Raw genomic sequence first — 115,225 nt, 5'->3', positions numbered from 1 at the left:
TGTGCTGCCGACATTATGTAAACTGTATGGGGCCCGAACATTCGATTATCGATCGTTCGACCCCATACAGTCTACATTAGCCCTTGTAAAGGGCCTTTAAACGAGAGCCGAACAACCTATAATTATCGGCACTCGTTAGGGGCACATATCTGCCCGTGTAAACCCAGCTTTAGTTAATTATTGCACTTGCGCCACTGCTATTACTTTTTCATACATGACTCTTCTGCTTCTCCCCTTTGCACTGTTCTAGAGATTAGCTATTAGGAAGTTAGACTCACACTGGTGATTCTATGATTCTATGATTATATGATTCGCCAAGCAGCCCTTCAATAGAAAAACTATGAGCAGGCAGAGTACAGCCTGAAATCCACTGGTCCACGCCCTGAGGTCTAACAGTCAGTCCCAATCTACTATTTGTCCACCACTGTCCTAGTTCCTATTAGCCATTGGTATAACAGGCAGGGAGAAACAAAGGCTGTGTGCAGAAATCTACAAATTGACTTTTTGCGGTCAGTTTGACAATGCAGTCCTGTTTGAGTAGCGCTACAGGTCCAGCATGCCCACAACATCCAGTGTTCTGGACATGTGCAGAGTAGGTAGAATAGCAGTCAGTCAGTGCCTGGCCGGCTATACACATTAGAGGTATGTTAGCTGAACCCGTCGATCTTGGCTGGACCGCCTGCCATCTAATGTGTATGGCAGCGTCCCGACTCCCCCCCAACGGCAGATGTCGGGGGAGAGAAGGGTTGGGCATATTGAATTTCAACATTCTGGATCTTGACCGGTGGATGGGATAACTTGCTTCTTTATTAATCTTAAAGAAACACTCCGAGACATATGTTGGATAAACTTTGGCCAAGGCAATTTATTAAATACAACCTTTATCTGTACATTCGTACAGATACCCTCAAAAGCCAGCCATATCCCATAACTGTTATCCAAATCAATCAAAATGTAACATAAGATTAACATTTCACCAGAAAGGGGATGGTCTTCATGCCCCACCCAGTTTACAACTGAGTGAGCATGCGCTCAGACTCCCCTTTTTTCAGCCTACTACACCCCCATGTTGACTAACCCCCGCCAAGAGCCAGCCGAATGACACCTCATGCCGGCTGAGCTCCCCCAACCAACGCCAAGCCCTCTACCAAGCCTTACTGCAGCCCGACATTGAATATGTCCAGGCCAACGTCCGTCAGATGCACCCCATCTGGACGGAACAATCCAGACGTCCCGCCTTCCAGCAGACGGTGACGCACCACAACACCCCCAAGGAGACGCACAAAAGAAGCCATCTCCTTGTTAACCTTCCCACGGGAGAGGCATAATGCCCCAAAGTCCCTGGCGTTTCTCCACACCTTCCTTGGCACCATTTCCGACCAGACCAACCGAACTCCAGGCAACAATCCCAGCAGGCGGACCACATCCCTCTTCATGGCACGAATCAAGTTCCTCTGCGTCCTATGTCCCAGATCGTTGCCACCCACGTGTAACACCAATATCTTCGGATGACCCACCATTCTTGCCAGACGAATCACCTCTTTCACCATGTCACTCCACCGCAGACCCCTGTAGCCGAACCAACATAAGTCCAACTTTGCCATTGGAAATCCAAGTCTCTCTCCATTTCGCCTAATTCCAGCCCTCCGATGAGCCCAGTAGATGAACGAGTACCTGACAATCCACGCCATAGCCGGAAAGGAGCCTGCAACAACAGCAAAGTCACCCGACATCCAGCCATATGCCCCACCCACAATCACCCCCTATCCCCCTAAACCAAAGGCATCCACACCCTTCCAGGGCGGACATACCTCCTGTACGCCCCGGACTTCGATCTTCCCACTCGCTTTACCTCCTGCACTCCCAAGCCCAGGTGAGCAGCCTCCGCAGCCGCCCTTACCCGAAAAGAATGCGTTCCAAATTCGGCTGCCTTGCCCCCAAACTACCAATACCCTTCCTGAGCACCGCTAAAAACTGGTAACTCGACAGTGGGACACCATCCTCATGAATGAACAGTGGACCCGGGCAAGCAGCTCCCCGGGCCCGCAGAAAAACCTCAAAACTGGCCACCGGGCAGATCCGGGAATCAGATATTGCCGACAGGACCACCGCCACCCCTTTTTGAAGTTGATCAGTTTTTGACCCCTGTAGCCATATTCTAACTGCCCCCTCACCCCTCGACACGTCCTCCAGCCTTAATCCCCCAGGTCGGGTCATACTGCTACTAACCAGCTCCCCTACCCTAAATGCCCCATAAAAGGCAAAAGAAAAAACTAACGAAAACAACCCCACCTCATAGCCCGACAGACAAATCCCATTCAAGCCCCCAATCAAACTTCCCAATAGACCAGCCATAATCGGCCGTCTGGTGTCCACAGACTTCTTCTGCCGCTTCAACCCCTTCAGGGCCTGCCGTATTCGAAATCCTTTGGTCCCGTCATCCCATTCCACCAATTTAAAGTGGAAGGCCAGGGCAGACAGATTCTGTTCCACACCAGACACCGACACCCCCAATTCCACTAAGTGTACCACAAAAGCCTCAAGAGCCTCCTCGAGGGCCTCCGGCTGTATTTCCGAATCCCCGAACTCCTTCCGCCACTCCAGAAAAGCACCCGAGACCTTGCCATAATATTTCCAAGTATATGGCGCCAATGAATTCTGCACCAGTTCGTCCATCACGGCACGACCACGGACCACAGGCAGGAAGGGAATGAGCACCCGACCTCCTCGGCTTCTGGCCCCACCTCCCGGAAGCGCGCCCACTGAAAACTGTAAAGGGCATCAGCTGCAACGTTCAAAACCCCGGGTACATGTTTAGCCCGGAAAAGCAAATTCAAGCGTAAACATTGCAACACCAACACCCTCAATAAGCAAACCACCGGATCAGAACCAGAAGACAGATTATTAATCGCATGCACAACCCCCATGTTGTCAGACACACCATGTTTCTTGAATTCCTTTTCCCAAACATGCACTGCCACCAGAATTGGAAACCGCTTCAAGAAGGTCAAATTCCTCAGCAACGAAGAACCAGACCAAGAAAAGGGCCATTTCGCCGCGCACCACCTAGCACCTAGGAAGGCCCCAAAACCCACACTACCGGATGCATCAGTCTGTAGGCCCAACTCCACTGAATCCACCAAACTCGTTTGAAAAACCAAAACACAGTTGAAAGACACCAAAAATGCATCTCACACTTGGAGATCCTCCCTGTGACTCTTGGTGATCCGCACATAAGGCCCCACCACTCCCGAAGTCGCCGTACACAACTGCCGGCTAACAATCCTACCCATAGGAATGACTCGGCAAACAAAATTCAACTTACCCAGGACCGACTGAAGGGACTGCAGCTTCACCTACTTGAGACCCTGAAGCTTCGCTACCTCGGATCTGAGATCAGACAGCTTATCCTCCGGTAACCGACAAACACCGGCCACCGAATCCAATTCCAATCCCAGAAAGGTCAGACAGGAAACTGGCCCCACCATTTTGTCCTGTGCCATCGGAATGCCAAACTTCCGAGCCACCGCCATCAGCGTGCCCAGAATGTGATGACACATTGCAGGCCCCACGCACAAGAAATCATCAAGGTAATAAATGATGCTATCACAACCTGACGACTCCTTCACCACCCACTCCACAAATGTGCTAAACGCCTCGAAGTAGGAGCATGACAATGAACATCCCATTGGCAGGCACAAATCCACAAAATAAACCCCTTCAAAACAACATCCTAAAAGATGGTGACTCTCAGGATGAATCGGGAGAAGAAGGAATGCGGACGCCACGTCGGCCTTTACCAACAAAGCACCCGGGCCAGCCTCCCGAACCAAATCAACGGCCCGATCAAAGGACGCATACAACACTGAACATAACTCCTTATCTATGTCGTCATTGACCGAAGCCCCCTTAGGAAAAGACAGATGATGAATCATCCGAAACTTCCCCGGTTCCTTCTTTGGAACCACCCCCAACGGGGACACCCTCAAATCCACCAAAGGAGGGCATGAAAAGGGGCCCGCCATCCTACCCAGAGCCACCTCCGTGCCCAATTTGGCTCTGACCACCTCCGGTAATTGCACTGCCGATTTGAGATTACCCGAACCCCCCGAATCTACCTGTCCCCCACTACCAGAAATCCGAAAACCCCTCCTGCAATAGCTTTGCATGCCGCCTATTACCGTACCGTCCTAGCCACGGCAGCATCGCGCCGAGGTTCACCGGAGTCTTCCCCTTTTCCAAACTCCCCCGGCCGCTTGACGGCGCGTTTAAAGCATCTGGAGAAGGGGTGCAAATCCCCGCACCCAGAACATTCGTGTCGAAATTGACACGACACCCCGGCTTTACATTGTCCGTCGTTAGACGGCCAACAAACTCCTTTTTTGGTACCCGCCGCTTGACCGGATGATTGTCCTCCAGCACCAGACTGAAAGGGGGACGAGCGCTGGGCCATCATCAACCGCATCCACAAAGGCAGGTCCAACTGGTCCCACCTCATAGACGGGCAAGATGCCAAGCGTTGACGAAACTGCTCATCATACCGCCACAACTCTAACCCCCCATAAGTCTTACAAGCATCCCAGATACCCTCCACATAGCAAAACAAAGACGCGCACCTATCAGGATACTTCGCCCCCCATACACTCGCAAAAACCCAAAAAGCCCTCAGCCAATTACCAAACGTTTTCGGAATTTTCCTGTAACAACATTTTCTCTCCTCTTCCTCCCGCTTCTTCTGTTTTTCCGCCCCGTCCGTTTCCTTAGTCTCCGGGAACTCGTTCAACGGCAATAGAGATAAAAGCTCAGCGTACTCCCCTTTTTTAATCTTCTCCCGAACCTCGGTCTTCAGATGAGCCCCCAAAGGACCTGAAAACGAAAATAAGAGCCCCGCTGGGCCACATCCGCCACGGGACCCGACCCCACTCCCGCTGCATCCCCGCCTCCCCCACCGATGCTTCCCCAACCTGCGACAAGCATTTCTCCCGCTCCGCCCCACTACCCACCGACAGCCAAGCTCCCACCTCCCCGGATCAACCCCTGCCTCAGAACTAACACTCCGGGTAGCTAGTAGATCCCTAACCTCACCCAACACCTTAACCAATTCACCAGACACCCCACAGCACTCACCGCCACCTCCTGAAGCCCGACCACCTGGTCCACCGGAGTGCTCCAATACCTGCAACTCCGACTGCTGCTCCACAGTCCTTCTATCCGGATCACCACGACTCCCACCAGCGGCATCCATCCAAGCTGATCGTCCACCCTGCGGTGCTGGCGACAAAGCCTCCCGACCATACACCGACGAACTCCTCCTCGAATCCACTCCAACGCCACGCTCTGGTCGTCGCCGAACAGTCAAACCACCACTGTGCCCGTTCGCACCACCTGGGATCAACTGTCACGATCCACTCGACTCCTCTTCCTGCTGACCGTCCTCATCCTTGATCTCCGGTACCTGTCCCCGTCATCGAATGCCTTGCCGATCCGGTCTTCACCTCCACCCTGTGGGCAAACGAAAGGACATCATCTAAACGATCCTCCCGGGCCTGACCCGTCCTCAAAGCCGCAAGCCCCCTGGAAGGGGCCCCGGCCGTAGCCTCAGGAGCCCACTCATCTTCCTCCATGTGCCGCACCACCGCCTCCTCTGGTGCCATACCTTCCGGTGGCTGAGTGCCACCCACCCCGGCCACACCATCAGGCTACCCCTCACCGCAAGAGGCCGGACCGGGCCCTCCCCGGCTGTCACTGCATCCACTTGCCTGTCTCTGATGGGCGACGTGCCACTCCGCACCGGACCCCGTCGGGCCGCAGACCTGGACTCCTGCTGCACCTCGCTTCCAGCCGTCTTCCTTCTCCTCCCATCCGCCCGCCGCTTTGGGCTCCCACTCCTGCATCGCCTGGTAGGCCTCACTGGGCTGGGGCTCAGCCGCATCGGCAGCCGGGAAATCCTCACCGGCCTCCCAGACTCTGCTGCAGCCGACCTCATCTCGAACACCTGCCGCGCCAGCCAGTCCTGACCGCGATCCTCCGCCATCTCCCGAACACGCTCCATCAACTCGTCCACAGACATCTTCAAACGCTTCTTCTTCCCTCGTCCGGCTCTTCTGCCGAACTCCGCCTCCTGGCGCATGTGCAGTGTCTCCCCATCCGGTCAAAGCGCTCCTCCGATGTGCCGCGGCTCCGTCACTCTCATTTTGATCGTTATTAGATAAGTCTGGCAGCAGCTTTCTCCATGCGAACACATGCATGCTCGAGAGGAATAGCATTGGGCCGACATCTACCTTAAATGTATAGCCACCTTAACTCTGATATTAGGGGAACGGAGTAGTTACTGGTGCTGGGGGGAGCTGTCATCAAGGGTTACAGCTGTTAAGCATCAGCATTTTCTGCTGCCAGCACCATGGGGAAGAAAAAAATACTTATACTTTATAAAATGGCTTTGTATTTACTCCTCCATGTTATGCGCAAAAGTGGAGAAGCGTAGCACTGGGTGATCGTGTCCTGATAGCCTGCAGTCAGGAGATCACTGCATATTACACAGAAACCCAGCACTGGCTGATCGTGTCCTGATAGTTCTCCACAGTGAGGAGATACTGGATACTGAGATGCTGAAAACTCATTATTATCAGAGTCTGTCTGTGCAGTCATATAGAGGTCATTGTAAAATGGCAGGCTCAGTGACCTGAGAGTGACATGGTGTGTAACTCTGCAATGGATTTTTCCACTTGTAGCTGAGTCACAACGCGTGTAGGGAGATGTCTCCTTAATACAGGTGGCATCAGGTCCTGACTGACAGGTTTATGTTCTGAACTGGGGGCGTAAGGTACACAGGAGTCACGTGAAGTCGTAAGCCAGTTCAGGCAGGAGTGCGTTTAGTGTGATGATACAGTGTTTATGTACAATTTTGCATGTGTGTGCCTATGTAACTATGACGTCCATGTCATAGCTTCCAGTTTGCCTCTTATATACAAGTGCCTTACAGCCATATGTCATCTATTTACATAGAAAAAACGAATCTCTGTATTATTGTTGCCATCCATTCCGTATAGTTCTGACATGTATGCATTAATAATGGGATTGTCTTAATTCTCTGTCAAATTCTATAGGGCACATAAAACTATTAGGGTATGTTCACACGGGCTATTTTCGGCCGTTTTTCGGGCCGTAAATGGACGAAAAATGGCAGAGAAATCGGAAGCAGAACGCCTCCAAACATCTGCCCATTGATTGCAATGGGAAAAACAGAGTTCTGTTCCGACTGGCCGTTTTTTTACGCGGCCGTTTTGAAAAACGGCCGCGAAAAAGAAGTACAGGTCACTTCTTGGGATGTTTTTGGAGCCGTTTTTCATTGACTCTATCGAAAACAGCTCCAAAAACGGCTGTAAAAAACGCCGCAAAAAGCGCAGCGAAAATTGCGAGTGGCTTAAATACGTCTGAAAATCAGGAGCTGTTTTCCCTTGAAAACAGCTCCATATTTTCAGACGTTTTTGAGTTTCTATGTGAACATACCCTAAGAGGGGGTCCTCTGTAACAGGTAAATCTGAGATCCGCATTGAGCATAGTTCTCAGGGATACAAGAACTCTTTTAAAATAGAAGACACCTGTTAAATGGGTGTCATATCATGCTTCATTTTGCAGGGAAAACATATAAACACTTATAAGTAAGACCCCCTGCAAGCAAATTCTGGTAAGCTTATCCAGTCTGGCCACTTATTACATGGATGACCATTCATTTGAATGGCTGCATGTAATACTATATGTCCCCTGTAGCGCCCTCTGCATGAGCAAACAAGGGCAATTTCCTCCGGCAAAATCAGCTGTTTGCAAGGGGTCTCGGGAGTCAGCTGAAGACCACTATCTCATCATAGACAATCCCTTTATTTGCAACCTTTTTGAAACTATACTGGTTAATTTGCGCAATGATTGTAAAGTGAATCCTCCCCTGTATACCCATCTTGAGTGGTTAAAAAAAATGACACCTTCTATAGGCACTGTTATTTGGGTATGGTTGTCACTCCTATTCCATCATAGCTCTGAGCGTTTCAGAGCTTTGCTAGCCTAGGAGAAAGAAGTTTGAATTTGTAGTATGCTATAAAATATTAAAGGGGTTGTCCCATAGAGGGGTTTCACACTCATGATCCCCCTCCCTTACCCAGAACAGTTAGCCATTCTGTATGGCCTTCATATGAAGCTCACATATGGCCAGACACGGCTTACCCCAGAGATAACAGCTTATCGCCAAGGGTTGAAAAGAGCATATTTATACATCAATGCTAGTGAAATTGCTCCATATCAATAATAATAATAATAATAATAATAATAATAAATAAGAAGAAGAATTAGATATAAATATATACATGCCACTTTTTAGTCATGGAAAGTTATCACCTACTCTCAATTGTAAGGACTCTGCCATGTATCGTCCCTTATGTTAGATTCCTAAACCTCTGTGAGCGTGACATAGGGGAATGAGGTGATATACTCTGTGAGGAATATATTAAAGAGGCTCTGTCACCAGATTTTGCAACCCCTATCTGCTATTGCAGCAGATCGGCGCTGCAATGTAGATTACAGTAACGTTTTTATTTTTAAAAAACGAGCATTTTTGGCCAAGTTATGACCATTTTTGTAGTTATGCAAATGAGGCTTGCAAAAGTTCAAGTGGGTGTGTTTAAAAGTAAAAGTCCAAGTGGGCGTGTATTATGTGCGTACATCGGGGCGTTTTTAATACTTTTACTAGCTGGGCGTTCTGATGAGAAGTATCATCCACTTCTCTTCAGAACGCCCAGCTTCTGACAGTGCAGATCTGTGACGTCACTCACAGGTCCTGCATCGTGACGGCCACATCGGCACCAGAGGCTACAGTTGATTCTGCAGCAGCATCAGCGTTTGCAGGTAAGATCGACTTACCTGCAAACGCTGATGCTGCTGCAGAATCAACTGTAGCCTCTGGTGCCGACACGATGCAGGACCTGTGAGTGACGTCACAGATCTGCACTGTCAGAAGCTGGGCGTTCTGAAGAGAAGTGGATGATACTTCTCATCAGAACGCCCAGCTAGTAAAAGTATTAAAAACGCCCCGATGTACGCACATAATACACGCCCACTTGGACTTTTACTTTTAAACACACCCACTTGGACTTTTGCAAGCCTCATTTGCATAACTACAAAAATGGTCATAACTTGGCCAAAAATGCTCGTTTTTTAAAAATAAAAACGTTACTGTAATCTACATTGCAGCGCCTATCTGCTGCAATAGCAGATAGGGGTTGCAAAATCTGGTGACAGAGCCTCTTTAATACAGTATTTTAAGTTTTAAATATAAGGCATTTTCTACGTAAAGGGACCGTATAAAGTGTAGGTTCTTCTTGGATAATCCTAAACTTATATATTGTTTTATCAACAATGAATTGCTTTGTCAGCAATTCCCTAATATATACTGATTATCTGAATCACTCCCATCACAAGCAGAATCGTTCCCATTATAGAACGCGGCAGTGGGGGGAATTTTAATTCCTCACTTTTGCAATGAAAATCTATCCTCACAATTCTGGCTGCCACTTACAACAGCCTGCATTCAGTATATGAACAAACAGGCAGAGACTTTCTTTAGACCTATGTGTATCTGTTGATTGACTGACAGGGACGCTGTGGGAGATTTTACCTCCATGCTGCTTTACTGTGAGACACCTGCTTGTAAATAAGGAGCAATTCCAATAAGATATATATGAGGGAATTCTGGATAATGTAGTAGCCTGGAGGTTCGCCAATGTTCAATCTAAGTGGTAGCGGGCAGATTATTTGGAAAAAAAATAAAGAAAGAAATAAAATAAAAAAGTTAATAACAGTATTTAGAAAGTTTCTTCGTTTTACTGAGCATAATATTGCTGTTTTTTGCATGCACTGAACATGACTCGCGTTTACCTGGCACTCATCCTGCCCTTGTGATCTAGACGGCATCTTTGATTCTGTACTCAGATTCCTTATCTAATTCCTTACTTGTTACTTTGACATTGAAACTCCAACCGCACCATCAGGGCCCTTGGATCTTTCATTTAGCAATTTATGTGATAGCAAGACATAAATGTCTGTAGGTATTATGCCACTAGTTTTTGTACAATTTTCTGTTTATAAATGGAGGTGTCTGAAGTAATAAAAAAGCATAATAAAAAAATTAAAACTTTCCTCTGAAACTGTTTATGCAATACTTTCATTATATTTTTACGTACACAATCTAGAGAACAAATAATTAGAGCTGCATGATGGACAAAATGAATGTTAAAGCTCATTAAATTTAGCTCATTGACGTGTTAATTATCTGTTACTAATCACAATTATTAACATTGTTGCAATTTTCTTACGAATATATGTGGTAGCATGATGTAAATGTATTTCTAACTTATTTCATCAATGAACTTTTCAACTAATCAATGTCAATTCAGATTTTCCTTAGTCATACCAAACCTCTGCTGCACCGTTTTATTTAGCGCGAATGAAGCAGACCAGATAACTATAACTATTTAGAGCAGGGGTCTCAAACTCAGCCGGGTAAATGGGCCGCGCATAGAAAAAAATTTGAAGTTGACGGGTCACATTGCTTTTAAATTTGATACGATACAAAATTACTGTTAATCAATTAGTTATTTGAACTATTATAATAATACTACATTACCATAACAATACTACATTACTATAACAATACTACATTACATTATTATTATAATACCGCTAGGTGTTTTTTTTTTTTTAAACATCATTTTTATTGACAAATTTTCACATTTTGTTTTAAACATACAAAAAGATCACATAGAATATGCTTCGTAGTTGAACATCACGCAAACTTAAAAACAAAATAAAATAAAAACATGGCATATAACCAGGTTCACATAGCATATGAAAAACAGTACTTCTCCCTACCCCTGAACACAACTTAAAAGTAAACAGCGCATAGAATTAACCAGAGCTAAAGAGAGCTAAAGATATACCGCTAGGTTTAAACTTACCGGAAATCTGCGAGTGTACTCCACGTGCTAATTTTAACAATCCAGTTCTCCAGTTTAAGTGTCGGCAGTGTTTGGCAGACTTAAGAATGTCAAGATTGGGCAGCCCCTTTTTAAATAGTACCACAGTGCCCTCTGTAGATATTGCCACAGTTCCATCTGTAGATATTGCCACAGTGGGGCCCTCTGTAGGTATTGCCACAGTGCCCTCTGTAGATAATGCCACAGTTCCCTCTGTAGATATTGCCACGGTGGTGCCCTCTGTAGGTATTGCCGAAGTGCCCTCTGTAGATATTGTCACAGAGCCCTCTGTAGATATTGCCACAGTGCCCTCTGTAGATAGTGCCACACCCCCCAGTTAATGACATAGTGCCCGCTGTAGATAATGCCAAAGTGCTCTCTGTGGATAGTGCGACAGTGTCCTCTGTAGATAGTGCCACACCCCCCGTTAATGCCACAGTGCCCTCTGTAGATAATGCCACAATGCCCTCTGTAGATAGTGCCACACCCACCCACATGTAGATGGTGCCACACACCCACATGTAGATAGTGCCACACACATCCCCTATAGATAGCTCCATTGGGGCCCCCTCTAGGAGTGGAATCCCCAGCCAGAGCGTTGCCGACGCTTTGGTCAGGGATTCCTCTGCTGGAGAAGCTTCTGAAGTCACTGTCCATATATGGACAGTGAAGTCAGGGGATCCAGGGGATTTTTCTTGCCTCAATATTGAGTCTGTCAACTGTTTGTGAGTCCCTAAAGTAGAGCTGATTGTGTGGCGCCCCACTAGTCGTCACTGGTAGTCCCCACAATAAATGTTATCAATTCTTGCTTCTCTTATGGTGGAAACGAAGCATTGCACAAGATCTACATCAAAGAGTGACAAACTAAAGGGGCTCTGACAGGAGCCATAAGTGGGGCCGTGGGCCCTATCATAGGTGGTAGGGATCAGTAAGGGAGTGTTGTGAGGCCATGTCTTACTTGAAAAGGTGTGAAGAAGGGAGAGTAATGCAGGAATAAAAGTGCGTTTGCCTGCCTTGTTAGACTGGTCCAAGATAGGCCCAAACACACAAAGACATTGGGAGCTGGGCGCAGGTGGTCCTTAGCTCAATAAGTGTCATGTGCGGATGGGTCAGGCTCCCCTCTTAGTTCAAAATATTAATAAAGGTGGCAGATGAGCCACATTTTTTTCCACACATATCATCTTGCGTGGTTTATTCAGGTCAAAAGTGGAGGTTGATGGGGAGGATGTAGAAGGTACACTCCTTTTATACGTTTCTGTCCTTTTTCATTGATTTGTCTTAAATTTGACTCTAGCTAATAGAACTAGCTTAGAATACTCTTAGAGGGTGCATGATCATTTTGTGTTTCTCTCTCGATCTATCATTTTATACTGGATATATATACGCTTGCAGTAGCAGTTTTAGTAGGCAACAACAGGAGGCTCGGATGTGTGCACACAAATTCCAATATTCCAATACATTGGTCCCACAGGGTAAGATGATGTGAGATGAGAGCGGCTTGGTCTGTCCTATATATCAAGGTGAATTGTGTTGTCGCCACACACCCAAGGTGTGTCATTACCCACAACAAAGCTCAGTCTGTGCTCATACACAACTCTCTGAATGCCAGCTAATGGCTTTCTTCCCTCTTATTACTATACTCTGAATTTATCCACATTGTCTGCTGCCAGCTAGATAAAACACTGAGCTTAATCCCACAGAGCTGTCTGTGACTTCAAACCGGAAACATATCCGAAAGTGGGGCAGCTGCTCGTCTTGTGATCGTGTCCCAAAGATATGTACTTTTCTGACAGCTATATTACCATTTGTAAAATTAGGGCCTGCCAAATGGCCTTACACAGAACATACATGAAGAAGATATACATGGAAACCCAAACAACCAGTTATATAAAATTATTAGCTTGTTCTGCCGGAGAAGCGATTGCTGGTTGTTTGATGGGATTTACGTTCCAAATTAGAAACACATGTTTTGCATTGGGGCAGTTTCTCGTCTACAGCAAAGGGCTGCTACCAGGGACAGAATCAGTACCAGGCAAAACTTTTGGCATGGTGTTTTGGGTAGTGCTAGATTTGTGCACTTATCTCTTGGAACTTTGGTTAATAGACTCTATCATGGTCTTATCATGTAAACCACACTCTTAGTTAGTGTTAAGAATGAATGTTGACATCACCATAGCTTTTCAGGACAAATGTCCTTAATTTTTGCAATGGTAAGAAAGAAACACAAATGGGAAATTAAAGGCGTTGTCTGGTTTCGAAAAACCCTCTTTCAAATACCCCACTAGAATATTAACAGAGGGGCTCACGACTCTAGTTAATAATATTACTGGTTCTATTGACACTACTCTTCACCTGTTGTAATTTTTAGCGGTGCTATTCTTGCCGTCAAAAGACGGAATCCCCAATGAAACCCCAAAGGAAAGTTAATTGAGTCCATTAGTGACAGCTTGTATCCATCATAAAACAGATCCGTTGCAGCAGCATGGGCTCCACTATAAACGGAAGCCATTCTAGAATGTATTGCCAATGTTAATAGAAGGTGTCACTTTAAGTCTTCATTTCTGTCATTTCTTTTCATAGCTCTTCTGAAAATGATCAATTAACTATGAGATTTTATTCAGAAAGTGTGAAAGTGTGTATTTTACTGATTCGTTGGCCCAATTGAAATACAATTATATCCTCATTAAGCACAATTACTTGGGGTATGCTTACACTTACTATTAGTGGTGCGACAGGAAGCAAATATTACTTGTGGTTTTCCTGGTGTATTTTTCACCGTAGAAGTTAATGAGACAGAAACACCACACAAAGACCACAGATAAGGCGTGATATGCTTAAGATACAGCTACTTTGTATCCTGCATACAGAGCAGCTGTATCTAGCGATGAAACCTGTATCGTCAGGTAAGCGGCACTGGTGAGTTCAGTGTCAGCGGGTCCTGCATGTCTCTGACCAACAGGATCGAGCTGTTACCGATCACATCTAAGTTTTTATTTAAAAAAAACAAACACGTTTTCAAAGGTGTACATAGCCTTTAACTTTTGTACAGGTTATTACGATAACTAGGATACCAAATATGTATGCACTAAGGGACTTTTAATTTTTATAACTATAGTGTGTTTGATTACAAATGCATTATTGCCCCTGTAGAAAAAACTGACAAGCACCTGTTTGGACATACCTATGTTAAAACAGGCATTTTGACAATACAGCCCTGGGAGCCTTTGTTAGGGCCCAGGATGTTGTATACAGTAAAACCATCAAGTTTGGCATCATAAGCCTTCTCCCTTTTTTTTTCTATAGATGTCTCATGGGGTTAAAGGAAGCTTTTACCTTTACAAGTATGTCCAAATGCGCTAACTGGTTAAAGGGGTTATCCCTAGAACGCCTTTCATAGCATAAGTTCTGAAATGCTGTTAGGCTGTGTTCACACGGGACGAGTACACTGCGTAAAAGCACATAGCGTATCCGTCCTGTGCGCCGCAGGGAATTTCAGGTGAAAAACCACACCAAACTGTGGTGCAGTTTTTCGCCCGGAATGTCTGCTGTGGAAACTTCAGCACTTAGCTGTGATTGGCTGCAGCGGCGGTCACATGGGCTGAAACGTCATTCCAGGAGTCCGGCCCTCTGACGTCATCCAGGCCGGGCCTCCTGGGATGAAACGTCATCCCAGGAGGCCGGCCTGGAGGAAGAAACACAGACTTCTGGTTGCTTTTGGTTTGTGGCAAAATTGCACAATGCAACAGCTGCTATTTGTTGCAGGTTTTACGTCCCCATTTGATTCAATGGGGAAAACCCGCAACAGATAAGCAGCGTTTACGCAAATACTATTGACATGCTGCAGAATAAAATTCCGCACCGCAGGTCAATTTTTGAGCGTTTTTTTCAGCTCCATATTTACGCAGTGTGTGGATGAGATTTGTTCACATCTCATCCACTTTACTGCTAATGTATTATGCATAATACATAATGCATAATCTAAACCTATAGAGAAGAGATGCCATGAAAACAAAAAATATATAAAAAAGTAGAAAAATCTTTATTGAGTTACACAATAAAAACAAAATGCATAGGATAAAAAATCCACAACCAACAGGATAAAAAAGGACAATGCGCTGTGTAGCTCCAATGCATGGCCAAATAATTAAATATGTCACAAGAAAACCTCCACATAAGTGTATATAGACCAATGCAGTGAATAAGTATAAATACAATAAGTATTAAATGCGTACATAAAAATATGCAGTAATGGCTAATAACATATGCCAGGTCAACACAATCACAAAGGCAACATTGGTAGCAAAAAGTGATAGTAGTCACAATCAAAGATAACACATACCCATAATAAGTGCTGGAGACCATACACAGCGAAAGTCCACCCTAACGCGTGTTTCGGCGCTAATGCCTTCGTCTGGGGGTGGCGCTGAATACTGAACACACCATATTTAAATGAACACCGACCAATCAGAGAGAACAGATATCCAGGTGAAGAGTACCACTTAGTTAGACTAAAAATACTTACTGCTCATCTAGAGGTCGCGTCATGCTGGTAGACAGGAAGAGCGGCCTCTGGAAACGTCGACCACAAGGGGCTGGGGCCGGAAACACGTGAGCGCGTCTACTGACAGGGTCACGTATGTCCAGAGCCCAGTGCGTCATGTGCGACGGAACTTGGGCCGGTCATCAGCCACCAATCAAGAAGCGGCACAGTAAGTATACCGTGTGGGACAAAGCAAAAAGTCAACCCATCTCAAACCAGGGGGCCACATCAAAGAGCTCCTGCCAGGATGGCATAACAAGAAGTATGGCAGAATACTTAATGACATTACACATATAATGATTATATTGAATGGATGTGGATATATAGGATGTGAAAACAACAGTATAAAAAGTGAAGTGATGATATTAGAAGTATACACTCCCCCCTGAGAAAACTCAGGGTATCAATATAGAATCACTCAGGCAAATATCTTCAGCATGTAAATGTAAGGGTTTGTTCACACGACCAAGTTTCAGACGTAATTCGGGCGTTTTTACGCCCCGAATTACGTTTGAAAAAACGGCTCTATTACGCCGACAAACATCTGTCCATTACTTTCAATGGGTTTTACGATGTACTGTGCCGACGACCTGTCATTTTATGCGTCACTGCAGGAAAACTGTCCCGTACTGTAATCATGTTTTCAGTACGGGACAGTAGTTCCACGGAGAGGCAGGGACTTCTAGCGTCGTACATAACTATGATGCTAGGAGCCCGGCTCCCTGCAGTGTGTTCGGCCCGGGACTTGCGGCCGAAATACGTTCCATACTTTACGAACCGAACATGCTCGTGTGAATCCAGCCTAATAGGCCAACAAATTGTGCAATTTTTTGGAATTTTTATCCAATGCATTTTGTTTTTATTATGTAACTCAATAAAGATTTTTTTTCCACTTTTTCAAACCTGTGGACTGACCCTTTGAGCTAATTTACAGAATACCCTTTTGATATATTTTTTTTGCTTGTATGTGTTCCCCTTGTTGCTGCTCCTAATCTGTGCTGCTGGGGAAAGGGCTCTGAATAAAATAAAGTTTCTTCCCCCTCTAGCAGCTATTAATATAGTCCTTTCTTACTTCTCCTGCAGAAGGAGTCTCCTCAGCTATACTGCCATGCTACTGCAGAGGCTCTGCTCCTTTCCTGACAAGCAGGGCAGAAAGCTATTTCTATTGGCTGCTCTGCAGTACACAGAGGATCACTATGCAGAGATCTGGCTGTGGAAAGAGTGACTGAGCATGTGTGTCCACTAGCATTTAGCTCATTAGGTGAATGTGCACATTGCTATACAATTTGAACACCAGGTGGCACCATACTATGGATCTGTTTTTAACATCTTTTTTATAATCTTTACAATAAATATGACATTTAATTGTGGGACAATTTCTTTAATCCAAGCTTCTTTTCCCTTTCAGCTGTTAATTTAGAACTAATCCAGCTTTGAGTTGACCAGCTGAATCATATGATGGAGACTAGTTACTAGGGATATGCTGTATTTGCTAGGGGCAATCTGTAGTTGTCAGGCAGCATTTCCCTAGCAACCAGTTTCCGATTGGTCTTTAGCTCACGGCTGAATTGACGCTGAACTGAATTCAGAGAATGGAGAAGGAGGCTTGGCAGTAATCAAACCATGTCTTTATGTCGTTGAAAACCTCTAAAAGATGAGACAGGGCTATCCTTAAAGTAATTTATTAAAAATGGTGCTGATTTCTAATTGACAGCGGAAGTTAGAATTACAGTAGCAATTTACAGTGTTTGTCAAAGTATTTTATGTGCTTTTGTTCTTGTTGTTTGCATATAAATTACAATAGAAAAGTCTCTTTAATATCATTATAACTGAAAAAAAAGTTTATCTTGTCCCTTTAACAGCATATTTTTTTCTGCTGCCTCATTAGAAATGCTCTGTATTAAGTTGTGAAACAAACATTAACAGTGTTATTGTAAAGTTACAATGACACATCCTTTTAGAAAATGATTTTCTAAATGCCTGAGTCAGTCCTGAAAAACAGGACATTTTATGGTTTCAGTAGAACTACTATTATAAAGCTATCTATCACAGGTATTACATGGACCCTACTTGCCCTGTAGCGTGCCAGGGAAGTTGCCCACACTTTGGCGGCAGAAGCGGCTCTGCCCTGCGTGGAAGGTCGCTGTTCCCCCCTGGGTGTGGGCTCAGTGTAATCTGGAGCAGGATTTGGGCGTTGCTGGCTGGTTCATCCAGTTCTTGGTGAAATCCTCCCTGGCTGGGACTCTGGATCCCACTGGATGCAGGGCAGTGCCTGCAGGGACATGCAAGTAATTATCCAGGGCTGTCATCTCTGTATACAGCGGAGAGGGAACATTGTCCTTAATCTATTAGTGTCACTAATTGCTAAATAATAACTTTGCCACCATGAGCGCATCATTACAATAGCTTATCTCTCGCTACAAGGGACAGTCCTGTATAGTCCTCATCACTGGATAAACTATAACACTGCCTATGTGTAATGATGGGGTAGGGAGACAGACAGGTGAGCCCTAATCTACCCGCCACTCAGTCCCTGCCTACTTGCACGGCCCGTCCTAGGCGACGGCGTACAACTGGGCGACGGTCCCTACGCTCAATATGTGTACGACAGACAAACAGACAAGGGTACACAGAAGCTAAGGGAAATGGGGTCGTTGCCCACGGCAACACCATGAGCAACAGGAGTAGTGAACGAGCCGAGTCAAACCAGGTGTGTACGAGGTACCAAACGCAGAGCAGGAGCGTAGTCAGTAAAGCCAGGGTCAAAATGAAGCAAGGTCAATAATAATAGCAGGAGCAGCAGAGCCAGGAAACAGGAAAGAATCACAGGCAGAAGACCAGCAGGAAATTAAGGTATAAATAGACCGAGGTCGGGAGCTAGAACCGTCTGGCCAGGCTGTGATAGGTTCTCCCACTCCTGAGCCTACCAGCCTGAGTGGTAGCAGATCGAGTCACTCTATCAGACCTAGGAGCAGGTGCAGACTGATTAACCACGGGCGTCGACACAGAAGCTGTGTCTGGCAGATCCTTTACACTATGTAAGGGCCTGTTCACATCTACCCGCCACCCAGTCCCTGCCTACTTGCACGGCCCGTCCTAGGCGACGGCGTACAACTAGGCGACGGTCCCTACGCTCAATATGTGTACGACAGACAAACAGACAAGGGTACAAAGAAGCTAAGGGAAATGGGGTCGTTGCCCACGGCAACACCATGAGCAACAGGAGTAGTGAACGAGCCGAGTCAAACCAGGTGTGTACGAGGTACCAAACGCAGAGCAGGAGCGTAGTCAGTAAAGCCAGGGTCAAAATGAAGCAAGGTCAATAATAATAGCAGGAGCAGCAGAGCCAGGAAACAGGAAAGAATCACAGGCAAAGACCAGCAGGAAATTAAGGTATAAATAGACCGAGGTCGGGAGCTAGAACCGTCTGGCCAGGCTGTGATAGGTTCTCCCACTCCTGAGCCTACCAGCCTGAGTGGTAGCAGATCGAGTCACTCTATCAGACCTAGGAGCAGGTGCAGACTGATTAACCACGGGCGTCGACACAGAAGCTGTGTCTGGCAGATCCTTTACACTATGTAAGGGCCTGTTCACATCTACCCGCCACTTAGTCCCTGCCTACTTGCACGGCCCGTCCTAGGCGACGGCGTACAACTGGGCGACGGTCCCTACGCTCAATATGTGTACGACAGACAAACAGACAAGGGTACACAGAAGCTAAGGGAAATGGGGTCGTTGCCCACGGCAACACCATGAGCAACAGGAGTAGTGAACGAGCCGAGTCAAACCAGGTGTGTACGAGGTACCAAACGCAGAGCAGGAGCGTAGTCAGTAAAGCCAGGGTCAAAATGAAGCAAGGTCAATAATAATAGAAGGAGCAGCAGAGCCAGGAAACAGGAAAGAATCACAGGCAGAAGACCAGCAGGAAATTAAGGTATAAATAGACCGAGGTCGGGAGCTAGAACCGTCTGGCCAGGCTGTGATAGGTTCTCCCACTCCTGAGCCTACCAGCCTGAGTGGTAGCAGATCGAGTCACTCTATCAGACCTAGGAGCAGGTGCAGACTGATTAACCACGGGCGTCGACACAGAAGCTGTGTCTGGCAGATCCTTTACACTATGTAAGGGCCTGTTCACATCTACCCGCCACTCAGTCCCTGCCTACTTGCACGGCCCGTCCTAGGCGACGGCGTACAACTAGGCGACGGTCCCTACGCTCAATATGTGTACGACAGACAAACAGACAAGGGTACAAAGAAGCTAAGGGAAATGGGGTCGTTGCCCACGGCAACACCATGAGCAACAGGAGTAGTGAACGAGCCGAGTCAAACCAGGTGTGTACGAGGTACCAAACGCAGAGCAGGAGCGTAGTCAGTAAAGCCAGGGTCAAAATGAAGCAAGGTCAATAATAATAGCAGGAGCAGCAGAGCCAGGAAACAGGAAAGAATCACAGGCAAAGACCAGCAGGAAATTAAGGTATAAATAGACCGAGGTCGGGAGCTAGAACCGTCTGGCCAGGCTGTGATAGGTTCTCCCACTCCTGAGCCTACCAGCCTGAGTGGTAGCAGATCGAGTCACTCTATCAGACCTAGGAGCAGACTGATTAACCACGGGCGTCGACACAGAAGCTGTGTCTGGCAGATCCTTTACACTATGTAAGGGCCTGTTCACATCTACCCGCCACTCAGTCCCTGCCTACTTGCACGGCCCGTCCTAGGCGACGGCGTACAACTGGGCGACGGTCCCTACGCTCAATATGTGTACGACAGACAAACAGACAAGGGTACACAGAAGCTAAGGGAAATGGGGTCGTTGCCCACGGCAACACCATGAGCAACAGGAGTAGTGAACGAGCCGAGTCAAACCAGGTGTGTACGAGGTACCAAACGCAGAGCAGGAGCGTAGTCAGTAAAGCCAGGGTCAAAATGAAGCAAGGTCAATAATAATAGCAGGAGCAGCAGAGCCAGGAAACAGGAAAGAATCACAGGCAAAGACCAGCAGGAAATTAAGGTATAAATAGACCGAGGTCGGGAGCTAGAACCGTCTGGCCAGGCTGTGATAGGTTCTCCCACTCCTGAGCCTACCAGCCTGAGTGGTAGCAGATCGAGTCACTCTATCAGACCTAGGAGCAGGTGCAGACTGATTAACCACGGGCGTCGACACAGAAGCTGTGTCTGGCAGATCCTTTACACTATGTAAGGGCCTGTTCACATCACCGTTCATTTCCAATCCGGGGTTCCGTCGGAGGGTTCCGTCGGGTGAACCCCGCAACGGAAAGTGAAAGTGACAGCACAGCTTCCGTTTGAGTCACCATTGATCTCAATGGTGACGGAAACATCGCTAATGCTTTCCGTTCGTCACCATTCTAGCTGGTTTCCGGTTTTCCGACGGAATCAAGAACGCAGTCAACTACGCTGCGGAACGGAAATGAACGGTGATGTGAACAGGCCCTAAGTCAATCACATGTGTTTTGTCATTCTAAAGGAGGCTTTGAGAGAAAGTTTAGGCTATGTTCACTCTTAGGGTATGTTCACACGGCCTATTTACGGACATAAATCGGGCGTTTTTGCCCCGAATTACGCCCGAAAATAGCGCCTCAATAGCGCTGACAAACATCTGCCCATTGAAAGCAATGGGCAGACGTTTGTCTGTTCACACGAGGCGTATATTTACGCGCCGCTGTCAAATGACGGCGCGTAAATAGACGCCCGCGTAGAAGAAGTGACCTGTCACTTCTTTGGCCGTAATTGGAGCCGCTATTCATTGACTCCAATGAATAGCAGCGCTAATTACGGCCGTAATTGACGCGGCGTTCAAGCGCCTGCACATGCCGGTACGGCTGAAATTACGGGGATGTTTTCAGGCTGAAACATCCCCGTAATTTCAGCCGTTACGGACCCCCGCCGTGTGAACATACCCTTAGGGTATGTTCACACGGCCTATTTACGGACGTAATTCGGGCGTTTTTGCCCCGAATTACGTCTGAAAATAGCGCCTCAATAGCGCTGACAAACATCTGCCCATTGAAAGCAATGGGCAGACGTTTGTCTGTTCACACGAGGCGTATATTTACGCGCCGCTGTCAAATGACGGCGCGTAAATAGACGCCCGTGTCAAAGAAGTGACCTGTCACTTCTTTGGCCGTAATTGGAGCCGCTATTCATTGACTCCAATGAATAGCAGCGCTAATTACGGCCGTAATTGACGCGGCGTTCAAGTGCCTGCACATGTCGGTACGGCTGAAATTACGGGGATGTTTTCAGGCTGAAACATCCCCGTAATTTCGGCCGTTACGGACCCCCGCCGTGTGAACATACCCTAATATTTCTAAGTGTAATTTTTCTTTGTAAAAAAAATTAGCTATATAATATTTTGATCGGTACCAATTTGTATCAGTGCAATCATTTATTTTTTATTTTGCCATTTCTGTTTTTCCTTTAATATTATTTTGATTCCCATTCTTTTCTTTGTGAATAATATCTTATCTCCCCAACAGTAAGGGTATGTTCACACGTAGAGTCACAAACGTCTCAAAATACGGAGCTGTTTACAAGGGAAAACAGCCCCTGATTTTCAGACGTTTTTTGAGCAAATCGCGTTTTTCACATCGTTTTCGCTGTGTTTTTTACGGCTGTTTTTGGAGCTGTTTTCATTGGAGTCTATGAGAAAACGGCTCCAAAAACGTCCCAAGAAGTGTCCTGCACTTCTTTTGACGAGGCTGTAATTTTACGTGCTGTCTTTTGACAGCGACGCGTAAAATGACAGGTCGTCGGCACAGTACATCGTAAGACCCATTGAAAGTAATGGGCAGATGTTTGCCGACGTATTGGAGCCGTTTTTTCAGACGTAATTAGAGGCGTAAAACGCCTCCATTACGCCTGATAATAGGTCGTGTGAACCCAGCCTAACACTGCTCCGTCCATAGAACATGTGGACCAAGTTTTGCCGTTTGGCTCTGTTTAGACTAGTGTCATGGCTTACATTTAAAATAGAGCCATGACCGCTGAGACAGATCCGTTTTCTGAAGGATCTAAGCGGACACTGACAGACCCCGGTGATATTAATGGGTTTCATAGAGGTTCTAGTATTTTTGACAGCAAGAATAGCCCTGCAGACTTCGCTATTCTTTCTGCCAAAATTACTGCAAACTTTATGGCACAACCAAACGATAGTGTGAACAGAGCCTTAGTATAACATAATTTAACCACATAAAATAGCAGATTAGAATGTGAATGACTTGAATACTTTGTAATTTAACAAACAAATGGGAGAGTACATTGAAGCATAGGTGCTGTACCTGTTGGTTGGTACTACAGTTAGAGAGACAAAGTGGTATACATTTGCCAGTGCGCTGTAGCTTCCTGCCACACCACTACCTGCATCTGTGGAAAATACCCTAAGGCCTTATGCACACAGCAAAGCCGTGTGCATGGAGTCCCTGTAATTCTCTATTACGAACCTGTAAAGACTCGGCGTGCTGCCGCATCGTGTCTCTTTGAGACACCGTATTCTCCCCACTAGAAGCAAGCCTTCTTTTTTCTCAAAGGTTCCATATAAATCCATAAGGAAAAACCTGCATGTCCCCCTCTGGTGGCATCGGGGCTACAGTATGGGTCCACAGATTTAGCCTTGTGCATGAGGCCTAAAAGAGTCTTGAAAATTGTTACAGGTGACTTGCTCCATAGCGGTGTTGTTGGAGTGAGGATTATTAGTTAAAAATAATTTTTACTAAAAACTAATTAGAAATTTGCACCAAATACACTGATATATATATATATATATATATATATGTATATATATATATATATATATGTATATATATATATGTGTGTGTGTGTGTGTGTGTGTGTGTGTCTGTGAGTAAAAAAGTGAACATAGTCTTTAATATTTTCTATGACATCTGAGGAGTTTGCGATAGATAGATAGATAGATAGATAGATAGATAGATAGATAGATAGATAGATAGATAGATAGATAGATACTTTATTTATCCCCAAAGGGAAATTGGTTTACAGTTGTAACTCCCATTTACAGTACATATTATACAAAAACAATACAACGTACATCGACAACATTTAATGAAATCTGTATTAAAAAGCATCATCACACACTTCAAAAACATATTATAAAGTGTTGCAGACCTCTCTGAAAGTCAATGAAGGAGTATATAACCCCCATCATCCCTGTATCTACCAACCATCATCCCTGTTACTGTATATAACCTCCATCATCCTTGTATATAGCAACCATCATCCATGTTGCTGTATATAGCAGCCATCATCCCTGTATATAACCCCTATCATCCCTGACTAGTATATACAGGAATGATGGAGGTTATATACGGGGATGATGGAGGTTATATACAGGGATGATGGGGTTATTATATACAGGGATGATCGTTGGTATATACAGGGATGATGGAGGTTATATACAGGGTTGATGGTTGGTATATACAGGGATGATGGAGGTTAGATACAGTGATTTATGAGGGTTATATACAGGAATGATGGGGGTTATATACAGGGATAATGGCTGGTATATATAGGGATGATGGGGCTGTATACATGGATGATGCCTGGTCCAGTCATCATCCCTGTATATAACCCCCATCATCCTTGTATATAACCCCATCATCCCTGTATATAACCCCCATCATCCCTGTATATACTAGCCATCATTTCTGTATATACCAGCCATCATCACTCTATATAACCCCCATCATCCTTGTATATACTAGCCTGGCTGGTATATACAGGAATGATGGGGGTTATATACCGGAATGATGGTTGGTATATACAAGAATGATGGCTGGTATATACAGGGATGATGGTGGTTATATACAGGGATGATGGCTGGTATATACAGGAATGATGGGTGTTATATGCAGGGATGATGGTGGTTATATACAGGGATGATGGCTGGTATATACAGGGATGATGGGGTTTAAATACGGGGATGATGGGGGTTATATACATGGATGATCCCTAACTATATAACTTTATCCATCAGGGAGGGATGCTTGCTTCCCCTCTCCTCACACACAGGCTTCTTCTGCTTCTTACGCGAAGCGTTGGAGGCATACTCTAGCAGATGTCCGTAGTGTGGGGCACATCTGCTAGGTTGAATAATACTGTAGTGTGGCCACGCTGGTCATGGTGGGAGCGACGGGAGTTGCGGGCCCCACCATCTCAGTGGGCCCGGGGCCATCGCCCCCTGCCCCTCCCTCTAGTTACGCCACTGCTCATACCTTTATACCCCACCATGTTCCGATGCTTCTTTCCCCCACCTTCTGTTACCCCTAAGCAGCTGCGTAGGCTACGCCTATGGTACGTATGTCGCTGTGTACAAGAGATTGAAGGATCGCTCATTTCTTAGATGAAATGTAATTGTTATTTTCTTTAACCATCAGTTATTGGGATATCAGGTTTAGCAACGAGTAATAAGTATGTTAACTTGCTGTATAATAAGTTTGTTTTAGTTTATTATTATCCTTTCTTTGCATAACATCAATATATGACACAGAAGTATACAAAGAATTTATTCATTCACATTGGTCCCTGCCCCAATCTAATTTCCATACCACTGGTATAAACATTGATATAATATGGTCATTTTATAATAAATATTTTTAAGAGAACCTCCAGTTTGGTTTTGGGGAATTGCATAAATAGTTGATGTGAATCCCATCGATTGCTAGAATGGAAGGACCACAACACATAAATTATGTCAGTGACATTCTCATTGACGGAAATAGGATTGTAACGTGCAACTGCATTTCTTGACAGAACTCCTTGACTCTGCCATTCCACCAATTATTGGGGGTCTCAAACCCCCACCAATCCTATTCATAATAATATATAATCCAATGTACTGGGACTATATATATATATATATATATATAATGTCCAATTTAAGATATTTTCCATTTACTCTTTTATTTGTGCCTCATGGATAAATAGGCATCATTATCTTGTTTGTTTTCCTTGCCATTCATGGTAAATCCTATAGGAACCACCCAAAATTGCAGTGAGAAATTGTCTAGAGGGGTGGTCATCTCAAAGAAAAGGGTCACTATACATAGGATATAAGAAATTCTGATAGAAAAATGTGGACTAGATCAGGAGTAGTGTAGCGCCGACGTTCCCTCCCTTTTGGCGATCACGGCCACCAGATCTACTATGCACGCCAGCGCCTGCCTTCTCTGGGATGCCAGCAAGCCCTCAGTCATGTGATCAGGGTAGGCTCTGCCCGTAGTGCGCACGCGCACACTGACCTCTTAAAGGGCCAGCGCGCACACCAGTAAAGTTTCCCCAGGCTATCCCTGCACTTCCAGGACTATAATAAGAATGCCCAGTGTTCCAGTGCCCGAGCAATGTTGTACTTCCAAGTATTTCCTGCAGAGGTCCAGTATCCTAAGTCTATTATCCAGCGTACCATATCCAGCTCCCCAGCTCAGCCTGCTTTCAGCTGTCTGACACAGCCTGCTTCCAGTAATCCAGCACAGTCTGCTTCCAGCTACCCAGTTCAGCCTGCTCCCAGCTATCTGCCGCAGCCTGCTTCCAGTAATCTGGCACAGTCTGGTCCAGCAATCCGGCACAACCTCCTTCAGCCTGCATCCAGTTACTTCCAAGGTACCATCTGTCAGTGCCTGTTTATCTTCTGTTTGGCCAGCAGTTACGCAAATCTGGCGGAGTAGCCTAGAGGGTCCGCTCAACCCACGGGCCGTGACAAGTAGTTTTGCCGAAAAGGTGGTCTTTCACAGGAGAGGTTTCACTGTAGTTGGAGATATTTTTATACAACTTTACATTTATTACTTAAGGCTGGCTAAAAACAGCTTTAAAAGTACAATTAGAAGAATATAATAAACACAAAATTTAAGCTCAATAAAGAAATATAAAACAGGTCAAATGCTAAAGTAATCATATTGTCCCAACGGGGCATAGAAAAATGTTCTGTGTATGAGTTCACTTGAATTCAATATCTAAAAATATCATAAATCTCTCATCGCAACTATAATTCTTCAGATTAAAAAGCATTACATCTATTGTGGGACAGCCATTGTAAGAGCTCCTTAGGCAGCAAATAAACCTTTACCTGTTTAATGAAGATTATCATAGGTTTTCAGCATGGGTTTATGGGACATGAGATGGAGATGAAATAAGTGGAATTCATATAAATACCTTATTCTGGGAATAATATACTTAGAATTTGCTTTACATAAGATGTTGCTTGCTGTGTAACCACTTCATGACCAGACTTTTTTTTTCCTTCTCCTTTTTCATTGCTTCGTTTTTCCAAATATTTTTGTTGGTGTTGGTCCGAATTTAATATAATGCGGCAGATTTACTAATGCGGTCTTATTAAGTTTCAAAAGCTAAGAATTCGATTAGATGCAGCAAATTTATCACAGTGGCTCACGCTGGAGTGATGATTGTTGGGCAAGTCACAAACATCTGTTCTTTTTGGCGCATTTCATGAATAAATGTGTTTAAAATATTTTGCACCAAAAAGAAGGTGCAACTTAGTCTAAAATTCTGGTGCAGCTCCAATAGTAGATCTGCACCAATATGTTTGACTCCGTGAAAGACAGCAAAGTAGGATTTTTTTAAAAATGTTTTAATAATAAGGATGATTCAACCTCTGAAGTTTTCTACTCCACCATAGTAATACTAATTATGTATGTAATATCCAGGGCTGGTCTAAATATAACCCTAAAGAATAAAGTCAAGATTTATTAAACACATTCTTGTATATCTGTATGATAACACATGAATTTTGACACTTTGGGGAGATTTATTCAGACTGGTGTTTCATACACTAGTCTTTATAAATATTTTGTTGGCGTAAGATGCGAAACATTTATTAAGAGGTGCACTTTTCTACCTCCCATTGGTAAGCTGGAAAACAAAAAATTTATTAATTCAATATACACACATTATTGTTCAAACCATATACTGTATAATAATGCCTTGCAGCACTGGGTGTCCTAAGTGTAAAACCTGACCCTAGTGACATCCACATGAACTTTCCTTTGAAATAGCGTGTGTGTGCGGTGTCGGACTGGAGTACCTTGGGCCCACCAGCGGAAATAATTCTTGGGGCCTACCCTTCAGCTATATATAAATAATACGACCACTCTTAATTGTGTAGCAAAACGTGTGTATTCAAACAAAGATCAATATCACTACCATACAGTTACCATATATGTAGTGGTAGACAACAGTTCTACACAGGAGCTCTGCAGACTATGTAAGTGAATACAGTACAGTAAAATCCAGAGACTCACCGGTGACGTCTTCTCAGATAGGAGTCGTTCACTTTCCCTATTCTTCATCATCCGGCCTAGAACGCCATCTTCCAGCCAGTAATTTTCTCTGCAGAGTTTGCAACACAAACATATTTGTCTCCTCGCTTTTCCAGCACCCCTCCCCACTTATTCCCCACCCTCTACAAAAACTCATCATCCATAGGGATCCAGACCGTAATAATGCTCACTCTTGGTGCCCCACCTTTGTGGCCCTATATAGTAGTTAGGCCCCCTTTGTGCCCCTATATAGTAGTTAGGCTTCCCTGTGCCCTCCATATATTAGTTAGTCCCTCCTTGTGACCTCCATATAGTAGTTAGGACCCCCTTGTGCCCTCCATATAGTAGTAAGGTCCTCCTTGTGCCCCCTATACCCTCCATGTAGTAGTTAGGCCCTCCCTGTGCCCTCCATATATTAGTTAGTCCCTCCTTGTGCCCTCCATATAGTAGTTAGGCCCTCCATATAATAGTTAGGCCCTCCTTGTGCCCTCCATATAGTATTTAGGCCCTACTTTTGCCCTCCATATTATAGTTAGGCCCCCTTGTGCCCAGGGTATATTGATACAGGCAGGGGTGTAACTAGGAAAGACTGGGCCCCATAGCAAACTTTTGACTGGAGCCCCCCTCCCCTGGGTGCCCTTGTAGATAGTGCCTCCCGGTAGATTCCGCCCCACAGTGCCCCCCTGTAGATAGCGCCATACACAGCACCCTGTATATAGCACCATACAGCCCCCCTGTAGATAGCACCATATATCCCCCTGTAGCTAGCGCCATACAGCCCCCTCCCTGTATATAGCGTCATACAGCCCCCCTGTAGATAGCGCCATACAGCCCCCTGTAGATAGCGCCATACAGCCTCCTCCCTGTATATAGAACCATACAGCCCCACTGTAGATAGCGCCATACAGCCCCCTCACTGTATATAGTGCCATACAGCCCCCCTGTATTATTCTCCATGAGAAACATTGGACTTCTGGGGTCTGTGTCAGGCAGCTCCGTAGAAATTAATAAAGCGCCGGCGTGACATTTTTATTGAGCTGCTGGACACAGACCCTGGTAGTCCGAGGTTTCTCATGGAGAATTTCGAGGGAGTTCAGGTCCCCCGTTCTCCTTATCGCTGGGAGTCCCAGTGGTCACACATGTATCCCCTATCCTCCCTGCTCTGCCGTAGTGTTCAGTGGCGTCATCGTGCTGTAGCAGCCATATCGGCTGCTAGCGGAGCCTCCGGCCACGGGGGGGTTGCCGTTCTGGCGGGCCGCATGGGCCCCCTCATGCCGCAAGCCCCGTAGCAGTCGCTATGGCTGCTACAGCGGTAGTTAGGCCACTGGATACAGGGCTAGGGCAGCAAACTGAACCTTTGCCCTGGGTGAAAAAAATCTAGCTACAGCTCTGATTAAAACTAGTTAGAGAAGTTGTCCCATAAATACAACCCCTTTCCATATGCCCTATTGGGGCATATAGACATCACAGATGGGGTCCCCCACTTGGAACACCTTTCTATGAGCCAGAGTAGAGTATCACTAAGTAAGAATGGCTCTCTCTTTGGAGAACCTATTTTGGCAATGGCCGGAATGTAATACTACATTTCGTCTGCAGTGGCAGGGGAAATGCATGGCCAGCTGCAGCATTCCCCGGCGATTAACAGTCGATCTCCAAGGATTCCAGGAGCCGGACCATCATTAATCAACTGATCGCTAAGGTGGCGATCTTTAGTGAAGAGGTAAATACCAAACTCTCACATTAGTTGAAATTACAATGTCACTGGCTAACTCCAAGGGACTTATTATCACTTTATTTCATGCAATGTATATAGAGCAATAATGGGAATTTGTCACACAGACCTTTTAACTGAGAGCATCTAAAAGGTGATCATAGAGAAGTAATAGGGGACCCAGTCCTACTTAGACATACTTAGGCTATTCTACACAAAATAAATTATTAAGGATATGTATTTTTTCAACATAGGGCTGGATGACGTATCTAAAGAAGTATTGGTCAAATTCTTACTTAATTTCCGAGTAAATAAAGTTCAATGTGAAAAATATAATATATGAAGGGTCTGACATGTTGACCTTTTTCCCCAAGTGCCAAGGTGTCACATACTCTCTGCCTGCGACTCCCTCGGTCTCCAGGACGTCGAGAGTTACTCGCTCGGGCATCGCCCGGCATGGCAGACTGAGGCAGTCTGCAGCCAATAGGAGCTCAGGAGTGTCAGGCCAATCAAAGCCTGGCTGATGTTCCAGAGCTCCCGCCCTCTCCTTCTTTAGTTCAGCCTGGGATAGTTGGCCTTTGTCAGTAAATAGAGTTACCAAGCCTGGTGCTTTCCCTTGTTCCAGACTTCCCTCAGCGACTTGCATTTGTGACCTGACCCCGGCTGGACTCCTGACTTTTCTTTGACTTCTGACTTTTGTCTTTTCTGCACTCTCCCAGTTTTGACCCTGCCTGCCTTACTCCGCCTTTTGCGCCCAGACTTGTCCGTGGCACAATTGCCCTGCCTCTCCCTCCGTGTACTTCCCAAGTTACCCTTTGTTATTTCGTACTGTCTCTGTCTTATCGGTTTGTCAGTTTCACATGTACCATTATAGGGAACGCCGTCCAGTATTGCGCCGTCATTTAGGTCGGGTCGTACAAGTAGGTAGGGACAGAGGTTTGGGAAGAACAGGGACCTCACTGTTTACTGTCTATTTGTTTGTGACACAAGGGGAGATAATTATTTTCAGAGGTCCTATTATACTCTATGGTCATGTAAGCTTCCTCTGGTGGTCTTGTATTTTGTGTTTCGACTTTCATTTTTGTGATAGGAGCCGAAGGAAGTCTGAAACACATCACTACCCTGCTGGATTCTGCAGACCTAGAAGCCAGACTGGTACCCGTGATCTACAGGAATGATGTTTGGGTGGCAAGGATATCTCTAAACAGAGACAACTGGCACACAAATGCTACCTGAACCCCAAATCTCACAATTGGTGGACCCCATGTTCTAGTTAGGCAGTAGAGATTGCTTGGTAAACTTGAATTTTGTAATTATGCTTTAGGATAGATCAATAATTAGATAATAATGTGTAAACCTTTAACCTCTACATACGCAAAACCACACCTGAAATATGCAAAGCATGTCAAGTCACTAAATTATAGAACAATTACAATAGCATAGAAACTCTTAATTATAAAGCAACACTGATCATGTAACTGTAATGGAATAGGTACTATGAAAGGTCTTAACTGTGGTGTTTGAGAAACCATAATTATGGTATGAAATATTTTTTTGATTATTTACTATAGAATACTGATATCTAAAGGAATCTATGGCATTTGGATGGCAAATTTGCTCACAGACTAACTAGATGCCAATTACAAAGGGCAAAGTCGGTCTGTAGCGATCAACATCTGATCAGGATCGATCACTAAATGTTCTGAACATCTGATCCTATCATGGTTGCATCCATTTATATAGTGAGCTCCTTATTGTGCCTGTCCTGTTTGACATGTCCTTTTGGTTCTCAAATGTTTCCACACACAAATAATCTCCAGTACACATTACTGTGACGGTCCCATTCACCTGAACGGAGCTTGCAGACATCCTTGGACATGCTACAGAAACAAATTTCTGTAATGAATCTGCCATGTGTGAATATTCTCTTATCAATTATGCTAAGAGGCTTTTCTCAAGTAATAACTTATTATATGGTGTCAACCTTACCTCTTGGACTGCCACCAATCCTGAGAATTGGGGTGTAGTGGCCACATAGTCACGTTCCAATATAATTAATGGCAGATACATCAAAAGGAACAGACTAAAATATTCTGCGGTGTGCCTGACAGCCCCTCACCATGTTTTTTTGTGTACTTTCTTATATCCCGTTCAGACAGACTGTTATGAGGTACTGACTTGTTTTCACATCAACCTCGAGAGAAATGCGCATCAACATTGTGATCGCCTGACAACTATGAGATGGTTGAGTAGAGTGCCAGCAGAAGGCACCATGTCTAATGTACTTCAATATTTTTGCTTGTATTGGCCTAGTTTTCTGATCACCTATGCCTACTGCTGTTCGTGCAAGCACTCAGTGTAAAAGAAAGTAGAAGCAAGCACAGGGCAATGAAAGAAGAAAAATGGTGTATCCAGCATTCTTGTAAAAAAAAATATAGGTTTTATTTGGTCATTTTAAAAACAACACAATTTAAAATGATAATCCCGGGACCACGCTTAGGCGTTTCAAACCTCTAGGGTTCTTAATCAAGCTACCAAATAAAACCTATATTTTTTTTACAAGAATGCTGGATACACCATTTTTCTTCTTTCATTGCCTTGTATATCTGCTGTCGACTCAGGACTTTTCTTGGGATATCTCCGAGAACCTTTACCATTCGCATCGTGGTCTTGACAAACGTATGGACTAACACAGTGGAAACGCGGTGAGCGAACCTTTGTTTATTTTTTCTAGTTTTTAGAAGCAAGCACACATTACCCATTGGAACCCGTAACTCTTCTTACAGCCTAAACACATGCCACTTGGGCAGGATCAAAGTTGAATTGACGTGGTTCAAGGTGGTTTGCAGGAGTTGTGAGATGACTTGGCAATTCTGGTAAATAAATCATTATGATAAAGCACCGGAAAAATTATAGTCATGAGGAACCAAACATAATAAACATGTTGAGTGCTTTGCCAGACAGTTTGTTATCAGATTGAAAATTGGTTTGGGTAACTTTTTGCTTAGTATTACTTTGTGGATTGTGTTGTGCTGACATATTTATACGTAATGGTGGCTAATGTCTTCTAGTAGTATTGAATGTAGTGAATGTAAGTGTAAGATGATTGAGTCCAAACTCGGACGTGAAAAACGGCCGTTATTCACATCTGAGTTTCACCCGTGCAGGTCCCGTTTTCACGGATCCCCATAGACTTGAGTCTATCGAGGGATCCGTGAAAACAGAAGAAAATAGGACATGTTCTATTTTTCAACGGACCCTACACACATTTCGTTGAAACAACGGCCGTGTGAACGGCCCCATTGAAATACATGCGTCCGTGTGAGGGCCATTGGCTGTCATATGAACGTATACTACGGTTGTCTGAATTCGGTCTAATAGTTATTAACTTTTCCTAATAAACACCTGTTATCAGATATGTTCTGATTTAGTAAGAGTGAATTCATATGTGGCAGATTTTGTTGCAGAAATTTCTGCTACGGAAAATCCGTTCCATTCATCTAAACGGGGTTGTTTGTGCAGCTGGTGTATAGATTTCTGCAAGACACATGTAGATGAATAAAACTGATTTTCAGTAGCAGAAATTTCGGCAATAAAATCTGCTGTTAAAATAAAACAACGTATTATGAGATTTTCAACAACTTTTTAATTGTTTTTTATTAAAAAAATGTTTTACTTTTTGATATATAACTTCTCTTGTTTTATTTAAAAAAAAAAAAAAAAAAAAGTGTGCAAATGTTTACATAGCATTTGAGGTGCAGACTACAGACTACTAGCAGCAGTCGATGGCAGTCTGTAGTTGGCTGGTGGTGCTTTACAATTCATAATCCATACCTCTGATTCCAGTGTGGCCACCAATACAGCTATATAATCCTTTGGTGCTTTATATTTGTATATACACACATTGCTTATAGAAATGAAAAGTAAAAACAGGCTGTGGCAGGACAACCCCTTTAATTGAATATTATGGGTTAAGTCAGCCATCATTACAAACTGTATAAGAATTGCTGAATTACACAGCGCCCATTGAAACCAATAAGCAATCCGACGATGTCCACTCTGGTTAAAAGAGCAGGTCACTCTCTGCCCTTTATGACATCTATACGCCATCACAAGTGTATGGATGTCTTTAGTGATGATGCTTCAAATTCTAGTACGTGCATCAAATTTCATACAAGCCTGAGGCAATTATGTAAATCTGACGTGCTCCTGGTACATTTTGCGACATTTTAACAAACAAAAAATATATATATAGGTTTTTGCCACAAAGCACATGTGTTTCTTTTTACTGTATATCTGTACATGTGTCTTTCTTTTGAATGAGTATAACTGGAATTGTGTGTCCCAGGGTGTGTGCAGTTTGTGACTCAATGTATGCCTCGTCCATCAATCTCTTTTTATGTTCCATGACAGGCAACTAATTATTTCTTACAAGACACGATCTTCTATATGACAAGAGTCAGCTCCGGGAGTGACCTCTTAAGTGGCGGACTCAATGTACAGGGCGCATTTAGTTCTAGTTTCTAGAAGATGGGCGCAGGTATCTTTAAAATTGTAAGCATATTGTGACATTATTTAGGAAACATAAAACGTTGTGTTACTCATATATGTGTCTATTGACTTAAAATAACATGATCTACTAAATTGCTGGTTTTTATGCGGCAATGGCAGCGAGGGAGTAAACTTGTGTTCCCGTAGAGCAAAGTGTTTATTGGGGTGTGGAGTGAATTTTTGCACCTGTTATCAATGCCACAATTCGAGACATAATTATTTTTTGATGACAATGAGGAACTGAATATAATTTAATGACTGCAATCTGTCATATATACAAAAAAAAAGGCTAACCTAGAAATCCTAACCCCAGAAATGAGGACAGGCAGTCTCAGGTGCAGGGTCAACATCATCAATACGCACTTCTGCATAAGGCAAAGTTCACACTACTGTTTGCTTCCGTTTAGGTCTCTTCCATCAGAGGAAGAGATGACCGAAAATCCAAAGGGAAAGCATCACTTCTGTTTGAATTACCATTGATTTCCGTGAAAAAGACTGCACTTTTGCTCCCGTGAAAAAAAACAAAAAACCTAGCGAACGGAGGCAAACAGAATCCAACGGAAACAAAACAATTACCATTGAAATGAATGGTAATTCAAACGGAAGCGATGCTTTCCATTTGGATTTTCGGTCAGAGACGGAAGAGACCTAAACAGGAGACAACGGTAGTGTAAACTTAGCCTAAGGATACATGCGTGAAAAACGCACGTGAATCTGGGCCGTGTGTGTTGCGTTATGCATCAGTGTGCTTTGCGAGGGGCATGCGTTATTCACACACCCGCAAAGCACATCTTTTTTTTTTTCCAATCGAATTGATGCGCAAATCACGCACCGCACACGGATGTGCATCTGTGTGCCGTGCGTGGTTTTCACCCACCCATTGACTTCAATGGGCGCGTAGGTGCGTGAAAAGCACCAATATAGGACATGCAGTGAGTTTCACGCAGCGGACTCTCGCTGCTTGAAAACTCACGCATATGTGAACGGCCCCATTGAAATCAATGGGTCCGTGTGCGGCGCGTGATTTCCATGCGTAGCACACGGACGTTATTCACGTTCGTGTGAATGGGCCCTAATAGTGATTTATTAACACAGGAACGTCATATGAGTGGTTTGCCAGACTGAAATATTTTTTATGTATTTATGCCGGAAAACTGCAGTAAACACATTGATAAATCTACCCCCATTGTATTGTGTGGTTCTGTGTCACTATATCACATTCCATAGGTTTTCACCAGAAATGTGTTCTTACATTTTTGTGTTAAATAATTGTCTTATCATTGTGTTGAGGGAAGGGGATCAGGATGGATTTGTTGCTGGACAGAGACCTCCCATAGACGTTTCTTATAGTATTAAATATTTATTGCAGCCTATTAACACTGACTTTATCCACTTAAAAACTGTACAAATTGTTCATGAAAGGATGGGAAGCGTAACAGGAGATTAAAAAGTATGTACATGCCAACAGAGGAAGGAACATATAGCTGATTGTAGGGTTATTCTGAGGGCCTTGCTCGTTCATTTATATTGCTTGTATCAAGGTTTGGTTGCACAATAGATCCATTGTAACATGATTACAAACTGGTTTGTTCATATTATACTTCTGTATGTAGTCTAGCCCTACTGCATATATTACACATGCAAAATTAAACATATATACATCCATAATGGCCATTAAATCCAGATTCTTTAGGTCAAACCTCCCTTGTAAGTCTATGATAGCCGTCACTTTTGTTAAAGTGGTAGACGTTTATGGCATATCTGTACAATATGCCATAAGTGACTGATATGTAGTGATTGCAACTTGGTTTTTGGGGAACTGTGGTCCGCTGACACTGTTCAACAAGGTGGGGCGGTTGCCGCATCCATGCGGAGGTTGAATGCAGAGGTGGTCGTGTGCTTTCTCCATTCAAGTCTATGGGAGTTACGTTTGACAGCTGAGCCAAGCTTGGCAGGGGACACCTTTCTACCATTAGGTGGGGGTCCCAGAGGTTGGACTCCCACCTATTGAATATAAGACCTGTCTTTGAGTTGACATATTTTGTAAAAAAAAAAACATACTAAATGCAATCTCTATTCAAGATGGGAAAAAAACAATTATAATTTCTATCTGTGCTCACCCCAGAACCCACACAATATAAATTGTCTAGAACACACCGCTCTGCTATTAATGCAACTAAAAATGGCAAAGCTGTCGTACATACATTTAATTAAACGAATGAGATAACTAAGAAAAAAAAAAGAAAATAAGAAAAGTTTGTGGGGGTAGAGGAATTAAATTTTAATGAAAGAGCTGAAGGGAAAAATGTAAGAGGACAATAATGAACAACATTGAAGAATACCATATATAACATCGGGAAAACAGGACATTATGGAGGAATACCATGAGAGAAAATCATTACTGAATTTCTAATTGAAGTAATGAGTAAGACTTTGAGAAAAGAAAAGTTGACAGGAACCTGACAGACCCCATTATAAGTCAATGGGGTCCCTATGGCGCCAGTGGTATCCATCGTACGACAGATCAATTCCTCTATAGTGCCACCATGAGAGAAATTAAACATTACACAGTTTATAGAATACAATGGGCTGACCATGTAATGCATGGACGTATTGGGTCCTTCAAGGGGAGGGATGTTGTTTGTAGCCACTTTTCTGAATGGAAATGCCAATCTATTAACTCAGAATTCCACAAATATGCCGTGTGTATATTCACACATGGTATATTTGTTGCAGAAATTTATGCAACTGTCCTATTCATCTTAATGGGCTTTGCAGAAATCCATGCACCTACTGAAGAAACTACCCAAGTCAGATGTATAGTATGTATATTCAGTCACAGAAATTTCTGCAACAAATCTGTCGTGTGTGAATGGACAACAACAAGGAATATGAAAATTAGTTTTCTTAACCAGAGAAGCACTTAAACTTTTTTATATCACACAGTATTTTTATTGTTATAAAGAATATTAAGGCATATGTAATTTCATCTAAACTAATATCTGGGGCCAAAAATATCTTGCTTATATCTAGGCTTAAAATGACTTTCCAGAGAGGCGCATGCGCGAAGCTCCACGAACAGGACGCACCTGATGTGAGCTCCGCTCCGGCAGCACTGAACAAGCCGTATTAGCGCTGTTTTACACAGCTCCTTCACAGCCAAAAAAAGTCCGGTAATGTGCAGTATGACCCGGACCAATAAATCAAAGCCTCGGGGACCGGCAACCCCAGCTCCTTCGCAAACTATACCGGAGATCTTCCGAACCACGAGGCAATCCATCATGGCCGATCCGGCTGCAGCTCAGGTCAGTGAGAGTTTGTCAGCGGCAGAAACATCCTTACCGCCCTCACCTTCAGCGATTGTTACCCACACTGACACTGATGAGTTATTCAGGAATATTGCGGCATTGTTCCGCACGGAGCTAACACAGGCAGTGGCCGAGTTTTCCCGCCAAATACATGAAGTGGGACAATGAGTCTCTGACATAGAGAACCGGGCCGATGACATGGCGGACGCCCTGGAGACGGACCGCAGAGATATCGATACACATGCAGCACAGTTGGAGGCACTGGAGCTGAAATTAGAAGATCTTGAGAATAGGTCCCGGAGAGGAAACCTACGTATCAGAGGCCTACCGGAAACCGTTACAGATCTGGAATCCAATCTCACCACGTTGTTCCGTACCCTCCTACCCCAAGCTGCCACTGATTTATTTCGGATGGATAGGGTTCACAGAGCCCTGACGCGACCACACAACCAGGATTTACCACGCGATGTGATTCTGAAATTTCACTATCCAGAGGCGAGAGATCGGATCCTAATGGCGGCTCGAAGTCTAGCACCTCTACCGGGAATGCCACCCTCAGTCCACTTATATGCGGACTTGGCACCTTCTACACTCCAACGACGAAGAGAAATGCGGGACGTTACTCAGGCTTTACAGAAGGCCCAGATCCGTTACCGATGGGGATTCCCCTTTTCGCTTAATTTTCAGGTCGGCAACAGAACCTACGTGGTTAAATCTCCGGCGGAGGGTCGAGACGCCTTGCAGTCTGATGGACTTCCATTGGTCCCTATATCAGCCCTTCCGCCCAGACCTCAACGGCCGACTAGGATCTGGACAGCCGGACCGAGAATCTCCAATTCCACTGCTGGGATACCCGATCCTCGGGGAATAGGAGGACACAATGTATAAGGATCCTTTCTCGATATACAGATGAGTATCATGCCCTTTGGGGAGCCGCATTGTATCTTTATATCTTGCCTCATCTAGGCCACCGTTGATATTTCTTGTTCCAAGGAACTTTCTGGCTAGATCCTGTCATCAGGCTTAGTGCTGCTGGCCACCATGCTGGCCTTCATTTTTGTGAGAATTGCTGTAGCAGAGGTGTGCACCCCAAGCGGTGCTACCTGTCTGCGGAATACTCCACGGAATAGTTGGACATTTGTCCATTGTTTTTTGTTTAACTTGTTTATTTCGCTCATTATGCCATGTACAAGCATATATGCCAAAGATATTAGTCACCTGCGTCTGTTGCACTGTATGCCTAGAAATTTTCTGCTTGATGTATCTGTCGAGAATATGCCACTTCCTCCCTTGTATTATGTGTAGAGTCATAATGTGAGGGGACTCAACTCTCCGCAAAAAAGGAAAAAAGCTTTTCTCTCTTATATTAAGCATAATCCCGATGTTATTTGTTTGCAGGAATCCCATTTCACACCTACATCTCACCCTAAATTCTTCCATCCCCAATACACTACATTTTACTCTGCTACATTTCCCTCTAAGTCACGCGGAGTGATCACCTTAATTAAGAATAATCTTCCTATCCAGGTTACTGAATCCATAGTAGATCCTCAGGGTAGATTTGTGATTATTATGGGTGTACTATATGATAAAGTCATATGTATAGTGAATTCGTACGCTCCAAATGAAGACCCGCTTCAGTTTTTTGACGGGTTACATGATACCTTACTCTCTCTACAATACCAGCATTTAATATGGAATGGGGATTTTAATTTTGTGATGAACACTACACTAGACCGTTCCTCACCCGCTCCCTCTAGACGCACGCATACTCAGGCAGCTTTGATCAAAAAGATTATGGGGTCGCTCTCTCTTGCTGATACGTGGAGAGAATATAATGGGGCGCAACGGGGCTATACATATTTTTCTCCGGCGCATCGTTTATACACCCGGATTGACATGATCCTAGCCTCAACAAACTCCCTCCCCTCATTGGCCTACTCTAGGCATATCCTATCAGCCTGGTCAGATCATGATATAGTACTAGCTGAATTCGACTTTTCTAAGCGAGGTGTCATGCCCTTTTCCTGGAGGCTCAATGAGTCACTCTTATCTAACCCTACTGTTCAGCAACAGATTCAGACTGAACTCTCTCAATACTTTGTGGACAACTCCACTCCTGAGGTTAACTCACATACTGTGTGGCTTGCCCATAAAGCATTTATAAGGGGCAGGATAATAGCAATGGCATCTCGATGTAAAAAAGAAAGGTCTCAGGCGCAAAATGCCCTTGAAGCCAAACTAGCCCGATTGGTAGCGGCCAATCAACGAAGTCCTTCTCTATATCTCATTCGCGCTATTAAAGACACTAAGCTCCAGATTGATATGATACTAACCAATAGGACAGAAAAAGCCCTTAGATGGACTCAATCCAAATATTATAAATGGGCCAATAAACCAGATAAACTTATGGCCCAACAGCTTAAAGCTCGGCAGCGAATCAATCAGGTGTTTCGTATACAGTCACGCCCGGGACAGATCACCTCCAACCCGGACCGTATTCATGAGGTCTTCACCAGGTTCTACCAAACCCTATATGCCAACCCTTCCCCCCCTCTGAGGCTGCGGTGAGGGATTTCCTAGCCTCTGTCAACATCCCTCAACTTTCCAAAAAGGATATTGAATTCTTGAATGCCGAGATATCGAGTGATGAGGTAGAGGACACTATTAAGGAGTTGAAATTGGGGAAGGCCCCGGGACCTGATGGATTCACGGCCTTATATTATAAAAAATTCTCTCAGCAGTTAGTCCCGCATATAGTTACCTTTTGCACAGACCTGATGAGGGGTCGGCCCATGCCCACTGAATTCCTCTCAGCCATGATCACAGTTATCCCCAAACCTAACAAGGACCCCTTGATGGCAGGCAATTACAGGCCGATATCATTACTTAATCTAGACGCTAAAATATTCACCTCTATTCTGGCCAAACGGTTGAACAGGTTTATGTCCCAATTAATCCATAGAGATCAAGTAGGATTTATTCCAGGAAGGGAAGCACCGGATAATGTTAGGAAAATCCTCAATACTATACAGTCAGCCAACATTACTAAATCCAGGATGGTCCTTTTGGCGTTAGACATAGAAAAGGCCTTTGATAGCCTTTCCAGGGAATACCTATTTAAAGTATTAGAAAGGGTAGGGATTGGGGGCCCCTTTCTCCGTGCTGTTAAGACAATATACCACAACCCAGAGGCTCACCTTAAACTACCAACTACCACACTTCATCCCATATACATACGGAGAGGTACTAGGCAGGGCTGTCCCCTCTCGCCAGCTTTATTTGCACTCGCAATGGAACCATTAGCAGAACTTATTAGGTGTAATCCAAATATTACGGGACAGAGAGTTGGTCACGGGGAACAAAAGATAAGTCTCTTTGCTGATGATCTCATCCTCACGCTCACTAAACCGTTGACTTCTCTCCCGAATCTGATGGCGGCTCTCGGCTCCTTCTCCGCAGTCTCGGGATTACGTGTGAACCAATCTAAATCGGAGGCCCTGTATTGTAACGTTCCACCTTCCCTGCAAAAGTTGATAGAAAAAAATTTTGGTTTTCACACCCAAACGCATTACCTCCCTTACTTGGGCATAGCATTAACCCCCTCCCTTGATACAATGTACAAATACAATTACCCACAGGTATTTAAAGGAACAGTGTCATCACAAATAATTTTTTTATATGTTAAAGATGTTAGTGCTTTAATAAAAACGTTTATTTTCATTTGTGTGTTTGTGTTTTACTGTTTCTTATTTTTACACTTTTTTCTTCCCTATGGGGGCTGCCATTTTTTGTTCCATTTCTGTGTGTGTCGATTAACGACACACACAGACATGGAGTACGGCAGCCACAGTCCCATAGGGACTGCGAACGGCTCCCGTCCCATTGACTGCCGTGTACGGCGTCTGTGTGGGAACTGCGCATGCGCCGCTCCCACACAGTCCTATTCGAAATTGGCGCCGTCCGGCGCCATTTTCCTGTGGACCGGAAGTCGCGGCCGGACAGTAATATTACTACTTCCGGTCGCGGCTTCCGGACTTGTGCACATGGAACAGCGGCAGCAAAGGGAGCGGACGGGCCGGAGGGAGCCGCGGCGGCAGGAGCAGGTAAGAGATTTCAATGTATGTTAGTGTTTGTGTGTGTTTACTACTGTATGTAAACCTACTACACTGTGGGTTACCTCAAAAAATGGCGACACACAGTGTAGGAGGTTAAACCTTTCAAACCCCTCGTTTATCCCGGCACTAGCCAGGATAAAGGAGGGGGGGATGCTGAGAGCTCACTAGAGCGAGGGCTTTTAACCCAATGTTGCAATGCTGCAATTTTGGGAACTAGCTCCATCTAGTGACCAAAAATGGGTAGTATTATAAATTAGAATTAATTTATAATATTTCCTGACTATTTCCTGACTCGTGAAAAAACGAAAAAAAATTTGAACCATGTTTAATCACCCACACACTAAATGTTTAATTTTTAAAAAAAAAACATGTTTTTCTGGCAACACATTCCCTTTAAGACCATTAGGGCAGATATGGCAAATTGGGCTAAATTACCGATCTCGTGGGTGGGTAGAATTAATACGATCAAAATGGTGACCCTCCCTAGATTATTATATTTATTCAGAACTCTCCCTATCCCCCTCCAGAAAGGTGATCTACAACTCCTCCAGAAAGACATCTTTACATTTATTTGGAATAATAAACGCCCCAGAATATCGACACGTGTCATGATGTATCATAAAAGAGTAGGAGGACTGTCGGTCCCCAATATACTACTCTACTATAAGGCGGCTAGGGTGGCCCAACTGTTACTAACGCATCTTCCAACAGATAGGGCACCGGTATGGGTCTCGTTGGAGGCGGCTCAAATTACCCCATATTCATGGGGCGCATTGATGTGGATGGTATCTCCCCTACCGACTACATTAAAGAATATCTCCCTACTCTCATACCACTCCCTCATTCTGTGGCGATCAGTTAGATTCCGACATGGAAATCCGTGATTGGAAATCCAGGGTTCCCCTCGGGCCTTCAGAGCTCAAGCTATACTTGGTTTTGCTCTGAAACCCTAACAAAAGTCCATGACTTCAATAGGGCTGATCGTCTGATTTCATATGCACAATTCAATGAGACCCATGTCCCCCCTGCCCCAGAACAATATAGGGCTATACAGATATTTTCGTTTTTGCGCAAACTACTACCTGCCCAAACTAAAATGACATACACCCCGCTGGAAAGAATACTAATCTTTTCACCCTCTCGGCAGGGGCTGTTATCTATGGTATATAGTATTTTTAATACCCCTCACCCTGATACCAAATTACTGTATATGTTGAAGTGGGAGGAGGACATGGGGCCGCGTTATCACCTGCGCAATGGAGACAATGCTGTGACACTATTAGTAAGGATAGCTGGCAGGTATCCCTGGTTGAGACATCCACGAAACTGTTACATAGAGCATACTACGTCCCGGCAAAACTTCACGCCATATACCCAACGGTTTCGGCCGAGTGTTTTAGAGGTTGTGCCTCGGATGGAACTATGTACCATACATGGTGGTCGTGCCCACGAGTCTCAATTTTTTTGTCAGATATCTGTACTTTGATCTCTAATATCTGCCAGTTTACCGTTCCAAAACGGCTCCCTACATGCCTGCTAGGAGCCATTCCTCCCAGAATACCGAACTCCAAATTTAAGCTCGTCCAGTTTATATTCTTAGCGGCTCGAATTTATATAGCGTCCAAGTGGCGTACAGCTGATCTTGATATCTCTATGGTTATTAATAGAGTCAATCGTATAGCCATATTTGAAAAAATGGAGGCGGTGAGAACTGATTCACTCCACCTCTATCGTGCGGTATGGGACCCTTGGCTCTCCTCCCCTCATTCACCCGGCTTTCAGTATACTATTACCCTGTAAAGTGGGATCCAACAAGGTGATACTAGGAGCGCTTTACAGTAGTATGACTAATATGTACAATTTTATGGCATAGTTGGTTGGTTTATATTTTGTTATTCCTATGTCCCTCCAATCCCTTACCCACATGTAAATCCATTTCGGTTTAAAACAAGCACTTATTTCTATATCCTCCTGCGTGAGGATTGATTACATGCAATTGTGCATCACATTTCTGTACCGACATATCAATAAATACCTTTTGAAACTAAAATGACTTTCCAGAGTGACAGTCACTTTAGTTTTGATGCCAGGGCAATCACCATCCTCCTTGCATTAGTCATGGCGATGGAAGTCGCCGTGAGTTTCAGACTTCGCTTCCCTCCAGGGTCAATATGGGAGAAAGTGGATCTTTACTTACAATAGATAACTATATAGCATCTGACACAAAGCATGCACCTCCCAGAATGCAAATCATCAGAGAAAGCGATCTACAGAAACTAAACCATTAATGGATGCTTTGAGATGGGAGGAGGCTGCAGAATTATGAATGCAGCTCTTAATGATAATGGGCTATAATACATATTGTAACTCTGTTCAGTAGAAGATGAGAAAGCAATTTATTTGAAGGTTGCTTTACGTTTTTTATAGAGATGACATGATGTTAACTGTAAAATGGTGTACCGTATTCACATTTGACCCTACTGTACCATCCTCAGATGACCAACTTCATTCATTACTCGGAAACTAATAACGTGAGTGAACGAAGGAGAATATTGGGTATGAATTTAATTACACTGTTTTCTGGATGTTGGCAATACCTATTGTAAATGGAACTGCCTCCATTTACATATCATGCTGGCAATAATGGGGGCACAATCAAGATTTAATTTACATAATTGACAATGGGTACAGATTTCCACAGGACTGTCACGCAAATGGTTCCACAAAAGGGGTGGGATTTATAACAACATGCAATAAATGGGGCGTTTCCAGTTGTTTCAGTGGCGGAGCTCAAAAGGCTCCCGATTGTTTTTGCTAATGTTGGTAAGTATGCATTTATTACTGATGGCCAATTATCGTAATGATCACTCAGAAATGTTCAACTATGTCTGAGCCCTTGCAAACAGCAGAGCTTCTAATCAAACACCTGATCTCTAATGAAACAAGTCTAAGAGTATATTCACACGTGATGGTTTTGATTAGGTTTTTTATGCACTTTTTGATGCCAAAACCATGTGTGGATCATAAAGGGAGAGATAGTATAAAGGACAGATACTACTTCTTCAGTTGTTTGAATCCACTCCTGGTTTTGGCTTTAAAGTGTACCTGTACTTTCATAAAACTTTTGACATGTCATAGTGATGTCAGAAGTTTTGATCGGTGGAGGCCGAGTGCTGATCGCTGAAGCGAAACGCAGAAGCAATCAGGTAAGCGCTGAGCCGATTTGTTTCTGATTGGCTCTGCTCGGCTTTTCTTGGAAAGCTGAGTGAGTGGTGTACGGGCTGAATAGAAAGTCTATGAGTCTATACACCGCCCACTTGGCCTTCCGAAGAAAGCCGAGCAGAACCGATCAAAAACTAAGTCACTTTAGCGATCGGGTGGTATCTCAGTGTTTGGACCCCCACCAATAAAAACTTCTCACATGTCAGTATGATATGTCAAAAGTTTTATGAAAGTACTACACTTTAAAAACTGTGCAAGAGTACACCATGTGAATATATTCTTTTACATGTTTGCTTTGTCTGACCATTAACAACATAGTCTTATTTTATTAGCAGGTCCATATAATTCTGCCAGACATTGTAGTGTATCACTTTGATTTGGCAATTGAAACACTGAACAGTAGATTGTATTGCCCAGTCCTTATAATAATGTATTGCAGCGTTCCACCTTTAACCCTTCACCATAACAGTATAATTAAATGTAAAGATATAAGATATACATTGTTCACTATGGTACATGATTCTTATCTACATGTTATTACATACACAGAAATACTCTTGTTCTAATTCTCTGGCATCTCTAGCACATACAGTAAAATCACATAGTTTGTTCTTCATGGTAATGACATTCCCCCAGTTTTATAGTTCTGCCCTCCCCTAAGGTAGTGAGAAGTGGGTGGGGAGGGGGATCAATTATTTAACCAATAAATCTGCCAGAGGTACAGATAATTAACCCGGGCGTTAACCCCTCCACCCCCAGAAATGTGTGTGACTGGTATCTTTAGTCTTATGTAATATGGCATCTACAGGAGTATTGTACTTTCAGAGTCAGGAGCAAGAAGCTTGTCAAGACTGTACTGATGCCAGTTCCAAGCTCCTCTGCTATGCTAAAAATTGAACTCTTTACAGAGGATAATTATTAATATAAAAATGAAAGTGGATTTATCAAGCCGAGCATGCATGTTTATAGGGTTGGGTCGAATATGATAGCTTTTGGCAGCTATCTAATATATATGGCCGGCTTAAGAAACGGCTGAATAGAGTATCAGTAAAAAGGAAATTGAAAGCAATTCCCTAGTCTTCAAGACTTTCTACAATCTACAGTAACAAACATTCTGGCAGTGAAAACATTGGCCCATCTCCCCTTAATCTCTATGTTGGCTGGGGAATGACTTAGGGCCCTTTTATATTGGCCAAATACTTGTTCATTGGCTGATTGTATCGTTTTGAATGCGCAAAATATTGTCGTTGTCGGCAGTACACCTCCTTGTAAACAGAGAGACGTGCTGCCGACATGATAGAAATGTATGGGGATGAGCGATCATAGTAAAGAGCGCTCGTCCCCATACTAGCTCCTTGTAAAAGGAGCAAATGAGCACCGATCAAGGAGCTGTCTCATTGATCGGCGCTTGTCACACTGCCCATGTTGGGCCGTGTGAAAGTACCCTAGGGCCTTATTCACACGACAGTTTTCAGAACAATGATGTTCCATGGGTGTACTCACACGGCCGTTTTTTTTAACTGCCCGTGAATAATAGCCGTCAAAAAAATAGGACATGTCCTATTTTTGGCCGTTTTCATGGCCAGACGGCCCCCATAGCAGTCAATGGATCAGTTTTTAACGGCTGTCAATACATGTAACAACCTTTAAAAACTGATCTGTGACATGGGGATTGGCAAGGGAACTACTAGTTCCCTTGCTGGCTATCGGCGGCATACTCACCGATGCAGCGCTGTCTTCTTCAGGTGTGGTCTCTCATCTTCACAGGCTCTTCGACGGCGACGCTATGACGTCATCGCGCCGCCTTGGCAGATCCCGTGCAGACTAGAGATTACATGTGAAAAAGACGAGCGACAGCGCTGCATCAGTGAGTATGTAGGGCATTGTTGCGCTCACTACAAGGGTAGTGTGGTGCTAGTACAGGGGGCATTGTACATAGTGGTCAACTGTAGTGAATTTTCCGGGACTGTCCAGAATTTACAGAGACAGTCCCTGAAAATTCCTACAGGGAGGGTGGGGGAGGGTATGTGTGTCATCATCTACAGGGGGTCTGTGTGGCATCATCTACATCGGACTGTGTGGCATGATCTACAGCAGGGCTGTGTGTCATATACAGGGGGTCTGTGTGGCATAGTATACAGGAAGGTGTGTGGCATCATCTACAGGGCGGCTGTGTGGCATCATCTACAGGGGAGCTGTGTGGCATATACAGGGGGTTTGTGTGGCATAATCTACAGGGAGGCTGTGTGGCATAATCTACAGGGGGGCTGTGTGGCATCTACAGGGGAGCTGTGTAGCATATACAGGGGGTCTGTGGCATCATCTACAGGGAGGCTGTGTGGCATCATCTACAGGGAGGCTGTGTGGCATCATCTACATTGAGTCTGTGTGGCATCCTATACAGGGAGTCTGTGTGGCATATACAGCGGGTCTGTGAAATCATCATGACTATGACCTTCCTTTGGGTGTTTTCAGGGGGTTGGGACAAAAAAAGCCTGACAAATAAAACTCATCAGTTTTTTTAACGGCCATGAAATACGGATGCAAAACGGATGTCAAATGGCCATTAAAAACGGACAGACAGGAAATGGATGAAAATTTGGAGACACTGATGCAAAACGGCCATGAAAAACTGACAGTTGATCAGTTTTTAATGGCCATTTTTTTTCACTGTCGTGTGAATATAGCCTAAGGGTCCTCTTACACAGCCCGACGTGAGCCGTGTAAACGAGCCCACCGATCAACAAGACAGCTCATTTAACAGCGCTCGTATGATCTTTTCACACGTAGCTTTGTATGGGGATGAGTGCTCGTTACTTCAATCACTCGTCCCTATACGTTTCTATCATATCGGCTTACACAGGGAGATGTGCTGCTGACAATGATAATATTTTCGGCTGCATAAACGATACAATCAGCCGATGAACGAGTGTTTGCTCGTTCATCGGTTGACCGTTGCCCTGTTTACACAGGGCAATGACTGGGAACAAATGTTCTGTGAACGCCCGATAATTGGCCCATGTAAAAGGGATACAGGACTTCTTTTATTCGGTCTCCCAGTACAGATCACTAATCTGGTGCGGTCCCAGAATCAAAAATGATCACCTATCCACAGGTGATAATTGTCTGATCGCTGTGGGCTCCACCACTTGCAAGAATTAGGGTCCCGATTCCCGAACTCCCTGTTCCTCCTTACTGGTCGACTACAGTGAGGAAGAGCTTGAATGTAGTGGTGGTTGAGCACCCGCCGCTCTATTCATTGTCTATGAGTATGACGGAAACAGCCAAGCACCGTACTCTGTAGCATTTTCCTTCAGTCTTCTAGACTTTAAAATGCATGCTCGAACACCACTCCATATAATGTCCTCCTCACTGCGGTCAAAAAGCGAGGAGGAACAGGGGGTTCGGGATCCCCGTTCTCGCGACTGGTGGGGGTCCCAGCAATCAGACTATTATCACCTATACTGTGGGTAGGTGATCATTTTTGAACCTGGAATACGAAAGCTTGGAGGGAATAGATACTGATTAGGAAACATAAAGAAGCCTTGTATTTTTTCCATAATTTAGATTGCAAGGTAAAAGGGATCAAAGAGGACATTGTGCACTTTTTTTTAATATATTTTATGAGAGTAAAGAAAAGTTTTTTTTTTTGTAATAAAGACTATACAAAACACTGCACGATAAACTTGCCATGGTATATGCATGTGACACAGCCTCTATAACAAAATGCCCCGGAACCCCCAGCAATACACCCCAGGAAATGCAGGTCTGGTCAGCTGATTAGATCTCTTTCTGAGGCTACATCATTTTGCAACCTGGTAATTCAGACATATAGAGTGTATAATTAGGTGACTGAATTTGATTTCTATTCTGTGTGTGGTCTGATCTCAGGCTCCCACCCAAGGGCAGGCATGCAGGCTGGGGCAGCATACCCAAAATATTATGTCCAATACAATAACCTCTTCATCTCTGGATTGCCTTCAAATCTTGCTGTAGAGGACGTTGACTAAAGAAGGCAGCTATAACAATATATTTGTGAATTAATTTATTCTTTTATATGACAAAAAACATGTAAACTATACTTCCTTTTCGGCCTATACTTTAATCAGCTCTTTAATATTTTTTAAAGGTCCCCAACAAAGGCAGAATCTACCCTTTAAAAATAACCACATGCTAGCAGTGACTGGTTTTACATTAATATTACTGTTGATAAATATATATGGGATATTAGAAATCACCAAAGAATTCTGTCACCATAGAAGCCACAGACTTTTAATATTCTTAATAATTTATAGTGAGGAGTTCGGTACTCCTTATGACACATACTGCAGCTTCTGCAGAACATCATTTTGAAGGGGAAGTGGAAGTTTTATGTCAATCACTGATCACTCAATCACTTTCTTTTCAAAATAAGGGTATGCAGCAGTTGAGGTGTGTATTACAGTGGCAGCCACAGCCATAGTGCCCCTGCCAACCAAAGCTGTGGGCAGATTAGAAAAAAAATTGTGTCAAAATTTGGATCAATCAAACGGGAAAGAAAGATTTATACACTTCTTATTTGTTGGATACTATCAGGGTTATTAGAGTAAAAAAGAAGGCAACAAACACCCAATACTGAAAGGGGGATATGTGACCACAGCCTTACACCTGGAAAATGTATCACTAGAAATGTACAGTGACTGAACTTATCGCTGACAAAGTTGAAAATCTACACTTTGGGCAAGAAAAAAGACCGTAAGGATATGTTCACATGCAGCAGATTTGTTGCAGACATTTCTGCAACTGAAAAATTAACCACACGTATGATTGGGGTTGTTTCTTCGCAGGTGCATGGATTTCTGCAGGCCCCATTCAGAAAAATGTTACAGTTGCAGAAATTTCTGAAACAAATCTGCCGGGTGTGAATAAACTATAAGGAATATTACCTGCTGTCACGTTACATTGTCTATTGTCATACTGAATAAATAGTCATATAATATCAAGTGGGATGTTGGTAGACTCTGTAGATATCCGGGGCACCATGGGGCACTGACAGAAGAAAATACGCAGGTATATGACGATTGTTTTGTCATGGCACATGCCCCTGGTGCTCGGTACTAGCAACACCACTGATGTAAATTAAAATGTGTATATAATGAGTAGTAATAATTAAACTATCCCAGTTAATAAAATAATAGAAAAATATTTTGTTTCTAGATGAGTCGCTTCTCTGTGCTGTCCTGTTGGTTGTCAGCAGTGTTGTCAGTTTGCAACCAATTGGACAGATCTGTTTTCTATAGCATCATAGTACATTGAGGGAGTTCTGTATAAAGTGTCCATTCCACACTAAATTTGGGAATGAAAAAATGGTGCAGATATATCCCTCCCATACAATGGGGAAAGTTATCAAAACTACTGCAAAGTAGACCAGTTTTTCATAGCAAACGGTAAGAAGCAATTTTGCTGTGGGCAACTCGTCCACTTTTACTTTGCAGCAGTTTGGGTAAATCTCCCCCAGTCTCCAGTCTCAGTCTCTTCCCAGCTCCAGTCCCCTGTATACTTCTCTTGATAAAGCCATAGGCGAAATGTATATCGAGAGCTCATAGAGTCTCCAGACCACCGGTAATATGTAGCTGGACAGATTTTCTTTGTTTTCTCTGTTCCTTTTTTTACCTCTTGATCATGTTAGTTTTGGCAGACCGCTTGGTTTAAACCCTCCATTGATCATGATCAGAAATATTGTGATGCCATGGGAGTCTGGCAAGTAGATTCTGCGCTGTTATTAATTCTTACATAAACTTTTAAGAGTTTTTAATTTATGAATTGTTAATAAAGATTCCTCATTATTTTTATATTAAAATACTTTTGTGGGCTCATTTGGCTGTTTAGAGCCTTTATAGGATGTTTGTATTAGTATTGTAGTAGTGCACGGCATGTAAGAAATTTATTTTTACAATATTTTACCATATGTGCAACGCCCTAAGGCCTCCTGCACACGGCATTAGCTGTGTGCACGGTCTGTGATTACGGCACGGACAGGCAGCGGAGTGTCATCCGCTGGCCGTCTGCAATCCCGGACCGTGCACACACAAGATGTGCATTCATTTCAATGAGCCCGGACCGCAATGGCGGACCGTATATTGATATGTCCTAATTCCTTTGCGCTCCGGGCAAAGCACGGACTGTTGAAACCTCGGTCGTGTGCATTGGCCCATAGGATATCATGTGTTTTATACTATCCGCAATATACAGCCGCAAAACTATGGTCGTGTGCATGACGCCTAATATGTGCACTTACACATAACAGCAGCCTTGCGGAAACGTTTTTACATTATGTGCAGACACTTGGAGTGTGAACAGTATAATTCAGGTGTTCTGGACTGTCACTTCATTACTATGGATGCGGTCTTTGCTTCCTTCCTAAACTCACGATACATCCTGCGAGGCGCTTTTTACACTTCCTTTAGTAATGTACATCTCACAGGTAATCCTTCAAATCCCTCTTCCTTTCTTGTGTGTTTCAGCCGTCTGCTGGGTGACACACCTCTTGTTTTAATGAGTTAAACTTCACAGGAGAAAGCAGTGCAAACTATATCAAGGGTTAAAATCATCAGAGAGGTGGAGGTGGAGCCCCACTGGGAAAAAGGCAGAGGTGCAACCTGGAAAGTTTAGGTGTGAGAGAGGAGCAGCCTGGAACTGAGAGTATTTCAGGAGCGGAGTGTGGATGGGATCAGATACTGCTGCTGAGTTCTCTAAGCATGGATGTTTGCAGAAAGTTTATAACAAGAGACCTTCAGAGATCTTCATAGGACACTTGGTCACTGGATGTCCTAAGGCTACTCCTTTCAAGGCAATGACTACCCTATCACCGTAGACTACAGATCATCAGCAATTCAAGGGCGAATCATTCAGATGGTAAATGCGTCAATGGACGATCCAGAGTCCCTCAATTGTAAGGACCTAGCCAAAATTCTCATTCCTTAGCCTTTAGAAGAAGAAGGAGCTCCAAAAGCAGACACTCAGGGGTCATCTAGTTGATGGGTTTAGATATCCTCAAGTTTAAAGAACAAAAATATCTGGAGAATCTTTCATAGACTTGTAAATGGACTTCATGTTCCTGATCATTTGATATTCAAGAAGGAGCCAGACATCATTGTATCTCTAAGACATCTTCATTGGAAGTATCCAGATTGTGAAGGTATGTATGTGAATGAATCTAGTGAGTGGTGCCATATCCTCATCATGACCTGCACATTACATTATCACCTTTAACAGGACCCACTCTTGGAGTCCTGAATACATTGGGGTTTTTTATGATTTGGTAAGTATTATATTCTGATCGAAATGTGTAGGTACTTTTACTGTGTTTGGATGCTTTTGCTTCCTTATTAAGGGACAGGAATAGCATTGGGACTAAAGGTTGGCAAAAGAAGGGCTTTCTTAATTCCAAACTTTCCTAAAGTGTCAGCTGATGGACGTAATGGTGTTCAGGAAATAAAGTCTATACATCTCTTCCTGAAATCTAAGCTACACTCAATCCCTAATTGTTAGAAGGATATTGTTGGCCCGCATCTGGGGCTGTGTTTTCCTCTCATCTTCTTTTGTAAGACAATTTGCTACTTATTTGTAGATCATTTTTTGGATTACGTAGAAATCGCATCATGCTGATCTACTAAATGTGTTTTACTTCAATATGGCGACACTAGTAATTTGGCGAATATTGCCCTTGAGGATTGATGAGACTTGATAAGGTATTTCCATACAGATATGATCTGGTTGCATTTGTGCACCTGTTTAAGGAGTGAATAAAAATGAGGTTTTACTATGTGCTAGAGCTATTAAAAAAAGGTGTAGTTAATGTAGAGAATCCCTGTGAGTTGCATATGGTGGAATACATTATTCACAAGGATTAACACAGGCCCAGTAGGGACATTTAGTCCATCAGGACTGCACAAAATCCATGTCAAGAGCTAAAGATGCCGCTCAGAGCATACTATTTACCACTGATATATTTTTAGACCGTGATTCTGAGGGTCCATCCTCCATCTGTGCAGAACATGTGCGCATCTGCTTTTAATTGCATTGTAATCTTTATTATTATCATTATTCTAATCTTTATTATTATCATTATTCTAATCTTTATTATTATCATAGCACACCTAGGACATTATTTATAAGGTCTAATAGGTTATTTGTCAAACAACTCAAGAAATAGATCCTAGTGGCAAGTGGTTGGCTCCAATGGGTTTGTCTACTGCTGGACCTTTGGGGCCCATTAATGTGTCAGAGCCTGGGCCCACCAGAGGATCTTTTGGTGGGCAAGTCTGACCCGTTTATTTCAGAAACAGCCTTAGTTGCTTTCTATTGTTCTGAGTTATCATGATAAATGGAAGTACATCCTACTTTCAATTATCCATATCCCTTTGAAGAATGCAAAAAAAGTTCAAAAGTAATGTAAGTAGCCATGCTTTCACTATATTTTTATAAAACATAAAATATGGAACATTTGCCAGAAATGTACACAACAGGTGTCTGTCTAAAGCAAAAATTCAAATGGGGCTTCCTTCCTGGTGCTGGTTTATATCACCACACCCGCCATTCCAAAAGAGGGCCTGTAACTTGTTCACCTTCTATTTCACCCTTTGCTTTACAAACCTTCCGGGAGATGGTGCCGATTCCCCACTTTTAGTTGGGTAGGTGAATGTGCCCAGATGTATGACCCATTCATAATTATATTTCCAATTTCAATTTATTCTTAGATACCAGGTATGTCAACATTGCATACATTCACACCCTGTAGATTTATGTTGTGGTTATATTAATAGAATTTAATTTCTATTGATATATCCTTACAGGAATTATGCACTGTCGTTCAACTGGCTTTCTGCAAAAGCATAATGCTATTAAAAAAATCTAATCCAAACCCTAGCGTAAGCACTAAGCGTATCTATAGGGCTCTATTAGCCGGATGGAGGCCAAAAGCATGACCTTTTAAACTCCATCAGGCCAGTATACATCGGTATACGTTGTAAAAAAAAAAGTATAGAATAGCGTAGTGAACTAAGCTATTCCATACAATGGTATCCAGTTAAAAAATTATACATTTAACAGATGCCATAATAGCCTATGGGTGGTGGATGCTACTGTATGGCATCCGTCATAGGCGTCCGTTAAAACGTATAAATCAGGAAGCTATGGTGACGTAACTGTCCATATGATGTCTCATGACGTCTCCCTTATGCATGTTGGAGTTTCGGAGAGCAGCGCTTTGCGCTCCTGCCAGTCTCAGGGGATTGGTTGCACCACTGGACGCTGATTGGATCCAAGCAGTATCTTTCTGGTGATATTCAGCATATACATATGCAGTATAAAAAAATATTTTCCTGCACGGTATACATTTTTTAACAATCTGAGCCTATGGTCGCAGCCTTCCATCAGAGGTTTACGTTGGGAGATTCTCCCGACGTATACCTCCGACGTAGGTCGTAAAAGTGATATGAACATAGCCTTAGGTGACGCTGGGTGCACCAGACGTGCATGGGGCTGCCCCTCTGTTAATGCTACCTCACCATGTTACCAGAAATAAACTCTGAAAGATGAATCAATTACTGAATGATCAAACTATTCTTTCACCCACTGAAAACAGAAGCATGCACATGGCAGTGTCTAGTGATCACAGAGTATGAAAGGGAAGGGTAGACTAGTAGACAAATAAGTGCACAAAAAAGTGTATCAAATTCCAATCAGGAATTTACTTAAACTTTAATGGAATGATCTCTATCAATGACAATTCCTAATTACTTATTATGCAAATATAATTAATCTTTGACTTAACTAGGTCAATGGAGAGAACAGGCTTTCAAAACTCAAGAATGCAAAAGCATTATTTTTATTCTTCAGAAGCCTAGATTTGTATTCCTAAATGCATTGTGGTAAGTTATATAGGATCTGTCAGGGGAGAATATCTTAATTTTACATTGTTGAAGTATTCTCTGCATGACTCTGGAACCTGTAGGATTCAACAGCTGATACCATCCCTGGTCCAATGTAGCCATCTCTTGACATTTTGGCGCCAGATATGCAATTGACCAGTTTCAATGCACGTCACGAGCAGGCCGAGGTCCTCTCTCACGTCATCAATCTTCCCAGTCAATGAAGTAGTGGAAGACGTGATTGCCGGCAGGCGCTGTTCATACACTTGCTTTAGGCTGAGTTCATCCTCCGTTTCAGACTCCTCATTAGTGTTAGAAGAGGAATGACCACGCAGCAGTTTGTGCGGCGTTTGGGAGGTTTGGGCGCCATTTTGGGATCCGTCATATCCCTTAAGTATCTTCGCTGCAGAGGACTGCTTCGTAGGACCCATAACTATTATCCTCTGGTGCTCGGATCGTTAAGCTGATGCTGGCGATGTGAGTGGCCTCAGGATAATAGGCAGGATGACCATTAAGTTAGTGTATAAGCGGGAGCTCTGTCTAAGTGGACCGCTCATGTCGCTAGTTGGCCATGCATCAAGCACCATATAGATCTTTGATGCTCTTAGTTTGGGTGATTAGATCAGTGGTCGGGCCAGGATTTTCAGGCATAATACGGGTAAAAAAAAATACACCCATATTACGCTCATCAGTAACCGGCCTAAGATGTACACACAATAAGGCCATATATGTCACAACCCGAAACGTCTCATTTTTTCTTTCCTTATGCAGCAGAAGAATTAGGAATGAGCAGGAGCAACAATGCAGGACTATGGAAAATGTGTATAAGGAGTTTTTAAAATGTAAAAAACATTTTACTTTGCAATGCACCATTGTGTGACGGTATGATTATATTATTATGTATCTTTTATAGAAGTAACTAAATCCAGCAGTATAAATTCAATATATGCATAGGAAGTATAGCTTTGATGAATACACTAGGCAGAAATGGACATCTAATGAGGTTGATTTATTTATTTAATTGTGGATGGAGAATGAAAGTATCTTACATTATAATAACGTACATTTTATGCTGCTGCGTGAGTAATGACAAGAGCCCCAGGCAGCAGAATGGTTAGGCCCACACTTAAGTTATAGATGATATTCTATAATTATTTCAATTAATCATTTCCCATAGATCAGCTGCCAGAATTCCATTTTCAAGTTGAAATTTGAATGATGTTGTACCTAATCCCACATCATACTAACAAATTGCTTGAGCAAAGTGTTTGCTGTAAGTGACTGGAAATCATTCAGCCTAAGAATACCTAACAAAAGTCTGATCGGTACTAGAGGGTTGTGCCTATTTCCATGTATTAAAATAATTATTTGAAGAATATAGGAATTATAAATTTGTGTCCTTACACCTTCAAGCGAAGGAAACAAAATCAGTTGGATGATGAGCATGCTAGAATGATATGACGTCACAATATCTGACTGTATTGTAGAAACTCTATGAATATCAACAGTCTCCGTTTTGAAAAAACCATTCCTGATAAGCGGATGTAAAAAAAAAAGCATACCTTGACTAAGATAGATGGAGTAATACATATCCTTTATGGATGGCGTCATAGATTAAGGGCAAGGCCTTAAAGGGCTTTTCTCACAATGACACCTCCTTTCCATTTGCCCTATTAGGGCATATGAACGTTATAGAAAAAGTGCTAGCGACCCCTCTATTACCCGGAGCAAAAAGTTGCTAACGAAGAGCGGCTATGAGGGTATGTTCACACGCCCTATTTACGGACGTAATTCAGGCGTTTTACGCATCGAATTACACCCGAAAAAACGGCTCCAAAACTTTTTTCTACGCACCGCTGTCAAAAGACGGCGTGTAAAAAGACGCCCGCCTCAAAGAAGTGCATGTCACTTCTTGGGACGTAATTGGAGCCGTTTTTCATTGACTCCAATGAAAACCAGCTCCAGTTACGTCCGTAAAAGATGCCGCGAAAAACGCGTGCACTTGTCAAAACGTCTGAAATTCAGGAGCTGTTTTCGCCTGAAAACAGCTCCGTAATTTCAGACGTAATTGGCGTGGCCGTGTGAACATACCCTTGCTCTCGGAGACCCAGCTAACCCATTTATTACATGGATAACCATTTATTGGATCGGCTAGTATGTAATACTAAACTTCTGCAGGGGAAATGTATGGGACGCCACAACGTCCCATGTGGATATCAGCTGTTTCTCAGGGGTTTCAAAAGGGTGAACCTATGGCGAATGGACAGGCCAGCTTCATTAGATAGGATAACCCCTTTCAACAATTAATTTGGAAAAAAAATATTCTTTCCCCCCCCCCCCCCCCCCAAGAATGAGAGTACTTAGTGACTGCATTCATCTCGTGTTCCATACTAGGAGTACTTTGGAGGCTTCTTAACCCCTTCCCGAAATCCGCCGTATATATACGGCGCACGCCGTGTGGGGTAATATGGATCACGGGATGAGACCGCTCCATAGGGCGAGTGTGTCGGCTGTGTTACAGCCGACACTTCCAGGTAACGAGTGGGATCCCGTTCAAGCGTGATCCCGCTTGTTTAACCTGTTAAATGCCACGTTCAATAGCGATCGCGACATTTCAATTACTAAAAACGGGGCGACCCACTGTAACGTCCCAACGGCCCCCCCGCGACGAGATCAGGGGGGGCCGTTGGTTGGCACAGCTGCCTGGGGGCCTGACGAAGTTCCCCAGGTCCGCCATCTTTGCCTCGGGCAGGGCTTCATAAGAGACTGTCAGAATCGCGATATACTGCAATACATCAGTATTGCAGTATATATTGTGCAAGGGATCTAACGATCGCTGGTTAAAGTCCCCTAAGGGGACAAGTAAAAGACAGTAAAATTAAATTAAATTAAAAAATTAAAAGCTCAAAAAAACCCTCTTCCCATTTTCCCTCAAGCACAATGTAAAAAAAATAAAAAGCTAACATAACTGGTATCGACGCATCCGTAAAAATCTGATCTATTACAATATGTCATTATTTCGTCCGCAACGGTGAACGGCGTAAAAAATTAAAACCATCAGAATTGCTGTTTATTGGTCCCTTCTTCTCCCACAAAAAATGAAATAAAAAGTGATCAAAAAGTCTCACGTACCCTAAAATGGTACCAATATAAACTGCCGCTCGCCCCGCAAAACATAAGCCCTCATACCGCTAAATCGACAGAAAAATAAAAACGTTATGGTTCTCAGAATGTGGCGACAAAACTCAAATTTTATTTTTAACAATCAGTTTTTTCCTTGTAAAAGTAGTAAAACATAAAGAAAACTATATAAATTTGGTATCACTGTAATCGTATTGACCCGCAGAATAAAGTTAACATGCTAATTTTACCGTATGGTGAACGCCGTAAAAACAAAACCACCCAAAGTGTTGAGGAATCGCTGTTCTTTTCCTATTCCACCCCACATATATATTTTTTCTCGTTTCCCACTACATTATATGGTACAAAAAATAGTGCTGTGGAAATCTACAACTCGTCCCGCAAAAGACAAGCCATACGGCAATATTGATGGAAAAATAAGAGTTATGGCTTTTGGAAGGTAAAAACAAAAGTGAAAATCCGAAAAATGGCTGCGGAGGCAAGGGGTTAAAAGCATGGACCAAGACCTGATTTAAACATCTCAAGAGGTGCCCATTAACATGGACGTCATTCTAGAGATCTGATCCTTTGTTGGTCAGCATTATAATACGTGCATATACGGTGACAATGATACTTTTTTGGACTAATGAAAATTGATTTCCAATTTACAATGTATCAGACCTGATTCAAAGCCGTTCTCAGTCGCTAATCACCTCTGCATTTATGGTTTATCGACTGGGAATGGCACATTCCGGAACAATGCAGAAAATAGTCCAATTAATAGTTTATGTAAATCTTAAGAATATTTTTTCTCAGCAGATGCCCTTTGCTAAGCAGGCACTTTGGAAACACTAAATAGTTGCTTACATGTTAGGGTATGTTCACACGAGGTCATTACGTCCGTAATTGACGGACGTATTTCGGCCGCAAGTACCGGACCGAACACACTGCAGGGAGCCGGGCTCCTAGCATCATAGTTATGTACGACGCTAGGAGTCCCTGCCTCGCTGCCGGACATCTGTCCCCTACTGTAATCATGTTTTCAATACGAGACAGTTGTCCAGAGAGAACAGCCTAGATTTTCTGCGATTTTCAATTTTTACAATAGTTCATTCCTGTTTTATGTCTTGCACAGTGAGTTGAGGACTGTCTTTCTTGGTGGATATACTTGACACTTTGGATGCATGGCTTAAAGGGCAATTCCATGCTGCACTATAAGTAGGAAAACTGAATTTTGAAGCAAGTACCCCTAGTCAGGTTGCTGAAATCAGTGCCGTGCATAATTGTTTTAGGGTTCTGGGACTATTTTCAGTCCATTGTCCAGTTACACATAGTACCCATGATCAAAATTGTACCCCTAAGACTGAAGCATTCATGTCTTGGGCCCTTCCCACATCAATGGCCTGAGGCTACTGTCTCAAAGTCCTTATGAAACTCGAATGTGTGTACCGTGTACTACATGTATTCTACGTCAGATTTTGTTACGTGAATTCTTAAATAGGTTATGTTCGTGTTTGGTATTTAATGTTAGTTGCCACAAATAAGAATTCAGCAGTGAATGGGTTAAGTCTCTGCTCCCCAGACTTTCTGACCCTAATATCCTTGGGGTCTCTCTCTGCCTCCAGTGCTCGTTACGACTCAGACGATAATTACTGTAATTTGCATCCAGCAGCCCTTTATTACAGCTGCCGGCTCCTGGGATATTTAGGATGAAAGATAAACTGTATTTACATTTCCTCTGTATATTTGAAAACATCTCATCAGAGTGGCTGACGTGGGATCCTGATCTGGCAATTTACAATCTAAAATATCTAGGACCCCGTAGAACACATCAGAGGTTAGAGTTACCCAGAACAGAAAAAACAGGCAAGAGGTAGCGCCGACCCAAGTGAAAGCAGGAACTAGAAGTAAAGCAGGATGCTAGTGGAAAGAAGAAGGGATGGGAGATCAATTGAGAAATATAATAAGTGCATCCATTGTATAGTACAGTCAGTAATGCAGGAGTAGGGGGTTTTAGTGCATCCAGGATGGGGAATGGTAAAGATTTCACTGTATCCAGTGTAGAAAAGAACAGACGTTCTTGTGCATCCAGTATGGGAGGTTCTAAGGTATATATAACAGTACAGGGGTGCTAGAACATCCATTATAATAGAGAGTAGTGGCTCTAGAGAATTATGTATAACAGGGAGTAGAGGTTGCAGGAAATCCAATATGAGAGAGAGTAGAGAGTAGAGGTTATTCTGAAAACCAGGGAGTAAGATTGAGCACAGGTTCTGCTAAACGTGGGATATGGGTTTGAGTTGTGTACTCATGAAGAAAGGGCAGGAGGAACATGAGTTAAAGTAAAGTTTGGTATGACATATGCTCCAGTGGAAACAACATCTAGTACAATAAGTCTGAGTTCTAATGTTCACTCTAATGTTCGGGTATAGGAAGTTAGTTATGAAATTAAATGGTGAAAGTTAATATGAATGAAATAGTAAGAAAAGTGGAAAAATGAATAAAGCTTCATTTCAGATCAGGAAAAAGACTCACAATTACACTTCTCCATAGTTTTACACATGGAAGCCTTTAGCTCTTCTTTGAAGAACATCTATCAAATTTTTCAGAATATTTCGCACTATAGTCACACATCTCGTAACACACACACACACACACACACATCTCCGCTGTGCTGCACCTAGCCTCTATCTATTTTTCAGTGGATTATGCCCCCTTGAATTTTGCAGGAGATGTGACCCCCTATTTTATATTCTATCTCTCCTACACATTGTAAGAAGTAGTCAGACATTTTTAAGACTGCTGAGAGCTGTATTTGGTCACCTGGTCATAGAGCCTGCATCGGAGCATACACTTTTTTCTCTCCTTTTTATCCCCCTTTCTACTGTCCACATCTGTCAATTATGTGTATTTTACCCTTATAGTCATGCCCCTATGTCTTTTGTGCCTACTCGGATTAGCACACAAGGGCAAGGCTTTGCTACACTAAGGGCAGAATGTACCCATGTACTTAAGGAGACAGGAATGCAAAATCCTCCAGTGAACTGGACTGTTTCTTTTTCGTACCATGTGTCTGAGTCACTGAATAAAGACACCACTGTTACCCACAATAATAGTTCACAATGAAAAGTGCAGAAAAGTCTAATTATCACTGGGTACAGGAATATCTGGACATGGTGTTCTCTAAAGGAATTGGTGAAAGGTGCTCACACTCTATCTAATATAATCCATGTATTACAGTCCCCAGCTATGTTTAGATGCACAAGACAGAACATTAATATTTATTGTATGGGTGGAATAGAACTTTCTTTCTAAAAATTTTCCATTGATATTTTTACAGCTATCCCTTGCCTGGACAACCTCATCTGCAATGCTGACCGCTGTATGTAACTCTTTGGGAAACCAACCATCTGAGGCTCCTGGATCACCAGCCCCCTCTGAGCTCTCCCTTAAAACATACACTATTCCATCAGACTCTGATCCAGGACTATCCCTTCAGCAAGAGTCACACCAAGATTCACCCTATACTCCTTCTGAACGATACGCCTCTCTTTCCTCTGTACGAATTCCCTGTCAAACATTTGCAGGCCGAGAATCTGCTGAGAGCACTTCATTCACCAAATTTCTGCACCCATCCCTCGAGATGTCTCATCCATATGAATCCTGGATGAGACCTCCAGCTCCAGGGGGGCCTGGTGAAGAGCCTGGTGTTCCTTCATGGTGGGATCTCCATGCTGGCTCCAGTTGGATGGATATGCAGGCTGGAAGTGGAGGCTTTACTACAACCTCACCCCACCAGGCCCCTTTGGGTGGATATGGCTCCGATCTGTGTATTCCCCCTTCACACATGTTGCCTCCAACACCGCATCTCATGGGAACATTGGAAAACACAATGGAGTCTCATGCTACTGAACAAAGTTCAGATGGTTCCCCCCGTCCCAAAGGTGCCAGACGAGCAATGCCACGTAGTTCTGCCCAAACTGCCTGTCGTTGCCCTAACTGCCAGGAAGCAGAACGTGTTGGTTCCGCTGGAGATGTAACAAAGAGAAAAACCATGCACAACTGCCACATCCCAGGCTGTGGAAAAGCATATGCCAAAACCTCCCATCTAAAGGCTCACTTACGCTGGCACAGTGGTGATCGTCCTTTTGTCTGCAACTGGCTGTTCTGTGGCAAGAGATTCACTAGAAGTGATGAGCTCCAAAGACACCTACAGACCCATACAGGGGCAAAAAAATACCCGTGCCCTTCCTGTAGCCGTGTCTTTATGAGGAGCGATCATCTCACAAAACACATGAAGACCCATGACGGAGAGACCCGAGGGTCCTCAGAGACTTCTAGTAAGGCCAAGAGGGTGCCAGAAGAGAGCACTAGCAGCCATGCAAACTGAGACTTTTTCCTCTCATAATGAGAAAGTTCTGTGGTGGTGTGAGAGGTCTTTTCCAACATTATCCTCCACAGTACAGGATTTGTAGTGTGGGCAAGGTTCATTGTGTATTAATTTATTTGTTGATAGATGGTATAGGAGTAGAGCAAGAGATAGCGAGATGGGCCAGTAGAGAGATGGGCCAGTAGAGAGATGGGCCAGTAGAGAGATGGGCTAGTAGAGAGATGGGCCAGTAGAGAGATGGGCCAGTAGCAGCAGCAGAAGCACATTGAGCCATGGTAATCTAAAGAAGAGGTGGCAGAATAGAAGAGCAGGCGATATTCTTGTTAGGGCTTGTAGTTCTGCAATATTAGATGATCACAGGAGGCATAACCTTTTTTAAAGAACACTAATTTTGTCACCTTAAAATCTAATAAGGCATTTCACTCGTTTGTAGAAAAAAATAAAAGTAAAAAAAAAAAGCCAATAAGGTTTGCAGCCATGCACTGAATGCTATACTTCATAAGCTTCATTTTAACTCTTTAGCTTCTAGATTCTAGACTACATGGATTAGAGGAAACACCCACTGTTCTTTGCTGTTAATCTGTTTTTGAGGGGCTGCCCCTCCCGCAGAGTCTCCTCATGTTATGGGGGGAATGTCTCTATAAAACTGGGTGTGGAGGGAAATGGGCAGAGAACAACTCCACGCCCAGTGAAGCACCGACACGCACTGGCTGCACCCAGGGGACCTGTAGGGTGCTTTATTAACCCTTTCCTTGCTATTAGGAGTCGAGACAATGTTTAGAACCCAGGTGATCTGTACGCAGCTTAATTAACCAGATGGTGCTTTTCCTTTTTTTTCTGTCAAGGACTTTGCTTGCTTGAATGAATGCAAAAATTCACTGTCTTACAACGATCCTTGCAAAATATGTAACAGCGTAGTTCATGACAACATTGCTCCTAAACATATTTGCCATTGTATAAGCCTCTGTACATTAATATGTGCATCAGTTTTTTGGTGGCTTAAAATTAAATCTATTCTATATTATGTTCCTACACAGAAAGCTTTTGTTGCTAAGAACATGAAGGACTATCATTACCATAAATAGGGGTCTATGTGATGGTATGAAAGAGAATTCAAATTTAAGCAAACTCTAAAAAGCTGTTCCATAAATTTACTATGTAAGCAATACAAGTCAAATCTTAGATTTTTTTTTTTACATTTTTGGCTCTGTCTCCTGCCCAGCCTTTGCAGGTTTATATTATTTATTAGGACTAGTCCAGCGGGAGGTCTGGAGTGGGATATGGCCAGTATTTTATTCTGATTGATGTGTGACTTGAATTCCATTCATTACAGTGTGAGATGATGGGTGTCCGTATAGGGTCTAGCTTGAGTTACCACCCAAGAGAAGCTGATGGTGAATCCTTTGTAGTTCATCACAAATGGTCCACATTGTTAGTACATTCAAAAAGGCTGTATTTATAGGTAGTTTTACTCTTGTAACCAAAAAACATGCACACTCACTCTGTCCACAAAGACTAAAGGCCCTTTTACAGAGGCCAATGATCGCGCAAATGAGTGTTCATATGACTGCTCGTCCCCGATTATAGCCCCGTGTAATGATCGGCAGGGTAAAGAGGGAGATGTGCTGCTGACGTGAGGGAAAGGTATGGGAACGAACAATCGTAGTAACGATTGCTCGTCCACATACATAACCAAGCATTGTTCCTTGTGAAAGGAGCAAACGAGCAGCGATCATCGAGCTGCCTCATTGATCGGCACTCGTTTTCACAGCCCATTTTGGGCCGTGTAATAGGACCTTAAACTTTGCTGTGTAATAAGATGATGAGGGCTTGGCCTGAGGTATAAAACCAATTATATGGTTCAAGCAAATAACAAGTAGTGATAAAGTATTGGTTCTGTGCCCTATAAATCTATAAGGTGATTTAATAGCCCACCTACAGTGTAAAACAAGGCCACACTCTTCTCTGACAATTTAGGATGCATGCCTGAGTGTTGCTATCCAGGACCTCTACTTGGACCTTCACAGAGGTGTAACTATATAGGATAAAGACGCTTTGGTTGCACCTGGAACCTGACGGGGCCCAAAAGGTCTTTGCCCCATATGTGTTATATTTGGGGGTCCTTTTTACAGATTTAGGGCCCAAGAGTTTCAAGTAACTCCTCTGGATTCTGACACCAATCATCCGTCCAGTTGATGGTATCTAATAATGTTGAAAACAATGAATTTGTGATGACATTAGGAATAAGAATAAAAAAAATTCTGTATGATTTGTGATGAGTTTGTGTGTTTTGTTGGGCAGACACAGGGAGGGGGCAGGAGCTTGGGTCTCAGTCTTCTCCTCAACAGGCGTCGAGATGGTGAGCACGTTGTATAATCCATGAATCAGCGTCTCCTGTGAGATTTGTGGTCTCTGCGGGTGTGATCCTGGGATGGGCTGGCAGGACTGTAGTATGGTGAGCACCAGCTGGAGCCATACATTTTCCTGGCAGGTGGAGTATGTAAAACAGGAGGAACTGCACCTTGTTTAATTGATATGCACAGGAATACAGAGCTATCAGGGTGAGTTCACACTGAGTTTTTTGCAGGAGGAAAATCTGCCTCAAAATTCCGTTTGGAATTTTGAGGCAGATTTTCCTCTGCCTGCACGCCGATTTTCGCTGTGTTTTTTTCACTGCGTTTTTTGCCCGCGGCCATTGAGCGATGTGGGCATAAAACGCTGCGAAGTACGCTTTTTGTGCCTCCCATTGATGTCAATGGGAGGTCAGAGGCATAAACGCCCGAAGATAGGGCATGTCCCTTCTTTTTCCCGCGAGCTGGTTTTTCCGCTCGCGGCAAAAAAAAGCCTCCGCCTCCCATTGAAATCAATGGGAGACATTTTCGGGCATTTTTTGGCGCGTTTGCGGCGCGGTTTCAGCGTCAATAAACTCGTCAAAAAACAGTGTGAACTCCCTCTTAATATATTACTGTAATCTCCGTGGCTGCGGGCTTTCAGTTCCAACCTCCCCCTGACAGCCGCAGCCGCAGCCACGAGTCGGCAAGCGCTGGCCCCAGCCTCCTCCTCAGGAGACGCCAGCGCTCGCGTCCTCGCCTCTGCCAGATCCCGTAGGGTGAGCACGCATGCTCGTGCCTGCTCTTAAAGGGGCAGCGCGCGCACCGGACCTCATGGACGAACTTTGACCCATGAGTACTCTGGACTATAAGAGGGGTCCAGCCCCCTAGTTCTATGCCTGAGCGTTGTTGTGTTTTCCTTAGTCTGTCTATGCAAATGGTCCCCTAGTGTTTCCTGCTCCCACCCAGTGTTTCCTGTTCCTGTTCCTGTACCTGTATTCCGATCTAGTGCCGTGCTTGCTATAGTCGTGCTGTGCTGGATACCACACTTGTCTGCTTTCCCACACCTGACGTCCACCTGCTGCCTAGTTCCTGCCAAGCTACTGTCCGTGCTGCCACAGGTACCCTATATCCTATAGACTCTGACCTGCGCCCTGTTGGCCAGCTGCCTTACCGCCAAGGCGGTACGACCCAGTGGGTCCACAGACCCTTCGTGACAATTACCAATGCATTAAAATTATGATGTATCTATTATTTCATATCTATCAGATCATATCTATCATGTCATATCTATCTATCAGAAAAATAGATAAAAAGAAGCAGCACCACCTTTATTAGTGTGAGGTGCAAATCCTCGCCAAAAACACGACCAGTGTCTTAAGTAGTGTAGCAAAAAAATCCAAACACGAAGTTAGTGAAAAATAAAGGATTTGTTCATTTCACCAAACGCGACATTTCAGCCCTACACAATGTGGCATTTCTCAAGTCATACCTACCTATCTATCTATCTATCTATCTATCTATCTATCTATCTATCTATCTATCTATCTATCTATCTATCTATCTATCTATCTATCACCTTAACAATCAATTGAGTTTACAAATTAATTTAAAGTTATATCTTGCTCTATGTATAAAACTACACTTGTGGCCTATACACGTAGGTCCGTATGCCCCAAAACATTGGCTTGCTGTCCAAAGTATGCAATCTGAATTGAATTTGTATTCATCAATTTCCCCCCACATTTGCGGGGGAAACCCGCCACAAAAGATTACTCATGTAAACATACCCTTAGACTGGGACAAATGGAACGCTATGAAAATATGTGGTAAACCCACATGTGATGTGAATTTTATACCTCACAATAGAATTCTGCAGCATGCACTGAATTATTTTTTTTCTGCTGCATGTGAATGAGGTTTTCAAAACTCTATTAACATGCATTGTACTGTACTTTGTTGCAGCTTCATAAATGCTGTTTTTGCCAAACACAGAAGTGGATACAAAATAGAGAAGTTGACGTCTTGATACCTTTCCTTCCTTTTTATATTCAATTCTGGCTTTATCAAAATAAAATTGTTCTAATGCTAAATACTGCATCAAAAACGGCATATGTGAATCTGGCCTTACAGGATTTCCTTGTAGAGGAACACAGAGATTCATGTTAGTGTTGGCACCACAGACCATCGGGCATCATGTCAGGTGCTCCTGCAGGTCCCTGCCTGGTTATTGTTACGCTGTAACTTCTTACTGATTCATGCATTATGATGTTGTGTCTATAAACATATGATGGCTATAATTCGGAGAACTTATCAGCCCTTTAAATATTAAAACAAGATACTTATTCTGAAGCCAGCAATAAAAATGTGTGTTCTAAAAATTTGGAAAATATGAGGGAGAAGCTTTTAGGCCCTTTTCACATCAAGTTTTTCTTCTACATTTAGCATGTACGCTGGTGAAGCTCCCAACGCATGCGCTAAACGTGTCCATAGCGTTCCATTGCCAGACAGAGGTCAAAAGAGTGTCCTTTTGGCCTTCATCGAGCTGGTTTACATTAGTATACTGCAAAAAAAAGGATATGATATAGCATGGAAGACTACGCTGTTCCATACAACGGTATCCAGTTAAAAATGTATACGTTTTATAGTGCCCCTAATAACCTAAAGGGGAATGAATGCCACTGTATGGCATCTGTCACAGGCCAATATTAAACATACATGGACAGTTAAGTCGCTGGGGCTTTCCAGGGCCTTACTGGTGCGGCCGGTGGCAGGCGCCGAAGGATGCAGTGCGGGCAAGCTCTGATATCTCTCCTCTGCGTGCTGGAGAGCAGCGCTCTGCACTCTCCTGCCAGTCGGTATCTTCTTAGAGATATTTTGCATTCTCCGATCTATCAATTGGCACCTCAATAATAAGAGGCGCACTGAGAGCTCTAAGATTCGGGGCAGTGAAGGCTGCACTCGCTCTGAACGAAGAACAAACAGCCAGCATAGTCTCACATTGTAAGAAAAACATAACCCGCATGGTACATGTTTTTTTTTAATAATGGGAGACTATGGATGATGTGTCCCACCATATGCCTCCCGATTTACACCTCCAATGCAGGTTCAAAACGTAATGTGACCACATGCTTATATGCTGCTAGCACTGAATTCAAAGACACAGATATTGACTATAGGCCGGTTTGCCGCGGTTCTGCCAAACCGAACTTACATCATAATACAACTGTGAGGTATCCTGGTGTTGCGGCACAGCTGAACTGAAACAATTATTGTGTAGTCACACGTATATTTTTTGTTTAGGTTTTGTGATGCAGGTGTTTTGGCAGAACCCAAAACCAGTGTGGATTATAAAGGGACAGAAAGTATAAAGGACAGACACTACTTCTCTTATTATAATCCATTCCTGGTTTTGTCTTCAAAAACTGCAATAAAAAAAACTGATCAAAACCTACATGTGTGAATACATCCTTAGCAATATCAGAGTGGGGCACGTTGCCCTTCTTGGAATCAGTAAATATGGCCAAAAATTTACTGGATATGCGTCAAATTCACTAAATTGTACAGGCTTTGATGCAAGTACTTGTAACTTTATTCTTGTGTATACCTGGTTCGGCCTCAGTCTGACACTTTTCTAGAACTGTAATTTTACATGCGCTTAATGCCTGTGACAAATTAAACCAACCCGAAACTTAAGGCCCTGTTCACATCTCCATCAGGAGCCTCTGTCGCAGATTCCGTGAAAAATCCCAGACAAAATAGCGTAGCATGCAGCACTATTTTGTCCTGCAAAATGACAGTAACCCGAGGGAACCGATTAAAGTTAATGGCTTCCGTCTGTGTCCATATTGTGACTCATCCAGGACATACGTGGTTTTTTTTTTTTTTTATGTATCTGTTCCTATGATGCAAATGTGAAGATAGCCTTAGTCTATCGGACATGAGGAAAATAGGTGGTGGTCAAGAGCTTTATAAATATGGTGCAGATGTGCCATTGTTAGCACCAATTAAATAAGCAGCAGATAATACTTGCCATTTAAAAAAATAAAATGTATGCAATTCCAGTTGCATCCTCTAGGGGCACTGGCTCTCCATGCGGCCTACGCCATCTAGTCATGACAGTTCCAGAGTTCAGCCTGGTCACAGCTCTACTGTAGTACAAGACGTCTGAACACACAGAGCCGTATCTGAAGAACTCATCATACTAAAGATACAGCTTGAGGAGGAGATAAAGTTTACAGAGGTATTGTAATGTCTGGTATAAGCTGCTGGGCTAATGCATAGATAATAATGATATTCAATGGGCAAAGTCTAACATATAGGAAGTTATTTGAACTTTTTTGTATGCTATTTTCTGTTGATCCCCACCCCCATATTGTATACTGTCATACAGTGTACAAATAACCATGCTAAACAGTGCCCATGTGCCACAAAGTATGGTGCCAATCAACTGTGGGTTAAATAACACTTCCATACAATTGTACAGTGCTTACATTGTTTTTTTCAATATAGTGTAACGTAGTGATGTGTATTGACTTACCTGTTGTTGTATTTCACGGGACGCCGCTCCGTTCCATGCCGCCATGGGGTCATGTGATCTGCACTCTGACAACACAGATCCTACAGCGTCTACTGAAGTAACCGGGTGTCAGTCTCTCAATACAAGTCTACGAGACCCCTATAAAGGCTCTCACAGAATTACATTGAGAGCCTGACTTCCGGTCCAGACGCTAAAGAGCAGCGTCCCGTGAAATACAGCACCAGGTAAGTCAATACACATATCCCCATTACATTTGCAAACGGGGGCAGAAAAAAAGAAATCTGAAGTGCTTCTTTAATGCCACACACTGCCTAAATAAATACCACCATACAGTGCTCAAATAATACCAAAATACAGTGACAAAGTAACAGCTCTGTTCAGAAAGGAATCTAATAACATTGCTATACAATGTCTAATAATATTGCTCTATAATTTAATATTAAGATTCATGGTGATCACGAGCCTCTGGTGCCAGGCGCACTGAGGTGCCCCGTTCAGCAGGTAAAGCTGAGTAGCCATGCACAACCACCCGGACTGCACACCCCTAAGGCTATCCATACACATTAGATGTACAGTATGTCTGCCGAACCCGCCGATCATCTAATGTCATGGTGGCGTCCAGACTCTCCCCCGACAGCAAATGTCGGGGGAAAAAAGGGTCGGGCAGCTGCTTTACTCCTTCTCCCTGTTGAGAACGCATGCACGCTCGGCCAAGCGTGCATGTGTATGGGGGAGTCGGGAGGAATAGCTGTCGGCTGAGCCATCTGAAGTGTATGGCCAGCTTAAGGTTGACCCTGTTTATGGAAAAGGCATAGAGGACCCCTATTAAAAATATACAACTTGATATCAAACTCTAAAGAAGCGGAGGTCAAGATCATGGGTATGTTTTTTTTATTTTCAAATACACATTTTCCCACAATATTTTTTTTTTTAACAAAGTCATCATATTCCATTAACTGTATGGATATCGGCCTAGACTGTTTTTTCAACTATAGAATTGCAACACTTGCAGGAAGCCATTGCCATTTACATGCTTTATTGTAAGAAATATTGTATTACAAATGATGCATTATAAAGACTTATTACTGGGTGCTTTGTAAAGATGATTATCTGTGTCTATGACTTCATTACAAGGGCGGATAGACACAGGAACGCTGGGTACAAGTGTTTTTTGTAAGCATATTCCAGGGCTTAGCTGCTTGAAATGAGTAACTTTAAATATGCTCTGCCACAGTTTAATATATGTAAAAAATATTCTAGAAAAGCATTGTAAAAGACAAATAATGATAATGAATTTTTATTATTTAAAAACAAAACAAAACCCTTTTTCTGTGTTGCCTCCATTGTTTCTACTGCAGAACAGCTTGCGATGGAGGGGTCTGGATGTCAGGCAGTGAGGTTGACAGCTCTGCTGTGAAGCTACAGGCCCTGCTATCTCACAGTCGTCCCCTATCAGTTCACTGTATTCTGGTGCTCGTATGATCACTGCCATAGACAGTGATAATGAAAACTTCTAGATACCAGTCAGCTCTAAATGCGAACAAGATACATTAAGAAAATAATCAGCAAAAAAGTTTCGACTCACATGGACAGCTCATTGATTTTGATAGGCACAATGTAATGCACGTTGTCTCCTGCAGTGGCGCTGCAGGGGAATAGTGTGCTTGTTGCGCAGTGCCCCCAAAAGGGACAGGTGATTGCTGGGACTGTCAGCAGTGGGACGACCTATGATCAGCTTATTTTTCGGAAACCCTTCTAACATAAAGGAATTGTCCAATGCGGACAACCCCTTTAAGCATTGGTCCTGAGTTCCTAAAAAGTGTGGCTGTTACAGAGATCATTGACCGCCATAAGCATCTGCCTGTTCACACTATACATTACTTGCAGCCGAACTATAGGCAAGGTTTTTGTAGACAAACAGGAACAGCTTTCTTAGGGGGGCAGTGAAGGAATAAATGCAATGTAACAAAACACATCTTTTTATATGTCTACAGAAATATGTCCCTAAAAGAGTACCCCAGTTCTTGCGATTGCTTTGTGTCGCTTCCTCCAGCTTCACTCTCACCAGTTATTGTGTTTGCAAAGAACTCAGACCGACCTCGCTTGGAGGTACAGGAGGTTGTGTACTATGGGGCTGCCACATACCCACCAGGGTCAAAGGTTATGGTAAGTGGGTCAACCCCTAGTAGTGAATACTGTTGCTGTTTGACTCTCATTGTGTAATTAATATTTGTGGTTATATGGTTAGTGCACCTACATAGAAGTGGAGCAGGCACCAAAGACACTAGCTGTACTGTTAAGTCGTCCAGCTTGGTTGTGGGGTGCAGAAATAGGTGCTAATGAAATGGGAGTCTGCATCGGGAATGAGGCTGTGTGGACCAAGGAACCAGTAGAAGAGTGTGATGCACTTCTTGGCATGGATTTGATCAGGTAAGAAAATGGACCCCAGCCTCCGTTTCTATTTCTCTTTATCGCCATATTCTCTGCCGTATATACCTTGCTCTCCTGCGGTGTAGATTGGCTCTGGAGCGTGCCCATTCTGCTAAAGGTGCTGTCCAGGTAATCACTGACCTGCTTGCCCAACACGGGCAGGGAGGCAGCTGCAAGGAGGACCCTCAGCCTTTCATGTACCACAACACGTTCTTGCTGTGTGACCGCCTAGAAGTATATGTGCTCGAGACTGCTGGTCCATACTGGGCGGCTGAGAGAATAACAGGTGAGCTTAATAATTCAAAGAATATATGATTGAAGATTAATCCCCTTCAGCTGCCAATGACTAGTAGAATAACAAAATGATATAGCCCCCAAATCTTCACAATCTTCCAATTCTTGGAAAGTTTTTACCACTCTAGCAGGTCCTTAACAAGTAGTAGGTAGCAAGGTGTCCACCCAGAGACAGTGCCCGGTGGTGATAGACAAGGGGCACTTTATTTTATAAACCTTTCATTTTTATTTGGGGGCAGGGTGTCAAATAGATCATTATCAATGTAAAGCCCAAGGGTTGGATCTTTAGGTTAACTTATCAAATATATATATATATCAAACAAATTCAAAACAAATATAAGGGTATGTTAGAGTTTTTTTGCCACGTTTTTTTTTTACGCGCAAACCGCGTCGGAGAATGCGACAAAAAACTTCCGAAAATGCCTCCTATTGGCAGGCGGAGACTTTTTTTCCCGCTAGTGGAAAAACCGTCTTGCGGGGAAAAAGAAGCGAAATGCCCTGCCCTATCTTCGGGTGTTTATGTTTCTGACCTCCCATGAATGGGAGGCAGAGATATCGTATTTCGCTGCATTTTTGCCTGCGGCGCTCAATGACCGTGGGCGAAAAACGCTGCGAAAACTGCGTGCAGGCAGAGCAAATTCTGCCTGCAAAAAACTCCATGTGAACCTACCCTAAGGTGTCAAATGACAGAAAGATAGTCTTTCCTAAACCAAAGGCTACACGTATACAGAGAAATGGCACCAAAAAAAAGAAAACATTTGTAAAAACATGCTATAAAAAGATCTACAACACAAGAAAGAACAACATCCAAAGGTATATAGAAGTAAACAACAAATGGTAATGGGTTAGGCTGGGTTCACACGACCTATTTTCAGACGTAAACGAGGCGTATTATGCCTCGTTTTACGTCTGAAAATAGGGCTACAATACGTCGGCAAACATCTGCCCATTAATTTGAATGGGTTTGCCGACGTATTGTGCAGACGACCTGTCATTTACGCGTCGTCGTTTGACAGCTGTCAAACGACGACGCGTAAATTGACTGCCTCGGCAAAGAAGTGCAGGGCACTTCTTTGCAACGTAATTTGAGCCGTTCTTCATTGAACTCAATGAAGAGCAGCTCAAGATATACGAGCGTTACAGACGCCTCGTATATTACGAGGAGGAGCATTTACGGCTGAAACGACGCAGCTGTTTTCTTCTGTGAACATACCCTAATAGATACAATGGAAGTAAATAGTCTGAAGAAATACATAAATGGAAAGGCAACATGCAAATGGTAAAATACAATGCAGTATATAGTCCAGTATACGTGCCAAGGGCTACAAAGAGGATCAAAATGATAGAGCAAATAAGTAGCTACATAAGTGAACAGTTAGGGCATGACCACACGTGGCGGATTTCCTCCGCAACTGTCCGCATCAATGCCGCACAGAATCTGCGTTGCAGATTCTGCTGCGGATCTGCACAAAATGTGCAGTAAATTGATGCGGACTAGCTGCTGCGGACTGCGGGAAAAGTGCTTCCCTTCTCCCTATCAGTGCAGGATAGAGAGAAGGGACAGCACTTTCCCTAGTGAAAGTAAAAGAATTTCATACTTACCGGCCGTTGTCTTGGTGACGCGTCCCTCTTTCGGCATCCAGCCCGACCTCCCTGGCTGACGCGCCAGTCCATGTGACCGCTGCAGCCTGTGCTTGGCCTGTGATTGGCTGTAGCCGTCACTTAGACTCAAACGTCATCCTGGGAGGCCGGACTGGAGACAGAAGCAGGGAGTTCTCGGTAAGTACGAACTTCATTTTTTTTTACAGATACATGTATATTGGGATCGGTAGTCACTGTCCCGGGTGCAGAAACAGTTACTGCCGATCGCTTAACTCTTTCAGCACCCTGGACAGTGACTATTTACTGACGTCTCCTAGCAACGCTCCCGTCATTACGGGAGCCCCATTGACTTCCTCAGTCTGGCTGTAGACCTAGAAATACATAGGTCCAGCCAGAATGAAGAAATGTCAAGTTAAAAAAGCAAGACGTATCCGCAGCACACATGACATGTGCATGACAGCTGCGGACTTCATTGCGGAACTTTGAATCTCCATTGAAGTCAATGGAGAAATTCCGCCATGAGTCCGCCACTGCTCCGCAACAGACAGAGCATGCTGCGGACACCAAATTCCGCTCCGCAGCCTATGCTCCGCAGCGGAATTTTACGCCTCGTCTAAACGAACACTGCTAAATTAAAGTGTAAGTCAATGGACAAACGGCTCCGCTGCGGATTAACGCTGCGGAGTGTCCGCAGCGGAATTTAAGTGAAATTCCGCCACGTGTGGTCATGCCCTAACCTACCCATGATAGTGTGCATGGAGTGTTTTATGACTACAGCTGGTGAAGACTGGCAAAAATCAATCGGCTCTTTCCTTCTTGCTTATGGGAATCGGGAATCTGATTTTAATGCCTCCCAATCTCCATGCTCAGTGCCAATCCAAATGTAATTTAGGTGTTTGTGGGGAAGGTGAAGGTCCATTTTGCCTTGGGTAGCATATTATTTTGCTCCTGCTTACAAGTAAAGGATTTCCAGAGTACTCTGAGTACATTACATAGTGCACAGTGGAAATTAGAATAAAAGATTTGACGTAATAGTTTTGCCCAATCCTTAGACTAGCGGCAAAGTATGAAAAATAAAAAATCTAATATCTTTTCTACACAGAGGGTGCTCGGAACATTTCTAACCAGCTGAGCATTGGCACATCGATATGGCAGGAGCACCCTCAGCTCCGTTCACATGCCCTGTCACAGGGTTGGTGGAATGGAACTGAAGAATTCAACTTCAGAGCGGTCTATTCTTTAAAAACGCAGCCAGTGCGTATGGAGGCAGCAAAAGCAAGATACAGAGCTGGGCAAGAACTACTGCAGGGACAAAAAGGTAAGGTGGCGAGAAGAGCAATGTTCTGCTCCACAGACAATATCAGTTTTTTTGTTGATTTGATGTAACAAAGTACCTACAACTCCTCTGGTCTTAGTGATAAGGCCTGCTGGCAATGGGGGTGCCACTCACAAGACTGGTATGGTTCAATACCAGAAGGGGATGTCCAAGAAAGTATCTGCAGAAGTACAGAAATTCTATGACAGAATCCATCAGTATATAACAGCCATTATGTAACTGATGTTAAAAAACAAGCCAACTAATCCCAGCTGAAGGCGTATTCACAAATCACTAATTTTATGCACATTTTTGAGCAAAAGCCTTAAGTGGTTTCAAGAGGAATGGCAAATATAAAAGGAAAAACATATATTTCTCCTTCCTTCCAGATCCACTTCTGGCTTTGGTTCAAAAATCTGCATCAAAGTCTGCAACAAGTATGCAATGTGTGAATCTATCCTTAAGGAATTGTGCAGGATTCGAAAAAAAAGCACCATATGCCTTCCCCAGGGGGCTGCCCATCACCCACGAGGGTTACATGCGCCCTGCGTGCCATCAGTTGGGCATCACTGTTCTAAAGGGTTTACTCATTCATTCATAGACCATAGTGAGTCTAACAATGTCACTAATACATATAATTATCTTCTAGGGCACGTAACGGCTGAGTCAATGATGCTGCTTCTGAGAAATAAGGAGAGTGGGATCTGTATGGACTCTGGGGGCTTCCGTACTACATCCAGTATGGTATCCGTGCTTCCTCGCTGTCCTCATTTACCGTGCATCCACCTACTGACTGCTACACCTGATCCATCCAGGTTAGAGATCACTGATGCTACCATTAAATTATAAATGCTGTAAAGTTGTGCAGGGACTTTGTTGTGTTCTTAAAATACCTAAAGTCCATTTTCACTTACTCAGCATTACCTGGCACACCTTCTTTGCACATGCAGCTCAACTTCTTAGATAATCAGATATCCAATAGATTAAAGTGGAGCAAAAATTCTATACTGTTACCTCTTGATCGAGAGCCAATGAAGGTGTCACTTGGTGCAGGGACATTTGAGAAAGAAAATAAGTTTGCCTGAGGGTAACCAATCTACAGATGTGATTTCACTGGCATTACACATGATACTGTGCAGATATAGTTGCGCGTGTGCATTGTTTTATTCAAAAACTGTATGGCTGATTATTCATCTGCCTACGTTTCGTCACAGGTCTGTATTTAAGCCTTTTGTGTTTGGTTCACAAGTGACACAAGTGCCATGGGTATTGTCACCATCTTTTGGAGAAAACGACCCTCTCCGCCAAACACCTCGCTTCCAGACTCAGGTGGACAGAAGGCATGAGCTCTACAAGCACCACCAGAGGGCTCTCGAGGCCTTTGAAGGAAATGAGGTATAAAGGGTGGCATAGTACCACTGAAAAGATATATTTACTAAAACAATATCAGCCACATTGTCAGATACCAATTCTCAGGGAGGAATTTTTCAGGTTATTAAAATTGATGGCCTATTCTTAGGATACGCCATCGATATAAGATGATCGGTAGGGGTCAGACTGTCGGCACCCCCGCCAATAAGCTGTTTGAAGGGGCCGTGGCACTAAGGATAGGCCATCAACTTTAATAACCCGGATAACCCCTTTAAAGCCTATAAGTACGTTTGCAACCATTTTTTTGCTCCAATGAAAATTAAGCAACTTTGCAAATCGTCTTGGTTAAAAATATTCTACTGTTTTATTTATACAGCTCCTATGGGGACCAATGTGTCTCCATGGTTACAGACTACAAACCCTGTTTGTAGTCTAATCCTGCAGCCATGCGTTACTTCACTGCTCCAGACTATACACAGGAGTTTTAGTAGTCTGCAACTATGTAGAGACACAGGTCTGCATAGGAGCTGTATGCAAAAATGGTAACCTATTTTTAATCAAGTGCTCGCAAAATTGCTCATAGCCTTTGATGGTGTTGTCTGGTTGTGCCATACCCAGAAATTAGGGGCTTATTTATGAAAATGTAAGGAAAAGGTAGAGATGTTGGCCAAATCAACCACTCCAGCGGCCATTTAATAGAAGGTTTTAGAAAGTGAAACAACGATGTGGTATATGCATCTCCTCAAACCAAAAGTCACCCCCACAATGCCCTGAACTGAGTCAACTTGTGCTGTATAGGTTTCATCTTCAATTAACTGGAAGGTTCTGGAACAGTGAATGGGTTGGGGTATACGTCAGACATTGCACAATATTTGTCATCCTTTTTAGATTTTAACAAGCTCTACTTTCATCATTCAGAATATGCTTTGCTGAATAGAATAGTATGGACCTTTGTTTTTTTTAACGGTACATTTTTTAATATTTTGAAAGAAAATAAAGATTACAGACATATCGATAATAAAGCAAACATAGGAAGCACTTCAACAGCAAAAAAAAAACAAACAACACAAGGACAAATCCAACAAAAGGACAAATCCAACACAAGGATAGCCATGGGGTACAGACATTATAACCTTGACAAAAATAAGTCAGCCACAAAACCACATCATTTGAAGATACATCAGAATAGTAGTAAGAACCTGTGAAATGAGTAAAATTAGTGTTAACCAGGTGGAGGGGGAACCAAACGTCGACGGGTTGTAGTCCGTATAGGGCTTCCAAAAAAAGGGATAACGAAAACAAAGAAAAAGAAAAGGGGGGGGGGACACAAGGGAAGGGGGTTGGGTTTCCGAGAGAGGGGTCAGAGGGAGATACACTGGGATGGATAAAGGAGGCACCTAGTCGGTTAAACCCCCTAAGAGACGGATGGGAGGCGTGGCAAAGGGAGTGTGACTGCTATATAGCGCCCAAGGTGCCCAGATCTACTCAAACCCCTCCACCCTATCGTGCAACAGGGCTGTACGTTTTTTCATAAACCATGACAGGGGTCTTTTGACTTCAGGGAATTCCAGCCTTAGTTTTTTCCAGGCATCAGCAAGGCTTGTATGGTAGCCAAGAATATAAAGGCGATAAGAGTTTGAACATGCCTGGGGATACCCGGGATACGTTTTTTAAGTAGGGTTTCCCAGGGATTATTAACAAAATTATGACCTATAATGGGGGAAAAAAAAACCTTATCCAAACGGATAGTGTGGAGCTTTGAAGACCAAGATAGTCATAGTCAGAGTTGCCAACTGTTTGTAAATTCCTAGACTGTCCGTAAATATAGGAGGCTTTTTTCCAGTGTCCGTAAAAAAAAGTTGATTTTTTTTTTAAATTGGAAGATCTTGCACAGATTATTGGAATTATCATCATTTTGGAGGTCGCAGCACATGCAGCTAATGTGTTCATATTAGTATTCTAAGCTATAGACATTTATTACTTACAATCTTTATGATTCAATATGGTTTTCCAATTTGTCTGTAAAAAATATTGGCTGTGATTTTTGGATAAATTGTCCTGCAAAGAAGAAAACAATCTGGTTGGCATCCCTAGATAGTATCAATGCAGTCTTACTTTCCATGCAGGATCATCTACAAGACAAGCAAAGGAAGATGGAAGCTGAAAATCTTTTACTGGTCAACAATCTTCTCAGTGGAATAGAGACTCCTGACCTTTCCGACGTGTCTGACCTATTTCTATGCTGCGTGGAGAAGGAACTTGCATTATACAAAGAGGGGAACAATTAACAGTGACTCTCACGCGGCCTTCTTCTGTAGGGTCACTGCACAATGTAATGATATCACTGTTCCAAGCAGTAACAGCAATGATAATTATCTATTTAATACACATGTTGCTAAAACAATTGCCAATTATAACATTCTCTGAAAATCATGACGGTTTTTTTCTAGTACTCTGTGCGCTAGAATTGACTTTGAGTCGAGTGATTGTCAGCTTCTGTGGTGACTGCAGAGTTTTCTTGGTGGGTGCAGATGTTGTCTGCCTTTCATTTTGAGGTCTTGAAGAAGCAGTGGTTGGGCTATGTCCTGCCGAGGTGTTCTCGGACGCCTGCAATGTACTTTTGGTGGGCACAGCGCACATTTTTCTGGTGGAAGGAGCAGATGTAGCCGGTCTCTCTTTCTGAGAAGCAGTAACTGTACCATGAGTTTTTCCTGTAGAAACAGTATTTGTTTTTGGTTGTGGGGCAGAAGGTGGCTTTTTTTCAGAGGAGCTCTTGTTTAGTCCCATAATTGGCTTTCCAGGCCTAGACGGGCAGGATGAGGCAGGTACTTGATTTTTAGACATTGGTTTAGAAGCTGGCATGACAGTGCCATTGTTCTGCTGGTGTTTGAGTTCTTTCTTCATTAAAGTAGAATTCTGATGCCCTTTTTCAGAAATAATAGAATTTTGTGGCTTGGTCGTACAAGATGTTGCTTGCTGCATTGAGAAAAACTCTGCATTGCCAGGGTCATTTCTGGGTGGAATGAGTGACTGTTTATCTAGGGTATCATTGAGCTCGGATAGGCGCTCTTCATGTTCTCTCAGTGCCATGTGCCTTCTCCGATAGGACCTTTGTATCATCTCCTGGCTCATAGATGAGAGACCTGAGAAGAAGAGTGCACCAAAGAGTTGTCCAGGATTAATAAAAACATGGCTGCTATCTTCCAAAAACAGCACCACACCTGTCCACATGTTGTGTGCAGTATTGCAGCTCAGACCCATTTACTTTAATGAAGCCGAGCTGCAATACCAGAAACAACCCATGGACAGGTGTGGTATTGTTTCAGGAAGAAAGCAGCCATGTTTTTCTAATCCTGGACAACCCCTTAATGTTATCAGCACCAGTACTGGATAATGGGTCACTTTATTGCAGTCACATGAGTGTGAGTGTCTGGATGTGGCATTGACACAACTTACTATACCTGAAACATCAAAGGGCTCATCACTGTCATCACTATTACGGTCATCCTCCTCTTCCTCATTGTCACTTAGAGAGCCCTGGTTCACTGAGTCCCTCACCGTCGATCCATCCAGTTGTTGAAGGAAAGGCAAGGCCTCTAGTACGTGCTGCCTGATCAAAGGACCAAACGTAATCAATCAAACCGTTTAGGATCTCATAACGTTTCATGATGGAAACAAGAGAGGAGGAGCTGTGACAACCACACATTTATTTCCATGAAAACGAGAATATTTGTCACAATGGAACTCCTGAATGGTTAACCAACGTTTAAAACAAATGCACAGTTAAAGGCAATGTACACCTTTGAAAACATGTTTTTTATTTTAAATAAAAATGTGTATCAGTGTGATTGGTGCAACTTTCTAATTACATTTTATTAAAGATTATTTGAACTTTTTGAGATACAGCTGTTTGTAGCCTGCATACATAGCAGCTTTATATAGCACTGAAACCGGTATCCGTCAGCGGGACTGAAGGGTTCGGTGTCAGCGGGTCCTGCGTGTCTCTCGCACGCAGGATCGGGCTGTTTTCCGATCAGATCTAAGTTCATAACTTAGATGTGATTGATAACAGGTGGATCCTGCGTGTCAGAAACACGCAGGATCCGCTGTCATTGAACCCGTCAGTGGCGCTGACCTAGCGGATTCAGGTTTTAGCGCACGATACAGCTGCTCTGTACACAGAATACAAAGCAGCTGTATCTCAAAAAGTAAAAAACATTTTTAATACAAGGTTGAAAGAAAGTTGCACCATCACACTGATACACATTTTTATTAAAAAAAAAAGGGAAAAAAACATTTTCAAAGGTGTACATTGCCTTTAAACCAAAGGGGTTGTCCAGGATTAGAGAAAGAGTCTGCTTTTTTTCTAAGTACCATTCTTGTACAATGGCTAAATGGAGCAGAGCTGCAATACCAGAAACAACCAGTGAAAAAGAATGGTGCTGTATCTGTAGGAAAAAATTTAACCCTTTTTTCTAATCCCGGTCAACCCCTTTAAAGGGGTTGTCCGGGCACTGACCGGTTTTTCTAAATGATGACCTATGCACAGTATAGGTCATCATTATATGATCGATGGGGGCCCAACACCCGGACCCTGCACCAATCAGCTGCTCTGGCTACTTCCGGGCACCGATGTTTCTGCCGGAAGCAGATGACTCTCGTCACAGTATAGTGGCCGAGCTGCAGTACTGCAGCTCTGCTCCTATTCAAGTGAATAGGAGCGGAGTTGCAGTTCTGAAGCACGGGCGCTATGCAGTGTACGGAGCCATCTGCTTCCGGCATTGAACACTGCATAACATCCGGCGCCCGGAGGCAGCCGGGACAGCTGATTGGTGCAGGGTCCAGGTGTCGGCCAGTGTTAGGTGTGTGCAACCTGTGCCATTGCACAGGGCGCATCACTCCAGCAGGTGGAAGGGGGTGCTGTGCTGGCTCCCTTCCCCTGCCTGTGTTTCAGAAGAGCCCGGGCCCTGAGACTCTGCAGCTGCCTTTCCGCACGGGCACTTCTTCTGTCAGTGGCGTTTATTTCGTTCCCATGACGAACAGAGCTGCTCCACAACGCCGATGACGGGGATACTTACGTAGGCTGGCGTGATCCAGTGACGTCATCACGCCGGCCTGCGCAGGGTTCCTGTCCCTGCGCCTGGACGGCCTGTTGCCGGGACGCCCCCCCCCCCCCATGCCTGGTGGCACCACTAGCAGCCGCTGCGGCTGCTACAGCGGTAGCGACGCCACATTCAATAGTACAGAAAACTATAGCAGAGTAGGGAGGTATCTCCCTGCTCTGCCATCTTCTAGGCAATAGGCCGTCCAGGCGAAGGGACATGAACTCTGCGCAGGCCGGCGTGATGATGTCACTGGATCACGCCGGCCTACGCCAGTATCCCGTCTTCGGCGTTGTGGAGCAGCTCCGTTCGTCGTGGGAACTAGGTGAATAAAATTTTTGGGTTTGGGGGGCACTGTCTACAAGGGGGAGGTGGGGGGCTGTATGGCAGTCTACAAGGGGGAGGTGGGGGGCTGTATAGCACTGTCTACAGGGGGGATGTAGGAGGCTGTATCGCAATGTCTACAAGGGGGAGGTGGGGGCAGTATGGCACTGTCTACAAGGGGGAGGTGGGGATTATGGCACTGTCTACAAGGGGGAGGTGGGGGAATTATGGCAATGTCTACAAAGGGGAGGTGGGGGATCATGGCACTATCTACAGGGAGGCTGTATGGCACAATCTACAGGGGGCACTATCTACAAGGGGGGCTGCGTGTGGCAGCCAGGAGAGGGGGCATTTTACTGTGTGGGGGCCACTAAGCGGAAATTATACTGCGTAGGCGCATTACAGGGGGCAATATACTGTGTGTGGCACAATTAGAGGACAAAATACTGTGTCCTTGAAGGGGTTATATTATATTATTAAATATTATTGTTATACTGTTTGGGGGGCACTAAAGGGGCATTATACTGTGTGGGGAGCACTAAAGGGGCATTATACTGTGTGGGGTGCACTAAAGGGGCATTATACTGTGTGGGGAGCACTAAAGGGGCATTATACTGTGGGGTGCACTAAAGGGGCATTATACTGTGTGGGGTGCACTAAAGGGGTATTATACTGTGTGGGGAGCACTAAAGGGGCATTCAACTTTTTTTTATGGGGCATTTTTGTTATGATGGGGATGGAGCGCCGAAAGATATTTTTGTACAGGGCGCCATCTATGCTAGGGCTGGCCCTGGTTGGACTCCCACCGATCATATGCTGATGACCAATTCTGTGGATAGGTCATCAGAATGAAAAACCGCCCCCTGCCCGGACAACCCCTTTAAGGGTAAACTACCAGTCTTGTACCACATAGCCTATCTGAAAGCTTATTCATGGATTTAGATGGCTCACCTGTAGTCTGTTGCCTTAGTGCATGGATTTCCGGTAAGGTCCAAGATGAGAAGACTATGAGGTAATTCACCTGTAGAGAGGAAAAAGGCCGCCAAATGACAGGAAGGCCGCACGTGTAAGTGTTATTTGCAGTATGCAGTACACGTTTTAATCTATGAAGATTGAACACGCCACTGACTCACTTGCATCTAGCTTCTTGATCAAATTGTGGGATACGTCCAGGAACTGCAGATTTGTCAAACATTGGAGGTTTTGGATGTGCTGTACTTTATTCGAGGAAAGACTAAGGAACCTTGGAGATAAGTGAGAACTTTTATGCATAAATAAGTAATAATATTAAAACATCAACTAGTTATTAAATGGCCTAGAAGGTAGAAGAATATTGCATGTAGTTCCAGATCACAACTAGGCACTGCAAATCCAGTGATATGTGGCACTTTGCCAGTTCCAGTGTAGCGATACATAAGGAGTTTCCAGTCTAATGCCAATCTAATACTTCTTTTTTTTTTTTGTAAAACATTGTCAATCTAGTACCAAATTGGACACAAAAGCTGGGAGTCAGTTACTAAATAGAGATCAGATACTGCCAATGCCCTAAAGCAACAAGGGCACAAGGTTTGCCAATTCTCACAATGCTGTAGGAAGATATTGAAATACTATTCAGCTATAAAAGATAAAAGTGCCATTCAGATATTATCCACCTTGGAAATATTCAGGTGCGGGCAGGTTTGTGGTGAGCAATACTTAGGCCCTGGCAGCTATATTTAGGGTAATGTTATACAAGATAAGTATTCTTATTGTGATCACATATGCCAGTATACCGATACAGAGGCTGCCCAGTACACTCACCGCAGATTCTTTACAACATCTACATTTTCAATCTTCTTTATTTGATTCTAAAAAAGAGCAAAATTGATGATCACATGACAAGTCATCATGAAGGCTGGCATACCAGTGATCGCTAAAGTTCAGTATAGCAAAATCTATCTATATAAAGGGTAAGAAACGCTTGCAAAACAGTAACATCAATCATAATGTTGTTGGGTCCAGGGGCAGGAGAGTAGCGGCACATGGATAAAGCGGCTGCACCAGCACCTATGTCATGGTAGTGCCATACCTTGGGCCAGGTTCTGGCACTTCCCCTTGGCATTACCTCTGCTTGCCAGTAACTGATTTACATAGAAAGGCGTTCTACACAACAACACGCAGAATAGAGAATAAGAAGGCTATTAACACAGTATCTCCTGGGCTGAAGTCACATTGAAAGCATAGGCTGTAGCATGGGTTGGTAACCTCCTAGGAGACAGGCTATGACTTGTAGGTTGGCATCCATTCTGAATCTGCAGCAAAACCAAGTGGGTGTAAGAACAAAAGAAAACAGGACTAGGTCTGTATCTGAAGTGGTGTCACATAGCAGGATACACCCTTGTGCAGATAACAGGTAAGGTTTCCTCCTGTGTATAGTTGCTGGGGGCAGGTATGGAGTTACCTCTTGTAAGTACAGGCTGTGTGCCTCCTTCACCATCTCCAGATTCTTCAGCGTTGTGATCCCTTCTCTGTCCAGTCTCACTGTGCGTAGTTGGAGTAACGCCTGGAACCTGCAGGGGAACAAGACATGCAGAACTGAATAGAAATCCAAAAATGTGTACACAATAAGACACAGGTTTATTTTGTTTTTCTTTTTTTTAACAAAAATCCCTCCAAAACTGCATAAAAAAAATTATGCAAAACATGTACGTGTGTATACACTTTAATATACTCTGCTTGCTGTCAGTGAATCAACATTCTGAATACCTGTCCTGATCATGTCCAACTTGACACATATTGCAGGGCTCGCTACAAGAGAGAGCTCTCATATCCTTTGGAAACAATAATGTTTCTACTCGTTGACAGCAAGCAGAGATCAAGAAAATGGCAAGGAATTGAAACAAAGTACATTTGATATTTGCAAATATGCTTTATGCACATAAAGCCAGAAAAAACTTTTAATTTAGTCATTTACATACACAATTCAAACCAGTACTCTGGTGAAAGCTCCCTGGACACGTTGCATATTAGCTGCGGATTTACCGTAGGCAAATCCGCAGCAGAATGCAGTACCAACCATCTAGATGAGATTTAAACAAATCTCATCTACATAATGCAGAATTTTTCCGCATGGAATTGACCTGTGGTGTGGATTTTTAAATCTGCAGCATGTCAATTTCTGCTGCGGATTCTAACCGCAGATTTCACCCCTTTCAATGAGAGCTGCCTGATGGGAGTTTCTTACAAGTTTCGACAGGTTCAACAAATTACTCTTCTTCTTTTTATAATTAAAAATTAAGATTTTTTTTTAATATACTTTGTGAATCAATTTCTCACAGCTTTGAAGTTCTCAGTTTGCAGTCATGGTCATGTGGTGATCACACCAGTGATCGGCTCATTACAATAGAGAGATCTCATAACTGAAGTGAAATTGTAATGAGCCATGCAGCTGTCGAAGCATCACGCAATCAGGACAAGATTTCAACCAATGAAGCATCACATTCACTGACAGGAAGCATGGATCTTGAAATCGGAAAAATTGATACACAAAGTATATTCCAGAGTTGCAAAACTTTAGATTATACAATGAATAAGCTTTATTTGCTGTACCCGGAAACCCCTATGTCCAGTGGTATGGACAAAAAATTATAATAATCCTGCATAATTGTCAGGGGATCTCCTATAAAAATGCTTTAGTTGGAACATTATTCTATCCTATTTTAACCTGCAGTTCACTGACGTCTGTGAAAGAAGCCACTGAATCCCACATATGGAGTAATGTCATGTGACCACGGAACTACATTACCCAGCAGGTCTAGCAGGCAGGTAATTGACTAAAGGGCAATCAATACATGACTATATATTACTCATCCATGTTCACGTGCATTAAATATGTGCCCAATTCCATAGCATTAACAGTAGCAGCAAAGTGGATGAAATGTTCCAAATCTCAGGATCACACTGCGGAAATAAATTGCAGAAAATTTGTGCGGAAAGTGTTCTACGGTGCGACTTTTATGCTGCGTATTCTATGCGGAGATGCTGCGTGTTTGGCCCATAGACTTCATTGGATAGCATAAATTCTAGACTAAAAATTGCAAGTTGAGTTGTGTCGCAGTTTGTACAGCTATTCCGTAATGGAATCGCAATAAAAACCGCTAGAAATCCACAGGTGCACATTAAGGTTGTTACAGTCAATGCTTTACACTAAATACGTCGTATTTGCTGCGGATTTCTGGGACTGATTGACCTGCGTTTTTTTTTTAGATTCCGCCGCAGATTTACTGTTGTCCAATATCTGCCTATAGGAGCATATCCTAAATAAAGAGCTTTTCTGCTAAAAATACAATTCTGTATCTATAAGGGCCTGTTCACATCAGCGTTCGGGTTCTGTTCATCGGTTCCGTTCAACCTTTCCATCAGAGCAACTGATGAACTGAAAGTCGAACGTAAACTACTGCTTCCGTTTGCATTACCTTTCATTTCAATGGTAATGCTTCCGTTATACTTGGTTTCAGTTCGTTTCCGTTCCGTAAAGTCACCATTTTTTTCACGGAAACATAAGCGCAGTCGACGGCACTATTATTTCCATGGAAAAAATGTAAACTTTACGGAACGGAAACAAACTGAAAGGGAAGAATTACCAATAAAATCAATGGTAATGCAAACAGAGGCGATAGTTTCCATTCGGCTTTCCGTTCATCGGTTCCTCTGACGGATAGGTTGAATAGAACTGATGAACGGAACCCGAACATTGATGTGAACAGGCCCTAAAGCTTGATGACCATAAATATATCAGTTTCCATAGAGGTTGTAGTTTAGAATCCTGCAAATCTGACTCTGCAGTGATACATCCTCTGTCCACATTGCTGCATAATTGGGCCTCATTCAGATGGGTGTATTGTACCCGTGGTTACTTGTCCATATTTCAGGTGTAACCCCCATACAATCCTACTGAATCAAACTTACAGAACCATAGACCCTTACATCCAGAATATGGACTGTTAAAGATGTGAAAAATACACCCGTCTGAATGAGACCGGCAGGCATGTAATTCTGGAAAAACTGGTTGATAACCCATATGGCAGCTGGTCATGGTCATCATATTGGTAGTCACTCAGCTTTCCCAGAAATGGATATAACTAAAAAAAACTGTTGGATACAATTTTAAGAGGACGTTCCACTTGTTTGTTTGTTTGTTTGTTTGTTTTGTCCATCACATAACCTGAAAGTGAACAATTAAGATTCATAATAAATGACAGCAAGCAGAGATCTTGACATCTGTACGGAATGTATGTTAAAAAAATTAAACTTTTCTTTATTAAAAATACATTTATTTGCTGGAACTAGAATACATAGATATTTGTTTTACCATTGATAATATACTTACAACTCTCCCTGTGTCTCTCCATGTATAGAAGGCTGTAGATTCCTCCTCACTATGATACTTAGAATGGACGCTTCATCCTCCCTGTCCCCTGTAGTGAGACATCAGAATATAACACACTGTAATAAATGTCCGGTAGTCCCCCTGTCACTGTCACACTCACCCCCTGCCATGTTGTGTTATACTTCTATATTACAGTATATGTGTAAGTACAAGCTTCCTCCACGTCCATGCGCGTCCTTTCGTTGCTAGGAAACCGCCGGATGCCGGCTCCCAGAAGGCAGTGCGTCACTCCTTCACTTCCGGAAGAATGGCGGCGACCCTGGTTAGAGGAGCTGCCCGGGAGCTTGGTGAGAATTAGAACACGTGACTTATGTGGGACCTACGGGGAGGTTTGAAGGTCGCAGGTTAATGACGGGCACAGTCTGGGCAGACGCTGATTGCCAGTAATGTCGGCGGGACTGCAGCAACACAAGTGACCCCACATGGGTGGCACTGGTGACCTGTCAGTGCGGGGCTGCTGGAGTCCCTGTCATCACTGTATTAGGGCTGCATTGATGCTTGTCTTGTGCTGCCCACCAGAGGGGGTTGGCACAATTAGGGTTGCATGTACCGTTGGTTATTGTGTATTTTCACCTGCACAGTTGGAGTATAAGTCCTGTCACATATCTGACCTATGACTATGGAGTAGACTTGTTGCAGTTTAACCCTTTTCTGCAAGTTTCTGGAGCTGACGGGATGTACTTGCCACACGGCGCTGTGCTGTTTGGCCCCGGGCCTGAGACATGGCCTTAAAGGATGCCTGCTGTGATCACATCTGCATTGGAGGCTTCTATCACCCAACCGGACAAAAAAATTAAATAAAACGCAGCATGCGGCACTATTTTGTCTGGTAAAACGATGGACGCCATGACGGAAACCTGACAGACCCAATTATGGTCAACAGGGTCCGTCATGCAACAGATTTGACATTTTCGTTGTTCTGCAATTTGACGGAGCAGTACAAAGGAGCCTAAGGGCCTGTTCACACCTGCTCTGGCATAATTGGTATTGTCGTAACAACTCACACTATACATTAACACGTTGTTTATCCCGTGCCGCGAGCACCATTAAAGCTAACAAACCATGCCAGGATTGGCCCTATGTACCCAAAAATGGTAGCAATGCCGCAAATAAACAAGCTCTTATGAAGAAATAAAAAAGTCAAAAGTTTAACGGATACCATTACACACTGGTGGTGGATGCCACTGTTAGGCATCCGTCACATCCTACGTTTTACCTAACATTTTTACCGATGTATACATCAATTGTAGGCAAAAAAACGTGATGTGAACACAGCCTAAGAATGCTTTGTGCTGCACAATACAACATTGCTGTGACGTTATGTGCCATCTACGACTATTGTGAGACCATTGTCCTCTGTAAGACTGAGTTCACATGTCGCAGATTGCAATTCAAAAGGATGAGATCTGCGTAGAATCCGCAACTAGATCCAAGACGTGTAAACTCAGCCAAAAAATAAGTGGAGGGATTTTTATTCATGGAGAGAGAAAGTGTTGTTTTCCTCAGGAGATCTAGGAAAAGGTGAACATGGTCGAGATGATCTTCTTTCCCCTTTTCATGTTGATTCTTCTGGGTACTTCGATGTATTGACAATATCCTTCTGTTTTCCTCTTCCTCAGCCTGGCTCCCTTCCCTCCAGTGCGTCCGCCATCGCTCCAAAGCTGTGACCCGTCACAAAAAGGCCATTCACTTCGAGAGGCAGAAGATTTTGGCACTTACCAAATACATTGCACCTAAACCAGCTGTAAGCGAAAGCTGTGTGAAACCCAAGGTCAAAGCGGAGGACACCAGCAAGGTAACAATGAGATGTAGAAGAAAAGACGCTTGTAGCATGGTCTCTGACCAATGGAAAAATATGTTCTTACTATCTATTGGTTTGAAGGGAACATTTGTTTGAGTGTGTCCAATTTTGAACATCATTGTACAGTGTGATTGTACTGATCTTAAGTTTCAGCCTTTATATATCCAGAGATGTTCCCCATTGGAAACAGTCAGCAAGCTTGTCATCAGACACTCCACTAACCGCTTAGCTCAACTACAATAATGCAGTGGACTTGATGTAAATTACTGTACGGTCCCTTATGCACTTCCCAGAATTCAAATTATCAGAGCAATCTCCTGAGAATGCGAGAAATTCGGAGAGATTTCCGCTCTGCAGCCTGCAGAACTTTGACTGCAGCTCTGGACTATAATAAAGCTGTAAATCCGGATCGGTCCCAGATAATGAATGCATCGGATTTACTACGTGCAGGAACTTTCAGAGACCAGAAGCAGTTGCTTCTCGTCACTAAGGCTACATTCACACGACAGTGAAAAACGACATGCGCCGGCCGTTTTCGTAACGGCCGTCACACGGCCGTTTTCAGAGCAATAGAGTTCTATGGGTGTATTCACATGGCCGTTTTTTTTTAACGACCCGTGAAAACTGGCCATAAAAATATAGGACGTCCTATTTTTGGCCGATTTGACGGCCCCACGGCTCCCATAGAAGTCAATGGATCAGTTTTTAACGGCCGTTTTTTATGGATCAATCCTTGTAATGGGCTAGTAAAAACATATCCTGGCTGAGGATTCCCCGCACACAGCGATACTTTGAGCGCTGAGCCCAGGGAAGCCCTTGACATTACTATCCATATATGGACAGTGATGTCGGGCTTTCCACTGTGGAGTCTCCGGCCAGAGCATTGTGAGATCTCCGGCTGGGTACTCCTGTCTCCCTCTAACAACCCCTGTAGATTTGCGACACAAACCCCCCCTCCAGATAGCGCCGCTGTGGCTCCTTGAAGGAGCGGAATCCCTGGCCGACGCTCTGGCCGTGGGATTCCGCTACTAGAGAAGCCCCTGGCGTCACTGTCCATATATGGACAGAGACATCAGCGTCTCCCTCTAGGAGTGAAATCCCCGGCCAGTGTGACTCCGCTCCAACAGGGAGCTGCAGTGCCGCTATCTATAGGGGTGCCGCTTTCTGCATGGGGGAGTGCTTTCTACAGGGGGGGGGGGGTGCTATCTACAGGGGTGAGGCGCTATCTGCATGGGTACTGTGGCACTATATGGGGGTGTGACTAACTACAGGGGACACTGTTGTGCTATCTACATGGGCAGTGTGGCATTATGAGGGAACTGGCACTTTATATGTTGGCACTATGTCATTTTATATGTGGGCACTGTGGCACTATCTGCAGGGTCATTGCAGCACTATCTACGTGGGCACTGTGGTGTTTTCAGGGGGTTTGGACAATAAAACCAACAAATTAAATACATCAGTTTTTTCAATGGCCATGAAAAATTGGTGAAAGACGGACTGGAAATGGATGAAAATTTGGAGACACACTGACGCAAAACAGCCATGAAAAACTGACAGTTGATCGGGTTTTACTGGCCATTTTTTTCACAGTCGTGTGAATATAGCCTTATGATAGAGCAGCTACTTTTATGACCTGGTCTTTGACATTGATTGCATGGAAGGAGCTGCAGGTACTGTTAGGCTGGATTCACACGAGCGTAAAGGACGGAACGTATTTCGGTCGCAAGTCCCGGACAGAACACACTGCAGGGAGCCGGGCTCCTAGCATCATAGTTATGTACAACGCTAGGAGTCCCTGCCTCGCTGCAGGACAACTGTCCCGTACTGTAATCATGTTTTCAGTACGGGACAGCAGTTCCACGGAGAGGCAGGGACTCCTAGCGTCGTACATAACTATGATGCTAGGAGCCCGGCTCCCTGCACTGTGTTCGGTCCGGGATTAGTGGCCGAAAATACATTCCGTCCTTTACGGACCGAACATGCTCGTGTGAATCCAGCCTTAGAGAGGCAGCCGCTCTGTGTTGTAACTGATCAGAGGACCCCATCTTAGATCTGGACCTGTAGGGGCTGCCAGAGAACACAGTAAGGAGCAGACACACACTGTGACATGTATTACATGTATACATCAAGTTCTAGGGGTGCCTGTATCCTCTGGCTCACGTTGATGCAGCTGCTTTATAGCAAATCCGATCCACGTGCATTGACTTTCTAACGCAGGTGAAAATTGCATGCCTGATCATGTTTTTATAGCCATTTTGTGCCAGTCCGTGCCCTGTTAAAATGAATGAAGCCGTTTAAACGAAAGAAACGGTGCGTGCGTTTTTGTTACCTCCAAAATATGTATTGGAACTAGAAATGAGAAATGTAAAGGTATATTCACATATGGCAGATTTGTTGCAGACATTTCTACAACTGTCCCATTCTTCTGAGTGGGGCTTGCTGAAATCCATACAGCTGCTGAAGCAACCCCATGCAGGTGAAAGGAACAGGTTTCAGTCACACAAATTTCCTAAACAAATCTGCTGCATGTGATATAACTTTGGAGTATTATTACACGGCCCGACGTGGGCCGTGTAAACGAACGCCGATCAACAAGTCAGCTCGTTGATCTGGCTTGACGAATCGAGTAACATAATTTACTAGGAGAGACAGGAATGCGGTGCTATCTGTTCTTACATCATTTACTAGGAGACACAGCAAGCAAGTACTATCTGTGCCTACATAATTTTGTAGGCAAAAGGATGTACAGCTCCATGACCATCGCATTACATTAAAACCTAAGCACAGACCTGCTGATCGCCCCATAGCGATAGTAAGTGTATAGACCTATAAAAAAGGTAATACAACGAAGACCACACTATTCTAGTGGAAATATATATGGATTATAATAAAAATAAAACGTCACCAGTTTTTCTTTACATATGAGTGAAGATGCATCGTTTATATTTCAGGAAAACTTACTGGAGAAGTTTCTGTGTTCTCAGCTAGAGAATGTCATCCAGGAGAGTAAGATGTTGGTTGTCTTTCAGCGCAATTCAATTGGATCTGACAATTTTTTACATCTCAGACACAGACTCCACAAGCATGAGCTCTACATTAAGGTTTTCCCCCTCCAGGTATTGATGATGATAAAAATATTTAAAAAAAAAAAATACTTTAAAAAAATGTGATACAGGGGTTCAGGCCTTGACTGGTTATCCCTAGCAGTTTATGTCTGTACACAGGTCCTCAGAAAGATTCTCGGCCAGTCGCACCTTCAGGCGTTGCTACCATTGTTTATGGGGCATACTTTCCTGGTAGTGAGTCCACATGCCAGAGTGAAGGAAATGTTGCAGGCAATACGGCCCACTCCACAGATACAACTTCTGGGTAAGTACCCGATCAGAATTCGTGCTCAGGGGCTGTCTGTTGTACAAAATATTTCAAATATATCAAAGGATTGCTTTGTCCTAATAGTTTCTGTCAAATATATTTATCGCCTTTGCTTTTGATCGCCTACTAGACACGTTGCACATCCATTTGGGTTATATAAGGAGGCCATTCTACATGAGGGGGCTGCAATTAAAATGATGGGACTCTGCAGGTCTGCTGCAATGCCCGAAGGTATCATTAGTAGGAAAAGCAAAAACAATAAGCAGACTGCGCGACAGCCATAGTAGCATTACCTGTGCTGCAGCAGCAAGTCATCCCCATGTAGCTCTAGCCTTCTCAGGGTATGTTCACACGCTTAGCAAAAAACGTCTGAAAATACGGAACTATTTTCAAGGGAAAACGGCTCCTGATTTTCAGCCATCTTTTTTTTTATTTTTATCAAACAAGTGTTTTTTACGGCCGCAATGAAAAACGGCTCAAGAAGTGACATGCACTTCTTTTTCGCGGGCGGTTTTTTAAACGTCCGTTTTTCAAAACGGCCACGTAAAAAAAAACTCCCCGTCGGAACATAACACTGTTTTTTCCCATTGAAATCAATTGGCAGATTTTTCGGCCGTTTATGGCTGAAAATAAGCCGTATGAACATAACCTTACAGTATCAAGGACCCATCTCTACAACTTTACTGGATCTTTCCCCATTGGCCAAAGAGATCAAGTCTTCAGTGATCAGTGTAAATATATCTAAGCTGTTGACTCCTGAAGACAACCCCTTTCCATGTGCTCCATTAAGGCATATTGACATCATGGGGATGTTGGAAGCACGTGACCCCTCCCCCCCGCCCCGCGATGAGCCACAATGGAGATCCGTACAGGAGGACTCGATCCATCCATGCATTAATTGTATGGCTGTTCATTTGAATGGCCACCATGTAAGGCTACATTTTCCCTGCAGCTGCCTGAGATCTCTGGCCACAAGCCTCTCCCCCTAGCAATAACAGCTGATCGTCATGGGTTAGAGAAGCCGAACCTGCGGTGATCTGCTAATTGCCGCATCGGCTTCCATTTGTAAAATGGTTGTCTTTCGTGAGACAGGCCCTTTAATTCAGACTCGATGGCGATGTCACTACAAAGACATTCGTTATTGTGCATTGCGACTACCTCTCCGTCTGATGGCCACAGAGAAATGCTTTACTTAAAATGTACATTGGACAAATGCAAAGGGAAAACTTATTTAAAGGTAGGATACCTTGTATTGAACACTGTACCCTATGCAGATTTTTTTTTTCCCATAGGAGCCTGTATTGAAAACAGACTACTGAGCAAACAAGGAATTGTAAACTATTCTAAATTGCCGAGCAAGGAGTTGTTGCAGGGTGAGATTGTAGGAACGCTGACCACGCTTACCGCGCAAACTTCACATTTCTTGACTCATCATTCTGCACAGCTATGCAGCGTGCTGGAGAAGCATAGCAAAGAAGAAGGCAAAGAAACAAAGGGTAATTGAGAAACCCCAAAATATTGATAAGACTTTATAATAAAAATGTGTAATGAAAACGATATTGTGTATAAAATATTTTATTAGCAACACCATGGAGTACATGGGGTGTAAGGTCTGAACACCAACATAGACATGTGGGTAAAACATCAATGTCACCAGAAGTAATATGCCCCTGCCTCATGGTAAGTCCAAAATGACATGTAATGTCCTGGCTTCACAACTGTTATACTCTGGTTAATAAATGTTATAAGAGTTTGTAATTTGTGTTATTGGCTGTAGAACCCAGGAAAGGGAATGTCTATGTCTCTGTCACATGTGTGCGGAGATCCATCAGGTCTGTATGGTGACAGTCTCCTTCGTTTGCTGTCCTCGACGTAAGCTGTGAGGTCTCCCCAGTGGTTCGGTTCTTCCTCTTTCCCACGATTGTCTAAAAAGGGATGAAACCAACTTGCGGGTGCAGGGCTTGGTTTGGGATGGTACTGTGCTGGTCCTGCCCAGGCGGAGCTCAAGGTATCTGCATAATATGCTAATGGGGCTGGCTGAGGATAACACTTCATTGCATACGCTGCAGCCATTTTGCTCGCTGTGTCGTAATGTGTGTAGTCCCGGTGTGGAGCAATGCTTTGTGAGGACAAATACCAAGGAGGTGGCTCTTTCTGCTCCACAGAATAGAGGCGGGTGGTTTGCAGAGGGTCCTGCAAGTAAGAAGGATAAAGGACGGGCGGAGATGGGGTGAGGCGCTCACCTGCAGACTGGACACACAACCTGTAAAACAGGGGAGAATGTGAAACGCACATCTTGGAAATCTAAAAACATTCAGGTTTCCTTACCCGGAGATCAGGTCAATCTTTGATTAAAGGCTATCCATTTATTCCACACAATACCACAAGATTTACAAATACACAGGCATACTTAAAAGGTTATTCCCAACTATGACATTTTTGGCATATTGCAGGTTATGCCATAAATCTCTGATAGATGCTAGTCCCAGTTCTGGGACCCGCACCTATATGGAGAATGAGCGTTACCAGACCACCCGTTTCGCCTAGTGAGGCTGCTGATTCTAAGCGAGGACTAAGTAGAGAAGCGTCTCTCCCCGTGCTGTTTTATGGGAGTTACGGAAACAGCCGAGCAGCTCTTGTAACTCACATAGAAAAAAAAGTGGAGAGAGCCATGCATATACGCGACCCCGTTTCTGGAATCGGCAGTAATCGGCCACCTCACCAGGTGAAATGAGGACCTCTATGTTCTCAATATAGGTGCGGGTAACAGCACTGCAGTCCATGCAAGGAAATTGACAGAGTAGTGTGAATAATAAAACATGGTGACATCAGCAAGAAGGTAATACTGCCCCTTCTCAGAAAGATGGCAGGAGCGACAGGTCATCTAATGATAAATAGATTTGGGTTGTATTTGTAAATGAGACTCTAGGTATGTACTGCAGATATAAGCCCAAAAGCAGTGAAATTCACATAGGAACAGCTTCTCATTCATGCGGATACAGTCCGAGACACAAACATCACATATGCTGAGATCTGACGTCTTACTGACCCCATTATTCCACTGGGTACTTGTGATTCACAATGATCCCTGAATCCTTTAGCAAATGGATTGTGATCAATTTTCAGCTGTGTGATCTGCAATAGATTACAATACATTACACAAATGTCACACAAGTCCTGTGATTATTTTAACGAGATCCTCTTAAGACGTTTGGGCTATAAAATGAACATGGTGGGCTGTACAGGTCTCATAGACAATGCTAGGATTACTTCTTTACATTGTTTGGGGGAGATCTGAACCCCAATATCCTTATTGATGCCAATATAAATCACGTTCGAGGGAGTCCACAGCGGTGAGGAAGTGTCGCAAGATAAACATGGTTGCTTATTTATTGTTTGATTGGCTGTCTCTGTTATGTACTCTTTCAAGCAGCATTTACGTTGGCAACAAGAAATATTTTGGGGGTCTAATGTCCCCTATACAACAATGTATAAAATGTAGAGAGGTTACACCAGCATTGTATAGAGCCGTGGATCTCAACCTGTGGTACATGTACCTCTGGGGTAAACACAAAGTCACAGTGTTGTGATCATAGTTTGGAGGGGGGTTTGAGAAGGGCCTGCTTGGCTAAGAAAAATTGAGTGACCCTTATTCACACACTGCAGTTTTGCTGCAGATTTTGCATGTATTTTTTTTAAGCCAAAACCAGGAATGGAACCTAAACAAAAGACATTTAAGGAAGATCTAGGTCTGCTCTCCTAGATCCAATTCTGGATAAAAAAAATATGCATGCAAAATCTGCTGCAAATCTGCACTGTGTGAACAAGGCCTTAAATAAATAACGTACTAGACTTCTTCTCACAAGGAACAGCACCCTCACCTATTGCTTCTGTGAATATTCTCATCATCTAAATGACTACATCGCCAACCACTGCATTTTGGATTAGTAGAAGAAAAACCGTAATAATGGTGCATTCACACACGGCAGATTTTGTTTCATAAATTTCTGCGACTGAAAATCAGTTCCATTTGTCTGAATGGAGCTGGCAGAAAACCATGCACCTGCTGCAGAAAAAAACAAAACAACATTAAGATGAATGCTACTGATTTTCAGTCGCAGAAAGGTTTTCAACAAAATCTGTCACGTGTGAATCCACCCTAAGGTGCTCAGGAACATTATAGATTTAGAATCTAAATGCAGTTCTTTCTGTAGAATAATACGCCTATTCTTTTTAACGATGGCTTGTGCACAACACATGAACCGAAGATCGTATTTGTGGCCTTGGAAAGATAAAAACAGCACAGTGTTTGTTTACATGCGGGCAGCATGTTATTGCTGCAGTCAATACGAGGGCTCAGAGCTGCCGTGTTGTATTCCTGGCGTCATGGTGCCCATCGCTAAGCGTTCAATCAAGGAATACAACATATGACCGATGAGCCCTCTGATTGGCTGTAGCGGTAACATCTAGCCCACATCTAAACCAACACTAGGAGGACCATCAGAGCTTTTAATGCTGATTTGTTTTTTATTATAGGACATTTACAGCCGTTCGAAAAAAATAAATAACCGTGAGAACACCTTTAACTACTATTAGGTTTCTGGCAGAGGTCTTTCAGTTGTGGTTGTTTTTTTGTTTGTTTTTTCTCTAATATATATATATAATTTTTTTTATGAAGGCCAGGATCATACACACACACTGTTTCGATGCTGTTATCTCCAGGCAAAGCCTCTTCTGGCTATACTATGATTGGCCGTCCATGTAATGCATGGACCGGCTGGGTCTGAGAGAGTTCTGCCTCATAGATGGGGTGTCCATAAGCCCTAATAGAGCAGCTGTCAATGGGTAGTGTTTATAAGACAATCCCTTTAATTTTAGACCTACTTGGCTGCTCCACCTATGCATTTAATTTTGTCATTTTTTAATGTTGGTTGCTGATCCAGTTTTAAAGCATTAAAGAATATATTGGGGCTATCGGAAAAAAAAGGATTTTATTTTTACTTTCCCAAAAAAAAAAAAAGACATCATAACACATACTCACTTCAGCATTTTGATAAGCAGTGACTGCTATGAATTGTGTCTCTGGAAAGGTGAAGGTATGACTTTGAGCTTCGGGGTTGCCAGAATCTGATACGGATGTCACATGGAGTTGAGGCTGGTACTTATGAAGAGACTGCAAAACCACCATCTGTAAAGTCGGAGTACTTGTCAGATCTCATCAGTGGCAATTCCTGACATGTGCATGTACTATGAAACTGCATTTATTATAGGAATGCTGTAAAATTACGGATCCATGCAAAAAACATGCATGGAAAACGGAGTACCTACTGTTTCGTATTACGGACTCCTAAGCAGTCCGTATGGTGCCTCTCTGTACCTTATTTTCCCAAAGAAGCGGTTTTGCCTTATAAATTTGTAGGCTGAACTCTGATTAGTCGTTATCTAGTTTCAAGTAGTTTTCATACACGTCTCTTTCTGTTAAAAACTGTGTTGCTTTCCATATATGTATCGGTTTGTCTTAAAGAGGACCTGTCACTAGGTCATATTACCAGAATATCGCTGTCTCCGATTCCAGAGCTATTTTTCTTTTTTGCTGGACCCTCCTCCCCTGTTCCAGAGATATGGCCCACTGTTATATTGGCTCCCTATATGCTAATTTGCTGTAGTTAGCCAACGGGGTGGAGCTAGCTTCCCTGCGTCTGATGCTGACCAATCAGCAGTAGGCAGCTTGACGGTAGTTCAATTCCTGTTAGCTAACTACAGCAAATTAGTATACAGCGTGCCAACACAACAGTGGCCCATATCGCTGGAACGAAGCGTCCAGAAAAAAAACGTGCTGGAATCAGGGAGACAGCGGTATTCAGGTCCGTTAACTATGATTTCGCCTCTTTTACATCTTAGAAACCACAGTGAAAACCTGCACCACTGCGTAAAGTCCATATAATTATAGAACGTTTCTGTCCGAATGCATTTACTCATGAATGTCATTAGTATCTATGTCTATATAAGAAATACATATATACATCATTATTTGGGCTTTCATACCTGTGATAAATTACTAGAGGCCCCTTTATTGTTGGTCAGTTTTAGTTTGCTGAATGTCACCTCCTGTCTCATCCAGTGTGCACCCGTGTTGGGAGAATCTGGATGATGGTAAATTCGGTTTCCTGGTAAGGAAGGAATTATATTTAATTAGATATTGGATGAAATAGAACTTTTTCTTGAAAAAACTCATTCTGTTTCCTGTATTTTTAATTTTTTTTTATACTGTGTGTATGTATGTATGTATATATATATATATATATATATATATTACGTTTCGGTGTTTTTTTCTCATCTCAACTATATGCATCTACCACATTAACCATACTTTCTGATTTTAGATTTTTTTTGCCTATGAGTCTGCACTGTATTACTATGTTTGGGCAATTGTCTTATATACCATGCATAAGCAACATGAATTTACTGTACATCTCATTTAGTTTGTGTTATCGTGTGACATATACAATAATGTGCTGAACTTGAAGGCCACGGCTTCTTCCTGGAATTAATACCTGGCATGTTGCCCTCAGCCTTGCCACATTGGATCCACTTTCCACCTTGGAATCTCCAGTGATTCTGATCTGCCAAAATCACATCAACATGTAAAGTGTACTGAGCCAGGGGATCCAGACCTGACACGCGGTAACTGAGGAATGGGAACATGCGCCTATGAGAGGGAATACACATCAAAATGTACGACATTAGTTAATATAAAACATATTCTATGACTTTATAGTTATCTACTACTCTATGAAATCTAGTGATAGAATTTAGATTCAGGTCCACAATTTGAGTCAAAACTCCATAAGGAGTCTCCCTGCAAACTCCGAAAAACCGGAACATTATATGTGGCAACAGGAACGTGTAGAGAGAAGCCAAAAGCAAAAATCAAATTGGTAACCCTACTGGTTCACATTACTACACCCCTATTTCAGAACAGAAACAGAAGAACGTATCGGTTTTTATAAAAACTCACAGCATTTTCTGACACAGAACAGGTATAGATCTCCGTTGTTATTTTAAGCGGTTGTCTTAGCAGACAAACTCTTTTCCATATGCCCTCCTTGCGTCTCATGCTCTGGCAGCCATCCCATTCGTGTGTTATATGGTTGGCCATTCCTTTGAATGCCCTGTATCATTTAAAAAAGGGTCGTGATGATTTAACCCTATTAAGACTGGAAACTCCAGTTTAGGAGTTAGGGACTCGCAAGTCTGGGGATCCTTGTCGTGGATTGCGAGCTTGCGTCCTTTTGGCCAAAATGATTACCAATACCCCAGGTATTTTTCATTATTATGTATATTCGCTTCTCTTGGACACAGCCGGGTCTTTGATGCTGGGAGAGCTTGGTGTGTTGTTGTTTGGCATAGCAAGCAGGGTAGCCCGCTCTATGAATTATCAAGGCGTCACAAATAGGCTTCTACCTGGCTATACACGTTGTGCCTCATGACGTACACACTATCCCTCCATGTTTCACTCACTTGCACCCCATTATCCATTTATTTCTATTGAGGCACTTCACTCATTACTGCCCCCTATTTTTCACTCATAGTATTACACTTGCACACACACTATTCATTTATTATTTCTTACTACACATCCCATGCACCACACACCACTCCCCTCAAGACTAGTGGGAGTGGCTATTATTATTTAAAGCACCTGCTCACCCTTTCATCAGCGTTTCTGACCTGGCTGTGTCCATTTGTAAGTATGGCCTTTTTCGGTGTTTTTGTATATGTCCCCTTGTTTTTATCGGTCCTATTAAAACTGGGTTAACATGAAGGCAGCCCATCAATCCACATGTGTTAACCTACAGATTTTGCTTTGTTTTTTACCCATTACATTACAATCTTGAAATCCGAAGCCTTTTGAAAAACTCCACTCTCTTGTATTTACTGTATTGTTTAACTGCACTGAGTAACCAGAGATGAAGCATGTGAACATGCTCAATAGGTGCTGTGTTGGTCCCGGTGATCATGTCACATGTTTGCCGGGATGCCAGTAATGGGAGGCTGATGATTGGTCTAACTATTATATACCCAGAGTAAAGGGGAGGAAGCCTCCAGCTCACCGTTCCAGCACCCGACACCTTCGCCTCGCCCGGATCTCCGCGACGGTCCGCGGCAAACAATAGTGGATTAGGAAAGAATTTGATCCAGCGCTGCAGGTATGTGATTTAAAAAGGATCTCGGTCCCACTTTTATTTGTATCAAAAATTTAAAATTCGATATCAGGTGCATTCAGGCATCAAGGCAGTATTTTGTAGGTATTCAGCGCCATGGATGCCATGATTAAGAGCACTAGTCGTGCTTGAAACGCGTAGGCGCTGAATACCTACAAAATACTGCCTTGATGCCTGAATGCACCTGATATCGAATTTTAAATTTTTGATACAAATAAAAGTGGGACCGAGATCCTTTTTAAATCACATACCTGCAGCGCTGGATCAAATTCTTTCCTAATCCACTATTATATACCCAGCACCGTCCTAAGGCTGGGTTCACACGAGCACATTAACGTCCATAATGGACGGACGTATTTCGGCCGGAAGTCCCGGACCGAACTTAGTGCAGCGAGCCGGGCTCCTAGCATCATAGTTATGTACGACGCTAGGAGTCCCTGCCTCTCCGTGGAACTACTGTCCCGTACTGAAAACATGATTACAGTACGGGACAGTTGTCCTGCAGAGAGGCAGGGACTCCTAGCATCATACATAACTATGATGCTAGGAGCCCGGCTACCTGCACTGAGTTCAGTCCGGGACTTCCGGCCGAAATACGTCCGTCCATTACGGACGTTAATGTGCTCGTGTGAACCCAGCCTAACAGTGACAATAGTCACTATAACAGTTATAGTTATGACTGATTTTTCATTTACAGTAAAAAAAAATGATAGCGTCAAATAATAAAGTCCCCCAATGGTCTTTCCTAATAGAAAAACATAAATAAAATAAATTCAATAAAAAATATACACATAAAATACCCCTCAAAAAAACTACCCCAGCCAATCATTTTTGTAACACTTGCCCTGACCCACTTACCCTAAAATTTACAGTAGACAATGACAATCACAAATAAAGTCCTATTTTAAGATAACACTATATTATTACCAGAAAAAAATAGCTAGAAAGTAAAAATGTATATTATTGAAAAAAAAATAAAAATTAAAAAATGTGTAAAAAATAAAACATGCGTTGAAAAAACTGCAAAAATCACGTTGCCAGCTTGACAAATCGAAAAGTTATAGTTGTTTAATGTTTAAACCGGGTAATACAAAAACCAGTGTTCAATTACGTGTACGTTTCAGCGTCCTGTCGCACCACTAACGGTGTTATGGGCATTTTGGAGGTATGTATTCCTGGACTTTATTTCCTATTGTTAACAGCATTGCGGTACTACATGTAGAAAACACATATATGCTTTTGCATACTTTTTGTTTGCAGCTTTGAATTCAGTCAGCAAAATTCATACATTATGGAAAATCATGTTTCCAGAAAAAACATTCAGCTGGTGTGAGAGAAACGCCCCAACTAGTATGTATGGCGCCAAAATGTATCAGTATGTTATTTATAAAGCAATGTATTTGAACTTTTTCATAATATTATATGAAGACTTCTATTGTAACATGATGTCCAGGCAGAAATTTAATTTACATTTTAAAATAATTGTTGTGTTTTAGCCGGAAGTGGTACTTTCGTACTCCCCTCTCCTTATACAGATAGTATGCTCCTAGTGGGCGGGGCAGTTCTCTAATACCAGGTGTCTGCTTAGGTTTGCTCTATGAACTAGGGATGTGTGAGGTGAGTGCGGCAGAACAATTTCCTGTCAGGACGGACTACTACACCCACCGTGCTGTGAATGACCAGAATGAGGGACGTGTGTCGGTAATTTATGACGGTAAAGCAGGCTTCAATTATTTGGCATTTTTACTTCTGACAAATGCCTAATAATCTGAATATTAGGCCTTATGTACAACAACTGTTAGGACAGAGAGCAGAGCAGTTGCCGTAGCAACCATTCAGAAGATGGCGCATCTTTTTCCGTGCGAAAATTAAACCTGTGGGGGTTTTTTCGGTTGCTAGGAGAAACCATCTTAAGGGCTCGTCCACAAGTAGCGGAATTGCTGCGTATTTTACGTCCGGAATTTCAGTTGGAAAATACGCTGCAGAATACAGTAGCAGCAAAGTGGGTGAGATTAGTTTAGTTTTAGTTTAGTGGCGTTTTTCTTTTGGCGCAATTGTGTACATGCTTTTTTTTCTGGCATTTTTTAAGTCCTATAGAGAAGCCTGTGGAAAAAAAATGGCTGAAAAAATGGCACACCAAGAGCACGCTGTTTTGGAAAAAAAACACTACTGACCGCTAAATTGACACAATAATACCACAAACTAGAACACAGTTGTATGTAGCGCTTTTTATATTTTACTCTAAACTTTAATGTAACATCTGGCTGCACTAAAAAACACCACAATGCAGTAAAACACTGTGTGTGAATCCAGCCTTAGGCCCCATTCACACGAGCGTGAATCACGTCCGTGTGCTGTGCGTTAAAACAACGCACAGCACACGGACCCATTGATTTCAATGGGGCCGTTCACACATGCGTGATTTTTCACGCAGCAAGAGTCCGCTGCGTGAAAGATACTGCATGTCCTATATTGGGGCGTTTATCAATGACATCAATGGGCGCGTGAAAACCACGCACCGCACACGGATGCACATGCGTGTTCGGTGAGTGATGTGCGCATCAATTCAGTTGGAAAAAAAAAAAACGCATGCCCCTCGCAATGCACACTGATGCATAACGCCACACACACACAGACCCGATTCACACGCATTTTTCCCAAGCGTGAATCGGACACGCTCGTGTGATGAGGCCTTGGCCTCATATCTTATGTTTCCTATAAACAGGTCTGTAGTTTCACTTTCCTATTAAAACTTTGCATCCTTTCGTACTTGATTATTTTTAGTTTGGGCCATTCCTCCATGACGGCAACTACAGTGCCCCATCAGAGTGACGCTCCATAAACATGATCTACAATACTGACCGCAGAGCGCTCCTCTTCAGCATAAGGCCGCAGGCACATCCCTGACCTTTTTATACGGCCGCAAAACAAGGATTTGCAAAACACGGCCCGCACATAGATGGCTTCCGTGTGCAGTCCATTTTCTTTAACAAACTATTGAATCGAATGAGGGAGACTGAGCCGCAAAAACTGACGGGAATAAGGGTACGTTCACACACTCAACAAAAAACGGCTGTAAAATTCCAGAGCTGTTTTCAAGGGAAAACAGCCTCTGATTTTCAGACGTTTTTTAAGCATCAAGTGTTATTTGATGCGTTTTTTTACGGCAGTTTTTGGAGCTGTTTTTCTATTGACCCAATGCAAAACGGCTCCAAAAACGGCTCAAGTAGTGACATGCACTTCCTTTTTACGGGGTGTTTTCTTACGCGCCGTTTTTACAAGCGCCATGTAAAAAACACCCCGTGGGAGCGGTACGCAGTTTTTCCCATTGAAATCAATGGTCAGATGTTTGGAGGTGTTCAGCCCCCGTATTTTCAGCAGTTTTTTAGGGCGTTTACGGCCCGAAAAATGGCTGAAAATAGGCTGTGTGAACAAATGTTCACACGGGCGACTTTCAGCCATTTTTCAGGCAGTAAACGCCCAGTAAAAGGGCTAAAAATGCGCGGGCTTAACGCCTCCAAACATCGGCCCATTGATTTCAATGGGGAAAACGGGGTTTCGTTCCAACAGGGCGTTTTTTTACGCGGCCGTTTGGAAAAACGGCGTGTAAAAAAACACCACGTAAAAAGGAAGTGCATGTCACGACTTGAGCCGTTTTTGGAGCTGTTTTGCATTGGGTCAATAGAAAAACAGTGCAAAAAACGCATCAAATAACACTTGATGCTTAAAAAATGGCTGAAAATCAGGAGCTGTTTTCCCTTGAAAACAGCTCCGTATTTTCAGAAATTTTTTGTTAAGCGTGTGAACATAGCCTAAGACTTGCTCAGAGTTTTGTCGCTCAGGCACACGGATCCACAAAAAAAAAGGATGTGTGCATGGCCCCATAGAATTGAATGGGTCAGTGTGCTATCTGTTAAAAAAAACGGATAGCACACTGAAGAAAATAACTGATGTGTGCATGAACCCTAAGGGTATGTGCACACGATAACGACAATTACGGCTGAAATTACGGAGCTGTTTTCAGGAGAAAGCAGCTCCTGCATTTCAGACGTAATTGCTCGTACTCGCGTTTTGCGAGGCGTCAATTACGGACGTAATTTGGAGCTGTTCTTCATTGAAGTCAATGAAAAACGGCTCAAATTACGTCCCAAGAAGTGTCCTGCAATTCTTTGACGACGCTGTCATTTTATGCGCCGTCTTTTGACAGCGACGCGTAAAATTACCGGTCGTGGGCACAGTACGTCGGCAAACCCATTGAAATGAATGGGCAGATGTTTGCCGACGTATTTGAGCCGTGTATTCAGGCGTAATTCGAGGCGTAAAACGCCTCGTTTACGCCTGAATATAGGTCGTGTGAACCCAGCCTCAGGCTCTGATCACATGCTTAACATAATTTGTCTATAGGTTCAGACAGCACCAGATAAGTGGAAGAGTGGGGTTTTGCACGGATAGGGGCCCAACCCAAATATAAATATAAAAAAGTATCCGGCACACCAATGTTGAAACAAAGGTATTTTTATTTTGTTTTTAATGCCAGTGGTAGAGTGCGACGTTTCGGTCTAAGTGACCTTCATCAGGCACTGAGCCGTGCTGGAAATCTGTATAGACGAGCGCTAGCGGTGCTGATAGCGGCTGGCCGCTGTGTCATATAAAAATGCCTTTGTTTTAACATTGGTGTGCCGGATACATTTTTATATTTATACATGCTTACATAAGTCATTTGGGGATGGGGGGTAATATCATGGTGGATCAAATAAATGTAATGGATTTGACGTATCCGTCATGGATTCTGTATAAGCAAAACCTGTGACTCCAGTGTAAACAAAACATTCTGACTGCCCGCAGCAACCACTAGGGGCGCCTGCACAGTATTCTCAGTGCAGGAATAAGGAAACTGGCTAGCGGCACTATGTTGGGGGCACTCTGGGCACCACAAAATGTGCCCTATTTTGCACTGTTTAATTGGTCAAAGTATGACTCAATATAGCGTTATGCAAGCACTATATGACCCCAGATATGGGCGACGTATCGCGATACGTATCGCATTGTCTGTTTGACTATCTGAGCAAAATATGGCACTCTAGACAATGTAAGTGAATGTTCACACGCAGTGTTTTCAGGCATATTTCGTGGCGTTTACGCCTCGTAAAATGCCTGAAAAAATGGAAGCTGGACGCCTACAAACATCTGCCCATTGAAATCAATGAGAAAAGCAGCATTTAGTTCATACGGGGCGTCTTTTTACGCCGCTGTTTTAAAAAATGGAGTGTAAAAAGACACTCCGTAAAAAGAAGTAGCATGTCACTTCTTAAGGCATTTTTTTTTAGCTGGTTTTCCATTGAACACTATGAAAAACGCCTCAATAGAAGCCTCACAAAAGAAGCTCCAAATTAAAAAAAAGCTTCATTTTCAGCTTCAAAAACGCCTGAAAATCAGAGGCTGTTTGACAGCTCCGTGTGGCAGCATTATATGATGCGCGGCTGCGTGGTTTTCGCGCAGCCGCCATCATTATGACGCGCCATTTGGATGTTTGTAAACAGAAAATCACGTGGTGCTTTTCTGTTTACATTCATCCTTTTGACAGCTGCTGCGCGAAACAGCCAGTTCGCACGGAAGTGCTTCCGTGCGACCAGCATGGTTTTCACGCACCCATTGACTTCAATGGGTGCGTGATGCGCGAAAAACGCCGAGATATTGAACATGTCGCGCTTTTTACGTAGCGGACAAACGCTGCGCAAAAAGCACGGACTGTCTGCACTGCCCCATATACTGCTATTGGTCCATGCGAGCCGCGTAAAAACCACGCGGCCTGCACGGACGCAATTCACGTTCATGTGAATCCACCCTAAGTCCATCATAAAAATAAAAAAAATGTCGTGCTCCATTGCATTCTGTAATATGGAGATATTCTCTCCCTAGAAACATTACTTCTAGTGGAGAATATCTCCAACATATGCTACCATACAGTGGCACAATTGGCCCAGTCTGTCAGGTCTAGTTTATTAGGATTTGTTCACACAGTGCAGAATTTGCATGTATTTTTTAAGCCAAAACCAGGAACGGAACCTAACAGAAGAAATAAAGAAAAACCTTGTAGATCTTCTCTCCTAGATCCAAATCTGGTTTTTGCTTAAGAAATGCATGCAAAGTCTGCAGCAAATCTGCACTGTGTGAACAAGGTCTAAGGGTGCAGTCAGATGCAACAGATTTTGTTACAGAAATTTCTGCGACTAAAAATCTGTTCCATCCATCTGTATGGAACTTGCAGAAATCCATGCACCTGCTGCAGAAACAACCACATTCAGATGAATGGAACTGATTTTCAGCTTCAGGAATTTCTGCAACAAAATCTACCGCATTTGACTGCACCCTTATCTTTGTAGAAGCAATATATGAAGAAAGCTTACGGAGTACTGAACCGTCCATCAAAATGAGTCATACACTGGATAGATTAGCAATTTGCACACGGCCGTATTTACCGCTCTGAGTCATGGTACCAGGCTTACTTGAAGTCCTATGTAAAATCACCAAAAAATTATAGTAGTATCACTTTGAGTTTTGCCAAATGACACACTTCGTTCTGTATCTGTATGCAATGTGCTGCACCCACCAACGTTTTCAATGACAGTGGTTGGGGGAGCAGTGCATCCCCTGACTGCTGTCATGGTTTGGGGGACACGGCCTAAGATCCAGGGCTCAGGCCTAGAATTCCCTGTGCTGTTACCGAGACGAAGGGAAGGTTTGTACACCCCATTCTGTTATATAAGGTATATGTGTATGTAGTTTCAATAGTCTCACTTGGAATCCAAATCATCGGAGCAGGTGTGGATAAGGAATAAAGTCCTTAATTATTCCATAGAAGATATAAATTAAATTGCCGTATTGGACCTCACTGCTCAACGATGTATGTAAAAAATTAGTTCTTGGTAGACAAGCTAGTATCCTCTTATCGAAATGTCACTTTGTATACCATGATGTAGACCCAATCAGTTGCTCTTCCACCGCCTGCTGGGTCCTCTAGTTCTCCAAGGATAAAAGGCACCAGCATCCAACTAAGAGACCTTCGCGGATGCTAGATGAGGCGAGCGCGATCACACATACCCTAACACCGCAACCACTTAAAAAGGAAATACAATTTTATTATACTCGCTAAGAATCCAAGATAAAATAGGCATATCAAAAAACGTCAAAAACGCGGCACACCGTATCTCTGCCCAACCCCGGGTTTTGCCATTTCGGCTTCTTCCGGAAAGGTCTCTTGGTTGGATCCTAGTGCTTTTCATCCTTGGAGAACTAGAGGAACCAGCATATGGTGTAAAGAGCAACCTGTTGGGTCTAACCCCTGGTATACAAAGTGACATCTCGATAAGCGGATACTAGCTTGTCTACCCAGAACTCCATCGTTGAGTGGTGAGGTCCAATAATGCAATTTAAAAAAATTAATTAAAAAAAGTGCATTCTGTTATATAGTTTACATGTGAAATATATATCCAGTTATTGTATAATATTCCTGAAAATTAATAAGACCTATTGCCTTCAAGTTCCAGGCAGTGTAGTCTTGAGAAAGGAATTACTAGTCGATCTTATTTTACATAACGGAAGAGTGCAGCGGCGGCAGGTGTAATCACAAATCATTACTTAATCCACCAGGAAGCACGAATGCCAAGTTATTCACAGGATCATGGCATGTTCACTATTGATTTCTCTCACCATCTGCAAAGCGGGCCTTCTAGAAACAGCTCTTAAAGGTTGCACAGGGCAATACTGATTTTGTAGATTCTTATATAACCGGATAATAAAAACCACTAACAGAATTAACAACACTAATAATAAATAACGAATAACGCAAAGGATTTTTATGCATATTCCGCAGCTATTGTGGAAAAACCTAAGAAAGAAAGTGTTTCTTAAGTGTTAAGAAAATGTTTTACACCATCTAAGAAATTGAGATGTTAACCGAGAAGGAAATCATAGAAGTATTTTTAATGCAAAAAGTAAGGTAAAAATAAACTTGTAAATGATGCGATTGTGAGAACGCCTTAATTCAGGATGTTGTCTTAGTAACGACACACACCATATGTTTTGTATCATGTCAAGAAGCATAACAAAAATGTTTTATTTGTAAACCATCACTGAATGGAAAAAAAAAAAGCAACACATTTTTAAGGAGTATGGTATTAAGACTAATTAAAAGCGATATTGGACATCTTTATTGCTGTTGTCAGGTTATAAAGAGCATGTAGCATGGGTTTTGGACTGTTTCATATGGCTTTAATATGGACATAACAGCCGGACCTCTCTGCGATTGTACTAAAATGAACTTGGATCAATGTATCACGGCTGTGCAAAACAGGCCGAAGGCCAATTTCATACGAGCCTTTTCATCCGTGTCATATCTGTATTTATATGGTCCATATAGCATTTGTTTTAGTATTATGGATCTATATTCTGCATATGAAGATACGTATATACACATGTGAAAAAGGCCTTTGAGGTATTAAAAAAATAAATAAAAAAAGGATGGTTTCTTATCTAGGACCGTAACTCAATTTGGAGCCGAAGTCAAACTGCTTATTGTCTAGAGAGGACGTTAACCCTAATTATTCTTTATTCACAATCTAGTGTCATTATTGGTTATAACATATTATCTCCCTGTGGGAGACCTGTTTTTTTATCTTGGATTATTTGGGAGGTGAAGGTTATTGTGAGGGCTCATCATGGTCGTACTACCGATCTGTATTTCATATATATGTAATATGGCTCCCATATGGGCCCATACTGTTCCTTTGTGTACCCCAATTTCAAACATTTCAATAATCGGTCAGGAATTCATTAATATGGAAACATGCTTCGAGGGGAGTATACTGCGCCAAATGTGGACTCCATGTGCTTTCTCACAGCTTTGCTGTGTACATGAGGCCTAATACTGTATTTTTCTGCAGAGCATTGTGTATTATACAACTGGAATGCTTATACATTTATTTTTGGATCCTAAATCTCTGATTTATTTTTTTAGTCACAATAATAAAGGTCTTCTGAAACAGAATTGGAGACCTAATTTTGAAATGATCCATATTCATATTATAAAAAACAAACAAGCTCTTCCAAGGAACACTATCTAACTCTATAGAGTACTTATGTAGCAGAGTTGAGTTTCCCATATAACACAATTCAATGTATTATCCTGATTGTCTATCTATCCTATCTATCTATCTATCTATCTATCTATCTATCTATCTATCTATCTATCTATCTATCTATCCTTTTTTTCTGATCTAGGCCCTGTTTTATCTCACCAGCCATACAGAGACTGATTCTGATGTGTCCACAATACGCAGAAGGGTATAGCTGTGTCCAAACCACTAAACCACAAAGAAGTTTGAGCGAAATGCAAGGGTATATATTTTTAAGTATGTAAGTATGTTGTTTTTTTTAACTTAGCTGTTTGTATTTTTACTAATTTACATTAAATTTAAAGCAGTCAAACTACTCTGCATAGCCTCACTTACTTAGTGTTTGTTTTTTTTTAACACTTACATACCGGTAATTAAATTCCTTAACAATATACAGTGTATAAAGTGAAATTTCTTAATTCTTATGAATCACGGTGGAATATTATATGTTTTCAGTGCAAGGCAAGTATCTGAACACTTTTTCTTTTTAAGTCAGCAGTTTCAGGGGTTCATAGAATACTGTAGACACGGTGTCTGAGCTAATTTAACTTTAGCAATAAACTACTTTGAGTTCATTTCTGACCTTCTTTTATTCAACTCCTGAGCATGAGTCCTTAAGGCTGGATTCACACACAGCACTTGGCTGTGCTTTTTTCGTGTAGTTTTTAATGTCCTTTTTTTTTTGTTGTTGCATTATTTTGCCAGATGTTACATTAAAGCCTATAGTAAAATTTAAAACAAATGCACAACAGACAACTGCGTTTTGGTTTGTGGCGTTTTTTAGGCAATTTTGTGGTCTGGGCATTTTTTCCAAACACATCATGCTCTTGGTATGGCGTTTTTTCAGGCATTTTTCCTATAGGCTTCTCTATAGGACTTCCAAAACGCCTGAAAAAAAGCCTGTAGACAATGAAAAACGCCTTGAAAAACGCATGTTACATTACCTTTTTTGATGAAGTTTAAATTGGCAGAAAAACTCCCTGTGGCCTTACAGTAAATGTATATTACATGCAGGAGGTGAATACTACTGTAATGAGCTTGTACCAAGTTATAATAATATATATAATATAATAATTGCTGTAATATGCATTAATACAAGACCTTTGCATGGCACATTTTGTCCTTTTTTTCAAAAAAATTTCAGTGACTTGAAAATCCCTTAAAACTACAGCAGAGTATATTACTGGGCAGCACTGTTATATGTATATACATTGTATACTGCGATAACCATATCTCACTTAACTCCTATAACTATGTGTCGACAAGTGTAACACCCACATTTTCTTATGCATTCACGAAGTCATCTATATACAGGATGTAACAAGCACCATAGAGCAGTAGTAGCTAACATTTAAAAATATTATATGTAAATACATTTAATATTATATAAAATTGAGGGTATATGCGAACTGTGGCACAGCTCGAACCTCTTGGGACCTGATGCATAATCTGTAACAAATTAGTCGGTGAGTCAGAAATTATAGAAAACTTTTGCCACAGTGAAACATCTAAAAAGGGATAATAAAGGCCCAAGTAAATTGTAATAGAAATAGTATGTTCCGCTACATTAATACCGCAGAAAGCACCCATTAAGGGGGTTATATATTTTTTTCTGTAATTACATTTTAATTTCAGTACCCTTTTGAATAATTTTGACAGTGTTTGTGTTTTTTTGTTATGTTTGATACTTCGTAACAATGAACCACTTATGTGTTTGCTTTTTTAATAACTGATAGGACAATGAAAAATACATCACAAATTCAGAATACATTTTCAAAGTGATCATGTTTATAGTGAAATGTGAAGAAAATAATACTGAGACACATGAAACTCAATGATTATTTAAAGGATCAGACACATTATAAACAATTCGTGAGGAAGCGAACGATGACCATGTTAATTACAACAATTTTTGAAGTTTTTGATTGGACAGACACATCCGTCTTTGTATCATTTTACAGAACAATACTTCTATTTTACACTTTCTTGTGCTGATGTAAATTCTCTTTCGCACTGATGGAAGAGCGCAACCATAATAAATACTTATGTATATTTCTGGTCTGGTACGAGGCCCATGAGGCAACTGTCTGCTATTGTTCAGTCCTCATACTACAATACTAAAGATTCTACTTGTAATAAAAAGATTAGTGGTGTTTGACAAGCAAACCCACACTTGTGTCATGTATGTGGCCATTTTACACACTTGGGGAATAATAGGATCTCTTTATTGGAGCAGAACGTCTTTCAGAATTGCTTCCAACAGTTTGCAAAACATTTCTAGCACATCTATAATACATTTAAAATATCTAGTAAACTGTATGTTTTATATGTAGGACTATAGTCATATAATTATAGGTAGAAAATAAAATGTCATTATAAATGTAACGTACAATATTTAGTACACTGTCTTTGCGTGTCTGTGTGTGTATATATATATATATATATATATATATATATATATTTGGTCTGTTTATACTCTTAAGAAACCTGTTTCAACCTGTCAAACCGTCTAGTTATTTGCCTAAAATGTAAAAAAAAATGTAAATCTAAAATATATCTAATATACAACAATAAAAACATTATACAGTACTATACATCCATGGTAAAAACATACCAAATAAAACGACTTGACAGACACTAACATCATATAATAATATAATATTCGATGGTCATTGCACCTATTTAAAATGACTCGGGTAAAAGTAATCGGTCTCTTAATCTAATGTATATATAGTTTTGTGTCATCTTTGTACTGAGTGAGGTTTTTTTTGTACATTTTGATTGCATCTTTATCTGTTGTTATTGTTGTGTCTGAGTGTCGAGACTTGTAGATGGTGTTGATAGTGAAGGAGCTGTTTTTGTCAGTATTTGATGAGTGTAATATTATATATCATATTGTAAAATTACTATATCATATCACAGTATATTGTTCTACTAGCATTATTAAGGCCTGTGCATTTTATGTACTATTAGTTTTGAATCATGAAAATCAAATTTTTGCTATAAAACGAGAACCATTACTCACCTGCCTTGCTTTGTGATGATCATTTCTGTCTGATGCTTGTGAAATTTGTCCCATAAGGTGTAGTTAGCTAGGTTTACCTGCACCTTTTCTGACTTTTGGCACCCCGGGCTTGAGGTGTGAGTGAAGGACTGTGGGAGGGGTAAGGAGAATGATAGATGTCCATCATCTTGGGCATAACTTTCAGCATCTTTCACATCATATTCCTGACTATAGGAGCAATTGGCGTGGGGTAAGTGGCGATCACTATGGGAATAAGAGTGACTGGGAGGTAGGTTTTCATCTCTGAAGCCAGCATGTTCATATTTGTTTTGCTGTGCCATTGGCAAACTCTGCAGCTCTTCAGCGGTCATGGTAAGTTTTTCATTTTGAATCCCCACTGTGCCCTTTTTTCTCACCGTGCTTTGCACATCAGTCCCATTCTGGATCCTTGTTCTGCTTTGTATGTCCTCTGGTTTCCGCATGTCCACTGAGCTCTGCATTTCTGTTTTGCTCTGAATACCTGCTTGGCTCTGCAGTCCTATTCTCTGCATCCGCAACATATTTGGCATCTTCAAAGTGCTCTGCAGCTCTGGTGTGCTCTGCATGGGTTGCTCTGCTGACAGGCTGTGCATCCGAGTTTCTCTATGCATTCTGACACGTAATGCTCTACTGCACCCATGGAACTATCTCAGAGCTACTCCTTTGGTGTCAGTGTCACACCAGGTGGATGTCACACAGGGGTCACGTGCGTATGTTGTATGTGTGTGTGGTGCCAGCCCCTCCTCAACCTAAATACACCTGTCACTATCACCCCATTACTTTGACACTTGTACTCAGTCCCTTCAACTTTCACACATTTGTCTACCCCTTAAAGTGTTTCTGTCCCCAAGTTTGTTTCACAGCCCTCTAGATCATGAGTCTTGACTAAGCTTCCCACCATGTGTCTGTCATAAGTAGTCTACACCTATCGTGCTGCACACTCTTACTGTGTCACCCAGTCACTTCTCTTGGAAACGTCTTATTCTGTCAGTCACTCTTCTCAGTGACTGCTTGTCATCTGGTTCCTGTGTCTCTGCATCTCTCTGTCTCTGATATCAAGGTTTTAATCATAGGAAATTTGACTGATCACTGATTGGTTAATGTCACCCCTGAATACTGCCTACAGTGACCTGTGAAGTGGTTGTGCCTAAAAGTCATTTACATCGTATACTGCACATATAGTATAAAGGCAAATAGACACATTTTGGGTTAATCCTTTTTACGTACATATCACATACTACTAAAAAAAATTCTTACCAACACTAACACCCATAATGTTAAAAATCAAATAACTCTCAGTAAATATAAATCCAGTTGTAAAGTTGTTAAAAGCGCAATTTGGCTATTCTTTGTTCCGTCCAATTCTGGGAAAGCAGGGTAAAAATATTTGGTCACAATTACTCTTTTCTAGAGTCCTGAATGGCAGAACTGCCTAGCTATTCACCAATGCTGGGCGGGGAATATATTGCTGCATAATTTGTTATTGATCATCTAAATGTTGAGCACTCTGGCAAAGCTTGATGACCACCCTTAAGTGAGCCATGGTGACCGCTACATTGGTTGTCACTCAGCTTTCCCAGAAACACATATAACTAAGAAAAGAATGGAAGGCATCACAACGTGACAGAAGAGGACAACTCAAGCAATGATATTTACTGGTGATTTTTCTTATTTTAAACAGAAATGCTTTTTAAATTGATCTGTAAAATGTATTTGTGACCATTTCATATCTTTATTATGCTCGATATCGTTTTGGGTGGTTACTGAAGTTCTGTAGGGGCATTTTTTGTGTTGTATGTCTGACTGTGTGTTTGCTAGAAGCATTTTGTGCGGTGAGCATATTTATTTTGAAGCGTGTGTGTTTGTGATGTAGTGTGCTGCGTGTTCTGCAACATGTGCAGGAAGTAACTCCTCAGATTACTGGCAGCTCTGGGAATCTGCCGGTAATATGAGCAGAGACAGAAGGAGATGTACAGGGTCAGTATATAAAAATATACACACATTGAAATCTAATATAAATAATAATGTGTGTGAAGTATTATAATTATATTTTTTTAAAAAAGTGGCCCCATATTTAATTTTAACTTCTTATTTATGTTAGTTTTTTTTGAGTCTTGAGAGGGGCTCCATAAACAGTCACATACACATTTGACAGTAACAGCTCACTTTTTATAAGGGGTTGGCTTCAGGATTAGAAATATTTAGACATCTGTGAGCATGGAGATCTTTTGCTTCACGCTATGTGTGGTGTGGTGCAGCGATTTTTCTAGTAACTCCTAAAAGCCATAGTGCCATCCATTCCCTGGACTGCTGTACAGTGTAAATATAAATAATGCACACATTTCCAAGAGTGTGCCATACAGTACCTATTTTCAGATTTACTGATGCAAAATCATAATATTGCTCAGAGTGCCATACTTTGCCCAGATAGTATCGTAACCCACATTTAGCCAAACCGTAACGCAGTGTCATACTAATATATGAGATAGAGCTACCAAGTCAATATTACCAATAGTACCACTATACAAGGGACAAACAAATACCGCCATACCATGACCTTATATTACTACTACATAGTAACTGAATAATACTACCTTACTGTTACTAAATAAAAAACACTATACAAAGACCAATATTACCAGCACACAGTGACCATATAGTGATAGAGACCAGTTCTA

At 42.9% G+C, this 115,225-nt stretch overlaps 5 protein-coding genes across 6 annotated transcripts; 3 read left to right on the top strand and 2 right to left on the bottom strand.

Annotated features, from left to right (window-relative positions):
* The first annotated feature begins 61,150 nt into the window (after nucleotides 1–61,150).
* SP6 (Sp6 transcription factor) lies at nucleotides 61,151–62,604 on the top strand. Its single transcript, XM_075845585.1, has one exon. The coding sequence runs from the start codon at nucleotides 61,175–61,177 to the stop codon at nucleotides 62,192–62,194; it is 1,020 nt and encodes a 339-aa protein (XP_075701700.1). The 5' UTR covers nucleotides 61,151–61,174; the 3' UTR covers nucleotides 62,195–62,604.
* Nucleotides 62,605–68,630: 6,026 nt separating this feature from the next.
* SCRN2 (secernin 2) lies at nucleotides 68,631–78,509 on the top strand. Its single transcript, XM_075846291.1, has 8 exons — nucleotides 68,631–68,767; nucleotides 71,059–71,230; nucleotides 71,313–71,494; nucleotides 71,581–71,780; nucleotides 74,493–74,708; nucleotides 75,355–75,520; nucleotides 75,920–76,100; nucleotides 78,203–78,509. Exons 2-8 carry the CDS (start codon nucleotides 71,063–71,065, stop codon nucleotides 78,362–78,364), a joined length of 1,275 nt encoding a protein of 424 aa, XP_075702406.1. The 5' UTR covers nucleotides 68,631–68,767; nucleotides 71,059–71,062; the 3' UTR covers nucleotides 78,365–78,509.
* Nucleotides 77,048–87,159, bottom strand: LRRC46 (leucine rich repeat containing 46). Of its 2 annotated transcripts, none has more exons than XM_075846289.1 (8): nucleotides 87,031–87,159; nucleotides 86,871–86,958; nucleotides 83,943–84,051; nucleotides 83,303–83,349; nucleotides 82,636–82,745; nucleotides 82,454–82,523; nucleotides 79,538–79,686; nucleotides 77,048–79,219 (listed from the first exon to the last, which is right to left on the bottom strand). In XM_075846289.1, exons 1-8 carry the CDS (start codon nucleotides 87,038–87,040, stop codon nucleotides 78,507–78,509), a joined length of 1,296 nt encoding a protein of 431 aa, XP_075702404.1. In that variant the 5' UTR covers nucleotides 87,041–87,159; the 3' UTR covers nucleotides 77,048–78,506. The 2 variants fall into 2 exon arrangements, with proteins under 2 accessions (XP_075702404.1, XP_075702405.1); XM_075846290.1 differs by having other exon boundaries at nucleotides 87,064–87,149.
* MRPL10 (mitochondrial ribosomal protein L10) lies at nucleotides 87,124–93,663 on the top strand. The gene is made up of 5 exons (XM_075846292.1): nucleotides 87,124–87,217; nucleotides 88,550–88,725; nucleotides 91,686–91,850; nucleotides 91,959–92,103; nucleotides 93,399–93,663. The coding sequence occupies exons 1-5, from the start codon at nucleotides 87,178–87,180 to the stop codon at nucleotides 93,608–93,610; spliced, it is 738 nt and encodes a 245-aa protein (XP_075702407.1). The 5' UTR covers nucleotides 87,124–87,177; the 3' UTR covers nucleotides 93,611–93,663.
* A 57-nt stretch (nucleotides 93,664–93,720) lies between these two features.
* Nucleotides 93,721–113,158, bottom strand: TBX21 (T-box transcription factor 21). Its single transcript, XM_075846288.1, has 6 exons — nucleotides 112,530–113,158; nucleotides 98,661–98,815; nucleotides 98,152–98,273; nucleotides 97,148–97,294; nucleotides 95,156–95,241; nucleotides 93,721–94,369 (listed from the first exon to the last, which is right to left on the bottom strand). Exons 1-6 carry the CDS (start codon nucleotides 113,156–113,158, stop codon nucleotides 93,871–93,873), a joined length of 1,638 nt encoding a protein of 545 aa, XP_075702403.1. The 3' UTR covers nucleotides 93,721–93,870.
* Nucleotides 113,159–115,225: the final 2,067 nt, after the last annotated feature.

The sequence above is a fragment of the Rhinoderma darwinii genome, chromosome 13 (genome assembly GCF_050947455.1).
Source record: "Rhinoderma darwinii isolate aRhiDar2 chromosome 13, aRhiDar2.hap1, whole genome shotgun sequence".
Classification (NCBI taxonomy): Eukaryota; Metazoa; Chordata; class Amphibia; order Anura; family Rhinodermatidae; genus Rhinoderma; species Rhinoderma darwinii.
Note: the sequence above shows the minus strand (reverse complement) of the source record. Positions and strands in the feature narration are given on the sequence as shown.

What these genes read in the sequence shown, in the direction of transcription:
- MRPL10 (XM_075846292.1), top strand. Translation starts at nt 87,178, where the DNA reads ATGGCGGCGACCCTGGTTAGAGGAGCTGCCCGGGAGCTTG. An exon ending in AAGCGGAGGACACCAGCAAG is followed by an intron (nt 88,726 to 91,685) that starts GTAACAATGAGA and finishes TTTATATTTCAG; the next exon opens with GAAAACTTACTGGAGAAGTT. An exon ending in TTAAGGTTTTCCCCCTCCAG is followed by an intron (nt 91,851 to 91,958) that starts GTATTGATGATG and finishes GTCTGTACACAG; the next exon opens with GTCCTCAGAAAGATTCTCGG.
- LRRC46 (XM_075846289.1), bottom strand. An exon ending in GATGTTGTAAAGAATCTGCG is followed by an intron (nt 82,746 to 83,302) that starts GTGAGTGTACTG and finishes CTTATCTCCAAG; the next exon opens with GTTCCTTAGTCTTTCCTCGA. An exon ending in ACTAAGGCAACAGACTACAG is followed by an intron (nt 79,687 to 82,453) that starts GTGAGCCATCTA and finishes TCCTTTGATCAG; the next exon opens with GCAGCACGTACTAGAGGCCT.
- SP6 (XM_075845585.1), top strand. Translation starts at nt 61,175, where the DNA reads ATGCTGACCGCTGTATGTAACTCTTTGGGAAACCAACCATCTGAGGCT.
- SCRN2 (XM_075846291.1), top strand. Translation starts at nt 71,063, where the DNA reads ATGTCCCTAAAAGAGTACCCCAGTTCTTGCGATTGCTTTGTGTCGCTT. An exon ending in CACCAGGGTCAAAGGTTATG is followed by an intron (nt 71,231 to 71,312) that starts GTAAGTGGGTCA and finishes TTATATGGTTAG; the next exon opens with TGCACCTACATAGAAGTGGA. An exon ending in CTTGGCATGGATTTGATCAG is followed by an intron (nt 71,495 to 71,580) that starts GTAAGAAAATGG and finishes CCTGCGGTGTAG; the next exon opens with ATTGGCTCTGGAGCGTGCCC.
- TBX21 (XM_075846288.1), bottom strand. Translation starts at nt 113,158, where the DNA reads ATGCATAGAGAAACTCGGATGCACAGCCTGTCAGCAGAGCAACCCATG. An exon ending in ATCATCACAAAGCAAGGCAG is followed by an intron (nt 98,816 to 112,529) that starts GTGAGTAATGGT and finishes TCCCTCTCATAG; the next exon opens with GCGCATGTTCCCATTCCTCA. An exon ending in GTACCCAGTGGAATAATGGG is followed by an intron (nt 94,370 to 95,155) that starts GTCAGTAAGACG and finishes CCTGTTTTACAG; the next exon opens with GTTGTGTGTCCAGTCTGCAG.